Here is a 110,193-nt window from a genome sequence, read left to right on the forward strand (position 1 = left end):
TTATCTTAAATCTGTGATTCAGAAGCCGGTCTTGCATCTCACGTTGTGAAGTTGATTTTACCACCAGGTGGCGTTTGAACGTTGATGTAGAGTAGTGGTTCCCAAAGTGTGGGCCGCAGCCCAACAGGGGGGCGCAGTAAAAACAGAAATTCAGTTTGAAATTACTCACAAGTATGCAGTTACATATTTATATAAATGTATTTATTTATTTATAAGAAAAGTAACTTAAAAATTGTAATAGGAGGTGGGTAATATTAGTATTTTATAGCCAGCGGCCTGTGTTCATATTTTTTAATCAAAGTTTCAAGGAAATACATAACTTTCTCTTGTATTTTGATGAGAGTGTCATGGTCTTCTGCTTCTCCTGGTCTGTTTGCCCTCCTTTGTCTCTCATTCTCTCTCTCTACCTGTTTGTTTTTCTGTTTTTTTTTTACCACACCCTGTGTTTCAGAGATGGGTCTTTCTCCAGCTCCTGATCTCTGTTCTCCTGGGTTGATCTCTTCAGCTGTGGGCGATCTGTGTTATCAGCCATGCCCTATGTAAGCTGGAGGAAGATATCCACTTGTCACCCAGTCAGTGCAACCTGAGTGTCAGTGGCCATGCAGGGAGGTAGTCCAAGGACCCGACTTTGCAAAGTTCTGTCAGGGGGCGGGCAGCGGAGGAAGGAACGGCTTGGGAGTCTCTGCCACTGCTGGATTCAATATTACCTTTCTGTTGCACCTTTCACTGTAAATAAACACACTGAACTTATAAGTGGGAAATATTACTTCTTTTTTTTTTTTACTTTATATAAAATCTGGCTTCTTTTGAACAACCCAAAATGTATATAAAAAGGTGATGCAGTGAAGGTGAAAATAATTAACACTGAAGTACTTCTATCAATGTTACATTTTTTCAAAGTACTTGTTCATTTGTCTTTTATTCACAGGATGCACAGGAGTTGGTACTTTGTCACATAACCATTGTTTTTGATGACAAAGATGGGCTGATTAATTTTTTTTTTTTTTTTTTGCATTCAGGGTCTTATCTGCTATGTGTGCATTCAAAGTCAAGAGACTCAAACTTTCAGTGTAGTTTTCTGATTTTTCACAATATTTCATATAGTTTCATAATGACTTAATGTGTGCTCTGTGTCAACAGCTGCTGGAGGCGAGGGAGAGTGTCCTGGCAGTGAAGGAGGTTGCCTTCTGGGACGGTGTCACCACTGACCTCATGTTGGATGAGGAGGATGGCGTCTCAGAGGGCGTATCGGGCTGGATTAAGACCCCCAAGCTTCCCCAGCCAGGAGCTCAGTGACCTCTGAGCCAAACTGCAAGACAGACTAGAAGCTCACCCTAAATACAACACTGTGCACCATAAGTGTTTGTATGCTGGACCATGCTCTGAGAGAAAGCCACCACCACATGGCCCAGAAGTAGCAAAGCATTATATGTCATAATGTTTTTGTTTTCTTTATATATATATATATATATATATTTTTTTTTTTTTTGCATTCAGGGTCTTATCTGCTATGTGTGCATTCAAAGTCAAGAGACTCAAACTTTCAGTGTAGTTTCCTGATTTTTCACAACATTTATATATATATATATATATATATATATATATATATATGGATTATATGATGTGTGTGTGTATGTGCATATTGCTTTGTAAATAAAAAAAAGAAATTCAAACTTGTACCTCACAATTTGTTTCTCTTAATTGAATTCCTTTTAGTTGAGGTTATTAGCATGGCATGAATACAACATAACATACAAGGTATATCACAGAAATAATAATTAAAAATAATTTTTATTACTGGGTTATTATTTATTAGGGAGGGGCTTACCCAGGCCTGTCTTTATAAAGGCCAATGGGGGACAGATCTACCAGCCAATCACATGTGAGTGCTGAATTGCGATGGCATTTTTTTCATCCAATGAGAGAGAAGCCACGTGGGTCTGCTGCCGCTGCTTCGGCTTGCAGCGCTGCTATTCATATATAAAGTAGTCTTTAACGCCTGCCGGCTCCCCCGTATCTTTACCCCCCGCTGCTTCTGGTGGTACGTAAACGACCATATCCGTCTCAGGCGAACGAAAATGCGCATCCCCGTATGCTGACGAAAGCTGCCGTTTACTAGCGGCGCCCGCGTCAGTATACAGGGACGAATATGCTTCTTTTCTGCAGTCTTATGGGCTCGACACACGGGGAGCGACAAACGACAGCGACGAATGGGTCGCATCGCCACTGGGGTGAAACCGAACACACGGGAGGCGATAGCGACGGCAGCTTTGCGAATCGCGCTCTTACGTCACTCGTCTCAAAGAAATGTGATTGGTTATGAAACTGGAGGGATTTCGACATTTTAAAAGCAGTCAGACACGGCAATAAAGATGAGGAGTCTGAAGATTTTATTGGAACTGACAGAAATCTTGCTGTTAAGGCTCCGCTACAAAAGAAAAAGACAACCTTGGGTTCATCCTATATTAGCACAAAAGTCCTCTCTATCCATCTGTTTAACGTTAGTCTTGCACCAACACGTTCTCATACGGCTGCCTTTTATATGTAACTCGATAATCACTGCATGAAGTGTCATTTAATATAGGAAAGTCAAACAGATAAAACGATGCTTTCCTTCGTGCTGAAGTGGTTGCAGACTGCAGCGTGTAGCATACTCTTCGCTCATTGGTCAGTCAATGAAATTCTTGCTGATTGGTTTAGCGCCACGCGACAGCGACAAAAGTAGAACATTTTGGCGAATGTCGCCGGTCGCTTAGCTGGAGGAGGGCAAGCGATTGTCGCCTCATCGCACAAGCTCTATAGGAAATGAATGGAGAGCGAGCGACGTCGCTCCCCGTGTGTCGAGCCCCTTAGTTTGAGAATCTGCGTCTTGAGTCCGTCCAAAACCCTAGCCATGACAGAGACTGAAGACAGGCTTCTAGCCAGGAAAATTTCACAGGCCGGTGCTATTGGACGGTTTGGTTTTTAAGTGGGTTGCTGCACTCTTGACTTTGGGAACCACTGATGTAGAAGAATCCATCTAGGCTTTTTGTCTTTGGTGGTTATGGGTCTTGGGGGTTTTGAACTAAGTCATAGCTAGCTCATTTCAAGACATCCCTGGCAGCAGCTCTCTCTACCTGTTTCCTACTATTACCTTTATTATAGCCACTGTCTAGAACGGCTCCTCCAAGAAAACAAGATAGAGAAATTTGACGAAAACATCGAGGAAATAAAAAAGTTGTTAAACTGTCTATTGAGCTCACCAGTTTATCTCTGCTATTGGAGTAGAGCTAAAATATCAGATAAATACAAATGATCAGAGAATCCTGGAACTTGAACAGAAAGTGGATTATCTAGAACAATATATTCTGAAAAGATGATGTACGGATCGAGCAACAAATTTTGGGCTTTCTGTACAGCAAATGTATAAACAGTAAAAAAAAAAAAAAAAGCTATATCAGCTTGTCAAAGTTTACCCTCACCCACCCAAAAAAATAAAAAATAACCCAACCCAAACAAAAGGTACAAATGTATATATAAATGAGATTTTTTTTCACTTGCATTTCACGAAGAAGTGAAGAAAAATGCAGACATTGCCAGAGAATCATGGTCTTTAAGATTTTGAACTGTGGGATTTGGATGAAGGAAAAAGAAGGTTCCAAAGCAGAACCAGCCAGAAACATGAAGAATCTAAATAAATACAAAGAAGTCACTGCCAAATGATCAAATTAGAGGTCTATCTACTGATGGGTTTATACAGTAATTTAATCTTTTTGTGTGCTTCTACACTAACATGCCATTAGCAAAGATTTAATAGAATCCTCTAGATATCAACCCTTGATGATATCTAGAGGATGAGAATGCAGAACTACAGAGTCTCTACTTTGACCATCACTGAACCAATCAGTTGATCTATATCAGTTGATCATAGCAGCAGTGATCCTTGAGATGCTTGGCTAAAAGATGAACAGCCACAAGGAGCAGTATCCTCCATGGAAAAGAAAACTAAAAGCAAAGATCAAGGCAGCATGGAGAGAAGTTAGCCGGCTATCAGAACAGAAAGGTGTGATGAAGAAGTACAACAAGCTGTCCATACCTGAGGCCTTAGAAACTGCCAAGCAAATACTCACAGCCTTGGCTAACTGCTTGAAGAGGTATACAGAAACCAGGAGAATACATCAGATATTCTCCACTGAATCATCAAAGGTATACTCTCAGTGCCAGAGGAACACTATAAGAACGGCACCCTCACCAAGGCTGGAGGCAGAGCAATACTGGAAGAGCATATGGGAGAAGGATGCAACACACAACACCAATGCTCAGTGGCTAGTAGATCTAAGGGCAGACCACAGCAACCTCCCTGAACAGGCTCCAGTAACCATCACAGTGAATATGAATATGTAAATATGAAGAGCTGGACAGCACCAGGCCCTGACATGATACACAACTACTGGCTAAAGAAGCTAACTGTACTCCATGAGAGCCTGGCAGCACAAATGAACCAGCTGTTAAAGGTTAAGACACACCCAGAATTGCTGACCAAAGGCCAGACAGTCCTGATCTCCAAGGATCCCCAGAAGGGTCCAGTCCCATCCAAGTACCACCCAATAACCTGCCTCAGCATAACATGGTGACTCCTATCAGACATCATAGCAGCTAAGATGAAAAAGCACATGGCTCAATACAGGAGCGGGGCCTAGAAAGGAATTGGCAGAGATACCAAGGGAGCAAAACACCAGCTACTGGTAGATAAAGCAGTCACTCGAGACTGTAAAACCAGACTGACCTACCTGTGCACCGCCTAGATTGATTACAAGAAAGCCTATGACTCGATGCCACACACGGATCCTGGAATGCCTAGAACTATACAAGATCAAGGCCCTTAGAGCCTTCATCAGGAACTCTTCATCAGGAACTCAGTGGTGAACAACACTAGAGACCAATTTCAAGCCAATTGCACAAGTCACCATCAAGTGCGGGATGCTGTGTGGGATGCTGTGTCCCCCTGCTGTTCTACATAGGCCTGAATTCCCTCAGCCAGATCATCAAAAAGATTGGCTTTAGACACCAACTATGGAATGGAGCAAACATCAGCCATCCACTCTACATGGATGACATTAATCTGTATGCCAGGAGTTGCACAGAAAGCAGCTGCAGCAGCACTAGGTGAAGCTTGGGAAGGATCTGCACAAGAAAGCAAGCACCCACAACAGCCCCAGCTGAACAACTTGTAACTGAAAAACTTAATAGAATGATTACAAGTGTATATGCAACAACAGTCAGAACACAGTGTTCTGACACACTCTACAGCAGGGATCCTCAAATCCAGGCCTCGAGGTCCGGTGTCCTGCAGGTTTTAGATGTGTCCCTGATCCAACACACCTGAATCAAATGGCTGAATTGTCTCCTCAGTATGCAGTCAAGTTCTCCAGAGTCTATATTTGACTCAGGTGTACTGAAGCAGAGACACATCTAAAACCTGCAGGACACTGGACCTCGAGGCCTGGATTTGAGGATCCCTGCTCTACAGGTACATCCTCCTGAACTCCAACCTTCTCCAGTGCCACAGCCAGCCAGGGCCATTGAGGCAATAGCAAAGGCATTCAGTGAACCAAGTATTTGCCAGCCCAGTATGTATAACAATTAAGAGTTCACACCTTTGCCATTCTACTTTGTCAGATTTCTGTCAGGTTTCAGAATTCATCACAATACAGGAACAGCATTAGTGAAGGTTACAAATTATCTTCTTGCCTCTCACAGTGGACTCACCTCTGTTCTTGTCCTGTGAGGCCTCAGTGCAGCTTTTGATACTGTTGATCATAACATTTTATTACAGAGATTAGAGCATACTATAGGTATTAAAGGTACTGCACTGCAGTGGTTAGAATCATATTTATGTGAAAAACTGCGATTTGTTCATGTAAATGGGGAGTCTTCTTCACACACTAAGGTTAATTACAGAGTTCCACAGGGTTCTGTGCTAGGACCAATTTTATTTACGTTATACATGCTTCCGGGCAGTACGGTGGCGCAGTGGTTAGCACTGCTGCCTCACAGTTAGAATACCATCTGGAAGGCCTGGGTTTGATTCCACCTTGGCCCAGGCCTCTCCCTCTCTCTGTGTGGAGTTTGCATGTTCTCCCCGTGCTTGTGTCCAAAGACATGCACTTACTGGGGTTAGGTTAATTGGCTACTCTAAATTGCCCATAGGTGCGAATGAGAGCGTGAATGTGAGTGTGAAAGGTTGTTTGTCTCTCTGTGTTAGCCCTGTGACAGGCTGATGACCTGTTCAGGGTGTACCCTGCCTCTCGCCCTGTGACAGCTGGGATAGGCTCCAGCCCCCCCTCCGACCATGAAAAAGGATAAACGAATGCTTCCCTTAGGCACTATTATTAAAAAGCATTGCATGCATTATCATTATGCAGATAATACCCAGCTTTATCTATCCATGAAGCCAGATGACACACATCAATTAGTTAAACAGCAGGAATGTCTTAAAGATATTAAGGCCTGGATGACCTCTAATTTCCTGAAATTAATTTCCTGCTTCTAAAATCAGATAAAACTGAAGTTATTGTACTCAGTACCCACAAATCAGAGTAAGTATCTGGTGTGTAACCAGATATTTACTCTGGATGGCATTACTTTGGCCTCCAGTAACACTGTGAGAAATCTTGGAGGCACTTTTGAGCAGGATATGTCCTTCAATGCACTTATTAAACAAATGCTGTCACCCCTTAAAATGATGGCTAAAGTAATTTTTTTCAGGTTTTTCAGAAAAGGCAAAAAGCTGAACCACAAATAGAAAATGTGAAGATTTAGGCAAAAACAAAACTTTTGTTAAAAAATGACAAAGGCCATTATTTTAAGAGGGTGATGACATTTAGGCCTGCTTTTTTTGCACTTGTGCAATATTTCTAAAATTAGAAACATCCTTTCTCAGAGTGATGCTGAAAAGCTAATTCATGCATTTATTACTTCTAGGCTGGACTATTGTAATTCATTATTATCAGGCTGTCCTAAAAGCTCCCTGAAAAGCCTTCAGCTGATCCAAAATGCTGCAGCTAGAGTACTGACAGGGACTAGAAAGAGAGAGCAGATTTCTCCCACAGCGGCTTCGCTTCATTGGCTCCCTGTTAAATTCACAATTTAACAATTTAAAATTCTTCTCCTCACCTACAAGGTCTTGAATAATCAGGCCCCATCTTATCTCAAAGACCTCATAGTACCATATCACCCCAACAGAGCACTTCGCTCTCAGACTGCTGGCTTACTTGTGGTTCCTAGGATACTTAAGAGTAGAATGGGAGGCAGAGCCTTCAGCTTTCAGGCCCCACTTCTGTGGAACCAGCTCCCAGCTTGGATTCAGGAGACAGACACCCTCTCTATTTTTAAGATTAGGCTTAAAACTTTCCTTTATGATCAAGCTTAAAGTTAGGGCTGGATCAGGTGACCTGTTCATCTTTAGCTTAGCTGCACAGGCTGATGACCTCTTTTTAATGTTAACGAAACAGGAGGGCTATTTCCCAAAGTCTGACCTGCACAGCCTTGGTTAGGTGATTGCTGCAGACCACTGTTAACTGAATGATTAACTTGAACAGTAACTAATCCAGATTTTAACTTTTTTCTTTATCAAACTAACTTAACATGTAGTTGTAGAAAGATATAGAATTCAGCTGAAGGGGCACAGTGACCTTTTTGGATGGGCCTGGACCCCAAAAGCTTCAGTAAACAATAGATGTATCAACTGAAGGGTCAGATGCATCTCTCAGGTCTTGTGTCAGTTCCTTACTGGATTTTTCCCCCATTTCATAAGGACATGACTTAAAGCTACTGTCTGTCTGCTGTATAGAGGAGTTAAAGAAGCATCTATGCCCACTGAGAACAACCATCACTGAACAAAGGAAGTGGATTACATCACCAACTTTCCCCCATCTACAGTGCTGTCCTGCCCTCCCTCCCCAGGTACCTCAACTCCCATTCACACCTTTGTTCAGGTGACCTCAGTAGGTCACTTGATATAATGGGGCGAAGTCCCAAATTGGTTTCACCTGAAGCCACTGATTGTAATGACCCACACTGCCTTTCACACCTTGGCACATGTGATTATGCACATGAACAATAGTGGGTCACAACCACCTCCAGGGACACCCCCACTGGGGTTTAAATACCTGGGGCTCTCCACCTTTGGTCTGAGAACTGAAGAAGCCTTTTGGATGAGAGGTGAAATGTCTTCAGGAAACAAAAAGAAGTCCAGTCGCCTTTTTTCAAGCTCCAGAGACTACTATGACCTGGATGAATGAGAACCTACACAGACATATCACTGTATATGTATGATTTTTTTAAGGCCTACCATTTCTTTTGTCTTTCACTTGACCAATTTTGTCTTTTGTTTTGTAAGGACACACTGCACACCATGCTGTGATATGTCAAGTTTTCAGCTAATAGTGCTTTGGGAAAGATCTTGTTGGTACAAAAATAATATTTTATGCCTCTCAGACAGTTATCATTAGCATTGTTCATAGACTCAAATTATGAAATGGGAACAAATGTTGAATTTTACAACTGGCTGTTTATGAAGTGCCCAAAGACGCAACAAAAATTTGGTTCTTTGCCGAGTTGTCTGTTATGTGCAGACTCAAGCTCGTTCATTCTTTGAGTTAGATGCCTTTTTTATCCTTGAATGATTCGTAGGTCACTGTTAAATGACTTAAGTCTGAGGTCTGAAAATTAGTGAAAATGCAACCAATCTCAAAAAAACAAAACAAAAACGGAGACCTTCAGAAAGCCTGGAGAACCATTGCTCAAAACTACTTTAAAAAAATTACAGCTGAGCTCTAAAAAGGTCTGGCTCCTTGGAACCAAAATATGAAGAAATGAGAGGTGTCTCAGGACCTTTGCACTCACTCTGTGGCCATCAAGCACACAGCCCAAGTCAATGTTGAGTCATATTAGAAAGAGTTAAACCTATTACAAAAGAACATTAACATTTCAAGTGAGTATTAGGTTGGTTTTTCTTGTAAGAAAACACACACACACACACAAACAGTGCATTTCTTTATTTCAGACCTTGGTCAATCCAAGAAACATCAAACAACCCTCTGTATGTGCATGAAGCAACACTACACATGAACATGACTGCAAGCTGGAGGTCATAGAGACACAGAGCCACAGGAATTTCTCATATTTAGACATTATAAGCCAGTCTGTCCCTAAGCTACACTTCCGCTCTTCAGCTCCTGAACTGCATGCTCTAAGCTGCTGCTATATTTCCCAGGGTGCAACTTGGACAAGGACACAAAGATCTGTTTCTTCTTTATAATCTGCTGTGTGAAGGCCAATTTATTTTTTTCTTCAGCAGTAAAGAGCAGCTGGAGAATGAATGAAAAAGAGTGAGCCAGAGGATTTTGAAAGGACAACAGGGTTTTAGGAACACTGAATCTCTGCAAACAGTCTTGTATCAGTGTCGGATGTGCTATTTTCTCTTGCTTTGCTGAACATGTTCCATGAGTCCTGGAATGTGAGTTCATTAGAAGATGAGCTGGTGGCAGGAAGTTAGCTGGCTATTTTTCCTGGTTTCCATGTTTTTGAGTTGTCTTAGTGTATTAGAGGTCCAGCAGACGGGCATAGTTGAGAAGAGTAGTAGTAAGGGACACAGGAATCATCACCTGTCAATGTCCTGGTTGTGTAAAGCCCACATCATGCTGCCTGCATATCACTGTCCGAGCCGCTGTTCACAGGCACCATACCGCTGCAGGGCACCCAACAAGTCCTCATATGAGACATTTCTGTGGGATGGCAGGGAGCTGAGGACACAGAGCAGGGTTCACACTTTGAACACAGGACAATTCAAAGCGAACAATTCAACAAATTGAGAGAGAACAACACACTCAAAGTCCAATAGTCATGCTGTCTTTCTTTCTGTAATACCAGTCAAAAATTTATGCCCAAACTTTTGACTGGTACTGTATTTCAAAATAGAAACACACTTTCATAATTTGTCACTTTTAAGTGGTCCATCTAAAATGTGCAAATTCCAAGGCAAAACAGAAGCTTACATGAACTCGGTGAGCCTGATGTGCCAGGGGAGAAAGCCCAACGTGCTGTTTATTGGGCCGAACTTCACCACCAGCTCAGGGTCTGGAATATTTTTTGACTCTGAAATAAACATAAAGACAGTTGGCATGTCATCAACATAACCCATTTTTCCATTTGACCACACAGTGAACCAGCGCTCAGTGTTAAGAGTGGCTGTTCAGTAGTATTTATATAGATGTGACCTATAAATTAAGCCATCCACAGTCACACATGTTAAATACAATTTGGGTAATATTCAAACCACACTCATTGCACAATAATGCACTCTTCCATATCATTACCATATTTACTGTATAAAACTGATGTAAGTTTGGTTGGTTTAGTGAATTTTGTTGTTGAATTTTCTAGATGTTGTTTGGTTTGCATTCATGAATTGTTTGTCTTTAAATTAGCCCTTTGCTGCTCCTCACCTCTGGTTTAACTATGTGGCTGAGGATGAAGTGTGTTGAAATACAGAAGCATAACAAGTAGACTGGACCGTCTGCTGTGACAGTACTGGTATATTCAGTTGTTTTGTTTATCTTGTTTTTGCGTAGCACCTCTGTTACAGGCTCAATTATTTCTTTAAAAAGGTTATTTTCATGTTTTAGTATTTTTGACATTGTGATTTTTTGTTGTTGTTGTTGCATCAAACAAATAACACATTTTGAATAGAAAAAGCTGCTTGGGGTCTTCCAGTATGTGGTGGCTATAGCTCAGGAGGTACAGCAGGTCACATGCATGCCGAAGTATCCTTGAGCAAGATACTGAGCTGCTCTCCAATGCATTCATCACAGTGTGAATGTTAGATAGAAAGCATTTAGATGTAGAAGTGCTTGTGTGAATGAGGCACACTGTATAAAGCAGAGGACCCCCCCGGGCCGGGCCACACTTAAAGAATAAATAACTTACACTATTTCCGTTTTACTTATTATCTGAGTCTGAACGATGTTTTATTTTGAAAAAATGGGAGTATTCTCTCTATTACATCCGTCTATGACTCCCTCTTGATATGTCAAGATGCTCGTCTCGGTAAAGTGATATCTTACAGCTAAAGTTAAACCCACAAGCTTCACTGGTTCCTGTGCCTAATGAACTAGGCTGGTTGACCTAAATAACACTCAATTAAATATTTGAGTGCTGAACAAGAGTAGAAAAGCACTATATAAAATCTAGTCCATTTATCATTTATATTTAGCAACACCGGGGATAGCAGTGAGACGGACCCAGCCAAATCAAGCTGACACTCACCAGCGCTTGATACCACAGCTCTGCAGCCACTCTCCAGGTGAAATCAAAGCTTGTATCGGTGTGTGTACCGGCTGATACTTAGTGAGGCCGAACCCAGCCAACCCAGAGAGCACAGAAACAAGCTCAGTGCCCACACTGATTCAGCATTATGGTGAGTTTTATTTTTCATGGGCTTTACACAGTAAAAATCGCCTAAGTCTCACAAATCAGATTTTTCTAGTCGGATGGCATCTGCAGGTCCCAGTTTGTCCTAATGTTAATTCCAATAAAATCATCACCTTTTAACACATAATGCACCTCACACAAATTGCCGGCAATGTCGCTGGTCACTTACGTATGTTACATCGTAGGCCCTGCAAAGACTCAACGCTGCAGCATAAATCAGGGCTAAGAGGACACTTGCAGAGCATTATGTGACAAAATAATTTTAATAGCTGATTTTTGTTGATTACACTGTTTTGTGATTGTTTGGAATGGAAACTGAAATTTAATTAATTACACAACCCTATTTCTTAATTTTAAGTGTGAATCTACTGAAACAAGGTACCAGCAGCAGCAATAGTAGTGATTCAGCATTATATCCAATGACATAGTACAAGTTAAATGTAAGCACAAAAGTAGCCTAGGTGTTATTTTCCCTGGAAATTTTAAGTATAAATTAACTGCTTATCACTTTAACAATAACTAATAACTAAGTAACTTAACCTTGTAACTCAGGAGCCTGCACCCGAAATGTTGCATCTTGGGTGGAGCATTTTTAAACCAGCTGCTTAAAGCCCTGCTTTTTCACTATCTAACTGCATCAGTAATTTCCATCCACTGTTTGCTCTTTCTGTCATATGGAGGCAACTGGTGAGTTCTCCAGCGATGCACAGTGGAGTCAGTTACATTTGGGTTGCACATCAGCGACTGCCAGTATCTTCTCTATCACAGCCTGGCTGTTCAATGTTGCACACTAGGGAATGTAAACACATGGTGTTGCTATAGCAATGACATCATGTAAAAATTTAGCGGCATTATCACAGACAATATGATACAGCAAAGCCCTAACGCACCCAGTCTGTCAGTCGGCTGTTTTTTTAAAATGTGATTTTTGCTACACTTTCTGCCATGACAGATCTGCAAATTTGTGTGGAAAGCTGCCTGTAAGTCTAGGGTTTCATTAACGCCGAGCTCAGGCATTCTGTTAATATACCTCAGTTCGTACCACCAGCTGGCAAAAAAGTGTGAGACTGGACAGATACTATTATGCTGCGTTTCCACTAGTACCTACTCAGTGCAGCTTGACTTGGCTCAGTTTGTAGGCTTTTTCATTAGGTCCTGGTACCAGGTACATTTTTAGTTCCCCCTCAGCCAGGGTTCCAAGCAATCCAAAAATGTGATGTAGAAGAACAGCATGCCACTGATTGGCCAGGGAGTGTCATCACTAGTTGAGTCATGAGAGCAATTCCTTTGCCAGAATCAACTGCGCCACTTTTAAAACCTGACAGCAAGAAACTGGAGGCACGCAAACCAGCACCACCGTGGTCAATTGAGGAGGTGCAGACGTTTCTGTGCTTGGTGGCAGATGAGAAATAAGTGTACCAGGATGTCAAGCTAATAGCATGCAAATTACGTCAAGAGACTACTGCCCACATTGCTATATTGAGGCCACCCACATTGAGGTGGTACTCAATTGTAATGGAAACAAAACAAAACTAGTAGAAAAGAGGCATAAGTGGTTGTGCTGATGCAAGGTGGCCTCAGATAGACAGACCAAAGTGGATTTACCACATACTTGGTCTTTTTGTTTTCTTTTCAGTAGTTGTCACAAGTAGCTGGTATTGGAACCTGTTACAAATAAAATGTTATGTGTTTGTTCATCTGATGGTTCAACTGTGAAACTCTTCAAGTGGCAGAAATTAGATAACTGAAGCAGTTAGCTAAAAACACCCAGTATAGGAGTCATTGGAGAGTTCAGTATCTAGCTGGAATCCAGAGTGATGCACCTGAAACACACAGTATAACCTTACTGCAATCTATTGAAATAATTTAAATTATCTTTGTGCCTGTAAGGCTTTGGTTTTTTCATATATCTGCAACAAGAAAACAGTACAAACTGCAATAATTAGATGCAGCCTACTTGGAGCAATAGCAAGAAACTGGCTCGTAGAAATTCCCACCAACTCTAGTTAACAGACAGGCAGGCAGACACACAATATAGAAATCTAAGTACTAAATCGAGTATTGGATCAGAGCTGGACACTCGGGTGAAGAGAGGAGCTGAGCTGTCAACTGATCACCACCTGGTGGTGAGTTGGATCAGATGGCGGGGGAAGATGCTGGACAGACCTGGCGCACCTAAACGTATTGTGAGGGTGCGCTGGGAACGCCTGGCAGAAGCCCCAGTCCGGGAGATCTTCAACTCCCACCTCCGGCAGAACTTCGACAGCATTCCGAGGGAGGCTGAGGACATTGAGTCCGAATGGACCGTGTTCCGCACCTCCATTGTTGAGGCTGCTGCTCAGAGCTGTGGCTGCAAGGTGGTTGGTGCCTGTCGTGGTGGTAACCCCCGAACCAGATGGTGGTCACCGGAGGTGAAGGGAGCCATCAAGCTGAAGAAAGAGTCTTATCGGGCTTGGTTAGCCTGTGGGACTCCGGAGGCAGCTGACAGGTATCGACAGGCCAAGCAGAATGCAGCTCGGGTAGTGGCCAAAGCAAAAACTCGAGTGTGGGAGGAGTTCGGTGAGGCTATGGAAAAAGACTTTCGGACGGCATCGAAGCGATTCTGGCAAACCGTCAGGCGACTCAGGAGGGGAAAGCAGTGCTTCACTCACACTGTTTATAGTGCGGGGGGGGTGCTGCTGACTTCAACTGAGGCTATAGTCGGACGGTGGAAGGAATACTTCGAGGACCTTCTGAATCCCACTGACACGCCTTCTGTAGTGGAAGCAGAGTCTGGGGATGAGGGGGATGACTTGACCAGCTCTGGGGGTGAGGTCACTGAGGTAGTTAAACAACTCCTTGGTGGCAGAGCCCCTGGGGTGGACGAGATTCGCCCTGAGTTCCTGAAGGCTCTGGATGTTGTAGGACTGTCTTGGTTGACACGCCTCTGCAACATCGCGTGGAGATCTGGGGCAGTGCCATTGGATTGGCAGACCGGGGTGGTGGTCCCCATCTTTAAGAAGGGAGACCGGAGGGTGTGCTCCAACTTTCGGGGTATCACACTACTCAGCCTCCCCGGTAAGGTCTATGCCAGGGTGCTGGAAAGGAGGGTGCGTCCGTTAGTCGAACCTCGGATTCAGGAGGAACAATGCGGTTTTCGTCCTGGTCGTGGAACGCTGGACCAGCTCTTTATCCTCTCAAGGATATTCGAGTGTGCGTGGGAGTTTGCCCAACCAGTCTACATGTGCTTCGTGGACTTGGAGAAGGCATTCGACCGTGTTCCTCGGGGTGTTCTTTGGGAGGTTCTGCGGGAGTATGGGGTGTCTGGCCCATTGTTGCGGGCCATTCAGTCCTTGTACAACCGCAGTGAGAGCTTGGTCCGTATAGCCGGTAATAAGTCGGATTTGTTTCCTGTGGGTGTTGGACTCCGTCAGGGCTGCCCTTTGTCACCGATTCTGTTCATAATTTTTATGGACAGAATTTCTAGGCGTAGCCAGGTGGCGGAAGGCTTCTTCCTTGGTGGCCTTAGAGTCTCATCTCTGCTTTTTGCAGATGATGCGGTTCTGTTGGCTTCATCAGGGGGGGGCCTCCAGCTCGCAGTGGAACGGTTCGCAGCCGAGTGTGAAGCGGCTGGCATGAGAATCAGCACCTCTAAGTCTGAGGCCATGGTCCTCAGCCGGAAAAGGGTGGAGTGCCATCTCCGGCTCAGGAACGAGTTCTTGCCTCAAGTGGAGGAGTTTAAGTATCTCGGGGTCTTGTTCACGAGCGATGGGAGAAGGGAACGGGAGATCGACAGGCGGATCGGGGCTGCTTCTGCAGTGATGCGGACGCTGCACCGGTCCGTCGTGGTGAAGAGGGAGCTTAGCGTAAAAGCTAAGCTCTCGATTTACCGGTCGATCTACGTTCCTACCCTCACCTATGGTCACGAGCTTTGGGTAGTGACCGAAAGAATAAGATCGCGAATACAAGCGGCAGAAATGAGTTTCCTTCGAAGGGTGGCTGGCCTTTCCCTTAGAGATAAGGTGAGGAGTGCGGCCATCTGGGAGGGGCTCAGAGTAGAGCCGCTGCTCCTCCACATCGAAAGGAGCCAGTTGAGGTGGCTCGGGCATCTGATTAGGATGCCTCCTGGCCGCCTCCTGGGTGAGGTGTTCCGGGCATGTCCCACCGGGAAGAGGCCCCGTGGTAGACCCAGGACACGCTGGAGAGATTATGTATCTCGGCTGGCCTGGGAACGCCTTGGGGTCCCTCCGGATGAGCTGGAGGAGGTGGCTGGGGCGAGGGAAGCCTGGGCTTCTCTGCTTAGGCTTCTGCCCCCGCGACCCGGCCCCGGATAAGCGGAAGAAAATGGATGGATGGATGGATGGATGGATCAGAGCAGCCTTGTACAGTTGCAGCCGTGAGTTGAACTGAACAGAGTAAAAATGTGAACCTTGTTATTTTAAATATTTGTTTAATCTTTTATTTATTTTGTTATTTAAAGACAGCACCAGACTTTTTCTTCCTAAAGGGTACTATCTTATTTACCCTTTACTGTCAACAGAAGTCAGGATCAGAGGTGGAAGCTTCAGAGTCAACCTTCAAGGAGTTCAAAGAGGACCCTTGAAGCTGGTGTTAGACTTTTCCAGGATACTGAGTTGTACTGATTTCCCATGAGCTGAAATAGTAACATGACATGCTGAACTCAGTGTAATCTGTTTGGTGGGCCGGCAATGTTGGAAAACACAACCATTGGTTGCATCAAAAAAAAATAAATCCTGTGGTCTGATGTGTGCAAATGAACAATAGTTGTTCAAAAGTTGACCTGAGTGCTAGAAAGCTTCCACTAAAACTGAGGTCACTCACCCCTAGTCAGTACCCTATATGAACAGTTAGGAAATGGATATTGTTGACCCCCTAGTTAAAGAAGTAAAGCAGGGAAGCACTACATACTTGTAAAATAAACTATGACATAAATTATCCAGAGGTTTTTCCTCTGGAGCCCTTGACAGCAAAATCACTGTTTTCACTGTGTGCTGCTGTGGATGGCTTGGGTTGAGTCTTTTTGTGAGCATGTTTGTTTTTTAAGAGGATTACAGACCATGGAATCATCTTAATGTCTACTTAGAATCCTAACCCAACTTTATATCACTAAAAAAAAAAAAAGAAAGAAAAAAAAAAAAAAGAAAGGAAAAAAAAAAAGAGAAGCCTGATGGGAGGACTGACTGGCAAGGTGACATGTCTCTCTGATACACTTCACAAATGTATGCCTTGAAGCAGAAAAGGAATGAATCTATGTATATTAAACAAATATGTAGGACCGCTTTCTTGCATTTGTGCAATATTTCTAAAATTAGAAACATCCTTCCTCAGACTAATGCTGAAAAGCTAATTCATGCATTTATTACTTCTAGGCTGGACTATTGTAATTCATTATTATCAGGCTGTCCTAAAAGCTCCCTGAAAAGCCTTTAGCTGCAGCATTTTGGATCAGCTGGAGTACTGACAGGGACTAGAAAGAGAGAGCAGATTTCTCCCATATTGGGACCGCTTCTCTTCATTGGCTCCCTGTTAAATCTACAATAGAGTTTAAGATTCTTCTCCTCACATACAAGGTCTTGAATAATCAGGCCCCACCTTATCTCAAAGGCAAATTACAGGTTACATAAAATTAGAATATGATGAAAAAGTTGATTTATTTCAGTAATTCCTTTCAGAAAGTGAAACTTGTATATTATATTCATTCATTACACACAGACTGATATATTTAAACGTTTATTTCTTTTAATTTTGATAACTGACAAATAATAAAAACCCCAAATTCAGTATCTCAGAAAATGAGAATATTGTGAAAAGGTTCAATATTGAAGACACCTTGTGCCACACTCTAATCAGGTAATAACCTCAAAACACCTGCAAAGGCCTTTAAATGGTCTCTCAGTCTAGTTCTGTAGGCTACACAATCATTGTTGTGACCCTTGTGAGAGATTTCCGAGCTCTACTTGCTGCGGGTTCCTTATTCTTTATAATTATTCACGGAGGCAAGGAATACAGTACAAGTCCATTTTAATCAGCCGTTCAGAACAACAAACGTAGCCATAACAGGAACAGTAATTGATCACCGAACATACTGATCTTGACAGCTCAACATAATCGAGCACTGAGTGCTCGCTGGAATACATCACATCCCTCTTTTTCAAAACTGAGACGTGGTCTACGAATACAATCATCTGAATAAGAAGAATCAATTACAGGGCATTAACTCAAAGTCACTCATTTCTATGTGTGTAAACACTGAAACATTTTCTCTGTACACAAATGGTTTTCTAAGAATAAATACCAAACACTTTTCTGTTAGGCATCGTGTCAGCTTTGTGTGGTATTGTGTTTCTCTTGTGCTTGGGCCTGTCAAAACAATCACAGTAACAACTTAAACATTTCTTTCATGCCAGTGATCATTGTTCTTGCTCAAAGGAGGTGGGTTGTGTGGCGTGCCAGCTGGTGGTGTGTCTGACTCGGGAGTATCAGAAGGCGTTGCCTCTAAATCGATCTGTTCATCAAGGTGAGTGTCTTTGAACAGACTTGGGTGTATCTTCCTCAGATGTCGTCTATTCCTCCTGAGTTTCCTACCTGCCGGTGACTGCACTGTTTAGGAGCGCGGTTCGTCTCTTTGTTGGGTGACAACTGCAGGCTCCCAACCTTGATGCATCTGCATGTGTACGGTGTCTCCTGAGGTCAGCACAGGACAGTGGCTTTGCACGTTGGTCATAGTGCTGCGTTTAGCGACACTGCAGGTCCCGTACTTGGTCATAGACATGCTGTGGTGTAGACTGTTTCAGCACGGCACTGGAGCAAGGAAGTGTGCTTCGCAGGACCCTTCCCATCAACATTTGTGCAGGTGACATGTTCAATCCTGTCACCAGTGCGTTTCTTAAAGGTGTGGGTCAGTGCCAGTGTGTATTGCTTTGGCATGCTTTACAGTCTTTATTTTCTGAATCACTGTGTAAGCAGTAGTTTCCTACAAATTGAGCACTTCTGGATATTTGGTCAGATAACTAGCAGAAGATATGATTGACCATTTAACTGGAAGATGTCTGCTCCGACTTTCATCCACAGTAGTTCTGGAATCTCATGAGGGATGAGTGGTTCTTGCTGATGTTTGGGTTGTAACTGCTGTGCTCACTTCTCAATCATTGTCTCTATATCTCGTGCGATACCAGGTCAATAAAGGACTTTTCTTGCTCTGGCTTTTGTGCACTGCACCCCTTGGTGTGCAAGATGTAACTTTTCTAAAATTACTTTCCCGAAGCTCTGAGGTATGACAATTTTCTCTTCCATCATGACAATGTCATTCTGGATGCTGGTGATGTCTCGCATTGGCCAGTAGCAGTGTAGTGACCAGTCAAGACTACGCTTCTTCATAGGCCAGCCGTTCATGTGTCTTTCACACACAGCCTGTAGCTCTCTATCTGCAGCAGGTGCTTCTTTCAATCCCAAGTGTTTCGTCACTCAGAGCATCTGTAGGCTGTATGGCATACACAACTCTCACAGGGGTTCTCATCAACATGTTTATTATCTCTTCCCACTATGGTACATGACAGAGTGTCAGCATTGTGCATGTCTTTGCCTGGCGTGTATGTAACATGTAGGTCATACCTTTGCAACTGTAGCAGCATTCCTTGCAGTCTTGCTGGGGCTTTGTTCAGCGGCTTGCGCATGATGACTTCAAGTGGCTTGTGATCAGATTGCACACGCACTGGCCTACCGTATATATGCTGGTGAAATCTCTTGGTGGCAAACACAATGGAGAGCAACTCTTTCTATTTGTGCATACCGGTTCTCAGTATCTGTGAGTCCATGCGACGCATAGCATACTGGATGCCCTTCCTGTAGCAGACAGGCTCCCAGCCCATCTTTTGAATCTGCTTGTAGTGTGAGTGGCTTCCTGTGATCGTAGTACCTGAGCACTGGGGTTTGTGTGAGTTTGTCCTTTAGTGCCTTTAACGCTGCACTGTGGTGGGGACACCACTGCCATACTGTGTCTTTCTTCAGTAGCTGTCTGAGAGGAGCCGTGAGTGAAGCTTCATTTGAGATGTATTGTGCCAGGAATTTTGTCATTCCTAACAGACGTAAGCTTTGTTTGTCCTGTGGTGTTGGCATGTCAACAATTGCTTTGATCTTGGCATCATCTGCTCTCTGACCAGCCGCTGTGATGATATGTCCCATGTATTTTACTGTGTCGACTTTGAACTGGATTTTGTCTTTGTTGAACTTCACATTTGCTGTTTTTGCTCTTTCCATTACCTTTAGCAGGATTTTGTCATGCTCACTCTCTGATGAGGCTGCAATGATCATGTCATCAGCTATGATGGAATGTCACCTGGAATGTCACCAAAAGTCTCACAGTTCTTTTGTTAAAATACTTCGCTGACAGACTTGATCCCAAATGGGAGTCTGAGGAAGCAAAAACGACCTCATGGTGTGTTAAAGGTGCAGAGATTTGATGATGGCTCATCCAGCTTGACCTGCCAGTATCCGTCCTTTTCATCCAGGAAGGAGGAGATGGGTTTTCCAGCTAATTCGCTGAGTACGTCTTTGGGAGTTGGAATGGAGTAGGGTTGGCATTTAACTGCTTGATTCAGATCGCAAGGGTCCAAACATACCCTGAGCGAACCACTTTTCTTCTTTGTGGCAACAAGACTGTTAACCCATTCTGTTGGCACATTATCAGGTGTTATCACTTTCCTTTCCTGTAGTTCATTCAGAGTCTTTTTTAATGAGTCTGTAATGGAGAGAGGCACATTTCTGCATGCGTGGATCACCAGTGTGACTGCTGGGTCAATGTGTATATGGTGGACTCCAGGAAATTCACCCAGACCTGTGAAGACCTCCACATATCTCTGCAGCAGCTCCTCTTTGGTGGCTGGAGGTGGTCCTAATTGTGGGGATTTGGCTGTGAGTGCTTCAACCCTTTTTAACAGCTGCAGCTCCTCACATGCATCTCCGCCGAGAATTGGTTTGTCTGCATGGCTCGTTACATGGAAGTCAACCAGGGCCTTGTGTTTGGTTGTCCTGCATTCTAGGGACACAACACCATCTACAGGCAGGTGGGCACCACCAAAAGCAACTAACATCATCTTTGTGGGTCGCAACTGACATGGACCGGGTAACTGCTGATACAAATGCATGGGAAGCACATTTGCGTCCGTTCCTGCTTTCCCTCCTGCTCTCTGACGGGGACGGTCGCATTCTGTCTCTCTCCCTGCCCTCCCCCATCTCTCCTGCTTGCTGCTTGCTGTGAGAGCGTCTCTTACACACTGTCCAAATAAGAATAAGATTAAGAGCATCATGGATCTGGCAAACTGGGCCCTGAACACCATTGATCGAATTTTCTCCACTATGAGATCGGGGAAAGGGGAGCCCGAGTGGAACAGACCCCATTGGATACGTCATCGATTCTTGGAGCTCGTGGAGACGTGTGTGCTTCTCAGCTTTGGAGGTCGAGGATGTGAAAGACGTCTAACATAGTCGGCTATTGGTGGCGGTATCTCTTCTGTTTGGGCTCGGAGGATACCTGATTTACCAGGAAATTAAGAAAGCCTGGGCAGCAGTTCGAAATCTGCCGAGGCTGCAGACCCAGGTGGATGGGCATTGTCAGGGCTCATGCTTTAGATGGTGCAACTCCAGACATCTAACCATCAAAGAGACGCTCTGCAGTAAGGACATTGAACTGCTCGCTGTTAGCTTGAGGCCGTACTATCTTCCTCGGGAGTTTTCACATGTTATTGTGATAACTGTGTATGTGCCGCCCTCTGCTAACGCTGCTGCAGCCTGCGATGTCCTCCATGCTACTACCAGCAGACTCCAAACACAGCACCCACAGGCCCTCTTTCTGATCTCAGAGGACTTTAACCACGTCTCCCTGTCCTCCACTCTCCCCACCTTCACCCAGTATGTCACCTGCCACACCAGGAATACCAACACACTGGATCTACTGTATGCCAACATCAAGGAGGCATACAGCTCATCACCTCTGCCTCCCCTGGGGGGCTCAGATCACAACCTGGTTCATCTCCAGCCTGTGTACAAACCCTTGGTACACAGAGAACCAGTTGTGACACACACAGTGAAGAAATGGTCTGAGAAGACTGAAGAAGCTCTGAGAGACTGCTTTAGCTCCACTGTGTGGGAAGAGCTTTGTGCCCCTCATGGGGAGGACATCGACAGCGTCACGGACTGCATCACTGATTACATCAATTTCTGCGTGGAAAACACTGTGCCCACCAGGAGGGTACGGTGTTTTTCAAACAACAAACCCTGGATCAACTCTGAAATAAAGGCTCTCCTGAAGGAGAAGAAGAGAGCCTTTAGATCAGGAAATAAGGAGCTGAGAGCCGTGCAGAAGGATCTGAGAAGGAAAATCAGGGATGGAAAAAACATCTACAGGAAGAAGATGGAGGACCAGCTACAGCAGAGCAACATCAGTGGGGTTTGGAGGAGTTTGAACTCAATTTCAGGCCACAAACCAAGCCCTAGGATTGTGGGAGACTTAGAGTGGGTGAACAACCTGAACCAGTTCTTTAACAGGTTTGACCAGCCACCCACCCCTCCCCCAGCCCAGTCCCCCCTGCTGTCAGCCCCACCATCTTTAATGACTGCCAACCTTTCTTCTTCTTGGGACCTCACACCTCTCAGCTCTCAGCCATCACCCACCCCCTTCACTTCTGAGGACTCCATCTCACAACCCCCATCCCCCACCTCCATCTTGTCCCTCTCAACTCATCATGTGAGGAAGGAGCTACGTAAAATCAAGGTGCGAAAGGCTGCTGGTCCAGACGGCATCAGCTCCAGGCTCCTGAGGTGCTGCGCAGATCAGCTGTGTGGCATCATGGGATACATGTTCAACCTGAGCTTGAAGCTGGGGAAAGTACCACAACTGTGGAAGACCTCCTGTGTGGTACCGGTACCAAAGACCAAACATCCAAAGGATCTTAGCAGCTACAGGCCGGTAGCCCTGACATCGCATCTAATGAAGACCCTCGAGAGGCTGGTCCTCAACCATCTACGCCTCATGGTGTCGTCTTCGTTGGACCCGCTGCAGTTCGCCTACCGGCCTGGCATCGGGGTGGATGACGCCATCATCTACCTCCTGCACCGAGCTCTGACCCACCTGGAGAAGCCTGGAAGCACTGTGAGGATCATGTTCTTTGATTTCTCCAGTGCTTTTAACACCATCCAGCCAGGACTTCTGAGAGACAAGCTGGAACTGTCAGGAGTGGACCACCACATCTCCGAGTGGATACTGGACTACCTCACTGACCGCCCACAGTACGTGAGGACACAGGGCTGTGTCTCTGACAGGCTGGTCTGCAGTACGGGGGCCCCACAGGGAACTGTGCTGGCACCGTTCCTCTTCACCCTCTATACTGCAGACTTCTCCATCAACTCCCCACGCTGCCATCTGCAGAAGTTCTCTGACGACTCTGCCATAGTTGGCCTCATCACAGGTGAGGATGACTCAGAGTACAGACAGTGGACTCAGGACTTTGTGGACTGGTGCCAGCAGAACCACCTCCTGATCAACGCCGCTAAAACCAAGGAGCTGGTGGTGGATTTCCGCAGGCGCAGACCCACCACACGGACACCGGTGAACATCCAGGGAGTGGACATTGAGATAGTGGACTCTTATAAGTACCTGGGTGTTCACCTAAACAATAAACTGGACTGGACTCATAACACTGATGCGCTCTACAGGAAGGGTCAGAGCAGACTCTACCTGCTGAGAAGGCTGAGGTCTTTTGGAGTGCAGGGGACACTCCTGAAGACCTTCTATGACTCTGTGGTGGCATCAGCCATCTTCTATGCAGCAGTATGTTGGAACAGCAGCTTGTCTACAGCTGAGAGGAAGAGGATAGACAAGCTCATCAGGAAAGCCAGCTCTGTCCTAGGATGTCCTCTCGACTCAGTGCAGGTGGTGGGAGACAGAAGGACTCTGACCAAAATAACATCACTGATGGACAAGGTCTCCCATCCCATGCATGAAACTGTTGCTGAGCTGGAGAGCTCCTTCAGTGACAGACTGCTGCATCCTAAATGCACAAAGGAGCGTTACCGCAGATCCTTCCTCCCAGCAGCTGTAAGACTTTATAACCATCACTGCTCCCAACAAAAACCACAATAGCCTACACAATGTAGGATAATATATAATATACTGTAAATAGTCCGGCCTGTTAAGGTTCAACACACAGGCACATCATGTACATTGTATATAGTGTTATTATTAGTAGTATTAAGGTTAATCTTGTTTGTTGATTTTATATATATTTATATTCTTTTCTTAATAGTGTGAATTATTATATTTTTACTTATATTTATAATAACTGCGGCTGCTGTTACACCCAAATTTCCCCTCTGTGGGACAATAAAGGCTGTTTCTTCTTCTTCTTCTTTTCCCACATTTGTGACAGATATGTGCTGCTTGCTTCTTACAGTTTGTTTTGCCTTTATTCCATCCTGTTCATCTTTGTACGGTATCTTTGCTCACTGCATCCACAGATGTGTCATGAACAGCAGGTGATGACTGCATTGCCTGAATTTGTGTTTTCACCAGCTCTGAAGATCTACAGATCTCTATGGCTTTGTGGAGAGTTAAGTCAGTGTCTCTTAGCAGTCTCTCTTTCAAACGAGTGTCACTTATGCTGAATACTAACTTGTCTCTAATCATGTCATCTTCTGTTCCTGCAAATTCAGTCTTTGCCTTTCTGGCGTAGCTCTGTGATGAATCTGTCCACTGATATTCCTGTGTGTGAACAGAAAGGTGACGTTCAAAAACAACATTGTTTTGCGGGCTGCAGTAGTCCTTGAAAGCTTTTATAATGTCCTCCATTGTTACTGCTCCACTTTCTCTGGTCCGGGCAAAGATGAGCGTGTTATACACTTCTAATGCTTCTTCGCCGACAGTATGAAGTAGGATAGCTTTTTTAACCTCCTCCTCCTTGTTTAATGTGCCTGAAGCAACCATGTACAACCGAAACCGTTGTTCCCATCTGTGCCAGTTCTCAGCCAAACTGCATGTAAGTGTCAATGGTGGTATGAACTGTTCCATTTTGAGCCGTTGACCAGCCTAACGATGATACTGCCTTCGCGGTTGATAAATTTTACCAAATTTTGACAGTACCGTCCTCATCTTACTCCGTAACTCCATCTTCTGACACCATGTTGTGACCCTTGTGCGAGATTTCCGAGCTATACTTGCCGCAGGTTCCTTATTCTTCATGATTATTCACAGAGGCGAGGAATACAGTACAAGTCCATTTTAATCAGCCGTTCAGAACAAGAAACATAACCATAACAACAGGAACAGTAATCGATCACCGAACATACTGATCTTGACAGCTCAACATAATCAAGCACTGAGTGCTCGCTGGAATATATCACAATCATGGGGAAGACTGCTGACTTGACAGTTGTCCAAAAGACGACCTTTGACACCTTGCACAAGGAGGGCGAGACACAAAAGGTCATTGCCAGGGTTATTATAGTTAACGAAAACGAACGAAATAACGAAAACTGAAATTGAAAAAACATTGTCGTTAACTGAAATAAATAAAAACTACAATTAAAAGGAAAAAACGATAACTAACTAAAACTGTACTGTGAGTTTAAAAAACGAAAACTAACTGAAATTATTGTGGATTGATCATTTTTCTGCTCTCCGAGTTTAAGCTGGGAGCGCCGTCGGGCAGACCGCGGTGTGCGTGCGTGTGCACGGGAAAGCGGCAGAGTCGCTCTGAACCGACCGGGTCCAGAGCGGGTCCACGCTGCTGCAACGCTGTGATTAACCTGTTCAGTTCTTGTGCGTTTCCGTCTACTTTATCAGTGAGAGAATAACAATCGGGAATAATAATCAAAGCATCAATATAAGGACTCACAAATGTCAGCAAATTCCTGGAGGGAGACTGCTGTCGGAATGGACGTGAGGAAATGAAGGAAGTGGAAAAACAGGGACAAATATGTTTGCAGCCAAAAAAGTGAGCACAAAGAGTGAGGACCAAAAAAAGTCCCAGCTGGCACCGCAGCTACACAAGCAGAAATGCGGACATGAGGTCGGACACTTCTGTAGGTTGTGTACAGAGGGCAAAGACCCTGCAAGTCTAATCAGCAGCATCTAACCAAGCTAGCTCCAAAACAGAAGCAGCTTCGGGTGGTGGAGAACATCAGGATGCAGCTGGATTTGACCTTTGACTCCTTCAAAGAGTTTGTTTTTGTCAAACACCACATGGAAGTGTTGTTAATCTACTGCACTGACACTGGAGTTTATTGGGAGTTTATTGTAGAATTTATTGAGTTTGGGAGTTCATGTTTTTCTTTGTTTCTCCCTGTTGATGTTCATGTGTGTCCTAATTATTACACATTTAGCATGTAGTGCTTCTGTCTTGTGAACTGTTGGTTGTTGAATATATTTCTTTATGGTATCTTTTGTTGAGTTTTTATTACACAATAATCACTTTTGCGCATTGAATCTTGCACCTGACAAAGTCTGAAAATACTAAAACTAATACTGAAACTAACGAAACTAAACTAAAACTAAGCATTAAACCAAAAATAAAAACTAATAAAAACGAGAAAAACCACTCTGAAAACTAATTAAAACTAACTGAATTAGAGAAAAAAAAGTAAAAACTAACTAAAACTAAACGATAATGTAAAATCCAAAACTATTATAACCCTGGTCATTGCTAAAGAGGCTGGCTGTTCACAGAGCTCTGTGTCCAAGCACATTAATAGAGAGGCGAAGGGAAGGAAAAGATGTGGTAGAAAGAAGTGTACAACAACAGGGATAACTGCACCCTGGAGAGGATTGTGAAACAAAAGCCATTCAAAAATGTGGGGGAGACTCACAAAGAGTGGAGTGCAGCTGGAGTCAGTGATTCAAGAACCACCAACCACAGACGTATGCAAACATGGGTTTCAGCTGTTGCAGTCCTCGTGTCGAGCCACTCTTGAACAGAGACAGCGTCAGAAGCGTCTCGTCTGGACTAAAGATAAAAAAGACTGGACTGCTGCTGAGTGCTCCAAAGTTATGTTCTCTGATCAAAGTCAATGTTGCATTTCCTTTGGAAATCAAGGTCCCAGAGTCTGGAGGAAGAGAGGAGAGGCACAGAATCCACATTGACTGAGGTCCAGTGTAAAGTTTCCACAGTCAGTGATGGTTTGGGGTGCCATGTCATCTGCTGGTGTTGGTCCACTGTGTTTTCTGAGGTCCAAGGTCAACGCAGCCATCTACCAGGAAGTTTGAGAGCACTTCATGCTTCCTGCTGCTGACCAACTTTATGGAGATGCAGATTTCATTTTCCAACAGGACTTGGCACCTGCACACAGTGCCAAAGCTACCAGTACCTGCTTTAAGGACCATGATCTCCCTGTTCTTCATTGGGCAGCAAACTCGCCTGACCTTAACCCCATAGAAAATCTATGGGCTATTGTGAAGAGGAAGATGTGATACACCAGAGCCAACAATTCAGAAGAGCTGAAGGCCACTATCAGAGCAACCTGAGCTCTCATAACACCTGAGCAGAGCCACAGACTGATGGACTCCATGCCACGCCCCATTGCTGCAGTAATCCAGGCAAAAGGAGCCCCAACTAAGTACTGAGTGCTGTACATGCTCATACTTTTCATGTTCATACTTTTCAGTTGGCCAACCTTTCTAAAAATCCTTTTTTTTTTGTATTTTTTGAATGGAATTACTGAAATAAATTAACTTTTTTATGATATTCTAATTTTATGACAAGCGCCAGTATACTGAAATCAAAAACAAATACCATTATTGGTTATCTTCAGCCTTTGAATGTCTTGAGGGAGCCACCATCTTCACCCAGCTGGATTTATGTAATGCCTATCTATCACCTGGTTTGGATTAAGACTTGGAAGACTTTGCGTCTTGAGGCAACTTTTGTTGTGATTTGGTGCTCTAAAAGTAAAACTAAATTAAAGTGAATTTTTGTGTAGATCTGGTTTTGTGCTTTCTGGGGGTCTACAGTGGGGGAAAGAATTCTTTGATCCCTTGCTGAATTTGTAAGTTTGCTCATTCACAAAAAAAAAAAAACAAAAAAAAATCCATTTACAAAGACCGTTTGTTTTGTTAAGTAAGCAAGCTTATAAAACTAACATTATTTATTAGGGTGGGGATGAAAAAAATAGATATTGGCTAAATAAAAAAATGTGGGTTTTCATAGCAAAATTTTTAGATCTTATATTTAAAGTAAGAACTAGTGGTTGAGAAAATTTATGTATGTAATTGTTGTTTATGCTAATTAGGCAGCTAGCTGAGCTGTGGTGGTTAATGCTGAAGCACACTAGTCTGGTAAAATTCCCCCAGTATGTATGAATATTAAAATTTGTGGCTGCTTTTTATGACATTTGGTGCATATTATGGATACGTAGAAATCCATAACATGCACAGAAACAAATTTTCCATTTAAATTTAATTCCTAAGCCCACTGAGCACCATAATCTCTTCATGATGTTCTGGAAAAAAAAAAAAAAAAAAAACGTGTTCACACATGCAACGTCAAAGTGGTACCTCTGAGAAGTAGGTCCAGCATGGAAACGTTGATGTCTTTGAAGCTCCTTTCCTTGTTCTCCACAGAGCGGCAGAGCTTCTGTGCTACCTGGACAATGCTCTGCTTCCCATCCTCTGGAGACAATACTCTCACTGTAGACCTACAGGACACAACTGGTGCATGTGCACACACCACACACACACACTCACACACACACACACACGCACGCACGCACAAAATTATGACTGAAAATTTGGCCCCGGGTACTGGCAGAAGAGTACAATTATTACACAAATTTAAAAGGTACACAGTGTGACCTGACATAACCCAATGCACTTGAATTAGACCACCTGACCACATCAGTGAAGCACATGTTCATGGATTTCAGGATTCCACCTTGTTTCCATCAAGAAGGGAACGCCACAGTGTTAATTAAAGGGATCCAAGGCAGTGCTCTTTGGCTAGATTTGATTTCATGGTTGACTGACCTTATTTGGAAGTGTGATAAATCCTAGAAAGACAACTCTGTGTTTGCGAATTCTATTACAGATTTCCTTCAGGAAAGTCAAGCAGGCACAGGGAGAACTCCATTGAAAATGGCCCCACCCAAACAGGAGATTCAGGAACCTCCTTGCTATGAGGCAACAGTGCTAACCACCATACACTCACTCAACTCAGCCTCAGTCAGTGGTGAACAGACAGGCTACTACATCTCTACTGCCGAGGTGCCGGTGCTCGTGCCAGTGCTGATTCCAGTGAATTGGCAAAACGCTTAAGAACGGGCCCGCGTTCCCACCGCTCTTTGAGAACCGCTCCTTTACGTATGAGTGTGGGCGGGTCCTCGTCTGGACATGGAAGCCAAAGCGCACAAACGTGGGAGAACACGCTCCCCTTTCTTGTGCTGCGAGCACACTTTATGGTCCAAACCAAACTACTGCAGCATCTGTGTGCAGCACAGAGGGAAACACAAACAGCGATTAGAACAATACGACAAGTACGCACTTTGTGTTCTTTTATCTGTGATATGAACTGATACAAAGCAGCAAGTTCAGCCTTAGAGCCCAACCTAATTCACAGCCGTGCTTTTCTCATGTAATACACACCATGCAGTGACACAGCAGAAGAAAACTTTACATCATGGCGGCAGAGTCACGTGTTCTTGGTTTGAGACCAGCTAGCTTGCGGGGCGTAAGTTGAACCCGTTTTTGGCCGAGCACCGAGTGCGTTCACGGTGGAAACACCGCTGAACGGTTCAAATACTGGCACCAGCACCCAAGCGGTGGAAAAAGGGCCTCAGAGCTGCTTCAGTCTGTGAAAGTGAAGGAATGCTGTAATTCAGCCATGGTTCAATACAACACTGATGGTCATCATGGCTTCATTCAGACATTCGCTGAATGGAACAAGCCACAGTACTTCCATGATATGCCACAGTATTATGTACTACTGGTGAGCTGTGACAGTACATCAGGTAACTTTTTTTTTTGTGTTAACACAATCCCATGCTGACTGGCAGCCTGTTGCAGCAGCTCCTGTGTTTAAGTGCATTTTGCAATTTTTATCACTTATTCAGTTATTCTCTACAACTAATAACTTTGCTATTTTATATACCTTGTTTTCTTCTTCATGGTGGGGGTTTTGCCAGTGAAAAGCTGCACTGTTAATGGGTTAAATACAGCAGTACTACTGAATGGAGCTGCAGAACTGGACCCAAGCAAAGAGCTAATATGAGGTCCTTGGGTAATAAGCTGGATGAGGTTAAAGCACTGATCAAGACCCAGAGGGAATACCATGAATGTAGCACTATGTGTTTCATGAAAATGTGGCTGCATGCTTCCTTAACAGTACAGTAACAGTACCTGGCTTCAGACTGTTTTGGGTTGATAGAGATGTTAATCTAAGTGTTAAGAAGAAAGTGAAAAGTGGTGCAATCCTGGACAGTTTACTGTGAAGGACCATAAATACTGACTGACATTTGTTGGAAATTTTTCTGTTGTTGCTGTATAAATTCAACTCTCAGCTAACGCATGTGACGTCATTCCACTATAATATGTCTGCTAACCCAGCATTCTAGTGCTGTTACAGTTATTAGCGTCTGGACAGAACATTACCAAATTTTCAACTTTATGTCAATTATCCCACTATAGACAACCAAGCACTCAACCTGCTGGACACAAAACTTCCAACTATGACACTAATGCATGAAGTACTAGTTGAGGAACTGTGCCAGGCAGCTGTCTGTAATCCTGAGTCACATTTGCAACCTGACTCTAAAGAGTATCAGTGTTGTGGAAAACATTCGGTCTGGTTCCAGTATGGCAGTTGGCAACATCAGAGCTTGACAACTATCGACCACTTCCCCTCACATCCCGTATCATGAAGGTGTTAGAGGAACTAGTCTTGGCCCATGTAATACTGTAATAAAATATCTCTTGACCCTCTGTGTTTTGCATATATCAAAATACATTAGGTCAGATTCCTCAACTTGGCAGTTATATTTTCATAGTTGCTTTGTTTAGACAAGCCACATCCAATAGTTATAGGAGGCATCCATTCCCAATCTGGCATAACTTCACCAGCTTTCAAAGTGAATGGAGAAGAGCAAAAGTCTCAAAAGGTTGAAGCTCCAGCAACAACCATGTATGAAGAACAACTTACCAATATGACTTGACCCACATGGATACTACAGGTCAAAAAAAAAAAAAAAAAAAAAAAAAAAATTTGCAATATATATATATTTAAGTTACTGGTGTAGTTGGATGTGGGTTTACAAAATGCAAAATTGCCATCATTAAAACAGACAGAGCATGCCCCCACAGGGCTGGATTTGTAGCATCTATGTTCTATATATACAGCTGTGGTCAGAATTTTATATGACTAACCGACTAGTCTAAAACTAAAAAACACTCAGATATCAAATAAAATTTTTATCCCTGTTTAATGGACGTCAAAAACAAAACAAAGGCATTTGAAACCATTAATCGTATTCCTCTATAATGAATCGCACTTTAAATGCTGCTTAACTGTGCAGCACGACGCATTATGAACACTGCACGATACACTCCAAACAACGAAGATAAACTTAAAATCTTTTTATGTTAAATCTATGAAAACACTTTATTTTCTGAACACTGTTTGCAGTAACATCTGAAAAACAAATAAATTGAGACTTCAAAGTGCGGTGCATTGTGAACGATGCTCGTTGCTCTACAGTTCATGACATGCGTCAAAATAAATACAAACATCCTTCCATTTTCTTCCGCTTTTCCAGGGCCGGGTCGCAGGGGCGGCATCCTGAGCAGGGGAGCCCAGACCTCCCTCTCCAGCTTATGCCTCATTCAGACTTCAGCCCTCGGTCTCTGTAGACCTGCGACATAACCTGCTCAAGTGGCCGATGTTATTCCCAGTGTTTAGCTCGTGGAGGTGCATTGCTTGTGTTGATTACCTTTTGGTCATGTCCCGGTGTTTTACATGTGGTGCCAGCCGACAGAAACATTAAACGCTGGCACTTTTTTCCCTCTTGGGTCCCACTCTTTGCTGTCGTCAGGTTTTTTTTTTTGTTTTTTTTTAAAGACGCAAACACATTTCTCCTCTAGTGTTGTCACTTTTTTGTACAAATGTGAGGGAAGTAGCCGGAAATGCAGGAAAGTTAGGGAGTTTCTCTGGAAGTGTACTTTTATGTTGTAAAACTTCAAAAACAAATAACATTAGACTGAACAAAAGTATCAGGCCAGGATTAACAGAGTTATGTATTTTTCTATAATGATGTTACAAGCATAGTCCACAAATTTTCGATAGGGTTGAGCATGCCATAGATGTGAATGTGAGTGTGAATGGTTGTCTGTCTCTCTGTGTTAGCCCTGCGACAGGCTGGCGACCTGTACAGGGTGTACCCTGCCTCTCACCCTATGTTAGCTGGGATAGGCTCCAGCCCCCCCACGACCCTGAACAGGATAAGCGGAAGAGGATGGATGTATGGGATGGAAACTGAAATATAGACTGGTTCATCCATGCTGTCATCCAACTGCTCTACAGCCACCTGCCTACAGTTTTGTTATGTATATGTTGATTTGTAAAGAACCAATTACAAATGCAGTACATGTTCACATAGCAGAGAAATCATAGTTCACCTGATTGCAAGCAAGGCGCCTCCTTTACATGTCTAAGACGTTTACTAACTTCAAAGAAGAGCTGCTGTGCTAAGTTCTTACCATTGTGCTGGTGTTTGTCACTGCCACTGCTCAGGAACTCCACACTGTGCATAGAGCCATCTACACCCAGCAGATCCTGTTGCTGCCTGATCTCCTCAAGCAGGCGGGAGTTGTTCTTTCGAAAAATACCTGGATTAAGGACAAGCACATTATTCATTTCAGAATGAATAAAACAGTTTATTAACCAACTAAAACTAAACCAGTCTCAAACTAAGAAACACTCATATCAAGTTACATTTTTGGAAAGTTTAATGAAAAATATCAAAAAAACTGTTTAATCAAAGGCATTTGAAACCATTAATCACATTCTTCAATAGTGAATCATACTTTAAATGCTGCTTAACTGTCACACTGTGCATCGTGCAATGTACATAATGTACATTATGTACATTGCACGATGCACAGTGTGCAATGTACATAATGTACATTATACTTCAGATAATAAAGGGAAATACTTAAAATAAATTGATGTTAAATACACATGAAAATGCATTACTGCAAACAATGTTCACGCATCATTAAAATATGAGAAATGAACATCAAAAAAACAAACTGCAACTGAATACTGCAGCGTATTGTGTTGCGCATTATAAATGATGCATGTTCTAAAATTCATGATGCCCATCTCAATAAAAGTTTAAATCTAAAATGACAATAAAGCAATACAATACAAACATCCATCCATTTTCTTCTGCTTATCTGGGGCCAGGTCGTGGGGGACGCAGCCTGAGCAGAGAAGCCCAGCCCTCCCTCTCCCCGCCACCTCCTCCAGCTTAGGCCCGATTTAGACTTCTGCACTGGGTCCTCGTAGAGCTACGATGTAACCCACGTCAGTGACCGATGTTGCTGCTGGCACTGAATGTGTTAATTATCGTGTTTTACATGAGGTGTCAGCCAACAAATGTATAAAATGCTGGGATATTATAATATATATCTGGTTGTGCTCAGGTTTGTTTTTTGGTGACATCACATTTGTCCCACAATTTTTTTACTTTCTTTGTAAAAACCAAGGGGGAAGTAGCCAGAAATACGTGGGAGGAAATGACAGTGCTGAACAAGCCAATCACAATCGTTGTGGGTTTCGTCAACCAGACATGTACATCACTCGGAAGGTGCACATCAGGTTATGTTGTAAAACTTCAATATAACTAACAATATTAAGCCTGATAAAAATTTCAGGCCAAAATTAACAGAGTTATGCCATTTTTACATTACAAGGTTGTAGTGCCATTTGGGGACAGATGGCTGCATAACATTTTGGACAGCCATTTACCAGTGCTGGGCAGCAATTAAAATTAAATTAAACAACTAGTACATCTGCTATCAACTAGTGCAGGGGCCGGCCACCCGCGGCTCTTTCATCCTTATGCTGCAGCTCTGTGCGGCTTGGCCCTATTTTTGTTAGTTCATTTTTGTTGTAGTTCTAAATTGGAACACTATTGCGATCTTGAAATAAAATTACTTTATTATTATTTTTAATTTTCGTCTCTCAATATATGAGTCACTCATGGAAGCCGGTAGCAGCTACCGGCTTCCGGTAGTATTTGTGGCTCTCAGTGTTTTCTTTTCCATGGAAACCGGGTCCAAATGGCTCTTTGAGTGTTAAAGGTTGCCGACCCCTGGACTAGTGACAATAACGATTAGTCGTCTAGTCGATTAGTCGTAAACACCCCTAAAATCCCTAAAATGTGAAATCCGATTTTTTTTCCGTGATAGTTCACATTTCCAAATATATGCGACTTGGATGTGATCTGTGTGTGAACTGCAGACGAACCTAAAAGTGTCCCGCATGCGCAGTAGAGGACGTGATACCGTCACATGTAGCGAGCGTGCTCAATGTTTGCGGAAGTCAGTGTCCGCGTAACAGGACACAGAATAGTGGCTTTTGTCGAGTATCAATGATGTCCAGGTGGCAGTGGTGCAGTGGGTAGGCGCTCGCCTTGCAGCTGGAAGGTTGCAGGTTCGAGCCCTTGTCCCTGTGCTGCGTTGTGTCCTTGGGCAAGACACTTAAACCACATTGCCTAACGGTAGCGCCGGTCTCTGGCTGCATGACTGCAGATGCTCCTCTCTGGATGAGTGATCTGGAACGATCATTTCATTGTGTGCCTTGCGCGCACGACAATGAGTTGAATCTAACATCTAAATGCAACCTGGACGTACAGACACAGGTCGCATTTGAAAAGATGGGATAGGAATTGGATTTAGGACCACATATCCAAGTGATCTGGGTCACATTTGAAAAAAAATCGGGTCTGTGTTGTTCAGACTGTCATGAAAAGATTGGATACAGGTCGCATGAAGGCAAAAAAAAAAAAAAAAAAAAAAAAAAATCGGAATTGGGGCACTTCAGGCTGCAGTGTGAGCGTAGCCATAGTCTGTACTATTTATGGCCAAGAGTCATCCCTGACTGACAGACATGATAGACAATGCTCAGCCAATCAGAAGTTGAAATCACAGACTAATCAATAAGGCTACAGCCCAGAACTGATGTTACTATAACAGACTGGCTCTTTACCTAGAAATTTGACATTCCCCAATTTATCACAATCTACCTACTGCCAGCTATTCAATGACCTAGGTCAGTTGCTAGATATAAGGAATCCCTACTTCCTCCATTTCAGTAAAATAGGTATAGCCAATGACACAGCACAATATGATCACATGATTAGGCTAGTCTAATCAGGCATGACAAAGAGGCTGCATATCATTAGAATAAATTATCATAGTATTAACAGACTGAAATCCTTCATGTTGCTTACTGTCCATTTCAGATAAATACGGTGAAAGTGTACAAAAGGTATTAAACATCCAGGAATATAAATATTGTGTTGCGCATCTTTGAAGCGTACATAAAACAAATGCAGGGTTTAACCAATGGTTGATCACCTGGCGCTGCACCATGCTGAGGTCGTCTTGCTGGGCTGAGAAGTTCACCGGTTCGCTATTGGAACTCTTTCACTGCAATTAGCAAGCAGACACGCACTCCGCCCCATTGCAAATATCAGGCTTTTTTCTCTCTCGCTAGATTGTTGCACTATATTATTATTTCACAGCAATTTGTGCCATCAGGCATCGCCAGTTTCGTTGACGGTCCGGTTCACGTTTGATTTTGCGGGGCTACAGAAAGCAAAATGGCAACCAGCGTGAATGCGAGGGGGAAGAAGAGGAAAAAAGGAACTCAAAGGACAATTTCAGGCTGCTTATTAAACATAAAATCCCAGGTGCTGTGAAAGGTCTCGCCATGCTGGCAATGTGATGATGGCAATATTTGAATGTAGGAAGTGCTGTTAGCAGCCGATCGTATCAATAAAACATCTGGATTATAATGTTTTTGTTGTGTACACTTTTTATGTGATTTCTGCAAACCCATAAGTGGAAGGAAACGACACTCTGGGACACAGTGAATGCATAATATGTAAGTGTAACTCTTCTGGTTACATGCAAAACAAATTATCGCTCTAATAAGGCCTGAATTAAAGTTCTGCCTCTGTCCTACATATTTAACTAAAAATCCTCTCTGAGCCCTATGACGTAACCTGATGTGCACCTCTCAAGAAATGTGACTACACGTCTACAAGGATGCAGAGGTGACTTCCGGTTGTGTACATAGGGTTATAGGCAGAAAAAATATTTCAGGTGAAATTTTTTTTCAGGCTTCCCGACTGGAAAAAAAAGGGTTACAATTTCAAGTGGTTTCAAGCACTATATCCAAAATCCAAATCCAGATTTCCAGCACCCATACGAACCCTGGGTGTTCCATTTGGTTGATACCAGTGGTTGTATTTTGTCATATGATTAATTTTGCCTCGGCTCTTTATGCACTCTTAACACTTATTTAGTTTCCTATATATTAAAAAAAAAAAAAAGTTCCACAAAGACCTTACACACAAAATATCTAAAATTCCACATAAAGCCCAAAAACAAAGAAATACTTTTTTTTTTTAAACTTGTTTTTCCAGTGTATGTATGAGCTTCTGTTATCCGATGGACATGACTGGCTTTTCCCAATAGTTTCTCATTTAGAAAACTACACTCAACAGGACATTGTTTATGGGCTTATTATGGACAATAGTAAACATGACTTTCTGATGAATATTACACTGATCAACAATGATTTTGCTACCTGGAGAAAAATACCTGATATATGGCATTTCAGGTGTGCTGATTCCAAATCTATAATCAGAATTTCTCTAGCACATCAGGTTCTTGAGTTATGCACATGTCAATATTTAGCTAATGTATTGCTGTACTGGAACTTCTCACACAAATGTAGAGTGTGCTAAGATTTTCTAATTGTGAAATTGTACAGAATTTAGTAATAATTTGGGTGATTTTGGGTGCTGAATCCAAATATGGTCATTAAAATTCAATCAGCTAAAGTTTAACTGCCAATATTGAGGATCAACAGTGCCAGAAATTTTCAATTTCTTATAGTGACTGTTTGGATCTGTCAATAGATAGAAACAAAGTTTTAGTGCTACACCAAGTGATGAATAGTGTTTCTGGGGCAGTCCAAAGTGATGCCAAGCATAAAGCTGGGATCTTTGATGGACCCCGAGTCTGTGAGCTTATTAGAGACAAAGACTTTCCGTCTAAGCTCAGACCCTTGAGCTAAGAGCACGGGAATCATTTGTTCAGGTGGGACAGAATTTCTTTGGCAACCACAAACTTTGAAGAACTAGTTGACGACATGCTCGTATCATTCAAACATGGTTGCAGAACGTCACTGAAGATTCACTTCCTTCACTCTCATCTTGACTTCTTTCCACCCGGTTTGGGTGATGTGATGAGCATGGTGAAAGGTTCCATCAAGATATCTGAGATGGAGACCAGGTACCAGGGGCGCTATAACACAAACATGATGGTGACTCCTGCTGGCTTCGATAGGGTGAAAGTGATTGGCATTTATTGGCATAGTCAAGATCCTGCCGTGCTAGAGAAATTCTGTTTGCATGTTTGGAATCAGCATATCCACATTAGTAACAATCAGTTGGTTTTCAGGTAGCAGACAAAAAGGTTTTAATTGTTGACCAGTGTTATTCTTATTCTCTTTAAAGTTTACATACGCAGACCTAAATATCTGAAAATGAAACCAATGTTTTACAGATTTCATCAAAACATTCCTTCTTTAAAGCCTCTGATATTATGAAAACCAAAAATGCAGTACGACTTTTGAACATAACTGAAGAATGTGATTTACACAATGAGCCCTTCTCTGCCCCCTTTTTCTGTTCATCTTTTCCTTTCTGTTGGGAATGCATATTTGAAAGCACCTATTCCTACTGAACGCTGTTGCCATTATGTTTGTATATAGATTCTTGTTTGAATAAAAGAATGAAACTTGATCTTTTCCATGTTCTTTTGTGAATAAAATGTGGGTGTATGAGATTTGCACATCATTGCATCACAACTGTTCCAGAATTGGGCTTGTAGATGAACATGGTCACATGAGTTGTGATACATAAACTACCCACATCAAAAACGTTCACTCGCACTGACAGGAATCTGTACACCTATCGACTAATAAAAATGCCGATTTAAAACGCATCTTTTTTGTCCTCACGGATAATGAAAAGCATTAAAAGCACTATTGAAGACTATGTTCTATTGCTTTATAAACTTTACTGTGTAAAAGTAAAGTACAACCAGCAGACTAACCTGAGAGTAAAATGCTTACCGTGATTATCATAGACACTAACATAGGATATGCCGACAGCCATGCACCACACCACCAGGTTTGCTATGTCCGTGTAACTGAGTTCTTCTTCCGCAACCAGCAGGCCAATGTGGACCGGCAGCTTCTTCAGAGTCTTGCCGTCAGAGAGACACCGTGACCGGCGACTGTCAGTGCACTTTCCAGTTCCGGGGTTAGCATTAGCATCTGGGTTATGATTCAGATTGGTCTGAAGGTCCGGAAACCCAGCTAGAGATGCCGGTAACAGCAGAAGGGTCGCTGCCCGCTCCCACAGCCTGCCCTTCCAGCTCCGAATACGGACATGGAGCCAAAAGAAGAGCGCTCTGTTGACGTGAACGAAAATCAGTAATAGCCGCCATAACAAGCCGTACAGAAGCGCCATTCGTGTCAGTATTCCGTGTCGGTAAAGCACTCCGGGAAAAATACAGGAAAACGGCCCTTTTACTGTTATATAGTCTCCGCCTGCTAAATGAGTTCCAACAGTGGCTCTAACTCGTCACGACGGCCGCCATGTTCTTTTCTGGCAATCTGTGACCTCTGAACCCCCGGTCTGATACACGTTGCTCTCGGATTGGCAGTGCTACTGTGCGCCTGGGGAGTTAGGCTTTTTCCCCCCCTACAAAACTTTATTCATCTTATAAAGTGAACGGAAGGAAATAACGTAGGTTACAGTTACACAACACAATGCCAGGGTATCATAAGATAATATATTATACTTATTTAAAAGCCTTGTTGTTTTTTATGTATTATTTGAACTCATTAATAAAGTGCAGAAAAGCTGATTTGGTTCCTGTCCTTTTTTTTTATGAATGTATTTTCCAAGAATGATAATAACTGCACAGAGCATGGCCTTTTCGATTTCCAGACTACAGTAAGATTCTGTGCAATGAAAGACTCGTCTTTGAATTTGTTATTGATACAATTTTTTCCATGCCTTCTCCACTGTGTATCATTAGAAGACCAGAAGTGTTTAGAAGGAGAGACATTAATTGTATTCCTAATATTCTTGTTTGAGCATTTCATTTTCAATACATTAGTGCCACTAATATATAAATACATAAATTCTTCAAAAATTGATGGTCAAATGAGCAACATTCAAGTTTCACCTTTATAGGTGTCCTTATAAAAGTGCATCAAAACCTGTCATATTCTTTAGGCTTTATGGCTATTTTGAAATTGTGAAAATTTGATTAAAGATCTGACTGCAAAAACACACACACAAAAAAATATATATATGTGTGTGTGTGTGTGTTTGTTGTTTAATGTACTGTTTCTTTTGTTATGCTCCTTGCTTAGGTTTAGGTTGTGCTGGTGTCTGGTTTTTGTGCTTAATGGTTACCCTCGGTCCTCGTGTCAGGTTCTTGTGTCTTAGTCCCCCCCAGCTGTTTCCCATTGTCTCGTTACCTTAGTGTGTGTATATATTGTCTCTGTTCTGGTTAGTTCCTTGTCAGGTTGTTGTCATCTGTCTCGGTGGTGTGTGTATAATCCTTGTCTTGCCAAGTTCACGCCATGTTCTGGATTATTGCCTTTGTTTGCCAGGAAGGTTTGTGCCCTTCTGTATTTTGGTTTGGACTAGTTTTCAGTTAACCCCACATCACTGTGCATTCATTCATCTTTTTGCACCCCTGATGTCACCCCTGCACCCTGATTGGCCCGAGGGACCTTGCATCACAGAGGAGGTCCTTCACCCCACAGGGGTTTGGGCTTCAGGTGCATTCATTCAGGTTTTGGACTGCGTATATGGGAAACTTCCATCTCGCTCTGTCATTCTGCTTCTGTTCAGCAACCCCTGCTATGATGCAGGGGGGGTTATCTCAGATACCTGACCGGGGGACAAGGAGTGGGATCACAGACCCCTCATAGCAGACGTGAGGGTGTCTTAGATTCCCCGCAGAGATCTGAGGTGGACGAGGGGGTAGGTTGACCACAGACACCTGACTGAAGGGTGGGGGTCCTTAGAGACACTTGTGAGGTCCGGGGGACTCATTTTGAATTTGAGGCCTGCAACACATTCCAAAAGAGTTCGGACAGGGGCATGTTTATCACCTTCCCTTTTAACAACACTCAATAAGCGTTTGGGAACTGAGGATACTAATTGTTGAAGCTTTGTAAGTGGAGTTCTTTCCCATTCTTGCTTGATGTACAACTTCAGTTGCTCAACAATCCGGGGTCTGCGTTGTCGTATTTTGCACTTCATAATGCACCACACATTTTCAACGGGAGACAGGTCTGGACTGCAGGCAGGTCAGTCTAGTACCTGCACTCTTTTACTAGGAAGCCACGCTGTTGTAACACGTGCAGAATGTGGCTTGGCAGTGTCTTGCTGAAATAAGCAGGGATGTCCCTGAAAAAGATGTTGCTTGGATGGCAGCCCAAACCTGTATGTGCCTTTCAGCATTAATGGTGCCTTCACAGAAGTGCAAGTTACCCATGCCATGGGCACTAACACACCCCCATACCATCAGAGATGCTGTCTTTTGAACTTTGAACTGATAACAATCTGGACAGTCCTCTTTGGCCCGGAGGACACGACGTCCATGATTTCCAAAAACAATTTGAAATGTAGACTTGTCAGACCACAGGACACTTTTCCACTTTGTGTCAGTCCATCTCAGATGAGCTCAAGCCCAGAGAAGCCAGTGGCGTTTCTGGGTTTTGTTAGTATATGGCTTTTGCTTTGCATGGTAGAGTTTTAACTTGCACTTGTAGATGGAACAACGAACTGTGTTCACTGACAATAGTTTTCTGAAGTGTTCCTGAGCCCATGTGGTAATATCTGTAACAGAATGATGTCGGTTTTTCATGCAGTGCCACCTGAGGGATAGAAGGTCACAGGCATTCAGTGTTGGTTTTCAACCTTGCCGCTTACTTGCAGACATTTCTTCAGATTCTCTCAATATTTTGATATATTATGGACTGTAGATTATGGAATCCCTAAATTCCTTGCAATTGTACATTGAGAAATGTTGTTCTTAAACTGTTTGATTTGTTCACAAAGATGTGAACCTCATCCCATCCTTGCTTGTGAACTACTGAGCCCTTCGGGGACGCTCCCTTTATACCCAATCATGACACTCACCTGTTTCCAATTAACCTGTTCATCTGTGGAATGTCCCAAACAGGGGTTTTTTGAGCATTCCTCAACTTTCCAAGTATTTTGTTCCCCTTGTCCCAACTCTTTCGGAACGTGTTGCAGGCCTCAAATTCAAAATGAGTGAATATTTGCAGAAAAACAATAAAGTTTACCTGTTTAAACATTCAATATCTTGTCTTTGTAGTGTATTTAATTGAACATAGGTTGAAAAGGATTTGCAAATCATCGTATTCTGTTTTTATTTATGTTTTACACAACGTCCCAACTTCATTGGAACTGGGCTTGTATGTCTCCTGGTCCACACAAGTAGGGTCTGGGGGGGTCTCACATGTGGTGCATAGGCCATAGTGAGTAGGGCCATAAACATGGCTTTGCTTGCTGTGCCGCATAGCCACCCACCCCTCCCCTTTTTAATTACACTATAGACTTTATGGTTTACAATGTATCACTATAGATGAAGGGCGTTGGGGGCAGATATGTTCCCAGAAGTTGGGTGGTGGAACTACTGAAGTGGCCCCATTCACTACTTCACTGATGTCTGCCCATCTATTTTATCTGTACCTTATATACTGGGGGATTTTTGGGGGAGGGTGTGGATGAGCACTCTTGATAGGCAGTCGAGTGCTCATCTTGCATCTGTCCTCTCAGTTGTAATAGCACTCTGGTTTTCATACAGTCATACTCATTTTTTTACACCTCATACACTCACATATTCTAACACATGCACTCAACATTTCACCTTCCAGATGAGTGAGGAGGGGAGCAGGTCGGTCTTTCTACACCCCTTTTTCCTGCACCCAGCCCAGGGCAGGGGTTGGCTAGGGTGTTGGGCTTACTGAAGCCATCTGTGGTCGTCTGCCAGAAAACGATTGCTTGTATTTAAACGGCTGTAAATGACTTGTTGACCTATAATCTGTGAAACGCGTCAAATATATCTCTCATATCTCAGACAATCACTTTTTGGCACAACACCAGCTACTTTTCACCACAGTGTTTGAATTTATTAGTGACAGAATAACAATCAGGAATAATAATCAAAGCATCATCATATAAGATGAATCACAATGTTGCAGCTGCGTGGACCCTTCTGTTTTCCCTCTTTTATTCACCACCCCCACTCCCCCAATCTCTATCATTTCTTCTGCCACTTCCTGCCTGTCGGTTCTGGTGCTTTGGGGCCATGCTATTCTGGGCACTTAATCACCTGGAGGCTAGGCAGGCAACTCACCTGTTCCTGATGATGTTGTCAAAACCTTTATTTAAGCAGGCGAGCTGCCATTAGTCTTTGCTGGATCGTTGACTGTATCACAGTTAGTGTTGCTGGCTCCCATACCAAGTTTGCTGTTGTGCTTGTTTCCTGTCACTTAGATCACCTGGAGTTAGAGAGGAGAGGCTAGCCACGAGGAGAGACGAAACACTTAAGGATTACCAAGTCTGGACCAGAGGGAGACCCCCCACCCCTCACATTATATATTGATCCAAACTCTGTAAATAAACTTTGTTAAACTTTTATCCTAGAGTTCTGCTTTTGAGACCACCGGCCACCGGCCATGTCAGACACTAATGTTTGGACACTGCATCGAGCTTCTGAAGTGCAGATGTTTCGAAACAAACTCACCACATGCTGGGACAGCTAACTGTGAGCACTGAAAATCCTCAGTCCCACATTTGTTTTGCAATTTTCAAGCTTTAAAAGTAGCTGCACGTGCTGAAATGACCTCTATTTATTTTCACAGACATGAGGGGTACTTTCCAAAGTCTGACCTGAATCAACCCTCCATTCAGTGTCCTCAGTCCTCAGTTGGTTACCACGATCACTGCAGGAGCTCTAAACCGAATAATTAACCTGAGCTTGCACTGTAATAACTTACCGGTGATGAGGATGTTTAAGTTTTTCAGTACCAAATTGTATGAATTTGTGTAACTTATAGTTCTAGTGTATCAGTAGAATTCAGCTGAGGGGTCTAGACCCCCAAAGCCCATCCATAATGCTGATGCTGCAACCTGTGACCCGCACACTGCACAGCCAGGAGGACTCCTACTGTAAATAAATACATAAAAGTAAAAAAAAAAAAAAAAAAAAAAACACGTCCAGGTGACCTGTTCCTTAATAATTCCCATGACAAAGGAGTTTTTTTTCTTTTTATTCCCACTGAGGCTTCTGGTGTAAATATGTCATAAACAGCAGGAGAAAGGCTGCTGGTTCAAAGCCTCAGACTGAGTAAAACAGGCATGTCACAAAATATGACATCCACAGCAGTATAGGTCACAAATAAAGTTCAGGAAAGCTTCTTCATAGTTCAGAGGTCGCCCAGCGGAGGATGACGTGTTTCCTCAGGTTTAGAAAGGTATGGGTCAGTGTGAAAATGACTGTTGCGATTGGTCAAAATTAACCCATGAAAACTTAATGCTTCATTATACTTAATGAAGGAAAAGGTTCTTTGTTTTTTCAATTTAAGCATTTATTTTTGAATGAATAGAAAATGAACCAAAATGCTACACCAGCTTCTAGCTTTGTTTGACAGTGTACAAAACAAACCTGATGACAAACTCACAGGAAGCTTAAAAGTCTAACCAACCACATCCGAACTTTTCTTTGTTTCCAAGGCTGGGGGCAAGGCTGGCAAAAAAAAAAAAATGCTGACTGAGCCCAAATACAGCTGTGTGGTTATCACAATAAACACAGCATCTTTTCTCAGCATATTTCATTTTATAAATTGGTTTATTGTGTGTTCCAGTGAATTAATAAGCAACTGAAACAGCCTCATGAATTTTAAGAGAGAAAACAGTGTTTGTTGAAGTGCTGTGTTTACTGCGTCACAGCGCATCTCCTTTTCTCTCCAAAACATGTGATGATCACCAATATTGATCGTCAAGTATAATCAGTAACTTTGTTTGGACTTGTGCATGGCTTTTCTGTGTCATTGTTTTATTGAACAGCATTCTCAAGATGTGGCGATAACCAAATTTGCCAGCAGGTGTCACTGTGGAGATGGGTTTCAGATTGTTTCTGGAACCCAAATGCTTCGAACGCTTCACAAAGCCTCGCTTTGCCCATCACTGCAAAGCGCTGGCCCCCTATGGACCTCCATACACATTTACCTCATTAAGAAGCAAAACAAATCCGGTTTCTCCCTTCTTCTCCAACTCTTCAACCGAACGCACTAACTCTGGAGTGACGTCACTCCCGAATTCCGACTTCCGGTAAATGGAACGCAGCAGCGGTGGAGTGACGCTGCAATTTCCCGTCATTCAGTGGGGCGTCATGGCGGACACTAGAGAAAAAGCGCTGCAGGACTACAGGAAGAAATTGCTGGAGCACAAAGAAGTTGATGGGCGACTTAAAGAATGTAAGGGAACATTTAACATGGATATTTGCGGTGTATCAGAAATACGTGTTGTTTAGTTGACCGGTTAATTGTAGCTGCACAGCCAGCATCGGCTAGCCTACCAGCTAGCTAGTGCTTTGTCATGCTGTTAGCGTCTTGATGGGAATATAGGTAATCGGCTCTCGCTAACAGTACTCACTTAACTTTAGAGCAGAAACACAGTAATAATAAGTGCGTCCATTCATTCAAATCATTAAAGTTGTGCGTGAAACGAAGCGTGTTTGCTGTGTTTTTCAGTGAGAGAGCAGCTGAGAGAGCAGACCAAACAGTACGAAAAATCAGAGAATGATCTGAAGGCTCTTCAGAGCGTCGGTCAGGTAACTATACCGTGGAAATGTACATATAGAGCCAAAAATTATCAAGTGTAACAGCTGATGTAACAAAGCACATCAGCTTTGTTTTGGGGAATTTGTATGTTTCCGCTATCACTGCAGTCTGCAGTAAACACTTTAAAGGTCACAGCTCCAGGTTTGGAAAACTATTTATTTTTCGCTGTGAGCTATTTGATGTATGATAACTATTACTAGATTATTTACCTAGAGGAGCAAATTGAATTCTTTTGCAAGTTCTGAAGCGTTTCCTCCACTTTCTTCACACACTGTGTGGCAGTTTTCTTATTTATTCAACAGTCAGAATGATGACAGTGAATGTATGCGCTCGTGTGTATTTTATTATCTTATGACAGAAATCTGAAGCCATGCAAACCCATTTTCATTGCTGCACTGTCATTAGATGACAAATATTTCTAGATATGGTGAGAAAAGGATGTAATCATGAGCATAAGACATGCTAATAATATTAGCATCCTCCAACCACACTGTATTACTAATATAGTGTGGTTGGAGGATGCTGTTATCAGTATTATATAACATGTTTTTGACACAATCACACAAGCAGTTTACACCAATGCACTAGAACACTGAACTTTTTTACATGTTGCTGAAGGAGGATTGGTGTCTACCCTGCCAGCTACCCCGTCCAAAGTCTGTGTAATGCCTGATGTTGTCCTTGTGAGAATAGTGTGGGTAATAGCCCAGTGAATTCAAGTGTAAGAATCATGTCCTGGTTACACACACACACTACCCAGGCAACTCCCTCACCCAAACAGCAGAGTATTTCCAGCTGACTGTCCCGTTGTGTGCGACAGGTGAGAAACTGTAACATCAGACAATGTCCCAAGGTCCTGTTTGAACATGGACTCTTTTTCTGTGTCACAGTTAAAGGATTTGGGTGAGGGTGTAGTGGGTGAAGCTAATGTCAACACAAAAAGAAGGGAGATGATTTATTCTTTCTTAGCTAACTATATGTCTTCCCCGCAGATTGTTGGAGAAGTGCTCAAACAACTCACGGAGGAGAAATGTAAGTCATTTGGCTGATATCCTGCATTCCCACATGTTATAGCAGAGGTGGGATCAGCAGAATGATTTTACTCAGCTTTAAGTGTATGTACCTGTTTATAGCACACTAATACAGTCTGCTGCCACTGCATAGTCTTTACAACCAGCATAAAGAGGAGGAATCAGTAGTGGTGAAATGGGCTTGAATTCTCACCCTACTCCCATCTTCCTCTTCCTTTGTTTGACTGAGCCTGATTGGTTTCATTTATTCAGGTTAACAGACAAACTGGGGTGGCTGTAGCTCAGTAGGTAGAGCAGGTCACCTACTGATCGGAAGGTCAGGGGTTCGATTCCTGGCTACTCCAGGCTACATGCCAATGTATCCTTGGGCAAGATACTTAACCCCAAGTTGCTCTCCGACCGTTCCGTCGGAGTATGAATGTGTGTGAATGGTAGTTAATTAAAAAGCACTTAGCTTAGTAAACATGGAAGTGCTTGTATGAATGGGTGTGCATGGGTAAATGTAAAAAACGTGTTGTATAAGCGCTTTGAGTGCTCTGACTGAGTAGAAAAGCGCTATATAAGAACTAGTCCATTTACCATTTACCAAACTAAAACAACACTGACAGAATGATGGGGGAAAATTCCCTGTGCATTTATGTGCAGCATATATGTCGCCTCTCTTCTCCTTTACTCAAGTTTCTCTTGCTTCTTCTCCTGTCAGGCGCATTATGTAACCCATCTTGAAGATTGACAATCAATGAAAAATAATAAGTGTGATACAGTGTTTTTTTGCCTTTTAATTCCAGTCATTGTGAAGGCTACCAATGGCCCCCGATATGTGGTTGGATGTCGCAGGCAGGTGGGGACTGATCATGTTCTAATGTGAATACTATCTGACAGCTTTTATGGCTAAAATATATATATATTTTTTAAACATACTAAAAATGATATACTGATGAATTTTCACAAATCAAACTTTCTCAACAAGTATTGACTTCTTTGAACAGAATGTGAACTCTAATCTTTTTTGTTCCAGTTGGACAAATCCCAGCTGAAGCCAGGCACCAGAGTGGCTCTGGACATGACTACGCTTACAATCATGAGGTAAGCTCGGTATGATCATTACTTTGAATTGGTTTAGTGGGTCCACATGTAACAGTTCACAGGTTTTTGCTGTGCTTGTATGTTGCCATGTGGTATTCAAATGTATCCATAGGGGTATAATACAAAGTTCAAAACAGCCAGGCTATCTTTGCCATAGCTGGCCAAAAGCTAAAACCCTAGTTGGAGGTAACGGGTATCATAACGTTGGTTATCTGCTTTCGCTGTTAAGGTGGGTTTTCTCTCTCATAAAAAGTGTTTTGTGGGTCATATGAATCTTTATCTCTACAAAATAATCCCTGTGAGTACTGCTGACTCCAGTCATGAGATGTTAAGATGTAATAATGATGAAATTTGGCTAAAGAACAAATGAGAGATTAATGCTTCAGAAAATTGTTAATATTGAGATTTAGCACACAGAGCAGTAAAATAAACATGTTAATTCAAGTTGATTATTTTATAGCTGAGTGTGCTCTCTGTGCTGCTGTACATTTCTAAGGTGATCGCTGAAGATCAGAGCTCTTTAAACCAGATCCATTAAACATTAAACATTTGTGACCCACAGCCTAATAAAGGAGACGTGGAGATCACTTTAGTTTACCGGCAGATCAAAGTGAAATTAGTTTCATCGATGGGTAATCTTGGTGTGTGCTCTGTGTTCTAGCAGCTACAGTTCTAGCAATGTAAAAGAGACTTGGCAGCAGATTAGGATTAGGCATAACAACATTTATACACTTTTATTGCATCACTGAATTACTACATCAGCAGCTTTAGTAAGGTAGTGCTTAATAACCTGCACATGTAAACCATATTTCCCAGGAGAGGATATATATCGCTCTTAAAACGTGCTGTGAATAAAAGAGTCAGTGAAAACGTGGGGCTGTCAGACAATTTTAAACCCAAAATCAGAACACGGCCACTTCCTGACCAGGTTATTATTATTCAGCATAATGAGGTTGTAGTGAACATGACTAGGACTGTCCCTTCATGTGCGACACACAGTTTCCCTCTCTAGTAGAAAACATCTTAACACACACACTAAATTTTTAACTATTGGGCTCTTTTGGTATTTGCTGATATTAACAATATCATAAGTATGCTGTCTTGTGTGTGTATTATAGAGTGCATGTACATGTTTTTGTTATCTTATAAGAAGAATTGCAGCCTGTCTCTTGTAATGGGGAAACTATATTGTTTGATAAAAGAAGCTGTACATAGCTATGTGATGTGTGTGTGTGTATGATGCCAGTGTATGTGTGGCCTGTTTGCTCAAAGGTACCTACCCAGGGAGGTGGATCCTCTGGTGTACAACATGTCCCATGAGGACCCCGGCAGCGTCTCCTATTCTGAGATCGGAGGCTTGTCTGAACAGATCCGTGAGCTGAGAGAGGTACAACAAATTCTCCAGGATCACAAATGAACTCCTGCATTATTAAGTCTTGTTTGCTTTGCATTATGTGTGGCAGCGTTAACAGGCTCCAATATTTTACAAAGTTATTTTTGTATGACTGGAGTGATTGCTTTTGATTAGCAGGGCATCAGGATAAGACCACATGACATACCAGTGGTGCTGGTACTATTTTCTTGCAGGTGATTGAGCTGCCTCTGACCAACCCTGAGCTTTTTCAGAGAGTTGGCATTATTCCTCCTAAAGGCTGCTTGCTCTACGGGCCTCCTGGTAAGTACCTGTCTTTTAGTGGTGTGTTCACACTACACCAAAAGTGAAGCAAAGTTTCACCTCGCATTACTTTAGTGAAAAACGTCATGTTAGAAACCTATGAATATTTGTCCCTAACAGCCAATGAGACGAGAGAGTACAGCCAATAGCTAGAATCAAGTTACTGTAAAATGTTTTCACAACTTCCCCAGAAAGATTTCAGTCACGTTTCTCCAAGGATTCTTCTGTTTTTCCATGTCTCTGTCTAAAAGTGTTTTAGAAGATCCACGCCAAAAAATTGGGCACGTGCTGGGCCAGAAAAGAGCTAGTAGATGAAAAAATCAACAGCTCACGTGCTGCAGAACTCTAATTTTACCTATTTGATCAAGAGCAGGTGTGCTTAAAACATATACGTGATGATACTGTGAGGGTAACTTTTAACCCGTGAAACTCTGATCCACCTCATATTCGTTGCTGTTTGCCTGTCTGTAATTGTGCCGTACAAAAATTTAGCTTCACATTGGTTGTGAATGCATCATTAGGCTTCATCATGTACCAGTGACATGTTTGTTTTATGGGTGCAACAACTTCCTGAGTCTTTGGAGGGTTTTCCTCTTCCACTGAGCTACGTTGTGACCACCTGAATGTAGTCAGATCTTTGTTTTTTACCCCTCAGCCTAGAAAGCTTCATGGGGTGGTGTTGTCACCCTGTAGGACAGGGGGGTGGGCAAGTTTCAACTTTGTGAATGATGTCACTGAGGATGTTCAAATTGATACCATAGATGTAGCTATTAAAAGTCTTGGATGAGTTAGTTCTTACCATAATAAACCCAATCACACAAAGTGACAGTATTCTCAGTGGTTTATATTTATTATGATTTTAGCGTTTCTTATTCCTGGTTCTTACTTAGCCATTTACTTTTGAATTGATATGGTCCATAAAGTCACTGAGGCTCAGATGCACCCATTAAGATCTACCGTAATAATGGGCTCTAGAACTTGTACTTGCAGAAGATTTGTGCCACGTAAAGCTGCTCCTGACAGTGTTTTTAATGATCTGTTGATGATTTGCTGTGAAACAGGCACCGGGAAAACTCTTCTTGCCCGAGCAGTGGCCAGTCAACTGGACTGCAATTTTCTGAAGGTGAGTGTGAGCGACTCCATCAGAGTATATGCCGCAGTGCAGTCACGCAGCTTATTGTGTGCGTCTGTGTCTGGCTGCTGTAGGTGGTTTCCAGCTCCATTGTGGACAAGTATATTGGTGAAAGTGCCAGGCTGATCAGAGAGATGTTCAACTATGCCAGGGACCACCAGCCATGTATTATCTTCATGGATGAGATCGACGCCATCGGTAAGTGAGCTTTATCATAAGTTTTTAAAGGACATCTGGAGTTTATGTTCTGCTTTGCTGAAGCTGCGTTTATTGTGAAACTGCTTCCTGCTGCTAACTCTTAGATGTAGTACGGAAGTTTGTGGTGACTAATTCACTCATCATGTAAACAGGAGAAAAAATCAACTTGACTAAAAGCCAGAGGAGTAAAATCTTCTCTTTGTCAAAGACAAGAAAGGAGACATTTCATTTATTAATCAGTACAAATCATTACCTGTTGACTCACAGGTCAGGAGATCCATGGGAACTACATCAGATTTGTGCTTTGACAAATTCCCAGAGGAAGTTCGTACGGATGAAATGTATAACCATTTTAAAGATTCAGTCTTTAAACGGGGCACAGGCCTCTCCTCTTTGTTCAGAATATTGTTTTTTTTATCTGGTACCTATTTTTATGGCCAACCCCGACCCCACAAAAAAAAAAAATATATGAAATTGTCCTTTTTTGGTTTATCCTTTTATCCCTCAGCCTAAAAAAGCTGATGAGGTATTGTCACTCCGCCGGGCGTGCAGGTGGCCAGTTTTCAAACTTGTGAGTGCGATAAACTGAGAACCACGTGACCTGGGATGTTCAAGTAAAGAGAAGAAAAACTTTATCCCACATCTGAGACATTTTGGTGTTTAAAACAGTTGGGAAAAATAGTAATGGTAAATAATAAGTAACAATAGTACAACATAATTTTTTTTTTTTAAAAAAAGGTCATATTTGACTACTTTTGAGTTTACTGTTAAATTTCAACTTAAAAACTGTTTACCTTGCCTTGTTTGGTATCATTTTTTCATCACAACCTCACGTGACTGTGTAGTTATTTTAATACATACCATATTAACATTATTAAATTATTTTACTGTGAAAACTACAAACATGTTTAACCAAGAAAAAAAAACCTAAAACACAAATATAAATTGTAAATTAACTTATGTACAAATTTAGCAACAACAAAGTTATATACAACTATTTACACTGAAAAGCAGGCAGCGCCTCAGGATGTTTTTATTGACAGAACAGTGAGGGGCCCGTTCCAGGAAGCATGTTTAAACTCTGAGTTTAAACATGTACTCTAGAGTTGATCAACTCTGTGATCGGCAACTTTGAGTTTCCTGTTCCAGAACAGCTGATCAGAGTTGGCCCCTCACCCAGAATCAATTTGCTATGGGAGACTCTACCAGGGGGACATGCCCTTGGACAACATAGTTCCTGGGATTACTGGGACACACAAACCCCTCCACCACAATCAGGTGGTGACAGGACAAAAGACACACTGTGGAAGAGAGCCAGAGATTAATAATAACTAATGATTAAATGCAGAGTGGAGTGTAAACAGTCTGTCTCCTGAATCCAAACTGGGAGCTGGTTCCACAGAAGAGGGGCCTGAAAGCTGAAGGCTCTGCCTCCCATTCTACTCTTAAGTATCCTAGGAACCACAAGTAAGCCAGCAGTCTGAGAGTGAAGTGCTCTGTTGGGGTGATATGGTACTATGAGGTCTTTAAGATAAGATGGGGCCTGATTATTCAAGACCTTGTATGTGAGGAGAATTATCTGAAATAAACAGAACAAAATAATACTTTGAGTATTTATTTACAATGAAATGGTTAAAAGGGTGTTTTAGATACTCCACTAATGGCCCTGGAACTGTGTGTGTGTGTGTGTGTGTGTGTGTGTGTGTGTGTGTGTGTGTGTGTTGTGCCCTGTAGGTGGCCGGCGTTTCTCAGAGGGGACTTCAGCTGACAGAGAGATCCAGAGGACCCTGATGGAGGTAACTGAAGGACTGTAATGCCTGAGGCTGCATCACAGCAGCACACTGATGTGTTCTTGTAAACCACAAATATGGAACAGTGTTATCTCCCATCGTGCTTCCATGTTGCAGTCATGAACCAGAGTGCGCTCAGTCCACCATTAGTCTGATGCTCTTGGGACAAATGATTTCCTAAATCTGTCTGCTGAGCAGTTCTGTGAGAGCAGCCTTCCACTGAGCACACTCCTCTGTGTCATTATACTGCTGTGTACTGACTGTCAGTGTACAGACAGCACTTTGTCCTCTCTCTGCCGCTGGACTCAGAGTCCAGCTCCACTCTGACTGACCCAGCCCGCCTGACAAACCTATCCAGCCTCAGCGCGTCTCTCTTCCTGATGCTATATTTGGTGCTACATAAACAAAATTTAATTGAATAATTGTCATGAAGGCCATGATTGTAAGGCATAGTGCACCACTTGTATGTCCACTCTAGGCCTGTTTTAAGCATTAGACATTACATGCACAGTATGATTATACATGCAAACAGCAGTTAAGTGTTTGTGTTGCTGTACCGGAGCCCAGTCAGTGTCATTTCATTTGAAACGGACTTTTCCAAAGGTTCGTCTTTTTAACTTGACTCTTGCAGTCATGAATAAAATGGATTCCACTGCAGTGGAGAGATGCTTAAAGGCAAAGAATACACAACATGTTTGTGTTTTATCAGCTTTTGAATCAGATGGATGGCTTCGACACATTGCACAGAGTCAAGATGATCATGGCTACCAACAGACCTGACACTCTCGACCCGGCCCTGCTGCGGCCCGGCAGACTGGACCGCAAAATTCGTAAGTACTTTCCCTCTTCGTCTCGTATCCATGAGCTCTACGTGAGCACACGCGGCAAAAGCTTTTCTTTTTCTGGTCCTCAGACATTGAACTGCCCAATGAACAGGCTCGTCTGGACATCCTCAAGATTCACTCCAGTCCTATCACCAAGCACGGAGAAATAGGTGAGTGGACATGATAGTTCACCTCCTGTATTACCTTCGTTGTGCTGCAGTTATCCTAATGTAACAGGTTTTCTTTTACTTTCTATAGCAGCTTGTAGTTCTGGTCAGTTAGGGGCTCCACCTGAGTTTCAGCTGAAGGCCACAGTATGAAGATACCTTTAAATAACTGAATCAGCTCCCTCAGATGAAGAGCATGCGGCTCTTTTTTTCTTCTTTCAGAACTTTACTCTTTGCTGCCCGCTCATGACTTGTGCACATCTACCTGTTATTTAAGGAGTTAGATTTTGGTCTGACATTTGTTCTCATACTTTGATAAAATACGTTCTTTGACATCCCTGAAACATTTGAGAACAACACTGATGCTCACTCTAACTGTTGCAGAGACTTCAGTTTAATGTACTGCTTCAACTTGATTATTGAACAGGTCCTTTTGGTAGTAAAAGTGACATCTCAGTTTCCTCATTTGTGGCTCTGTCTGTATGATTGCTTCCAGATTTTGAAGCCATTGTGAAGCTGTCAGATGGTTTCAATGGAGCTGATCTGAGAAATGTGTGCACAGAAGCAGGTGAGATGATCATTCCCCATCATCGGTAGTTTAATGATGAGCTCTGACAGACTGTCCTCACATGGCCCTGTGTGTGTTCACAGGGTTATTTGCCATCCGCTCTGACCGGGAGTACGTAACTCAGGAGGACTTTATGAAAGCCGTGAGGAAGGTGGCGGATTCAAAGAAGCTTGAGTCCAAGCTGGACTACAAACCTGTATAACCTGTCTGTCCCTTTTCTCTCCATTATTTTTTATTTCCCCGTCATGGATTTGCTGTGTTAAGATCTGTTTGTGGGAAATGGTATTAGAAAAAACCGTGAACCTTCCAGATGCCAACAGTGACCTACACAGTAACATTACCTGCTGTTTCCACTCATCAGTGTAACCCACCGCATCAGAGAAACGTTATGCTGTCCCACAAAGCACTTGTATAAAACAACTTCATGTCCAGAAATACAGTCGTTGAAGCTGTGTCTTTTATTCCCATCATTCAGTATTTTGTCTACAACTGAAACAACAGCATGACCTTAAAGACAGTCCTGGCTCAGTTTCTACTCGTCTTGCTGGGCTTTTTAACTGATTGGATCACATCAGCAGATGAGCCTATTTAATGACCAATCAGAGTCCAGCTTTTGTTTTAGTCTGCTTTGAAACATATTTTAGCAGTTTCTATATAGAAGGGTCATAAAACACATATTTCAGGGTGGCAGTGACTGAGACTGTATAACAGTCATGGATCCATGAGCGAGAAGTCCAGCGTCTGAGTGAAATTACTGTAAGATCAGATCATTCACTGTCAGTTGAGAAGTCCTTGTCCTATTTGTTTACAAATATTCAAAAAGGAAAAGTGACACATACACACAAATGAATCTTTTATAATCTTTGTATTTGCCTTCATCCACTTAAAGAGGTTACTTTCATATTTATAAACAGTTGACAAATTCTAATATTGATCCAGGTTACAGCCTAGTCTGTTGTAACATCATTAGCATGCATGTCAACAAGACTGTGAGCTAGCTCGGAAAACGTTTGACCTGACGTGCTTAAATCAGCTGTTTTAACAATACTTATATACTTACTTCCTTGTTTAGTGGTTAGAAAAAGTGAGCCCTTTTACAAAACCTTACCACATAAATGATTGTGCTGTCCCAGAGTCAAACACCAACTTTGCGGTCTGGGAAACAACTCGATTAAACATCGATTTGTATGTAGCTGGAAAATGTTCCAGAGCGTTTTGCTATTTAGGGCTCAACAGTGAAATTAAACTTTGTGGTGTGCTGCCGTGCTGATTGGTTTGTGAGGCTCAAACTGAGCATTGGGTGCCCACTTTAAGCAAGAGCAGCCAGAGAACAGGCACCTGTTGCCCTTTATCACATTACTGTGGACTTCATGTTTGCTAAAGACCCAGCTGAACATATGAAATTGTTTAGTGTAACAGAATAACTGCCTAACAAGCTGAAAACATCCTGAAGTATGATGGAGGCAGCATTACAGGAAAGTTCCGCTGAGGCCCAGCAGAGGGTGGGAGACGCTGTGAAGTCTGTCATGTGGGTCTGATCTGCTAATCAAAACCTTTTCACTTGCAAAGTCCACCAGTTACTTTTTAAACGGACAAACAGGTGAGCACTTCATGCAGTTGACATTTGTTTACTTCAAACTCAACATCTGGAACGACAGCTTAGTTTGACCAGCTGCACATCACCTCTATCATGTTCACAGTTCACTGGTCGTCAGTACTCTGCGTCAGGGCAAATGACTCCATGACAAAGGCTCTACAAATTGGGCAGTGCTGGAAGTATGACACACAGCTGTCACACATGCAAGTGTGTCTGCAGGGCAGTAGCACCCTGTTCACCGATGCATTCTGACAGACCACACAGTCTCTGCCCTGCGTCCTCTCTGACCAGCCCTCCTCCTCCTCCTCCTCCTCCTCCATCACCGGACCCTGATCCTCAACACTGCCCTTGTTTGGAGTTTCACTGGGTGGGGAAGTGCACGCTGAGTCAGAAGACCCCGACATCCCTGTGCTGTCAGCTGACATGAAGAGAGGCTGCGGGAGACAAGAGACATGACCTTGTTTCAGCAGAGAAAACAGCAGCTCTAGAAAATCTAATTTGGAAAAATAGATGCTTTCACACATTGCAGCCTTGAACCTTTCCAGCCATTATCAGAACTGGATTACATATTTTGCCATCCCACTACTACAAAGTCTGCCTGATATCCATCTGCACTGATTTGCACCACTGTGAGAACTGTAAGAAGACCCAGTGAGTTTATCCCGTGTGACACAGACATGATCAGACAAATGAGGCTACTTTCAGCTGCTCCCTTATGCCTTGGGGTTGCCACAGCGGGTAGCTCCATGTTTGATTTGGCAGTTTTACGCCGGATGCTGTTCCTGGCACATCTTTTTATAGATGTGTTGGTTGTTCAGGAAATATGTGCTGATGATTGTTGGTTATTTCACCACAGGGTGACTGTAGGTAACTGACATCATTATTTCTGTTCTGCACACCATTTTTTGGACCACATGTCCTCAGATTCTTCCTCCAGTCACTGATCAGAGCCACAGAAATAAAAATCCATAAACACAGTTTTTGGTTTTTCTAATGTAGCTTCTCAGACAGTTAAATCGATGATAGTTTTTTATAGTAGATGTTTAGTACATGTGGAGTTTCATATTCACATTAAACAAGTATGTAGGACTGCTTTCCCTTATATTGCTAAAATCAGAAACATGCTGTCTCAGAGTGACGCTGAAATAACGAGTTCATGCATTCACTCCTTCTAGGCTGGACTGCTGGAATTCATCATCACCAGGTTGTTCTAAAAGTTCTCCAAAAGCCTCCAATTCATCCAAAACACTGCAGTAAACTAACAATGAGACAGAGAGAGCATACTCTCTTCATTGGCTCCTGCTAAACCCACAACTGAATTTAAGATCCTTGGAGCAGCAGTGCATAAGAGATGTGACCAACCTTTAACTCGTACATGCTGCCCTGTGAGGTAAGGACGTACTGGAAGAGGACCCGTGCAGAAAGCTTGTATTTGTCATCAGGAACATGAATAACTGTCACACTGGCCACCTGAAAGAGATAATATTTGGAAAATTACTTCTACCAGCTCATGAGATATCCGTTTGTACTTCATTGCAAGTGTTGTCCTTCTCTGATTGACAAGTGCTCCCAGTTTGGCTTTTGGAGGGAGACAACTTTTAACCTTTGAGATCAGGCATTAACCTTTCTAATGTGTTCAAATTTATAGTTAGCATTGATTCAGACTGCTCAGAGAGAAGGGTAACATGGTGGTAGGGTGGTTAGCACCGTTGCCTCACAGCAAAAAGGTTCCAGGTTCAAATCTCATGTGTGCTGTTTGCCCTGTTGTGGGTTTTCTCTTTGAACTTTAGCTCCCTTTACAGCATAAACAGCCTTGGTGTCAATAAATTTATAAATAAATAAATATCACTCACAATGTGGTTCCAGTTTCTGGTCTGTGCCTCTTCCAGTGTCAGCACAGCCACGAGAGGGTAGCGTTGTCTTGGCAGCAGCCCAAAATCGGTGATGCTCTGGTCAGCAGGGATCTGTGTGTGCCGCTCCTCTGCATCTTCACTGCTTATACTGGGGAGGGGTCAAAGACACTAACAGCAGGAGCTACGTCATTAGCATGAAGCTAAATGACTCTGAGCATGAAAGGGACAGAGCTGACTAATAACACATACTGGAAACTTTGCTGCCAAGTTAACAGTGCCTCAAGAAAGTGACCAGACACACACACACACACACACACACACACACACACACACACACACACACACACACACACACACACACACACACACACACACACACACACACACACACACACACACACACACAAACAAACAACCTCGTGTCACAGTTAGTTACCCAGTTTATCAGGAACGTGACTGCTTTTAGTCATTTCCACACCCACCTGTGCTTCAGTGAGGTTAAGAAGCATGTTGGCCTCATGTTGTTTAAAGTTATAATGTGCATGTTGTAATGTTCTAAAAAGTGATGAATCTGGTGTAATGTTTTAAAATCAGGTTCCTTTCACTGTGTGTGTGTGTGTGTGTGTGTGTGTGTGTGTGTGTTTTAAGCTGAATTAGGAGCTTTCTCAGAGACTCAGCGTCTGATCCCAGCGTCACGGAGCTCATCAGAGACACTGAGACAGCTGAGCTAAAATGACAGAACTATGGCGAGCTCTCCAAGACGCCCAAGTACCTATACCAGTGTACCAGGAACAAACGTTTCTGTTTAACACATTTTTATCAGCTTATTGCATTTGTTTTGATTTCAGATTAGTTTTTAACCTTATTAAGATATGTTTGTTGTGTTTCACTTATTTATTTTTATAGAAAAGAATTTCCCAAATCTGGAATAAAGTAGATCTGATCTGTGTATGGGAATTAATGAGAAAGGTTTTATGGTATTATTTCTGAGAGTAAACTCACTTTTGTGCTTCAATCATCTGCACACTGCTGTGTATAGTAAAGATCAGAGCTGGAAAGTTGGGCTGGGAAGAAGAAAACCTACAGCTACAGCCGTACCTGAGCTTTCTGTCAGGCTGGATGCACATTCAGCACCTTGAGCTGACTGCTTGTGAGTTGGCGCTCTATAAATAAAACTGAATTGAACCGACTGTCGATCCCTTTCTCCTGAGTGTGATAGGTCTTGAATCAGCAGGGCTGAGCAATAAAACTTTAAATCTCACAGGTCAAAAATAAAGTCTGAACAGACACTGACTGTTTGTCAGAGGCATATCATTGAGATGCAGTAATTCTGGTTAGAACTGCTTCTGTGAGTCTTGGTTAACGATGTACAGGATACTGGAACTTCTGGCAATAATGGTAGTGGAGATTGAGGGCTTCCTGGAAATGTTTGTGGGTGCTGAGCATCATGCCGTGCTGGTGGGCATGCAGCGCTCCTTGCAAAGTACTGACCTCACAGCCCCAGAAACAGCTCAGGACACAGGGCTCCAGACAACAAGGTCTCACCAACACACCATCTGAAGACAGCAACACACAAAAGTAACTTCACAGGGGTTCAAAACCCTATTTAAAGCTGCTCCACAGCATCACTGCTCATTTTTCTATAAGCACAGTTAGAGCTCTTCCAGTTCAACAGCAGATCAAACAGTGAACAGGTTTACATTGGTTTTCTTTTTGGTAAATACATCCAGCTGCACAGCATCCTCTGCAGCTACACTAGAAAAGGAGACGTTAACAGACATTTGTTGGATTTGGGCAGAGAGCTCATACCAGTGCCAGCATTATATCATTCCTCATTACTGTTCTCACCAGTAACACTTGCTGGTCCACAACCCAACTCCAGGGTGAAGGGATTGGTCACCTGAACCATCTGTTTCTCAGGCGTTGGTATGCTGGGCTCTGGTTCATCGTAGCTGCGAAGGATAACTGGGACGTCAAAGCCAAACCTACAGTAAAGGAAGGAGAGTAAGCAGAGTGTTTGTGTCTGCATAATTTTGTAACAGATGATGAACAGCAGAGAGGAGCACACACCGGCTGGCTGTATAGAAACATGCTCTTCTGATCAAACTGTTGTGCTGCTGACATGACACAGGAAATGTTTGTACAATCAACCATTAATGAAAAATCCAACTGAAGTGCAGCTTATGAGCTTTAATTTAAAAGGGATGGAACAAAAATACTGCACTGAGTAATTACAGTCTTTTTATGCACAGACTGGGACTTAAATGCAAGCTGTGTAGACTGTTTTTGTTATTTCTTCATCAGTTAACCAAATAAAAAAGGTCTGAATTGCTTCCAAGGGTTTCATTTGCATTTCCAAGAACATGCAATTGAAGGAGCACTTAATGCAAGTTAAACAGGCCATCCTTAGGCTGCAAAATGAAACAAATTAACCACATAAATATTAGGAGGAATATTAGGAGAGGCCAAACCAATAACTTGTTAATGAGAAAAATTACCTGTTCTTTAAGTATTTTTTATTACTGCGTTATTGTATCTACATTTTAATAAATCCGCTACTTTTTGGCCACTTAAAACATCTTTATAAAACTGTGATGTTATATTTGTTGCAATTGCTGCCCTCTTGGCCAGATCTCTCTGAGTGCCAATGACAGATTTTACCCTGATAAATAAAGAATAGATGAAAGTCACTTTGTCACAAAGTGACTGCAGTTCCTAATAAAAAAAAAAAAAAAGGAAATCACTTGTTGGCAGACGATCACTTTTTTGGCACAACACCGGCGGCGATGCTAATAAGCCAAAGTGAGGCCAGAAAAAACAGCAGCGACAGCCTGGCAAACATCACTGAGGAGCGCAGTCAGTATCTGCTCCTGTCCGTACTTCAGGCGGTCACCGACTGTCAATAATATAATGTAGACGTAACAATGTAAACAATACTAAACTTAGATTTTTAATTATATTAGTTTGTCAATTAGTTCTGAACCCATGAAAATGAACTGACTGTAAAAACAACAGCTTTAATTTCTCGGGGGTATCTTGATGGATATCTAGCAGCAGCTCCCACGCTGTTACATTATGAAGGTCGTTACAGTCACGGCCACTTTCAAGTCGCTAAGATCGTCCACGTGCCAAAAAGCGATAGAATAATAAACTGAAGGATCCCCGTGCAGCAAATGTAAATATCAGTGGGGCTAGCTAAACTGGCTAAGCACCACTTACCAGCCGAGGACCAAAGCGGCGGTTACAACGAAGCACAGCGACACCACACTAATGTAAAAGAGCGGAGAGTACTCATAGAGTGTGGCCAGGAACACCGCTGCCATTTCATACTATCGCCTTTATTCCAAAGGAAAAACCACTTTCCCTGAGAATTATAACAGGAAGTTCTCATCTACGGAGGCCGCAAAGGCACATAAGTATCCATTAAATTAGACTGCAGTGGGTGGGCCTGAACGGCTCGGCACACCCACTGCAACAACAAGCCCATCCTTACTCCCGATGACAAGTATTTATTTTAAGTTACCAAAATAAATATTTAAATACATATGAGACTGAATGTTGCCTTCTAAAAAGTAAAGTACGACATTTTTATCATAGGCGAATTCTGGCCAGGCGCAACAACCCAGTTCACACTGACCTGTTAAAGCTGAGGAGGGAGGTCAGGGTTCATAGGCTCTTCAAGAGAAGATGAAGAAACTTTGCCTTAGGCAAGTTAATACATAATACTGTAAAAAGAGTTCATTTTTCACTGCTGCAGCATGGCACTGCTTCCAGCCGTCGGCATGGAAATAATACTAATGAGAAAATAACTGTGCTGTGACCCTCAGCACGCCCTTTTTCCTTTATGATGCGTTCATGGTGAAGATGTCAAATTTGTGTTACTTCAACATCTACTTAGCGCCACAAAAGAGAAGCCAGCAAAAAACGGGTTAACTTTTTAAAGTGGCAGGTCATTTCAAATCCATCTTTCAACCAGCTCACAGACATCAGCAAACAAACGCTTTTCTCTGCAGTTTCTGTACAGTTTTGGTAGCTAAATGTAGAACTGCTGTATGCTGTACTTAGAGATGAACAGACAGGACAGGAGAGGAAGATCAGTGATCTTTATTTTCAAAGTTAACTGCTCAGAAAGTGACATTTGATAAACTAGTAATTTTTCTTACTTGTAAAATCCTAAAAAAAAAAGTTAAACGTTTTTCTAAATCTAAATTTGATCTTGGATCCATACATGATGTGTTGCTGAATTATGTTTTTGTGAAATGTCTTGCAAAACAAGTTGGCATATAATAATTTTATGATATTCAAAAGTTGCATGAAGCTCAGGCTTAAGTGGTTAGTGTGCAGGATTGTGGTGATACACTGTGTGGGACTGTCGCAGGTTGGTCAGTGTTGGGTAGCAGACAAACTTCTGACTCCACAAATATCAAAGAATATCTGAGCAGCAGCACAGGTCAGCTGATCACAACCTGTACACAAAGTAAAATCTACTGAACCTCACAATACAAATTATTAAATGACTTATTTCTATGTGACAGACTATGACTCATGACTGAGCAATATTAAAGCCATACCTGCTGCTCAGCAATATTGATTATATGTAAACAACATGGTTGCATTATGTTTTGTACATGGTTCCCTTAGGATTATAGTGATGCATTGATATCAGCAGATTACGTAGAATGGGTGCATTATGTAGTAATATTCCTGTACACACACAAGTATGATATGATGTGAATAAGTAAGTAAGTATGCATTATATCTGGCTTATTGTTACACGTTATGTAAATAGAAAGACATGATGTAGTATACACCCTTGTACAGGAGTGCAGTATTTTTTGTCTCTGTTATAGGATGCAGTTGCCTATTTGTAGAAATGTTAAAGATAATCACAGAATATTAATCTCTTACAACATGCTTTAAATTGCTTTGATTTAATAAGTATTTTTAATATTGAACACATATTTGTTGCTGGAATATGTATTATATATTTACTAACCCAGGGGTGACTAAAAGTATTTGGATAAAAGTTTAGGGCAAGGCCTCCAAATTATAGCAAAAATAATTTTGCTGAAGGGTTTTCTATTATGAAATGTTATCCTGGCTTCTACATTTATTTTATATTTTCATTCATGGAGGAGGATATGGTGAGGGGTTTTATTTTTTCCCTTTTCACCCTTTGAACCCAGTGGCCATGTCATTTATAATAATGTATTATTTTTTAATTGGTACCGAGGTTCCATTCACTGCCTTAAACCTTAGATCCATTCTCTGTATTTGACCCATTGATAAAATTGATTTTCAAAGATAAATTATGTGCTAAAATTTTATTTAAGGTACAATAATATGATCTTTCATTCTCAGTATGGTCAATACTGCATCACTATGATCGCTAACGAAGTATGGCTTAGTCTGTCAAAAATAAAAAATATCTCACTATCATCCAACATTTTATGACAGTGATTGTTCAGGTGTATGCCTAATTTCAACTCTCAAAAATTATGATGGTAATGTATTTATAAATTTTGCAAAGAAATATGATATGTAGATTTCAATCAATCTTAACAATTCAGCATTAAAAATTTGTGAAAAATGTATCCAAATCTACTTTGCTGTGAACACCTTATGAATTAATTTTATAAAAATAGTAAGCAGAATGGTCCATATTGGTCTTCACAATTCATCTCAATTCATCACAATTCACCTCTCCTGGCGCCGACTTAGAGTCATTACAAACAGTCAAACAAACAAAATTTGTATTTTAATTTGACAGAAAATGAATTTGATAGTCACACCCTGAGAGTACACTGTCACTGAAACTGTAAACGGTCTAAGCTGCAACCTCAGATGCTCATTTGACCCAATTTAGACTGAAGGAGTCAAGCGGACAAAGACAGCCCAAACAGACTGACTTTCAAATTAAGAGTCTGCAGCTGTATGTGAGACTTCACGCAGCGCACACGACGTGCGCACGTTTCCAGTGTTTTCTGCGGACACGTGCTTTGCGTTGCCGGTTTTCGTCGTATATGTATGCTTTGTAAGCTGTGTTGGTTCTTGCGTTTGTATATAGTTTATTTTGAACGTTTGAACAGGAAGTCTAACTTCGCATTTTATCTGACAGCAGGGATCCGAGCTTGATCAGTTATCCCAGCCGCTGTCATGAGAGAGGGGGATGTAAAGCAGGGGTCCATGTTTCCTTTATTCAGTTTTACATTTGTAGCTATAATGTAAGAAATACTGTGAGTAGGTCGTTCACACAGATGTTACCAGCTGCAGAAAAATAAACTGTTCATCTGGTGTAGTAGTCTGGCGGTGAGGGCACCGTCCTATTTTAGGAGACTATTTTCCTGCGCTTATTATAATAATGAGCAATATAACGGACCGAGCGACTATCCGGCAGCAGAGCTCGGAGAATAACTCCGTGAGCAGCAGTGAGTGGGACATGGCAAATGATGTGTTTGTGTCCGGTTTCGACGACAACCCACTGGCAGACAGCATCGGTGCTGGGGACAGGGAACCGGTACAGCCGGGCTTACTGGACACGCATCTGCCGTTGTTATCATCCCAGGACGGTATGATCCTGGGCCTGACTGGGGAGGAATATTCTGCCTCATCCTATCTGGACATCGAGCCAAACTACACCGAAAGCGACGGCAACGTTACAGTCAAGAAGCGCGTCCGGTCCAACAGCTCCCGGCACCGCGGTGACATTGTCACGGAGCTGGGACCAGAGGAGGTCCGCTGGTTTTACAAAGAGGACAAGCGGACGTGGAAGCCGTTCGTCGGACATGACTCTTTAAAAATCGAGATTATCTACCGGCGGTTCTGCGAACAGAATCCGGATAAGGTCAAACGCCCCGTCGATCCCATCGAAACCGACGAGAAAGAGACGGTCAGATCCCCTGAACTGCAGCCGGAAGGCTCGGCCGTGGACTTTGGAAGTGTCAGGGCGGAACCGGCGGTGCAGCGGGGCGGGGTGCTACGGCTCTCCGTGTCAGAGGAGATCAAAGACCCAGACCACATCGGGGGCATCAGTGTGGAGGCAGTCTGTGTCAGAGGGGGGCTTTATGAAGTGGATATCAAGGAGAAGGAATGCTATCCCGTTTACTGGAACCGTGAGCATCTCAGTAGCTGTTCTGTTAGCGTGGGTACTGGTGTCAGTATCTTTTGCCACTCATAAGAAAAAGAAGTGTCGTTATTGCTGCTTCTACCGCTAACACCTCTACACAACTAGAGCTCTGAGGACTGCACTAACAGGCTACTGTAAAAATACCGCACCACCGTTACAACTACTGTTTCTGCCACGCTTAAATGAACTGGTTTGACATTTGCGAAGCACTTTTCTGATCTTGCTGACCACTCAGTGCTTTAACATTCATACACTGCTTTATTCTGTACGCATCAAGTATATTCAGGCTTTATCTACCTCACATCCATCCATGTGTTGCAACATTGTCTTAAACAATTAAGTCCTTGTTAGTTTATTAAATAGTTAATGTGTTCATTAATCCATTAATTAACTAATTCAGATCAGTTCTAAAATGAACCTACAAGTATAATACAAGCCACTTCTGTACCAGCTTGCTTACTATTTCCTAGAAAGATTTCTCTCTCTCTCTCTCTGTCACACACACACACACACACACACACACACACACACACACACACACACACACACACACACACACACACACACACACACACACACACACACACACACAGCAGAACAATAAAGTCTATATGGCACTGAGCCAGGACTTTAATGCCTGCTTGCCTTGCAGGAGTGTGCATTGGCTACCAGTAAATGTGATGGACAAGCTAATATGCTAATATGTGTGTTTCTGTAGCTATTCCCCACAACAGCAACTTTAATGATGTAAAAAACAAAATTGCCTTGTCAGTTTCTTTCAGTGCCATTCCTTTGTGTCCGTAGTGTTCATCCTGTTATTAATACAGCTCTGATCATGACAGTGGAGGACAGATATCCAATTCTGTCAGTTTTTCTCTGTTGCATACAAATTTGTTTCTCTTTACTGTTACTCAGATACTGTGTTCTGTCTTAGATTAGAAAAACAAGGTATTTAATAAACATCACGGTGTTCCACAGAACAAGACCGGATTCCTGTGATGAGGGGACAGTGGTTCATTGATGGAACTTGGCTTCCCCTGGAGGAGGACGAGAGTGATCTAATTGAGCAGGAACACCTCTCACGCTTCCGGGGGCAACAGATGAGGGACACCTATGAGATGGAGGCAGTGACCACCACAGTGGACAGCAAGGACGGTAGGGAATGCAAGACAGACAGCAAAGACCTAGAGTGATGTGTATGTCAGACAGAGAAGATGAGTGTTAAATGTCTATGAAGGCTGCATGTGCTGCGAGAAGGAGCCAACATACACACATCTACATGCCTGTAGATGTGTGTCTATGCCATTTACAGCAAGACCACAAAACAGTCACGTAATGTGTGCTGATCCTAAATTCTGTAAAAAGACAAAATATGCTTCATGTACCCCAGATTTGGGAAACTATTTTGTTATGGCAGTTACGACAATAAAAATAAGACCAATTATATAACAAGTAAAATATTTCAAAATCAACAAAGAAAAAACAGATTTTAAAATGCAGTGACCTATTGCATTGACTCAAGTTCAGCACACTGTCATGGGAGTCAGTGAATTAATTATTGTGCATGAAGTATGTCAGTTGCTCTTAATCACAGTGTGACTGTCTCTCAGCTATCCACAGTCTGAAGCTGAGCAGGAGTCATGTGGACTGGCACAGTGTGGATGAGGTGTACCTGTACAGCGACGCCACCACGTCCAAGATTGCACGTACTGTCACTCAGAAACTGGGCTTTTCTAAAGGTATATGGGATGACACAGGGCTGATGTGGTTTCTGTCTATTCCATGAATTTCAGCTGGTGAATACTGCTGACAGCATCAGGGAAACACAACGTCAGTAGTTACCAAGAGACTCCAACTGTTGTAAAGACAAAGAAAATAACATAGTGTCTTTCTGAGTTGAAATATGTCATGAAAAGTGGGCTAAGTAAAATGTCTTTGTCATTGTACAAATATACAACAACCTCGTATAATTACCTGAAGTGTTATGAGAGGGAGTTAGCCTTCTGTACCTCCTCTAGCATGTGATGAAAACCGATAAGGTCATTAGTCGCTCAGTACACTCAGAGAACTCAACAAGACTATAAGAAGCACTAACCTGGTCATCTGGTGAGAGGGGCAGAGAAGTGAGACCTGCTGCAGAAGGGCTTTTCTAGACTTCTTCCTAATGCAGCTTTAAAGTTGTCTGGATCGACTCTTGAATCTAACATGAAACAATATAAGTTGAGCAATATGTTAAACTGGTTTTAATTACCTAGTCTGTCTGCATAGTTCCACATCAGTGTGCACTTGAAGTTAAATTTAGTTCCATTTTATTTATTTAGCTCAAAATCACAACAACAATCACCTCAAGGAGCTTTACATTGTAAGGTAAAGACATTACAATAATATAGAAAAAACTCAATCAAAACGACCCCCTATGAGCAGCACTTGGTGACAGTGGGAAGGAAAAACTCCCTTTTAACAGGAAGAAACCTCCATCAGAACCAGGCTCAGGGAGGGGGGGTCATCTGCTGAGGGGGGAGAGACAGGACAACAGACATGCTGTGGAAATTTACAAGCAGGAAATTAGAGGTCATCCAGGCCTTTATGTCTTTCAGACATTCCTGCAGTTTAACTAATTGGTGTGTATCATCTGGCTTCATGGATAAATATAGCTGGGTATCACCTGCACAGCAATGAAAATGTATGCTATACCTTGTAGTAATACTGCCCAAGGGAAGCATGTATAATGTAAGTAGAATTGGTCCTAGCACAGAACCCTGTGGAACTCCATAATTAACCTTAGTGTGTGAAGAAGACTCCCCATTTACATGAACAAACTGGAGTCTTTTAGCTAGATTCAAACCACTGCAGTGCAGTACCTTTAATACTTATGGCATGCTCTAATCTCTGTAATAAAATGTTATGGTCAACAGTATCCTTGAGGTGACTGTTTGTTGTGATTTGGTGCTATATAATTAAAATTGAATTGAATTGTCTAGCATGACAAGCACAGAGATGAGTCCACTGTCAGAGGCTGTAAGAAGATCATTTGTAACCTTCACTAATGCTGTTTCTGTACTGTGATGAATTCTGAAACCTGACTGAAACTCTTCAAATAAACCGTTCCTCTGCAGATGATCAGTTAGCTGTTTTACAACTATCCATCCATACATCCATTTTCTTCTGCTAATCTGGGGCGGGTTGCTGGGGCCTTAGCAGTGAAGACCAGACTTCTGAAGAAGCTGAAGAAGGAGTCCTATAGGGCTTGGTTGGCCTATGGGACGCCAGAGGCAGCTGACCGGTACTGGCAGGATGAGGGGAACACGGCTCAGGTGGCCTCGAGGCAATTCTGACAAACCGTCAGGAGACTTCAGAGAGGCAAGTGGTGCTGTACTCACACAGTGTATAATGCTGGTGGGGCACTGCTGACTTCAACTGAGGATATAGTCGGGCGGTGAAAGGAATACTTTGAGGACCTCCTTAATCCTACGGACACACCTGAGGACTAGGGGGATGACTCGCCCATCACTGGGGATGAGGTCACTGAGGTGGTTAAACAGCGCCTTGGTAACAGGGCCCCTGGGGTGGACGAGATTCACTCTGAGTTCCTGAAAGCTCTGGATGTTGTAGGCCACGTCTCTGCAGTGTCACGTGGAGATCTGGGGCGGTGCCACTGAATTGGCAGACTGGGGTGGTACTCCCCATCTTTAAGAAGGGGGACCAGAGGGTGTGCTCCAACTATCGGGGGATGACACTCCTCAGCCTCCCTGGTAAGGTCTATGCCAGGATGCTGGAAAGGAGGGTCCATCTGTGAGTCAAACCTCTGATTGTAACCTCTAAACACCTCTAAATATGAGGCTATGGTCCTCAGCCGGAAAAGGGTGGAGTGCTAACTCCGGCTCAGGGGGGAGTTGCTGCTCCAGGTGGAGGAGTTCAAGTATCCCGGGGTCTTGTTGACGAGTGACGGAAGAAGGGAACGGGAGATTGACAGAGGGATCGGGGCTTCGTCTGCAGTGATGTAGATGCTGCACTGGTCTGTCGTGGTGAAGAGGGAGCTGAGTGTGAAAGCGAAGCTGTCGATTTACCGGTCGATCTACGTCCCTACCCTCACCTATGGTAATGAGCTTTGGGTAGTGACAGAAGGCAGAAATGAGCCTGCTCCGAAGGGTGGCTGGCCTCTCCCTTAGAGACAGGGTGAGGAGTGCAGCCATTCGGGAGGGGCTCAGAGTAAAGCCACTATTCCTCCACATTGAAAGGAGCCAGTTGAGGTGGTTCGGCATCTGACTATGATGCCTCCCGGGCGCCTCTTGGGTGAGGTGTTAGGTGTATGTCCTACTGGGAAGAGGTCCCGGGGCAGACCCAGGGCACGCTGGAGAGATTAAATCTCTCGGCTGGCCTGGGAACGCCTTGGGGTTCCCCTGGATAAGCTCGTAGAGGTGGCTGGGGAGAGGGAGGTCTGGACTTCTCTGCTTAGGCTGCTGCCCCCGCGATCAGGCCCCAGATAAGTGGAAGAAAATGGATGAATGGATGTTTAATAATCCACATTAACTGTTTTACTCTTTGGTACAGTATACAGTATGCTATATATATATTACTTTTATGCAATATGTTTTTTCAGGATTTTTGGTTGATATTCTATCTCTCTCCATTAAAATGAAAATACCATAAAAATTAGAGACTGTTCATTTCTTTGGAAGTGAGCAAACTTGAACATGAACATATAACATGGTATGCTTTGTGAGAGCAACGTCTGGATATTTTCTGCAGTCATTTGATGACAGTTTCAGAAACGTAGGGGCACTGCTTTACAACACATAATTACCTTACTCTCATGTTCTCAGCCTCAAGCAGTGGGACACATCTCCATCGAGGGTACGTGGAGGAAGCTGCACCTGAGGATACCCCACCTGAAACCACACACATTGTGTTTGTGGTGCATGGCATTGGCCAGAAGATGGACCAGGGTCGCATTATCAGGAACACCAGCATGTGAGCGATCAGGGTATTTCCATTGGAAGAGCAGATAAATAATTGAAATTAGAATAATTCTGGAAGTCACTTTTTTTTTGTCCTGTCTGTCGGATAGGATGAGAGATGCTGCCAGAAAGATGGAGGAGAAACACTTCTCGGATCGCACCACAGAGCATGTAGAGTTCCTTCCTGTGGAATGGAGGTCCAAACTCTGTTTGGATGGAGGTATGTTATACAACACTTTTGTTTTGAATGGCTCATAATCTTTGTATACTGGTTTTATTCTCTTATGAAAATCCTGCTTACACCATTTTACATTAAACTGACCCAGCTTTCCACGTTCTAAAATACGATCAAAACTGGCATTAATTCAGTATTCAGTACATCATGTTTTTGTTCAGCATAATTCTTTTCTATGACCAACTTTTTTTTTTTGAAAATTAACTTATTTATTAGTTTTTTTGGTCATACAAAAAGGACACACAACTGAACATTTAAACAAACCGAACAAAGCACATCTGCATAGATTATAAACCTCAATAAAAAATAAACAGGCATAAGTGACAGTTACAAAAAACTTACATATGCTGGCACGGTGAGGTTCACAAAGTTGCTAAAGGCTGCAATTTCTCGCCTTTAATGTATTTCAGAAGATCAAACTCTGGTCCTCTATCTTCATTATACAGTCTTAATCTCTTGAGGTGAAACATCTTGAACATTTCTTCCATCCACAGATCAAACGTCAGGACTGAATCCTGCTTCCACATACATAAAAATTTTTTTTTTTTGCTATCACCATCCCAAAAAGAAGAGCACTTTTCTCATACTTATTAATTAGAGAACGAGCATTAACAGCTCCCAAAATTGCTACCCGAGGGTTTGGTAACATATTTTTTCCAAAAGAATCAGAAAAACATTGAAAAAAATTTCCAGTATGGTTGAATTTTTCTTTTGCAAAACCAAAAGGAATGTGCTAGATTACCTGTCATAGATTTACAACGGATACATAATTGGGAGACATCTGGAAAGAGTTTATGTAGCTTTTCTTGTGAAAAGTAAAGTCTGTGGATCGTTTTAAATTGTATGAGATTATGTCTGGCATTTACAGAACATTTATGAATATTTATTAAACATTCTTCCCATATTCCATCACTCAATTCTATGATAAGCTCATCTGCCCAGGACTGTTTATGACTCAGTGTTATATAAAACATTGTTATGGATGATTCAATAAAATGAAGAGACTGCCCTGCGAGTGGCCGGATTAATATTGATAATTTTTTCCAGAGTGTCATGTATTGTCAGGGATTCAAAATTTGGTATGTTCTTTTTCATAAAATCTCTAATCTGTAAGTATCTAAAAAAGCTTGAGTTGGGTATTTTAAACGTGGCTTGAAGCTGTGAAAATGAAGCAAAATTTCCCTTCAAGTAAAGATTATTTAAGCTACAGATACCCTTCTGCCTCCAATCAGAGAAGGCACCATCAGACAGACCAGGTTGAAAAGCATGATTTTCACAGATGGAGGCATCTGTGGGGGTGGCTGTAGCTCAGTAGGTAGAGCAGGTCACCTACTGATCGGAAGGTCAGCAGTTCGAATCCTGGCTACTCCAGGCTACATGCCAATGTATCCTTGGGCAAGATACTTAACCCCAAGTTGCTCTCCGACCGTTCTGTTGGAGTATGAATGCGTGTAAAATGTTAGTTAATTAAAAAGCACTTAGCTTCGTAAAAATGGAAGTGCTTGTATGAATGGGAGTGCATGGGTGAATGCACAGGTTGTATAAGCGCTTTGAGTGCTCATACTGAGTAGAAAAGCGCTATATAAGAACTAGTCCATTTACCATCTGTGTACATTTTGGGTGCTTTAATATATAGTTTAATCTGTTCCCATATGCCCAGAGTATTATTGATTACAAAGCTGTCACTATATTGCGATTTGTGTACTTTAGTGGGGTTGTTAAGCAGCGCTAACAAGGAGGTATTCCTACAGAGCCGTCGTTCCATATACAACCAAGATGGGCAGAAACATGAAGGGGGCCGGGGCGCCCTCCACCAGGATAGCACCGATAGGTGTGCAGCCCAATAATACATCCTAAAGTCAGGAAGAGCAAACCCCCCAGCCTCCCGTGGTTTGCATAGATGTTTCTTTGTGATTCTTATCAATTTATAGCTCCAAATAAAGGGCACAATGACTGAATCCATCTGCTTAAAATGTGAGTGGGTAATGTAGCAGGGAAGAGATTGGAAAAGATGCATGAAACATGGCAGTGCCACCATTTTAACTGCATTCATTTTACCGACTAGAGAGATTGGAGGTGTCTTCCAATAGTCTATACTCTGTTTGAGTTGTTCAATCTTTTTATGCCTTCTATGACCATCTTTTCCACTTCATGGTTGGGTGAAACCATTTATTGATGAACACTGTACACTAAGCATCAGTGGAAAAGATGTTTTTGTGTTATCATTCATATTCTCTTAAAAAAGGCCAAGAAAACAAAAATTCTGCTGGGATATGTAAACTTTTGAGCACAACTGTATATAGCACTTTTTTACTCTGCTTGAGCAATCAAAGTGCTTTATACAGCATTACTGCCATCTAACCCGAAAATGATGTTTTGAGTTGAGCTGGAACTTAAACCGGCAAAGGTTGGCACAGGGAGGACAGGTGGAGTTGCCATATATGTCACATCCTGCTTTATTAGTTCTGGTACTCTGTTGAGATTTTAGCTGTCAAAGTGAGTGTACCAAAGAATTCTTACATTAATGTGGTTGGGTGTTACAGACCTCCTTCTGCTTCTAGGGATGCTCTTAAATTTATTTCAGATATCTACATTTAATGCATCTCAATTCATCCTTATGGGTGATACAAAAATCCCCAAAGGATTTTAAGAGTTTTAATGAGCAGGCTTTCTTTCATGACGTGTACTATAGTGATCTTAACAGAGCTTCTTTGTTCCCAGATATTAAATTGGCCTTCGATTATTTTAATTTAACATTCTTATCAATTTGTGATAAACATGCTTCTGTTAAAATGTTCAGGATCAGTGGTTGCAATAACCCTTGAGTTTCAAATAGTCTCTCAGAGTTAATTCATTTGGGCCAAAGCAATATTTTCAAATTCTTCAGCTGACTGGAATATATTTAAAACCCTAAGAAATAAATGCACCTTAATGGTTAGAAAATCTTTCACAGATAGTTTAAACAACCCCTCAACTTTTTGGAAACCAATTAAATCCTTGTCTCATACACATGTTGCTTCATATCTCCCTGAACATATCATGATTGGCTCAGATGAAATTAAGGACAAAACTAAAAAAAAAACTGGTCAGTTACTTTAACAAGCACTATATATGTGCTGGATCTATATTTGATAGTTCAAAGGTTCAATTTTTTGACACCAAAATCAGAAACATCATTTTGTTTGAATTTAAGCCTTTTTCAGTTGCTCACGTTTGTAAAGCTAAAGTTTGTAAAGGACATTGATGACAAAAAGTCTGGAGGTCCTGATAATCCTGACCTGTATCTTTTAAAGATCTAAGCAGATATTATTGCAAAACCAGTCACTTACCTTTTTAACCTGAGTCTTCAGTCCGGCTTCATACCTAAAAGTTGGAAAGCTGCCTATGTTCTCCCACTACTTAAAGGTGGAGATCCATTCACTATCATCCAATCTCTAAACTGTTCAGATGTTCAGAAAACAAAATTCATGGTCTTCTCAAAAGCCTAATCACAGAGGTTTGAGGATATTAGCATTGTTACATCCAGTGACGTGCAGTCAGGGGAGGCAGGTGAGGCAGTGCCTCCCCGTCATGACGAGTAAAATACTAACAATGATAACAGAAAATACATTTGCCCACTTGACTGTTCTATAAAACTGTTTTCTGAATTATTTCAACACTTTAATGGTCAAAATCGTGGAATTTACACATCGCCTGTTCAAACACATGGAAGAAATGTGCAGTGCTGTGGCTCACCTCTGGTGGCGCTGTGTCACATACAATACTAAAGCAGGCGGTTGGCACATGCCCATTGCTGTCTCTCTTTATATCACCAATATACATGTTTGATGACACATGTGCTGCACATGCTGATGTTCCACAGTCTGTCTAATACTGAATGAATGTCTCTGACATGTTTATTCTTTGTGATCGGTCATAAATGCACGGTGAGAATACACAGGGGGCGGCAGGAAGAGTCTGGGGGTTTTGGCACACCATTCATTAATATGATTAACGTGCTGTACAAAAATCCAACAGCTGTAGTGCTTACAGGCAAAACTAGCTCTCCACTTTTTACCATTTCTAGAGAATCAAGACAAGCTGCCCCCTCAGTCCACTGCTATTCGCCCTTCCGCTTGAACCATTGGCACAGGACATATGCAGCTCATCTACAACCTTCCCACTTACTATTAATGGCACACACCATCATATTTCATTATATGCTTATGATATTTTATTGTACTTAAATAACCCTGTGCAATGCATTCCACATGTTGTGTCAACTTTTGAACATTATGGCATGCTTTCTGGTTTTAAAATAAATTGGCAGAAATCAGCTTTAATGCCTTAAACCAGGCCATGAGTGATTCCTCCGCCTCTGCATCTCTCCCAGGCACAAAAACTTTGTTTACCTGGGGGTGGATATTTGTTCCTCCATTCAGAAATTATCGAAGAATAATTTTTCTAATACACTTAACAAAGTTACAGCGGATCTTGAGAGATGGTCTAGATTTCAATTCTCTGTGCGGTAGGGTAGCCATAATTAAAATGAATATTTTGCCCAGAGTCAATTTTGTAAGCTCGATGCTCCCCCTCCCTCCACCCTCTCAGTATTGGAACAACCTACAGGCAGCAATAACAAAATTTATTTGGCGTGGTAAATGACCTCATATTGAGCTCACCACAATGCAACGAGAAAGACAGGCCGGCGGCCTCTCCCTCAGAGACTGAATAATTGGGCTTTTACATTGAGGCCTCTTTTAACTTGGTTTCGACCTGAGGCACAGGTGTCATGGCATGCTCTGGAGGAGCAGATGTTAGCTCCATATTCTTTAGCTGAATTTCTGCACACTAATATTTCAGAACATCAAAGTTGCTTAAGATTTGGTTCTATAATCTCGTATTTATTAAGCATATGGAGAAGGGTGGAGAAAGTAGCTGGGTGCTCTTCTGGATGGGGTCCACACTTCCCAATATTTAATAATGATAAACTACTGATTGGTGGTCATCCCATTTGTTTTCCTAGCTGGGAAAGGAAAGAAATTCACATGCTAGGCGACATTTATGGGGAGGGAGGGTTTTTTTTATCCTCCTTTTTTTTATATTTGCAACTAAGATCATCTCTAAAAGATAGTGGTGTCCCTTTACAGGGCCCTCTCACAATACACCCATTTCATAAACTGTTCTATTCTGTTAGAGGCACAACAGGCTTTGTTTCAAGTCTTTATTGGTTTGTGTTGCAGCACACATACAGACCTCTGGCATTAGACAGGATGTGGAGGAGAGACATTCCAGATATGGAACATTTATTTGACGGGGATAAAGTATGGGCTAATGTGAGCTTAGCATCTAGAAATCCTGATCACCAACAAATACATTACAACTTTATACATAGGGTTTACTTAACTCCAAGGAAACTTCATTTGATGAAGGTTATTAATGAGCCCATATGTACTTTCTGTTCTTCCAGAGGTATTGGCAGTTTTTTTCATTTGTTTTGGGAGTGTGCCCCGGTGGCCGAATTTTGAAGTTGGCCACCCTTAATTTATCTAAGATGTTTAGGATCAGATTGCTCTGCTCACCTACTATATTCATCTTGAACAAAGCTGGATTTGACACTGGACACAAGAAGAGCATTCCTGGCAGGACTTACAGCTGCGTAAAAACTAGTTGCAATGTGTTGGAAACCTCCACATTCACTTTCTTTTCGAGCATGGATCATGACATATTTGGATATTTTTTATTTAGAAATGTCAATAGCCAGAGTTCACCGAGCCAAAGAATCAACAGTGAAGGCATGGCGCTCACTTTAGGGGTACTGAAGTTAGTGGATCCAGGGAGCAGGTGGGTTTTATTTAGGGTTTTTGGTTTTTTTTTTCCTCTTTATGTTTTGTTTTGCTTATTCATATGTAATTGTATAAACATTATGTACAGGTATGCAAATTCATGCTCCATATGCTTTTCTTTTTGTAATATGCAAATGTCTAACTGTACTTCATTCTAAAGAAAGATAAGATAAAAATTTGATCACAAAAAAGGGTGAGGCAGAAAGTACCATGCTGCACTGATAGGGGGCAGTGCTGCAACAGTGCTGCCCCATAGGGAGAAGGCTAGGCACATGGACTTAATCTTCAAATAAAGGTAAATTTTTAAAATTTAGAGACCCCCCCCCCCCCCAAAAAAAAAACATTAAACATTTTGTTTTTCTTGCCATCATTGTTGAACAGTATGGAGTTGATTAATGCATAGTTAATCATTAGCATAATTAAAATTGAAATATACTGTAAGCTTCTATTTTGGGTTATGTGAACATACGACTCCAGGCGAGTCAGTGCCTCACCATCATAAACCTCACCGCACATCACTGACGGCAAAAACACTGAAATATTTGGGTATATGCACAGATGACAAGCGTCTCTTTAATGTACATGTTGCTAATCTTATTAGGAAGCTCAAAGTGAAGATTGGTTTTTAACTTCAGAAATAAATCTTGCTTTTCTGCTAATGCTAAAAAAAAAACTTGTAGAAGCCGCATTCGTTGCCTGTAATTGATTATGGTGATACACTGTATGGGCTATAATGATACGGTAAGTGTAACATGTCTACAGTAATGCGTTACTCTAATTCCTTTACTTTTGTAAGTAATGCTGTAATATAACACTGTATTGTAATAAATTCAGTAATTATATTACAGTTATGTGTTACTTACAAAGGTCCTTCAGTTATTACTTTATTTTTAATTAAAAGAAAGGACAAGAGTGCGATGGAAAAGTGCAATCTGTAACCAGGACAGAAGCAACACAACTTTGGCTCTTCTGAAGCATCAGCACAAATAGCACACACAATGCTAGTGAAGTTCCCAGAGTGATATTAAAGCTGAGTGTATGCCAAGTTGATCCCAGCAGCCAGAGCCTGATTTTTAACAGGTAACAGAAGCAGTGATGAGCAGTCAGGCTTGTAGCTTTGTAGCCTTCATTTCTATCTTTACATATTTCTAAAGTGAAATCACAATGGCAGTGTTATGGTCCTCGGTCAGTTTGCCCAGGATTTTGAGTTTTTTGGTCTTTTAAGCTTTGTTTGTAAATGTTCTGTTGATGGTGTTTATATTTTGTCCTGTATATTTTCTTGAGTATAGTTAATCTTTTCAGTTACTTAGTTAATTTCTCCCTCAGTGTTACTCCCTCCTGTGTTATGTTATTCACCTGTCTTCCCGTTTAGTCGCGTCAAGTTTGTCATGTCTTTCCATTCAGTTATGTTTATCTTTCTGTTTTAGCTGACAGGTTAATTCCCTTTTTTAAATTCCCATTCAGTCCTAGGTTGATCTCTGTGTCCTGTTCTTTGTGTCTCCTGTTAAGTCTGACCCTTCTTCATACTGTTTATCTTCTGTCTCTGTGTCGAGCTCATATGTGGCTGTAGCTCAGTAGGTAGAGCAGGTCACCTACTGATCGGAAGGTCAGCGGTTCGAATCCTGGCTACTCCAGGCTACATGCCAATGTATCCTTGGGCAAGATACTTAACCCCAAGTTGCTCTCCGACCGTTCTGTCGGAGTATGTATGCGTGTGAATGTTAGTTAATTAAAAAAGCACTTAGCTTCGTAAAAAATGGAAGTGCTTGTATGAATGGGAGTGCATGGGTGAATGCAAACAGGTTGTATAAGCGCTTTGAGTGCTCATACTGAGTAGAAAAGCGCTATATAAGAACTAGTCCATTTACCATTTACCATATGTCTTAGTCTCACTTAGATTTTACTTCATCTAAGTTGTCTACTGTGACTAGTTTCAGCTGTGTTGCCCTCCTATTTCTGCATCCCTCATTATCTGATGTATTTATTATCTCAGTCCTCCCTTTGTCCTTTGTCAGAGTCTCTTTCCGTGCACGTTCCTGTTCATGTTTTTGCAAATATTCCTGTTCACATCCTATCTATGTCCCTGTTCCTATTTTCCTAAGCTCCAGTGTTTTCTTTGCCTTAGTATGTCCCAGTTTAGGTTTTCAGTAGTTTTAGTTTTCCTTGCCCTTATGTTCAAGTTTGTATTAGCCTCAATAAAGGCTCGCTTTTCGCTACCCCTATCTGCCTGCCTCTGTGATCTGCACCTGGGTCCTCATCCTCAGAAAATGAGGAGCTGGTTTTGAAACTCCCCAACAATCTTAAAAGCTATGTCCACTGGTTCCATACAGGTCAGATTCTACTGTTATGGTCTGCCTCCGGAGACCGTGTGGAGTGTGGAGCTAGCATTACGCGTGGGGGGGATTTGGACATAAAAATCTAAAGCCTTCATCCAGTCATTCCAGTCTCTGCCATCACCACAACAGCCACAACCCCAGCAAGCAAGCAAGTCTCACCTCTGCACTGTTCTGCTGTTGTCACATCACAGCCCAAGCCCATCGTTATCAGGACTAGGGATGTGAGCCACTAGTCGACTAGATCAATTGTTGCTATTGTCACTTGTTGGTAACAGACATACTAGTCGGTTAGCCTAATTGTTAAGGTTTTAATAGATGCCCAGTGCCATAAATGGTTGTCCTAAATGCCACTAGATGGAGCTGCAGCCCTGACATTGTTATAGGAAAATGCCATAACTCTGTTAATCTTATATTATTAATCTGAGATTTTTATTAGGTCTAATAAATGGTAAATGGAGTACCGTATTTTCCGGAGTATAAGTCGCACTTTTTTTCATAGTTTGGCTGGGGGTGCGACCTATACTCCGGAGCGACGTATATGTGACATTTACAACACATGAACCAAAATACTCCAGCCACTTGACATCTCCGTGAACTGCAGCTTTAAGGCAGTCTTGCGTAACCTGTGGGCGCAGTGGATGATGGATGGAGAGCACAGCTTAACGGCAACTGGGAGAATGCGCCACCCAACTTTCCTGGAAGTCATTGGATGGATCAACAAAACATGGGCTTCAGTGACAACCAAACCATCCTGTTGGGATTCAGAAAGGCTGGAATAATTGGAACTGCAGCTGACGACGAGTCTGACTAACGCGACACAGAAGAGGAAGCGGCGCTTCGTCTACAGAGTGTGCGGAGTTGTTTAGAAGTGACACCGAGGATGAAGAATTCAATGGATTGATGGTTTGGTTAACTTGTTAGTATGTTCTTTATGCTATGGTTATCTGAATAACTTAATGTTACGTTAACATACCGAACACGTGTTCGTTGTGCGTCATGTAGCTGAATGTGCTACGTTAGCATAACGTAGGCGTAACCGTGTTCGTCCTGTTCTTTAATCCATTATTATTTTAAATTGCCGTTCAAGATGGAATTTCTGCTCTGGGTCTTGGATTCTATCAACCCCCCCCCCCCCCCCCCCCCCCCCCAAAAAAAGTGCGACTTATAGTCCAGTGCGACCTATATATGTTTTTTTCTTCTTTATTATGCATTTTTTGGCTGGTGCGACCTATACTCCGGAGCGACGTATAGTCCGAAAAATACGGTAGTTCTTATATAGTGCTTTTGTACTCTATCTGAATACCCATTCACACACGCATTCATACAAGCACTGTTTCAAAGTGCTTTCTATCTAACATTAACACATTTATACTCCGACGGCTGCATCGGAGAGCAACTTGGGGTTCAGCATCTTGTCCAAGGATACTTTGACTTTGGCACCCCGGAGCAGCCAGGAATCGAACGACCAACCTTTCGATTAGTAGATGACCTGCTCTACCTCCTGAGCCACAGCCACCCCCAGTAATATTGTTAGTTACTATTGAAGGTTTACAATGTAACCTGAAGAGCACTTCCCCAGAAACACTGGCTACTTCACCCAAGTTTGTACAAAGAAGCAAAAAAAACTATAGGGACAAATGTGTTTGTGCTTTAAAAAAAATGGACCGCAGCAAAGAGTAGGAACCAGGAGGGGAAAAAGTCCCAGCATTTTATGTTTCTGTTGGCCGGCTCCGCATGTAAAACACCTCACAAACGTTATTGTTTATAGCAAAAGTGTGTTTTACCATAAATCTTGCTGACAGATTTTTCAATTCAGTTTCATTTATATAGCATCAAATCACAACAGCCACCTTAAGGTGATTTATAATGTAAGGGAAGGACCGTCAAGTAATTACAGAGAAAATCCAACAATCAAAATGTTGGAAACACTCAGTGTATCATGAGAACCCCCTGCACAGTGTAGGCCTATTGCAGCGTAACTAAGGGAGGGTTCAGGGTCACCTGATCCAGCCCTAACTATAAGCTTGATCAAAAAAGAAAGTTTTAAGCTTAATCTTAAAAATAGAGAGGGTGTCTGTCTCCTTGATCTTAACACTTCTTTCTTGCTACTCTCACTCTTGTTTCCTAGCAACTGTTGCATCTTACTGCTTGACCCCTCATTGTGGCTTGTCTTTATGATTACTATTGAAGGACTTGAAGATTATTATTATTACTACTATCCACTCTGTGAATCGTCACCTTATCGTGGTGGAGGGGTTTGTGTGTCTCAGTGATCCTGGGAGCTATGTTGTCTGGGGACTTTTACCCCCTGGTAGGGTCTCCCAAAGTAAATTGGTCCTGGGGGAGGGGCCAGACAAAGAGCGATTCTAATGACCCTTATGACAGAGAGATCAAGGGACCAGTTTACCCTGCCTGGGAGAGGGTTTTTGGGGCCCCACCCTAGAGCCAGGCCTCAGGAAGGTGCTCGAGGGAGAGCGCCTGGTGGCTGAGCCTTAGCCTGTGGAGTCTGGCTGGATCCAGGAGGCATCTTAGGGATTGAGCACAATGTGTGTCATGGGCGGCCAGGGCAGAGGAGTGATCCATGGCTATCGAGGGTAGCTGTCAACTGATCACCACCTGGTGGTGAATTGGATCACGTGGCAGGGGAGGATGCAGAACAGATCTGGTGTAACTAAATGTATATTTAGGCTGCGTTGGGAATGCCTGGCAGAGCCCCAGTCAACAAGATCTTCAACTCCCACCTCTAGCATAACTTCAACATCATTCCAAGGGAGAGTCAACCATGTTTTGGACCCTGTTGGCTGAAGGAAAAACTCAGGTGTGGGAGGAGTTTGTTGAGGCCATGGAAAAAGACTTTCGAACTGCCTCAACACAATTCTGGGAAAACCATCAGGCAACTCAGGAGGGGAAAGCAGTGCTCTTCTCACACAGTATATAGTGCAGGTGCGGCACTGCTGACTTCAACTGAGGATACAGTCGGGTGGTGGAAAAAATACTTAATACCACTGACACCTTCTGCAGCCGAAACAGAATCTGGGGATCGGGGGATGACTCACCCATCACTGGGGGTGAGGTCAATGAGGTAGTTAAACAACTCCTTGGTGGCAGGGCCCCTGGGATGGATGAGGCTCTGGATGTTTTAGGGCTGTCTTGGTTGTCATTGGGCGCAACCACTAGATTGGCAGCCTGGGGTGGTGGTTCCCATCTTTTAAGAAGGGGGACTGGAGGTTGTGCTCCAACTGTTGGGGGAGCACAGTCCTCAGCCTCCCGGGGAAGGTCTATGCCAGGGTGCTGGAAAGGAGAGTACATCTGTTAGTCAAAACTCTGATTCAAGAGGAACAATGCAGTTTTTGTCCTGGTTGCAGAATGCTGGACTAGCTCTTCATCCTATCAAGGATATTCAAGTGTGTGTGCGAGTTTGCCCATCTGGTCTACATGTGTTTGGTTGACTCGGAGACGGCATTTGATTGCATTCCACAGGGTATCCTTTGAGGGGTGATATGGGAGTATATGCTGGTTGTTATGAGCCATTCAGTCCCTGTACAACTGTAGTGAGAGCTTGGCTGGCATTGCTGGCAATAAGTTGGACTTGTTTCCGGTGGGTGTAGGACTCTGACACGGCTGCCCTTTGTCACCAATTCTGTTTCTAATTTATATTGTCAGTATTTCTGGGCATAGCCAATAGGGTTTAATCCCGGGATCCGGGATTCCCGGGAAATGCGATCAGAACCATTTCCCGTTTCCCGGGAAACGTTAGACGGGAAACCGGGAAAAAAGTCGCGCGCGTCGATTTGACTTTCAGAAAGAAAAGAAAGCTTCAGAATGTTAAATTTAAGGAAATATTGAGAGAAGGGTTCGTTTAATGCGAAAAGCATTACTCTTCATTTCAGGCACGTTCAGCCTCCGTTTAAGGCTTCAGCCTTCATCTCAAGCGTTTTAATAGAGGTATTACACAGTTGTGCTTTTTTCCTCTTTAATTTGTTGAAATCGTAGGCAATGTGTTTACCCTAAGGTATTTTGTATTATATAATTTTATATTATTATATATTGTTATATTGCATTATATAGCCTATAAAATATGCCTGCCCTGAACAATAAAGAAATATCTGTTTAACTTCGAGTGTTTCTTTTCCTCGTTTGCAGCCGCTTACTAACAATCATGAATTAGGATACGGGCCTAATGTGTGAAGAAATTATCATGAAATAGATTGCTTTAACATATTTCGCTTTTAAAATGGAGTTGAGTAAAATGTATATTTTTTAGGCTATAAGGATTGGCCAGTTTTTCAATAGACGATTCACAGCGAACCTACTTTAACCCTCAGACACGGTGTTATAAATTTGCTGTTGCCAGAATGGCAATGACCAAGTCGTAGTGCATTACTCAAGGCCCTGTGTTATGCCATATTATAGTGTAGTACGGTAGTTAACTTTTCAATGACTATTACAGCGTTCCACTGGTGGAGATATAGTGCAACAGATGTCGCCACGACAGCGTGGCTGAGCCATTATCAATGCTGTGGAGATGAACCGTATTGTTTTGCACCAGCAATTGTAAAATATCTTGGTATAATTCCATGTACAATGGAGGAATATTCGAATTATATTTGTTAAGGGAGTGTTGAGGAACGATACAACACCGCATAGCTCGAGCACTCCAATGTACAGATGTAGGTTTTATTGCGTTAATCAAGCCGACGTTACCCCCTACTGGGCATAACAGGACATAGCTGGAAAGCTACCTCTACAATATCACAATAGGTTAAGGCCGACACAGGCTACAGAAGGCCTAATTAAAATAAATAAATAAATAAACTTTTTCCCGGGATTCCCGGGAAATGGCTCGTCATTTCCCGGGATTTGATTCATGTCATTTTCGGGAAAAATATTAAACCCTAATAGCCAAGTAGCAGAAGACTTCTGCCTCGATGGCCTCAGAATCTCATCTCTCCTTTTTGCGGCTGATGTGGTCCTGTTGTCTTCATCAGGTGGTGGCCTCACAGTGGATTGGCTGGCGGCCGAGTGTTATGTGGCGGGTGTGAGAATTAGTGCTATATAAGAACTAGACCATTTACCATTTACCCCCAGTGATGGAGCAAGATGTCCCCCTTGTCCTCAGACCCTGCTTCCACTACAGAAAGCATGTCAGTGGGATTAAGGAGATCCTCGAAGTATTCCTTTCACCACCCGCGTATAGCCTCAGTTGAAGTCAGCAGCACCCTACCCGCACGATATACTGTGTGAGTAGAGCACACGTGACTCCTGAGTTTCCTGAAAGTTTGCCAGAATTGCTTTGAGGCCATCCAAAAGGCTTTTTCCATGGCCTCACCGAACTCCTCCCACACTCGAGTTTTTGCTTCGGCCACCACCTGAGCTGCATCTTGCTTGGCCTGCTGGTACCTGTGAGCTGCCTCTGGAGTCCCACAGGCTAAGTAAGACTGATAGGACTCATTCTTCAGCTTGATAGCTCCCTCCACCTCCAGTATCCACCATCGAGTTTGGGAATTACCACCATGACAGGCACCAACCACCTTGCAGCCGCAGCTCTGAGCAGCAGCCTCAACAATGGAGGTTCAGAACATGGTCCAGTTGGACTCAATGTCCTCAGTCTCCCTTGGAATGCTGTTGAAGTTCTGCTGGAGGTGCCAGGCATTCCCAGCACACCCTCACTATACGTTTGGGTGCCCCAGGTCTGTCCAGCATCCTCCCACCTGATCCAGCTCTGCACCAGATGGTGATCAGTTGGCAGCTCAGCTCCTCTCTTCACCCGAGTGTCCAGAACATATGGCCAGAACATATGTTTTGTTTGGACTTCTGTGGTTTGCACAGAAGTCCAAACAAAACACCATTCGGGTTCACATCAGATTCCTCCCAATCACGCTCCTCCAGATCTCACTGTTATTTCCCACGTGAACATTGAAGTCTCCCAGTAGGACAATGGCGTCACCGGATGGAGCACCCTGCCCTTCTTCAAACATATTTCTGCCCAGTAACATAGATTGCTTCACTGCACCCATTTATCAAATTATGTACAAGTATGCAAAACAGTCAGTATGCTCCCTTAATGTGGTCATAGTGCTGTCTGCAAATCAGGCAGAGATTTTGGAAGACATGGGCTGACAGCTGGATTTGAGTCTCCAAACCTTCGGGGATAAAATCTGTGTGTCCAATGATCCTACACTCTTTCAGGGTAGCAGTTCAAGTTTGTGGGTGTGTGATGGGCCTCACAGTCTCAGGAGAGAGCTTATGGCTAAACCTGTACGGCTTGGGAGATGCTCAGAAGGCTGAAGTCATGGACACAGCTTATGACCCCACTAAGGGTCTTTTTGGCCCACATTTGGTGAAAATGAGCAAGATCAGCACTTGCAGGAAAAGAGGGATATGCTTTCAACCTATTTCACCTCTCTTACACAAATAGGTGATCAGAGTAGCCCGAGTGGTCCAGTGATCCTGCAAGGAGACTCAGCAGGGCTTTTTTTTTCATCACTTCACACGTAAAGTACCCTGTCACTCAGTTGACCTCTGCAGAAGATGCATATTTTCACATCACCATTTATCTTCAAGCATCAGGATATTCTACTTTATGGATAATGATTGAGTGGAGTGATAAATCAGCTTGGCTTCAAGATCAACCAGCAAAACTGTCGCTTGAAAACCACACAATGTATAGAGTATCTGGGGCTCAATATAAATTCCATCTCTAATCAAATCACAATTTCGGAGTGGAGGATCACATCCTTCACTCAATGTCTCTCCTGTTTTCAGGTAGGGAAAGCCATGCAGTTCCAACTCTGTCTCCATCTACTTGGCCTCTGTAATATGTGTGGGGCATTTGGGGCTGCTTTTTATGAGGGATTTTCAGTTTTGGGTCACATCACTACATCTGTGCCCTCTCAGTCATCTCTGCAGCCATGGAGGGACCCAGCAGCTCTCGCTGCAGGAGTACCTCTGGGGGTGGCATCATCCAGGGTAACCCTGACCACACCCTTGTGGAGTGGCTGTGGCTCAGGAGGTATAGGAGATCATCTACTAATCAGCAGGTTGGTGGTTTTCTTGGGCAAGCTACTGAACCCCGAGTTGCTCCCAGTCTATTCATTGGAATGTGAAAATGTGTAAATGTTAAATTTAATCCATGGAAAAAAGTGCTTGAAGATATGAATGTGTGTGAATGGGTGAATGAGAGTGAGTCCTCAGGCAGAGCAGAAAAGCACTATATAAGAACCCGTCCAGTTATCTTTTACCATTACCATTTACCTCTGACAGGGTCAGGGTGTTACTGTGGGGATCATCATAGTTGCCATTTAGTCCCAGAGGCTGGCTCAGGATCACATAAATATTTTTGAGCTGCCCTCAGTGATCTTATCTTTATGGTATTTTTTGCCATATCTCCGTGGGCAACATGTTTTAGTGAAAACAGACAGCTCCAGAGAGAAATCACTGTTCAGAGAGGGGAGTCTTCATCCACAGGTGGTGGACCAGATATGGCAGAGATATAGCTGGGATGTTGATCTCAGATCAGGGGCTTTCACTAAAATAGTAGTGCCATGGTAGCCATCAAAACACTGGATATTAGAGAAAGTTCAGCTCCTAGCAGACAAACTGCCATCACTCTCCATCTGCAGGGGCCAAGGGCCTTCTCTCTCAGGTGTGGGGGAAGGTATGCCATCCTCACCTAGATCATGTGGGTCTCCCTTTTTTTTCCCACCCTATGGGGAAGGAGGCATCTTGTTCCATTTACTGAGATGGACAGCAGTTTGAAAGATATTAAATATGTGAAAATTATTTGGCTCTGTAATGTGTTGGTGCAGATGGTCAGGTAGGGGTCAGCTCTGAGGTCATCTAACCAGCTGTTCTTACGGAAGCCATCTAGATCATAACAGAGAGGTGATCGAGTCTTTGCAACAGCAGTGACGAAATTGTGGAGTAATCTAACTCTGTGTCTGAACAGGTCTGATGGTACAGACATTTAAAAACATTTAAATCTCTTTGAAAAACAGATGTATTCTCCTTGGCATTTGGCTGCAGTGTTTCATCCTTTTAGGCAATCACTTTTTAGGGTCTTTTTTTAATATTTACCATAATTTAATTAAATTTGATCCTATTTTATTTGTACTTAAGTATCCTAGGAACCACAGGTCTCTCATCTCATGTGATTGTGATTGGTGATTGGTATGTGTGAAAGTAACATTTAGATGAATGCCAGGACCCACAGTTTCTCAGAACATTGCTCTTTATCAAGATGATTGTTGTTGTTACAGCTGTGTGCTGTATCGTTGTTGTTGTGGGGGTGGGATCGCTCTGCGGCCTTTCTCTTTCTCTCCACATCTGGAGCGTCTCCTCCTAATTAAGGACACAAGATATAAGGAGGTGGGATAGGAGGCAGCACCCGAGAGAGAAGAGAGTGGTGTCAAGACCAGTTTGCACAACAGTGTTGGTCGTGCGGATGATTTGTTACTGCAGTGGTGGAGAGTGACCTGTCTGTGGGCCGACCACAGATGTGCTCCAGGGTTCTGGAGGATTGGGTTTATTGGATTTAGTTGATTGTGGGTTTGTTGTGTTTCTTGTCACCTGGCAGGACAGGTGGCATTTCCTGTTTGGAGATTGTTTTGTGTTCTGGCTAGTTTGTTTTCTTGTAAATACACAGTATTTATTTTACCAACGGTTTTGATTTCCTTGTTTGTTTTCTTGAACATATGCTGCTACCTCGTCCCCTAGACCCACGGGACATGACAGCTGTTTAATGATGATGTCATTCCCTTCACTTATTGTTGTGGTTTATTGGATTACGTTCATGTGGAACAGAAGAGCAATCCTGCTGAGTTCTACTATAGGTCTGTATTGCAGGCCAGAATCATACTTCTACACAAGTACATGAAAAAACATTAAAAAGTAAGTCATTTTCCTCTGGGAGCATCTGACAGCTGTGTCTTGTGTATTTTTATGTTCTTCCTACAGACACAGTGGACTCCATCACTCCAGACAAAGTTAGAGGTCTCAGAGATATGTTGAACAGCAGTGCCATGGACATTATGTACTACACAAGTCCTCTGTACAGAGATGAGGTGAGTGAGGGGATGAAAGGTCCCCACCATCTTTGAACATAAGATTTACTTATTTATTACCACACCTTTGGTCACTCCATCTGTGACCAAGCCCTCCAGCACACCCTGGAAACATCAGTGGTAGTTTTATCGCACACATCCAGGCACCATGGCCCTGTCGTGATAATGAAAGCAGAAAAGAAATATGGTTTAAAGTAAACATACTTCTGTATACTTTAACCCAGAAGAGCCCAGACCTATGTCTTCTTGAAGGAAAATTTATTAAGAATTTCAAAAATTGTTTTAATTAAAAACTTAATGAAGGCATTTTCCAGAATATTTTCAGACTTTCTTGTAATTTTTATGGTGGTCTTGAGCAATATTTCTGCAGACCTTTCAAAGTTTTTCATTGGACATTGGCTGCTTTTTCAGTCCAGTTCTTGTACCTGACCATTTTCAGAGGAATGTTCTTGTTTGTTTGGCCACTTAATACTGACCTATGAATCATTCAAGCTTAAAAAAAAACACCTAACTTGCAAGATGACCCAGTGTTATGTCTACACATAACAGACAATTTTGCAAAGAACTCATTTTAAATTCTATTCTGGTGTGTGTGTGTGTGTGAGCGTGTGTGTGTGTGTGTGTGTGTGTGTGTGTGTGTGTGTGTGTGTGTGTGTGTGTGTGTGTGTGTGTGTGTGTCACTGCCCAAGTGTTCTGATTCCCACGGGGACCACTGCTGCCTTCACCTTCCACATCCTCTCTAGCTCTTCTCTCAGCCCTTGGTATTTATCGAACTTCTCCTGTTTCTGACTCTTTACGTTACTCTCACTTGGTATTGCTACATCACTATGGCCTTCCTCCTCTGCTTGTCCACCACTACTGTATCTGGTTGGTTAGCCATTAACAGTTTGTCTGTCTGTATCTGGAAGTCCCACAAGATATGACTTGGGCAGGATGTGTGTTGCTGGGGGGGTCAGCTGGGGGCCAGCAACACAAGAGTTCAAATGTTTTATGCAGGTGTGGGGAAAAATGCTGTAGATCAAGAATGCTTTCAAAAAAATTAACTTTTAAGTGTCTATTTTCATTAATTAATGCAGTGAATAAACAGCAGAGAAATCAAATCGGTGTTTGGGGTGACCACCTTTCTGTACTTTTGCTTCCTCTGCTCTTTGGCCAGTATAGTGCCCCTGTAATGCGCTCAAATGCTGTGAAATATGTATCTACTTCAGATTTGCTAAAAGGTGGGACAAGTTTGATGTGCCTACTCACGTCAAAGCTGTCTTCTGGCTTAGGGAAGGTGACTGAGGGCTCCAGAGCTCTCACTCTTAAGTGGCTTCCACCTCCAAGTGTTGCTTTTGCAACTCCAGCTCCTTTATTCGCAGGGTTCATTGCAGAATTCTAGAATCGCCAGTTTGAGGAGGGAGACTGCAGCAGGGCAGGAACACCAGCAACAGCACCCAGCTCAACTCCTTCTGCTGGAGTTGGCTCACCGAACAAACCCCTTTCACCCAGCTTTGCACACAGGAGCTCTTTCAGCTCTTTTTTCTTTACATTTGTTGGCACTGGGACATCAAAGGAATTTGCAATAAGTGTAAGATAAGATAAGATAAGATAAGATAAGATAAGATAAGATAAGATAAGATAAGATAAGATAAGATAAGATAAGATAAGATTTGCGCATTACAGCAGCTCAGTACAGAGAAAAATGAAAAGGATGAGTAAAAACAAATGAACTAAAATAGAATAGAATAGAAAAACTATACACATATACATAAGCACTATATACATAAAATATATATCAATGTCAATACACACATATACATATACACACACATCAAAACACTATATACAGATATCAAAACATTATATACATTTGTAGCCAGTAAGATACACAGCATACAGGGTATGCATTATATGGGTGAGTGTAATAAATAAAATGTACAGTGTATCACAAAAGTGAGTACACCCCTCACATGTCTGCATATATTTAAGTATACCTTTTCATGGGACAACACTGACAAAATGACACTTTGACACAATGAAAAGTAGTCTGTGTGCAGCTTATATAACAGTCTTCATGCAGAGCAACAATTCATCTTTAAGATCCTCACAGAGTTCTTTGCCATGTTGGAACTTTCAGTGACCAGTATGAGAGAGTGTGAGAGCTGTACTACAAAACTGAACACACCTGCTCCCTATGCACACCTGAGACCTAGTAACACTAATGAGTCACATGACATTTTGGAGGGGAAATGACAAGCAGTGCTCAATTTGGACATTTACAGGTGTAGTCTCTTAGGGGTGTACTCACTGTTGTTGCTGCTGGTTTAGACATTAATGGCTGTATATTGAGTTATTTTGAGGGAAGAATAAATTTACACTGTTATATAAGCTGCACACAGACTACTTTTCATTGTGTCAAAGTGTCATTTTGTCAGTGTTGTCCCATGAAAAGATCTACTTAAATATCTGCAGAAATGTGAGGGGTGTACTCACTTTTGTGATAAACTGTATATGGACTGTATGCATAAAGTGATGGCAGTGGCGGTAAAGTGTCAGGTGCCTGATGACATCATGATGTGTTATACAGTCTAACTGCTGTTGGGATGAATGAGCTGTGAAAGCGCTCCTTCCTGCAGTGAGGATGTTTCAGTCTCTGACTGAAGGAGATGCTCAGCTCACCCACAGACTCATGCATAGGGTGAATGGGGGGGGGGGGGGGGGGGGGCTTTGCTAACATCCTCCTCTCACCCACCATCATCACAGACTCCAGAGGACATCCCAGCACAGAGCTCGACCTCCACACCAGTTTGTCGATCCTGCTCCTGTCCCTTTCGGTGCCCCCTGAGGTACTTGTAAGAGACCACTGTCTCGATGTCCTTTCCCTGGATGTTCACCGGTGCTGTAGGGGGGATTTCCTCCTGAAGTCTATGATCATCTCCTTCGTCTTGCTGGCATTGATTTGGAGGGCGTTGTTCTCACACCAGTCGACAAAGTCACTGACCCCCCCTGTATTCCTTGTTGTTCCCATCTGATACACATCTGATGAGAACTTCTGTAGGTGGCAGTGATCTGAGTTGTACCTGAAGTCTGAGGTGTACAGACTGAACAGAAAGGGTGAGAGGACCATGCCCTGTGGCGCCCATCTTTCTTACACTTATCTTACACTTAAGGTCATCTTTCTTACACTTATTAAGCTTCTCCTCCCTAGTTGGACTTATTGTAAAGTTATTGTAAAGTTGGACTTATTGTAAAGTCCTCCAACTTAAACTCCACACTGCCACCCCCAAACACAAGAATCAGGAAAGCAGAGGCAACAAAGGACAATGTGCTCAACGACGAGAATGAACAAAAGAATGGACGAGCCCCAATTCATGTTACATCTCTAGCACATAAGATGAAGTGCAACTCTCCACTCCAACCACTTCCAATTAAAGACTGTCAGCACAGAATAACTGAGGATGCTAAGCAGCAGTTTGTCTTCGGCAGTGAGCAGTGCCAAAACAACAAACAAAAGTTCTAATGTTTCCTATCCTCACCTAACCAAAACAGAAAGCAAACAAAAGACAAATATCTAACCTAAGCTCCTAGCCAACAACAAGAGAAAACTGGTGTCAACAAAAATGTCTTATCACTCTTACAAGCATATGTAGTGCTCAATATGTACAGTGACAAGTATTTACAATTTTCTATATACAAAGCTATTTGCAACACTCAGGGTTGCAGCAACTAGGCTAGATGTATATGGGGCTATTATTGTAGCAAAAGTTCTGTGTGTCCGTAAATGAATCCACGTGTGTAGAGATTTGTAGATGTGTAGAAATGTAGAGATTTGTGTGTGCGTAAGTGGATCTGTCTGTATCTGGATCCACGTGTTTCAGAGAAATCCTTCACATTTAATTTTTGTATTATGCCCACATTTTTGCAGCAGTTTTTCAGTCAGTAAAAAGTATTAAACCATTTGGTGTCTAAGTCTTAAAACAGTGGTGAAAAGTTTTTATTCTTTAATCACAGAGTTGAATTTATTAATAGACTTTGCATGCCTTAACACATGTGGAAAAGGTTTTGATTGTTTCAGTGTCTTTTGCACACTGTGTTATGAGAAATGCCTGAACTGTTTTAAGAGAGGTGGGACTGATGTTCCTGATGTGAGAGTTGACTTGATGGTGATGTTACTGAGGCCTGGGTGGGACGGGGTGTAGAGTGAATTGGATGGGAGTAGAATAAGGACGAAGGTTTATTGCACAGTTGTTGGCAGAGGTAGCACTCTCATTAAAAATCAGAAACCATAACTCATTTAAATTTGACCAATCTCTTTGTCAGGGTCAACTTACTGTGTATCTTCCAGCTATTTTTGGAGCACTCAGTGGACGTCCTGTTCTGTCCCATTGCAACTCCATTGCATCCTGAATCTCCTCCACTATGTCAAGACAGAGACCCTACAGCTGGCTTTTCATTTTGTCGAAATAATGGAACTTGCAGGAAGGCAAAGCTGGTGGATTTGGTGAGATTGTACTGATCTGGCACACAAAGGCATACACCAGAGTTCAGTTCATTTTTGCTGAATGTCCTGCCTTAGCTACTTCAGGATTTTACAGTAGAACTCTGTGTTGGTAGTATTTTCATTTGGAAGAACAATGTTTTGAATGTAAAAAAAATGACAAGCAAGCTCGTGATCAAACTCCTCACCTGTCACACTGTCTTCAAGCTCGGATTCTTTAGATGGCAACTGCTGAATACTGCTCTCGTCACCCACTATCCTCCATGTGAAAGTTGGTCCAGTTTGAAAAAGAAGTCAGTGTTTGCTCTCTGCAAAAGTCTGAGGTTTCTGGGGAAATCACAGAGGACACAGTCTAAGTGGTCATAACAGGATTTCCAGGAATCTAAAAATAGCTATTGCACTGTCTGAAAATGTCCAAGAAGATGATATTTACTGGGAGACTGGTCAAATTTAAATAAGGTATGGCTTTTGCTTTGTATGGGCAGACTGCGAAAACTTTTTAATCATCCCCTGGTTTTGGTAGAATAAGTGCAGAGGAATGGACACAAATTACCCCCACTGATCATTCCTCCAGCAGGTACAGTGCTGTTGTTTTTTTCTCTTTTAGTCATATATACACTGGAAGGATATACATTGTTGGACCCATATACTCTGATACACACTGTTTTTATTCAGGGTAACAGTTTAGGGCTAAGGGCCTAATGTAGATAAGGTAGTGTAAAACACTACCTTATCTACATTTATTTTGTGCTTTACACTGTAAGAGTTTGGAGAGCTTCCAAAAGAGCTAAGAAAGCTGCCAAGAAAATGATGTAACTCAAGTTTCAAAAAACAAATTCTTGTAAACTGAGAGATTGATCAAAGTAAAGTATGAATAACCACATGTAAAACTGCTTTAAAAAATATTTGGACACAAATTGGGAAAAGTGGGGTCCATTACTTCTGTGCTCCCTTTAAGAAACACATGTAGCCTCAGGCTTGCCTTAGTTCCCTCATAGTTGTACTTTGGCACAGAGGGAGCATGGCGGTGCAGTGGTTAAGACTATCGCCTGGCAGCAAGAGGGTTCCTGGTGTGAACCCTGGTCTTTTTGTGTGAAGTTTGTGTGGGTTTCCTCCAGGTACTGAAATCTGGATGTGCTGTTGGAATCTAGCCTGGCTGTGCAGCACTGAATTGTTGTCTACTGGCTGATCGAAATAACCCTAAAGTATCAAATATAACCAAATCTATATCAATCTGATTGAAATAATTAGACTTATTATCAGACAGTGTTGTGGATACATACTGATGTTTTGCTTGTCTCTGTAGATTACCAGGGGTTTGACTCTGGAACTGAACCGTCTGTACTCCCTCTTCTGCTCACGGAACCCAGACTTTGAGAAAAATGGAAAGGTGTCCATAGTGTCACACTCACTGGGCTGCGTCATCACCTTTGACATCATGACAGGCTGGGACCCAGTTCGCTTTCATCATCCAGAAGGCCTAGACCCAGAGGATACAAAGGTCTGCTGGCCTATGGATGAAGAGCGCCACCTTCAGGAGCAGCTGAGACTAACGCGCCTCAGGTACTCCTCAGGTTTTTCTTCTGAAACAGGTAAGGAGTTCGAGTCCGTATCTGTTTCGGCAAAAAGTGTACCAAAGGGTACAAAAGACTTTAGTGATAGTCCCTATTCTTGCACATTTTTTTCTGTATATGGACAGGTACAGAGGAAATTTTAATTGGATTGTGATTATTGCCTACTTAGTAACAGACGTATTCTTATTTTCCTGTAACTGTAAATGTCTGCATTTGTAATTAAAAACATAAATCGTGACATTCTACCTTGTCACATTACTTCTGTATTGCGAATGCAAAGCAGTGTTACTATCTTTGCTGTGCAGATGTACTCTACCAAAATCCCTTAGATGGTCTGTGATGGCACCATAGTGCTTCACTGGGTGGCACGGTCAACAAGAATCTTCTTAGTTTGAACCCCAGCTAGGTCTTCCAGTTCTTCTGTGGCTTTACATCAAAACACAAGATTAACTCTCTGGCTGAGTTAGGTAATTTTAGATGTGATAAAGATTTAAATACTCACTGGAATACAGCTTCAGAAAATACAGCAATTTGCTAATATTGTCCTGTGTGTTTGTGGCTTGGCTCTGCCTTTTCAGAGAGCTCACTCTTGTTCCTTCATTGACTTGGAGAAACATTTACATCTCATTTAATGTCAGATTTTTTCCAGCTCACAAATGTTACATCATTCTTTGCTTCTGGCTGAAAATTGTGTCAGCTGCTTTACACTGGAATAATGAATGGTATCCATCATCCTATCCAGGTTGAGGGACTTAGAGGATCAGTTCCAGGGTCTGCAGACCTCGTCTTGTGTTGCAGTTCCTGCCTTGAAATTCAAGGTAAAGATGGTGTAGCAGGTTCTCCTCAGTAACCACAAATAGAGGGAGCAGATTTGCACACACAACTCTTTATTGTAATACTTGCAGTAAAAATACTCTCATAAATGCTCAGGTTCAGAGACTTCCTGCCTCCTGCTCCAGTTTGTACACCACTTCTGTCCTCCGGACCCGCACCTACTGTACTATATAGCCTTGGACCACCTCAATTTAAAAGCCCGCAAAGCCAGGTGGTCCCAGCATTGGCATCCTTCATGTGGTGGAGCTACTGCAATGAGGGATGGTCCAACAGCAGGTAGCAACATAAGGTGTTGACTGCCCACTGGATTGCCCAGCACACCTTTTCCAACATGCTATAGTTTCCATCTGATGTAGAGCACTGGGTGGTCAACCCCACATACCTGCTGGGACAAAACTGGTCTAGTTTTTTTTTTTCTTTTCTTCTTTTACTCCATGCTGGTCTAGAACTCGTCAACCCGGGACACAAAGTAGGAACACAGAACCTTATAGCCCTATCCCTCTTCATGACAAGAACAATAGGACTACACCAGGCACTGTGTGACTCTTCTATCAACCTCATTTTTCCTCTATAATTCTTTTAGAACTACTTTTCGTTTGTGTTCCGACCGAACTGTCACCCCTGGGGAAGTCTTAACATGATGCTGTATGAGATCAGTGCGACGTGGTAGAAGAGAAAACACAGAAAAGCAGTGCTGCAACATCTGCCTCCAGGCTGGTGAGAAATGGTCATTGCAAAGGAGTGGAGAAGGTTTGGAGGAATTGGGCCCCAACTCAACTCTGGCTGGCTCACCAGACCGACAGGCTCCCTCCCTCCATGTTGAGAAATAAGGAAGGGAGCAAATACTTCTACATACTTTCATGGCACTGTAGCAGGTGCGAGGATGGAGGAAGGCAGTGGTGGACAAACTGGAGCCGGAAGCAGGAATGCTCTGAAGAGAGCATGAGAGTATTTTTCCTGCAAGTATTACAATAAAGAGTTGTGTGTGCAATTCCAAGCAGATTGAGGTGGGAAATCTGTGTTGCTCTGCCTCTGTCAGTTTGCACCACCTCATAGTCAACATCCCCCACTCATTGTGTGACCTCAAAGGGTCTTTGGCCCCTGGTTAGTAATTTAGAGCTGGAAGAAGACAATGTTATCTTTCGGTGAACATTGTCTGGTTTTGGTTCCCCTGTTGTACAGGTGATGTTGATGTTCTTGGGCCTGGAGCAAATTTTCATGTGACAGCCAACCCAAAGTGTGACATTTTGCTCTTAGGTCCATGACACATTGAATCTAACTTTTACTGGGACTTGGACTTTTCTCCCAGTTTTCTTTAAGTAGGTCCAAAAGACTGCAAGGTTTTCTACCAAACAGCAGTTTGAAGAGAAAATATTGCATGGAGGCCTTGGCACCTCCCGCACGGCAAACAACAGGGGGTCCAGCCATTGGTCCAAATTGTGTTCATCATCACTAATGAACGAGCCGTTGCACCAGATTGTCAGTCTGAGGATTTTGGGATGACTGTGGCTCAGGAGGTAGAGTAGGCTGTCCACCAATTGGAAGGTCGGTTGTTAGATCCTGGCTACTCCAGTCTGCATGCTGAAGGGTCTAAGTCACTCCCGATACATCTATTGCAGTGTGGATATGTGTGCAAATGTTAAATAAGGCACTTAGGTATAGAAAAAAGTGCTTTTATGACTGTGTGTGTGAATGGGTGAATGAGGCTTGTAGTAAAAGTGCTTTGAGTGCTCATGAGTAGAAAAAGTGCTATATAAGTATTAGTTCATTTATCATGATGCGCACTTGTCCAAATAGACTTAACCCCCAGTAACTCAATGTTCTTTCACTGCACATAAGGTGAACGGCAGGCCCTGGTCTGTCAAAATCTTCTTCAGGATTCCAACGTGGAAGATGACTTGAAACATTGCCTGTGCCTTGTATAAATGTTACGAAGGGGCACTGCTTTGGGATAATGAGTTGTGTAATCCACTAGAACTAACAGAAACAAATATCCACGTGCAACCTGGTGAAATGGCCCAATGACATCCATGCCAGTTCATTCAAATGGGATTTCCATAAGTGATGAAGTGAGCAAAGTTGCTGGATTAACCATCTGGTATTCAGAACAGGATGCGGACCACCGGTGCACATCCCCCCGGATACCTGGCCAATAGAATTGGCCAACTCTTTGGTACCAACAACTGGGCATTTTTTGTTTGTTGCAATTCAAATATAACCTGTCTCTAATCAATGAAAAGTGCAAGTACATTTACATAAGCTGACCATCAACTTTGATCACTTGCCAAAGGCAAAGCATAGTGCATCATGAGATAATTCACCAAGTTCTGGTGAATTAGGAACCGAGTGCAGCCTGAATCCACCATTGCCTGGTATATACCTCCTTGCATGTCACTCCCACACCATAAGAAGGTGGCCAGCCACCTGGCCAACATCTATGAGTGGGCATTCATTTCAGAAGTGGTGAGGTCACCCACACCTCCATCACTGGCTGGTGCTTGAGCTGGTGGGCTGGGTGCAGCTCCAACAGCTGAAAGGGCCGGTGGCAGCGAAGCAGGAACAGTGGCATGAGGTCCCAGAGAGGGAAGAAATTTCCTTCATTCTCCAGAGTGTTCCCATGCATGCACAGTGAGGTGGGCCTTAGACATAATGACTGCCGCCTTCAAGCTTGATGACTGGTGACATCTCACCTAGTCTTCTGTTTTTGGTGGTAATCCCTCCGTGTGACCACCAGCTCCAGCAGCAATTGCTCTCTGACTGCCTCTTCCGGTTACACCCACTGTGTGGCCACATCTTTCAGCTGCTAGGCATAGGCAAAAGGGGTGAACATCAGGCCCCAGCTTAGCTCTCCTGAAGCACTGGCATTTTTCAAACCACGAAGGACTGCAGATCATCTGTGTCAGAACATTTTTGGAGTCTGATCTTGGCTGCTGTCCCCTCCCTAGACAGCAGCATGTCCAAGGCTGCCTGTGAGCAAGTGCAGTGGTTCCCTGCTGCCTGCTCTGCATGCCTGGCAGCCATCTCTGCCAGCATTTGTGATTCTGACATGTCCCTGTTACTGAGGTATGTTAGGTACCAGTGTAGCAGGTTCTCCTCAGTAACCACAGTGGATTTGCACACACAACTCTTTATTGTAATAATACTTGCAGGAAAAAAAGTCCAGCTTCACAGCATTCCTGCTTCCTTTTCTAGTTTGTGCACCACTACCTCCCTCCAGCCTCGTACCTGCTACAGTGTTATGGAAAAGTATTTTTCTGATTTCTTAGTTTTTTGGTTATTTGTCACACTTAAATATTTCAGATCATCAAACAAACTTGATGACCTGATGCAAAGCACAAGTTTCATATTCAAATTGCAAATATTGTCGCAAGCATGTCAAATGGTCACAGCATCACATCTGATGCCACTTTGAAATGCAGACCTGACCACTAAGCGGCTGTGCAGGAACAATGAAGGTGTGTCAGTTATTCTCTAATGGTAAATCTACCCTGCTGTCTGTGTTGCAGGTAGAGAATTTCTTCTGCATGGGGTCTCCTCTGGCTGTATTCTTAGCATTACGAGGAATCCGGCCAGGAAACAATGGCATGCAGGACCATATTCTTCCGAAATCTATCTGCAATCGCCTCTTCAATATATTCCACCCTACAGACCCTGTGGTGAGCTGCACAGTTCTGTGTGTTACTAAAATGCTGAGATCACATTTGATCACTTTAATGATGAGTTTAGTGATCAAACTATTCACATTTTTTGAAATGATTACTAAATAGAATAATGTTACAAACTGTTATAAAATAGCATTAAAAAGCTATAAAAATAAGACTGCTATTAAAATAATATGAATTAAAATAAAGGACCAGCTGACAAGTGAGAGACCCTAAAGAGCCGAATCATCTGTATTTGTTTGTTTCAGGCGTACAGACTGGAGCCTCTAATCTTAAAGCATTACAGTAACATTGCCCCTGTTCAGATCCACTGGTAAGACATGCCAATTGTCTTGTATATGAGAGATATAATGTTTCTCCAGCAGTAGATACTGTGATGAAATGAGATGTTTGATTTTGTATCTAGTAATAACTATTGATGTGGATGTGATGTGCAGGTACAACACCACCAGCCCAACACCATATGATCTGATCCGACCCACACTACTCAATCCCCTGAAGGAGACTGTGTCTGTCTCAGATTCAGAGAGCATCCCCAGCCCCTGCACCTCTCCGCCCCAGCCACGGCGCCACTATGGGGAATCAATCACCAGCCTGGGCAAGGCCAGCATCATGGGTGAGGGTTTTGGCTGCATGGATGGTAACAGAACATTATATAAGTGTTTTTCTAGTTCTCATGTTTAAAGATCACTTTAATTAAATAAAAAAAATCAGGGATGTATATGAACACCGAGTGCAATCAGCTGATGTGAGCTAAGAGAAACAGGAGGTACATGAGATGCTGATATTGTAGCAGGCCCAGCACTGGGCAGTAAACAGGGTCTAAACAAACAATAGAAGCATTTAGCTCCTGACAGTAACTGATTTGATTTTACACAGCAGATATGGAGCTATTGCTCCTATTACTATTGCATTTGGTTTCTCTTTAGAGCTTACCCTTCACTTAGCAGCCACATATGGAAATGAGTCAAACAAACCTGTTCAGGCGATAGACTGATCAGAAGATGGGTGGTTTGATCCTTAGCGCCTCTAGTCTGCATGTTGAAAAACATCTGCTGGTGTCTGAGTTTGTGCCAGATAGATAAAAAGCACTTAAAGATGTGTGTGAATCGATAAGAGCAGAAAAGCACTTTGTGAATAGCAGCTGATTTACATTTTGGTGTCACATTTCTTTCTGCACACAGACAGAACCTTTTGCCTGTCCAGTAAAAGTGACATTACAATCAGCAGCGTGTTTGCCACTTTTAACATAAATTTCACATTTGTTTCACTCATACAAAAACTAAAATGCAGAATGTTCTCCATGCTATCAAACAGTCTGACTGGGTTCGCAGTTGTGTAACAGCAAAGCCCTGGAACTGGAGATGGGTGAAAAATTTAAGGGAAAACCTAAATCCTTGATCCTACAGTGAGGAGATCCTTGGCTCTGTGAAGCATTTTACTGCCATGGGTTCGATCTACTCATCCCCTCAGACAAGGGTCATGAACCTTTAGCCCATTTGCCCATTTCCAATGACTCCATGATGCTTTGACAAAAAGCGAACATCAAGTTTATTGGTGCAGAAATCCATTTTTTTTCATTTCTGATACCGATACCTTGGCTGTCTGCTGATACAAAGTACCAATTTGACAGTAGTGTAAAATTAATATGCTGTATTCCTCAGTCTGAGGCCCAGAGTATATATCTGTATATTTATTTATGTGTAAGCTGACATCAGACTTTAGTATTGTTTTCCTAACTTTGTAAAATAAAATGTAACAAATCCAAATCTATATATAAATGTAAGCATCCCAAGAAGTCTTACACTGAATCAACATCTCATAATGTCTCTGTGACTGAATATAAACAGTAGCAGTTAATGAGTGAGAGAGAGAAGCCAAAGCTTCACTGTCTGAGCTTTGCAGTACTGTCCACTTGACCCCAGTGCGCAGGTAAGTTAAAAAAATAAATAGAAGCTTTTAGATATACTATCAAACTGCTGAACCCTTTGCTGCTAGCTTCCTCCATGCTATGCTGACTCTGCTGCTGCTGCATGGAATGTTAAACTGAATAACTCGCCTCACTGTAATCAATACGCTACCCAGTTTTTAGCATAAGGATCTGACTGATAGCTAATTTGAATATTTGGTTGGTGCAATCCTAATAAATATTTATCCAATACTTATCCAAGTCAGGGTCATTTGTGTGTGTTTTCAGATGAAAACGGTCACGTTTTGTTGTGTTTTGGCCTGTTGTTTACATGAAATTGGCATTTTGAGTCTCTGAAAACAGTACAATTTCAACATGGGTTCCATAGTAGAGCATTTTCAAAATGCTCTGTTCTCTGTTTCTGTGTAAATGGCTAAAATGCAACTTTTTGAAAACGGAAGGTACTGGCCCACAGTGTTGCCAACATAGCGACTTTATAGACACCCCCATATATGTCTATGAATTCTTGAGTATGTATCTATTTGTATGAAAATGTATCACATGTGCTGGAAAATCTTGAAAATTGACCTTGAAAATGCTTAAAAAGTGCTTGAATTGGATTCTGGAAAAGGTGTACGAACCCTATAGTAACATTGTTCAAACTCACTGTTGCCAGACCTAGAGACCATTTCAGTTGTGTGCAGACCATTTTACCTACCCAGACAAATCGCCGTGATAGTTTTAACAGCCGTATATATCCTTCAAGATGCTAACATTAGCATAGCTCTGTCCCTCCTGCACGAAATCATCAGTGAACAGATGAAGGCTCACCCAAATGGTTGCTTCATTGTTGAAGGAGACTTTAATTAAGCTGTACTGAATCTGTACTCCCCAGGCTAGTACAGTATGTTAAATTTCCTACCAGAGGCAGCAGCACATTAGAAAAATATTAAATAGGGAAAGACCCAGCTGCCTCCCAGCGCAGCCCAAGAACTGCCCGACACCCAGCAGAGCCTCCTCCAATGCCAAAGAGGCCCGAGCCACCCCCAGGCAACAACCCCCAAGGGAGTGGGCCAACAGCCACGCCAAGACATCCAGCCATGCACCCCGGGACCCACATGCACCCACATCCCAGGGGAGGCAGCATTGATCAGTGGCGAGCGGTAGGGAGGGGTAAATCCCGCCCTCTGCAACCATGTTTCACAGGGGCCAAAACTCAGTAAGCCTCAGACCCAGGACCAGCGAGTGCTCTGAGTCTAAGTCCAGGAGTCCAAAGTCACCTGTGCCAGAAGTATCCCATTGCCTCCTTCGTCGGCCTCCTGCCAAGCCACCAAAGGTGTCCCTTTGCTTCCTTTGATGCCTTTCTACCAAGTCACCTGAGGGTCTCAGTCATTGTGGTTGGCTTGCTGAACTGTTTGGTCTTAATCACTAGCCATCCTGCTGACTGGTTTCTAGGCTGATTGTCTGAGTTGCTTCGTTTCTGCCTCTGGTTGCCTGGCCGGTCTCCTGAGCTCCGTGGCCTGGTCACTGGCCACGTGGCTGACCTCCTGAACTGCCCTGTCTTCCATGCTGGCCTCCTGGCTGGCCCCCTAAATTGCGTTATCTTCCTTACAGTTTTCCTGGCGGACCCTCTGAATGTTTTTTTGTCCTTATTCTGCCTCATCCCCAACATCCTAATTTGGACTGGGTTTTTTTTGTTTTTGTTCTGGTTCTGTGTCTTTCTGTTTCTGGCCTGGGTAAGCCTCTGAACTCTTTTTGGACTCGGTTGCTCCTTTGTTTGTGTTTTGTCTGCTGATTTTTGAACTACTGCAGTGCCAAAATAAAGTCTTAAATTGGTCTTGTGCAGCCCAAGCCTGAGCCTGACGTGAGCCCATGGGTCCCTCGTCGCCTGTGCATGAGCTTGAGCCCGAGGGTCCTATGCCACCTGAATCTGAGGGTCCCACACTGCATGAACTGAACCTAAAGGTACCACACCTCTTGACCCTGAACCTGAGAGAGTCCTCAGCCGCCTGGTGCCATGTGCACTTATGGCCATCCTTATGTTCAAACATGATGTTTGTTATGGACAGACTGTGGTTTGCACAGAAGTCCAACAACACAACACCAGGCAGGCATTCCTCCCAATCACACCCCTTCAGATCTCACTGTCATCACCCATGTGAGCATTGAAGTCTCCCAGTAGGACAACGGAGTCACCAGATGGAGCACCCTCGAGCACCCCACCCAGTGACTCCAAGAAGGCTGGGTTTGCTGAACTGCTGTTCGGTGCATAAACACAAACAGCCTATCTCTGGCCTGAAGGTGCAGGAAAGTGACCCACTTGTCCATCAGTAAAAGCTCCAACATACAGCAAGCTGAGGGGTACAAGGATATTTACTCCAGCCCACCACCTCTCACCAAGGGTAACTTCAGACTGGAACCTCACCCCTAGCTCAGGCCCATTTCTTACCAGAGAGGTGAGGCTCCAGACATCAGCCTCAATAGCCAGGGATCAGTCCACCAGGGCCTCCACCCTTGGCTGCTGCCCAACACACACTGCACTAGACCCCCACGGTTCCTCCTGTGGGTGGTGGGCCTACAGAAGGGCGGACCCATGTCTCTTCTTCAGGCTGCGCCCAGCTGGGCCCTACAGGCCACCAGGCACTCTCCCTCAAGCCCCCTCCCCAGGCCTGGCTCCAGGGTGGGGCTCCAGTAACCTTTTCCTGGGCTGAGTAAACTATTCCCTGGATCTTCCTCTCATGAGGGTCCTCTGAATCACTCTTGATCTGGCCCCTCATCAAGGATCAATCTACCTTGGGAGATCCTACCAGGTGGCAAAAGTCCCTGGACAACATAGCCCCTGGGATCCCTGGGACACACAAATTCCTCCACTATGATAAGGTGGTAATTTGCGGAGAGGTATAATAATAGAAAATAGTAAAATTAAATGGAACAAGTTCAATAGGGCCTTTTGGTGCCTTTTAACAGCTTTTGGTGCAATGTGAAAAGAAAAAAACATGGAGTAAAGTAGAGAATTTAACTGTGCATGGACAGATTACTGCCACAGCTACTGGCTCAGTAAGACTCATAGTGGTCTGTGTAGCTTTCTAGCCATTCTATTTCAGAGTAAGCCTACACATGTAATGGCCCACTTCAGAATTGTTCTGAAGTGGAGTTTTGTTGGTAATAAATAACCATAAACAAATTTTATTATTTTAGTGTTAAAGTTTCTTAAATGCAACAACAAGAAGCTTTTTTTTGTCATGAAATCGTGAATAGCCCACTGTAGAGTAGTCACATGGCAAAAAAATTATTTATACCTACTAGTAATAATTAATGTTGTTTTTTCTCAGACTATTTGTCTGATTTAGTGCTCAGTTCAGAACAAATAATTATATCAGAATCAGAATCAGAATCAGAATACTTTATTGATCCCAGAGGGAAATTTCTGTTGTTACAGCTGCATTTAAATGAGTAAACCAAAAACACAATAACATGCACATAGTGTATAGTGTAACATACATAGTGGGTGATTTTAACATCCATGTAGATGCTGAAAATGACAGGAAATGGCGTCTCACTAATTTAGAAGATGCTCATTTAGCCTGGAAAAAGAGTTTGTTGAGCTATAAAAAAGCCCTACATAAAGCCAGGACATGTTTTTAAATATATATATATATATATATATATATATATATATATATATATATATATATAAAGTGTGTGTGTGTGTGTGTGTTTGTTTACACATATGCCAAACTGCCAAATCCCACTTTCAGCTTGTGGAGTGACAGAAACAATGCTGAAATACAGTAATCTCTCGCTACTTCGCGGTTCGCTTTTCACGGACTTGCTGTTTCGCAGGTTTTCAGTCAATATTAGTGTAAAATATTTATTGCGTATTTTCGCTGTTTTGCGGGTTTTTGCGGTACTCGTTCTTCACATGTATAGTACGTGTTGTAAAGTAATGTATATATTTGGTGTATAAGTGTGTGGGGAGGGTTTATAAAAACTTAAAATATTGTATAACTACTAAAATAATGTATAAGTATTAAAATAAATATAGCGTCCCTACTTCGCGGGCGGTCCTGGCACATAACACCCGCGATAAGAGAGGGATTACTGTAGTCTGTAGAGAAACACCTAATGGTTTTTCATCCCAGCAGAGTAAATATTGTTTACAAATTACTTTAAATTATGTATGTACAATATAATGATATAACGCATAAATCTCATTGCCCCTAAGGTGCGGCAAGTCTCGGAAAGGGAATTGGAGGAATCCTATTTTCCCGCTTTTCCCGTTCCAGTGGCCAGGTGGGTGGAGTGGAGGAGGAGCCATCAGATTCTGAGGGTGGAACCTCTGAAGTGAAAAATGTGGCAGCAGGAGAGGAAGGTGTAGCAGGGACCGAAAGAGAAGAAAAGGACAAACAAATAGAGGAGGAGCCTGCCATGTCCCAGTCCACCTCAGCTATTATGGACATCACCTCATGTAAGTTCTGTAAAATAAAGCATCCAGTGTCTGCTTTAATTGTTGAGGTCTTTTACCTTCCTGTTATTCTGTTTCAGCTGAATTACTCCTCTTTACTCTGTGGTAAATGGAGTAGTTCTTATATAGCGCTTTTCTACTCTAGCTGAGCACTCAGAGCATTTTATCCATGTTTGCATTCACCCATTCACTGTTTTCAATTTCAAAGAAGGAGTGCTCTGCCTCCAACTGTTGCATCAGCTGAGCAAATTTGGGTTCAGTATCTTGCCCAAGGATACTTTTGCATGCAGACTGGAGCAGCCAGGAATCAAACCACCAACCTTCCAATTAATAGATGACCTGCTCTACCTCCTAAGCCACAGCCACCCATGTACAGCTGTACCAAGTAGTTTTGTGCCACTACTGCCAATACTGAACCAGTGAACGTATGCTTATGTCAAGACCAATCACATCACATACAATTATCCGTAAAAAGTTTGTGCTGGAGAGTACTTGAAGAGGTCAGATCCAAAAACCTCTAGGCCTATCTGACACTTTTTGCTTTACATAAGCATTTTTAATAGGCTCCTATGTTTAGATTCATCCATCCATTTTCTTCTGCTTATCCTTTTCAGGGTTGCGGGGGGGGGGGGGGGGGCTGGAGTCTACCCCAGCTGTCATAGGGTGAGAGGCAGGGTACACCCTGTACAGGTCGCCAGTCTGTTTCAGTCTTCAGTCTCAGTCCTCAGGCAGCGGTAACGCCGACCTGATGAGAGCAGGGAGAAGAGAGAGTGTCGGGGGTGGCTGGGCTGTTTTAGGATCTTCATGGCCCTCAGCCTGCACTGCTTGGTGTAAATGTCCTGCAGGTTGGGGAGGGTGGTTCTGATGGTCCGTTCAGCTGAACGAACCAACCTTTTAAGGGCCATGAAGTCCTGTTTAGTGCAGTTTCCCCTCCAGGTGGCAATGTTCCCATGCAAGATGCTCTTGATAGTGCAGGTGTAAAAGTTTCTTCCATGAGTGGGAGCTCCTCAGCCGCCTGAGGAGGTAGAGATGCTGTCTGGCCTTCTTCACAGTGTTTGAAAGGTATTTGAAAGGTTCCACTCTTTCCACCTCAGCAAGTCAAGTTGACATGTTCACTGTATTCAACACCAGCCTGGCTTGAAGACTCTACTTCTGACACTGGTTGACCCTAATATGTATTTTCTCTGTTCCAGTGGAACTGGAGAGACGCATCGACTTTGAACTGCGGGAGGGCTTGGTGGAGAGCCGCTATTGGTCAGCTGTGACCTCGCACACAGCCTACTGGTGCTCTTATGATGTGGCTCTGTTTCTCCTCACCTTTATGTACAGACCACAAGAGCTTCCTGAACCTGCTGAAGACAGCCCAGACACCTCATAAGTGCAGAGTGAGCATGAAGCCATTACACCTGGGGTCAATTCACTTTCTATTCCCAACTTTTGAAATACAAATCCAATTCTGAAAATGGTGGGATGTTGAGTAAAATGTAAATAAAAACAGAATGCCATGATTTGCAAATCCATAAAGCCATATTTTATTCACACTAAAACACTGAAAACATATCAAATGTTTAAACTGACAAAATTTACCATTTTAAGAAAAAAGGTCATCTTGAATTTGATGCAGCAACACACATCAAAACAGCTTGAACAGGGTCAAGTTTACCACTTTATAGCAGTGGTGAACATGATCCATAACAGTCGGTAAATGTCTGGGAACTGAGTTGTTAGACTTCTGGGAGAGGAATGTTGTCTCTCTCTTGCCTGATATACATTGCTTAAAAAAAATTAAAGGAGCACTTTAAAACTACATCAGAATTAGAAAAATAATCCTGCTGGATATCTCTACCGATATGTACTGGGAGTTAGGAATGAAAGGATGCCACATCATTTGATGGAAATGAAAATTACCAGCCTACAGAGGGCTGATTTCAAAGACATCTTGATAATCAAAGTGAAAAATGATGCAGCAGGAACGTCCATTTTGCCAAAATTTCATTCCATCAACTTAAAACTCAAAACTGTGTAGTTTGGACAGCCCCATGTACTTGTATGCATGCCTGACAGCATCGGGGCATAATCCTAATGAGATGACAGATGGTGTCTGCAGTAATTTCCTCCCAGTTCTGAACCAGGGCATCACTGAGCTCCTGGACCATCTGAGGTGGCAATGGACTGAAATATAATGTCCAGAGGTGTTCTGTTGGATTTAGGACAGGGACAGTCAATGGCATCAATTCCTTCATCCTCCAGGAACAGCCTGAATACTCTCGCCACATGAGGCAATGTCGTGCACCAGGAGGAACTAGTTCACCTAATTTTTTGCAAAATTTTCTCTTTTGTTGCCCCCATTTCAGATTTACTGAGGTGTGTTCCTGTGGACGGTAGGAACACCCAAGAGGGTTGCTTCCCTGCACCTTCAGGCCGGGAAATGAGTCCTCACTGTTGTCAACATCTGACACAGACAGCAACATGTCTGTGTGTAAAATTGGACAGTTAAGGATTGATTTGAAAATTCTTTTATTTGTTTTTAAATGTCTTCATGGCGTTGCCCCACCATATCTGTTTGACCTGCCCCACCTGTACGCTGGTGATGGCAGTCCGACACTGAAGCTTTGATACACGCTTTGGGCTTACAGTTCCATAGAACCAAGCTTCGAAGCTTGCTTTGGGGCGAAAGAAATCACGTGACATATGACAGCCGAACTAGCAACTGCTCCATTCCCCGAATGAGTCACCTGACAGGTTTGAGGTGCACTCATGTGTTTCACTGACACCACCACATCTGGTTATGAGCAAAAAAAGAAACCGGCTCAATCCAAAAACAGTTTAAAAAATAATGTACTTCAATAAAAAACTTTCCGTGTTCCCCGTCCCACAAAATCACCCCCCTGCCATAGTTACACATGCACACCCAATTTATACCATGTTTTCCCAGTACTCTCTCCTTAATAACACAACACACACATTCAGCCATCTTTATTTGTAAATATTACATCATATCATGATATTCGGTCATAATGTGTGTGCCTCAAAGTTTGCAAAGATGCTTCAGAACAAAAGTTATTTTCTGCAAAAGTAAATGGACTAGTTCTTACAGCTCTTTTCTACTCTATCTGAGCACTCAAAGCACTTATACAACACATTTGCATTCACACCCCATTCATACAAGCACTTCCATGTGAATCTAAGCTAAGTGCTTTTTACTGTCTAACATTCACACACATTCACACTCCAACGCTTGCGTCGGAGAGCAACTTGGGATTCAGTATCTTGCCCAAGGATACTTTGACATGCTGCCCGGAATCGAACCGCCAACCTTCCGATTGGTAGGTGACCTGCTCTACCTCCTGAGTCACAGCCACCTCACGAGAGTAAAGTAGATGATGTGTGTGTGCGTGTGTAATTCAAAGCGTTGCACTTCTCTAGGAGAGGGTGCTGTAATTGAAGCTTCGAGTAATGAACCCATTTCAAAACAGTTGGCTCAAGTGGTTCGGTGCTTCACAAGAGCTTCATTTGCCCATCACTGTCATCACTGTATGCCCCCTCACGCTCACTCAGGTCAGCTGATCTGTCAAAAAAACAAAGACAAAGCTGAGAGGTGACCGCGCTTTTTCAGCTGCTGTTCCAAAGTTGAGTTGTTGGCTCTTACTGTTTGTTTTAACTGTGGTTTTACTTTATTTTTTTTATTTTTTTGGTTCTTATTGTTTAATTGCTCTAACCACTGTCTTCTATGTTTGTTTTTTTAATGTTATATTTTACTTTTTGTTTTGTTTTTTTATGTATTTTAAACCTGTTTGCTCTTACTTGTGTACAGCACTTTGGCCAATGGCACTGATTTTAAAGTGTTTTATAAATAAAGTTGAATTGAGTTGTTTGAGCTTATGCACTGAATGACAGTTCAGAGTACCCACCCTTCTTAGAGTCCCTGGACAGGGTGCTCGAGCGTGCTCCATCTGACTCCACCGTCCTGCTGGGAGACTTCAACGCTCATGTGGGCAATGACAGTGAGACCTGGAGGGGCGTGATTGGGAGGAACGGCCTGCCTGATCTGAACCCAAGTGGTGTTTTGTTATTGGACTTCTGTGCAAACGACAGCTTAAGGGTACATAGCATAAGGATGACCATAAGTGCACGTGGCACCAGACACCCTAGGTCGCAGGTCGATGATCAATTTTGTAACCGTATCATCAGATCTGCAGCGGTATGTTCTGGTGAAGAGAGGAGCTGAGCTGTCAACTGATATCCACCTGGTGGTGAGCTGGATCAGTTGGCAGGGGAAGATTCTGGACAGACCTGGTGCACCTAAATGGATAGTGAGGGTGTGCTGGTAACGCCTGGCCCCAGTCCACGAGATCTTCAACTCCCACCTCCAGCAGAACTTCAACAGCATTCTGAGGGAGGCTGAGGACATTGCGTCCAAATGGACCATGTTCTGCACCTCCATTGTTGAAGCTGCTGCTCAGAGCCGTGGCTGCAAGATGGTTGCTGCCTGTTGTGGTGGTAATCCCTGAACCAGATGGTGGTCACTGGAGGTGAAGGGAGCCATCCAGCTGAAGAAGGAGTCCTGTCAGGCCTGGTTGGCCTGTGGGACTCTGGAGGCAGCTGACTGGTACTGGCAGGCCAAGCAGAATGTGGCTAAGGTGGTGGCCGAAGCAAAACCTCGGGTGTGGGAGGAGTTCAGTCAGACCATGGAAAAAACCTTGGCCACAAAGCGATTCTGGCAAGTCAGTCTGGCAACTCAGAGTTGTGTGTACTCAACTCACACATATTATAGTGGGGGTGGGTGCTGCTGACTTCAACTGAGGCTATAGTCGGGCAGTGGAAGGAATAGTTTGAGGACCTCCTTAATCCCACTGACTGAGTCTAGGGATGAGGGGGACAACTCGCATTCACTGGGGGTGAGGCCACTGGAGCTGGGGAGAGGGCGGTCTGGGCTTCTCTGACCCAGCCCCGGATAAGTGGAAGAAAATGGATGGATGGATGGATGGATGGATAGATGTTCCTACCATCAAATTCAAAATGAGCTAATATTTTTCATGAAACAGTAAAATGTCTCAGTTTAAACACTTGATATGTTTTCTATGCTCAGTTGTGTATAAAATATGAGTTTATGAGATTTGCAAATCATTCTGTTTTATATTTACATTTTCCAGCTTTTTCAGAATGGGGTTTGCATAAACGAAGAGAACTGACTGAAGTGCCCTTAATCTTCATTTTCTAATTTCTTCAAATAGCTTTAGTTTTTGAAATTTAAAATATTCAATGTAAATATATTATACATTGATATATAGAAATATATCAGTGTATGATTGATTAAATTATTAAATATAAATTTTGAAAATGTGAACTACTGGAAGACAAATTCTTATTTTAATTTGATCTAGTGTCTTTTTTGAATATTGCAGGTTAACATATTTTGAATGACACCCAGTTTGTGAAAAAATGCTTAAAGCCCAAATTCCTGTCCATCAAACTTGACATCACTGAGGTGTTGCACTGTTATTTGTCAGTATTAATTTTTAAGGTGGGCTGGAAAACTTTTTCCTCTAACCATTTGTATTCATTGCACATAATGCCAAGTAGAATTTCTATTGAAGTGAATACTTCAATAGAATTGTTAGCTCTTGTCAGCCATAGCATTACATCAGAGAAAAACTGTTCCAAATGCGTGAACTGAAAATGAATTGACCCAGCGCACCAACAAACTGACAAACACACAATGAATTACGTCCGTGTTTTCAGTGGCGTCTAGCTTCATCCTGGTTCAAACAGTGTAATGTTCCCATGACCTTTGCCACAGACTGAAAGGGCATATCCTGGCAACAGTGAAATTTTTACCCTCAGCTGTTTTCTGCAATTTTTTAAGCAGCAACCTGTGTTTCCTGTTGGCCTGTTGTGTTCAGCTCGATCACTGATGTCTTGCTGACAGTCACCCAGTCACAGAGTAAGAGTATGATGTGGAAAATTTTGAGATGCACATGTTTTTGTTCATCTCCATTGGTTTACATCAGTTTGCAGAATTACTGCTGTCAGGGAGCCACTCTTGAAAAGGACTTCATGGCCAGTACAGACAGGAGAAACGACTGCAGCCGAAACTGTTTAAGAAAAAAATCACTGAAGGCAGCTTTAAGTCTATTCTCATATCAATGTATGTTTGTTTGATCATCGTGTTTAAATTGGCTAAATATTGTTTCTGTCACAAAAGACATAACCGGTGAGAAAATATCTGTGAGCTGCTTTTTAGCTGTTACAGCTTGTATTCACTGTAATCTGTGCTATTATATAAAGTACAATAAATAAAAAATATAATTCTAAAATACAAGAATTACCAGTCAACATTTACAGTGGCGGAAATAATTATGTATATATAATGACATGCAAATCAGTATAACTTTCATATAATCAGTTTTCTCTGGATTTTGGGCTGAGTTCAGCAGGGCAACAAATAATTATTTCCCCCAATGTACTGCATGTGAGAGCAGAGAAAAACGGGCCAAACACAACAGTGAATTACAGCAACACCTAGTGTGAAACTTTATATTGTTAAACACTAAGACCTGTTTTTGGTACTGTGTTACCCAATGAAAAGCTTTGTGTATCTATTCAGTTTTAAACTTTTTAAAGGCCCAGTTTGCCTAAGACCATGCATGAAGCAGACACATGCCAGATACCTTTGAACTGAGCTGAACTCTACAGACACGAGCCTGCAGAACAGCATTTAGAATTTGCTAATCTGCTACGTGTGCATTTGAATTCAGAGAAATGCCAGAAATGTTTAACCCCTTAACTGGCAGCAAAAAAATCACCTGACAAAAACTACATAACGCCTTCTGGTTATTATTGGCTCTGAAAAACCCATTTCATAGCCTATTAATCGGCTGCGTCTGGTCCGCGTGCCGAATGAAGTGCATTTATATGGCAGGCTAGACCCGCCCATTTTGACTGACACCTCATTCGGCCAATAATGTTAAGAAATGGGTTTCCCAGAGCCAATAATACTCAGAGGGCGTCACGTAGCTTTGTCAGGTGATTTGGTGCAGCCAGTTACATGATTGGCCGAATGACGTGTCAATAAAAATGGGAGGGTCTAGCCTGCCATAT

General features: G+C 42.7%; 4 protein-coding genes across 4 annotated transcripts; 2 read left to right on the plus strand and 2 right to left on the minus strand.

Annotated features, from left to right (window-relative positions):
• Positions 1-9,023: 9,023 nt before the first annotated feature.
• Positions 9,024-38,454, minus strand: nus1 (NUS1 dehydrodolichyl diphosphate synthase subunit). The gene is made up of 5 exons (XM_030722354.1): positions 37,878-38,454; positions 32,201-32,329; positions 28,013-28,165; positions 10,038-10,137; positions 9,024-9,785 (listed from the first exon to the last, which is right to left on the minus strand). Exons 1-5 carry the CDS (start codon positions 38,275-38,277, stop codon positions 9,695-9,697), a joined length of 873 nt encoding a protein of 290 aa, XP_030578214.1. The 5' UTR covers positions 38,278-38,454; the 3' UTR covers positions 9,024-9,694.
• Positions 38,455-44,178: 5,724 nt separating this feature from the next.
• psmc6 (proteasome 26S subunit, ATPase 6) lies at positions 44,179-53,613 on the plus strand. The gene is made up of 14 exons (XM_030722333.1): positions 44,179-44,339; positions 44,616-44,695; positions 45,698-45,737; positions 46,525-46,577; positions 46,755-46,822; positions 48,095-48,209; positions 48,410-48,497; positions 49,559-49,620; positions 49,704-49,827; positions 51,562-51,623; positions 52,327-52,447; positions 52,531-52,611; positions 53,105-53,176; positions 53,260-53,613. The coding sequence occupies exons 1-14, from the start codon at positions 44,198-44,200 to the stop codon at positions 53,376-53,378; spliced, it is 1,227 nt and encodes a 408-aa protein (XP_030578193.1). The 5' UTR covers positions 44,179-44,197; the 3' UTR covers positions 53,379-53,613.
• Positions 53,614-54,026: 413 nt separating this feature from the next.
• cgrrf1 (cell growth regulator with ring finger domain 1) lies at positions 54,027-60,066 on the minus strand. The gene is made up of 6 exons (XM_030722347.1): positions 59,846-60,066; positions 58,475-58,611; positions 58,005-58,182; positions 56,627-56,774; positions 56,136-56,243; positions 54,027-55,207 (listed from the first exon to the last, which is right to left on the minus strand). The coding sequence occupies exons 1-6, from the start codon at positions 59,947-59,949 to the stop codon at positions 54,878-54,880; spliced, it is 1,005 nt and encodes a 334-aa protein (XP_030578207.1). The 5' UTR covers positions 59,950-60,066; the 3' UTR covers positions 54,027-54,877.
• Positions 60,067-62,797: 2,731 nt separating this feature from the next.
• On the plus strand, positions 62,798-106,256 carry ddhd1b (DDHD domain containing 1b). Its single transcript, XM_030722365.1, has 13 exons — positions 62,798-63,738; positions 64,731-64,907; positions 65,363-65,491; positions 68,576-68,723; positions 68,821-68,930; positions 86,062-86,168; positions 91,955-92,211; positions 92,965-93,040; positions 96,563-96,712; positions 96,967-97,031; positions 97,156-97,334; positions 102,853-103,095; positions 104,286-106,256. The coding sequence occupies exons 1-13, from the start codon at positions 62,988-62,990 to the stop codon at positions 104,468-104,470; spliced, it is 2,577 nt and encodes an 858-aa protein (XP_030578225.1). The 5' UTR covers positions 62,798-62,987; the 3' UTR covers positions 104,471-106,256.
• The last annotated feature ends 3,937 nt before the right edge of the window (positions 106,257-110,193 follow it).

Source organism: Archocentrus centrarchus, chromosome 24, assembly GCF_007364275.1.
Source record: "Archocentrus centrarchus isolate MPI-CPG fArcCen1 chromosome 24, fArcCen1, whole genome shotgun sequence".
Lineage (NCBI taxonomy): Eukaryota > Metazoa > Chordata > Actinopteri > Cichliformes > Cichlidae > Archocentrus > Archocentrus centrarchus.

What these genes read in the sequence shown, in the direction of transcription:
- nus1 (XM_030722354.1), bottom strand. Translation starts at nt 38,277, where the DNA reads ATGGCGCTTCTGTACGGCTTGTTATGGCGGCTATTACTGATTTTCGTT. An exon ending in GCTGGACCTACTTCTCAGAG is followed by an intron (nt 10,138 to 28,012) that starts GTACCACTTTGA and finishes TGTTTATTTCAG; the next exon opens with AGTCAAAAAATATTCCAGAC. An exon ending in ATCAGGCTCACCGAGTTCAT is followed by an intron (nt 9,786 to 10,037) that starts GTAAGCTTCTGT and finishes CTGTGTCCTCAG; the next exon opens with CTCCCTGCCATCCCACAGAA.
- cgrrf1 (XM_030722347.1), bottom strand. Translation starts at nt 59,949, where the DNA reads ATGGCAGCGGTGTTCCTGGCCACACTCTATGAGTACTCTCCGCTCTTT. An exon ending in CATTATTGCCAGAAGTTCCA is followed by an intron (nt 56,775 to 58,004) that starts GTATCCTGTACA and finishes ACCCCTCCCCAG; the next exon opens with TATAAGCAGTGAAGATGCAG. An exon ending in CCAGAAACTGGAACCACATT is followed by an intron (nt 56,244 to 56,626) that starts GTGAGTGATATT and finishes TATCTCTTTCAG; the next exon opens with GTGGCCAGTGTGACAGTTAT.
- ddhd1b (XM_030722365.1), top strand. Translation starts at nt 62,988, where the DNA reads ATGAGCAATATAACGGACCGAGCGACTATCCGGCAGCAGAGCTCGGAG. An exon ending in GAAACTGGGCTTTTCTAAAG is followed by an intron (nt 65,492 to 68,575) that starts GTATATGGGATG and finishes TCATGTTCTCAG; the next exon opens with CCTCAAGCAGTGGGACACAT. An exon ending in TTCCTGCCTTGAAATTCAAG is followed by an intron (nt 93,041 to 96,562) that starts GTAAAGATGGTG and finishes TCTGTGTTGCAG; the next exon opens with GTAGAGAATTTCTTCTGCAT.
- psmc6 (XM_030722333.1), top strand. Translation starts at nt 44,198, where the DNA reads ATGGAACGCAGCAGCGGTGGAGTGACGCTGCAATTTCCCGTCATTCAG. An exon ending in CTCTTCAGAGCGTCGGTCAG is followed by an intron (nt 44,696 to 45,697) that starts GTAACTATACCG and finishes TCTTCCCCGCAG; the next exon opens with ATTGTTGGAGAAGTGCTCAA. An exon ending in TGGACTGCAATTTTCTGAAG is followed by an intron (nt 49,621 to 49,703) that starts GTGAGTGTGAGC and finishes TGGCTGCTGTAG; the next exon opens with GTGGTTTCCAGCTCCATTGT.